We start from the raw sequence: 144179 nt of genomic DNA, 5'->3' as shown, positions 1-144179 counted from the left end.
TTAGCAAATAAAATCAGTAGAAAAAGGTTTGGGGTCAAAAGGATTTATAAAACTCATTTTATGGCTTAAACGGTCAAAACCGGCATTAACCGAATCAACTTAGCGACCTATGATACGATCAGCCAAAAATTAAATAAAAATCATCAAAAATCCCAAAATATTATATAACATCAGTGGGTAAAAAGTTTTATATCAGAAAGTGGCCTTAAATAGGTTATACGCTAAATGCGCCGATTATGTAACATAAAGCTTTAGTTTTACGATATCGGCCATAACTCAAAATCTGGACCACCAACTGATCTCAAATTTTCGGTGCAAGTCTATAAATCAGAAATAAAGATTTCTACTCTTTCACTTTTCCAAAAATCACGTTTTATATCAAAAAAGGGCAAAATAGTCAACTTTAAGCATAAATCGGAAACATGCATATGAATCGGTTAAGCATAGACTCAAGTAGTAAAAATTCCAGAGAGTTACTCTTAAATAAAAATGGTCAAAAATATACCCTAATACAGATCTCAAACCTGCATGCACGGATCCGAATCGAGAGTCAAGGAAAAAGTCGTTTTATAAGACTTTCGGTTCCGATCCGAGTTTATACTAAAGATTGTCGAGTTGATCATGATAAAACATATTCTTACATTTATTATAAAGTTATTTTGATGATCAAACTGATTGCATGTCATCTACATTACCATTTATGCTATATTTCGCAAAAACAATTTCTGTTGACTTTTTAAGAATAACTTTGACTCGACAAATAGCATGCTTAGAGTGGGAATCAGAGAATACCCTTTTGAGGGTTTGTTTCCCACATAAATACCAACTTATAAGTGGTTTCAATTTGAGAAATGACAGAGCCAATTTCGTTTAATCGAAAAGTCAAACTATATGAACAATGGATTGACTTTTGGCTAATAATCAAAGCTAGAACGAATTAGAGAATGATATGAATGCTTACAAAGGTCCTAATGAAGCTTAGGAATCCCTATGAGGCTGCCTTGATGATCAGAAAGTTCCTGGAATGCCTTGTGAGTTTTTGAAGGTTTGTGGTGATCTTGGTTACTACTCAAGAACTCAAAAGAATGAAGAATTGATCTGATTTATGGAGGTTTCAGGTGTTGTAAGAGTGCAACAGGTGTCCCAACATGCATGAGGGCTGATTGGTGAGTTTTGGAGGTGCTCACAGCTGTTATGCACTCAAAATTCGGACCAAAATAGCTTAATTCGCGAAATTCTGCACCTGGGCAGGCCTCGCGTCACGCCTAGGGTCCTAGGTGTGACACCTAGCCCCATCTGATCCTCAAATCTCTTTAATATTGAAGTTTTGGTCCTTGGTCTTCGTATACGAGGTTTTGGCCATTTATCTTGACTCGTAAACTCCCAAACTTGGTTTTTAGGAACCTTGGGACATTTTCCAACATGGTAATGTCCTCGGTTAACTTTGCGCTCACCCGAAAAGTCATGAAATTCGACGTTGACGCTTTTAAACCCTCAAGTACGGTTTTGGCCATAACTTTCTCATACGATAACGAAACTTCATGAAATTTTTACCACATATTCTAGTGAGTATATTTTAGCATTACAAAGCTTCGGGTCTGCCAAAAGATCACTCAGAGGTATAAATTCAACATGTTGACACTTTTAGCCCCTATAGTTTGTAATTCCTCACTTTCGTGCAATTTCCGCTTCGTATGATCCATGATCCATCCGTTTAAGGTTATAAACATTATGTAGGGTTATCATAGAGTCTATTTATCCATTGTTGACACTTTGGACCCTTACGTTCCATAGTTTTCACCGTTTGTCAACTTTAGTCCCTCTAAAGTATATTTTTGCATATGCAAAGTCTATGACACGTGTCAATACATTATTGGACGAAATTTTTTTCGAGGTGTTACAGGTTTTGTCAGCGGGGAAATACTGAGTGAATCATTCATTTTACTGAAAACGACACATTTGTTATAATCTACAGTATTAAGGGGAATTACAATGTTTCTGATATCAAACCAACTACCCACAGTATTCGTCACTCGACCATCCATTGGCTAGCCCATTTGTCCAATGGTGTCTGTGACTGTGGTCAGATCACCCCTTGGCCACCCGTTTGTCCAAGTGTGACGGGAAACAAGTAATGTATACAAAACCCCACATACCGGCTGTAACTTGGTGATTACATAGACTTAATCCCTGTAACTATAACTTTTGAAAATAATTTGGAGTTTTGTAAAACAGTTGATAAAAAGAGAATGACTCACATTGCAGATTTACGAGTGATGGAGAGGGTGAAACCCGAGCTTTAGAGTGTCTAAATATAATGATTTATGTGTATTTGATGTGTTTATTTGCTTGGAATGAAGTGACTACGAGAATTTGGTGTTTTGCAGGTAACGTACGCAATTCGGTGCATTTACGAGGGTTAAGGATGAAAGTGTGAGCATAGGATGTGATGTTGCAGCTCAAGAATGAGTTTTGAAGCTTATTCGGGTGATATAAAAGCTCACGAGTGGAAGAAGTGTGAAAAAGTGAAGTTCAGGGGCTGATTGGCACTTTATTGAAAGTTATTTTATATTTAATTGTGCAAGAAATTGGAAGAAATAAAGTTGAGGGGCCATTCGGTAATTTATGAAAGTTGTGTGGAGCCTTTATGTTCAAGAATCAAGAAAGATTATAAGTCTAGGGGCCATGTGGTACTTATTTGGAAGTTATGTGGGCTTATATATTAAAGGAGATTGAAGACATAAAGTATAGGGACTAAATTGTCATTTGTTGAAAGTGTGAAAGAAAGAAGAGAAATGGGGGAATTGGTTCGATCGTAGCTTACGAGTGTACTTTCGTAGCTTACGAGTTGTGATGGCATGGATGGTATTGGGACAGAACTTTTAAACTGTAAGCTACAGGTTTCAACTTGTAGCTTACAAGTCATCATATGCAGAAAGTCAGATACGACCGTAGCTTACGAGTGGATACTCGCAGCTTACGGTTTGGTATCTATGTTCAAACAGAATTTTTAAACTGTAAGCTACGAGTTCAGACTCGTAGCTTACGACCCGGTAAAGTGAAAAAACGTGAATTAAGGCCTTTAAGGTATAAATTAGGGTTTTCAAAGTGGGGATCAATATCATTGATACACAATCGATCAAGGGCACTCGAAGACTCAATTTTCAAGGCTTCCTTCACCCAATTCCATCAAGATTCTTCATCTGATCATCGAATCAACCATGATTTCTTCATCAATTCAAGCTTTTGAAGATTCTTCGTGCGAGATGAGCGGCTTAACTTTTTGTGGTTTCCTCCGGATGGAGGGTTTTTGTAAGTTAATGAATATTATGTGTTGATACAATCGTATAACTCGGTGATCTAAGCATTCGATGCTTTTCACCATTGATTTGATTTCTTGATTGTAACCAATTGCATTTATTTAAACCTTAATTTCTAAGCATTCAGTTCCCGAGAGTTCTAGTAATTGGGATATATTTGACATGGGGTTAGGGTTTGTAAATTGTAATTGATAATCATTCGATAACCTCCCGTTATGTATTGACCGGAGTACTTAGTCGTTGATTATCACAATTAGTTAATCAGGTTTAACACCTATGTCTATGTAGGTAACGATTAAACACATAGTTGAAGTTAACTGGAAAACCTGAAATCTGGAGGAACCATCTTTTCTCTCATTGATTTAAAACACAAATTTTTATTCGTTAATTTAGCTATTTCTCACAATCAAACAAACCGATTTTCTCATTCAGTAATATTTAATCAGTCCTTTTCATTAAGACATTTTCCACAGTCCTCCCTTGGTTCGATACCCTGCTTATTCTATACTAATAGTTTAAATAGGTTTTTGCATGTCACTAACGACAGACATCAAAATGGCGCCGTTGCCGGGGAGGCGTGCGCAAAGTGCTTAGTGTTAAGTTCTAGTTTAGTTAAATATACAAAAATCCAAAAATAGTGTCTCTTTAGTTTGTTCTGTTTTGTTCGGATTTACGCGAGGTTTTCTTGTTTTTGTGTTTGTGCAGGTGATCTAGGAAGTGTATGCATCATACTCGGAATTCCGGGAAGTCATCACCATTAGTGTTCGACCCAGAGATCGAGAGAACAGTAAAGCATACAAAGAGAATACTACATCGTGAGAACAGGATTCTTCAATCACCAACATCAACACTCAAGACAATGGAGAACTTAGCAACACCGGAGAAACAACCCGCAACTTCACAACCGCAACAATTCTCGCCAACACCTACCCAACCTTCACCAAACACTACCATACCACCACCACCACCACCGCAATCTACACAACCTACCTCTACATCTCCAGTACCATCATTCTCAACCTTTTTCCCAAACTTTGATAACAATCAACCAACTTCCACCCAAACAACATCTCTTCAACACCCAATTACAAACCAAACTGTCAATTTACAGCAGTCGTCTACTTACGTTAGAATCATTCCTGATGACACTCCATCACCGATTCAAACTCAAGCACCTAATGCAACATCAATTCCGCCAGCCGCTCGACCGGTTATTTCACAACAAAGTCAGCCAATGCCAAATCTTTATAGATCAACCATATATGATCAAGGAAATAACTCAGGTGATTTTGATGATGGCTATGAGGAATATGATAATTACATGGGTCAAAACGAGAGACAAGTGGTTAACACGGGTAGCTATGAGAGGCAAACAGTCGGATTGGGTGCGGCCGAGAGAGTCAATCAAGGGAACGTACGGCATCAACAATATGTGCAACCAACGCCAATACAACAACAGATACCACAACAATATCATCAACCTGACCCACTCAATCAGCAGCCTGCTCCGAGAAGGCCGGTAGTGGACATTCCACTACCACCGCCGGCACCTCAGATGCAGGGTCAGGCAAGACCGCTGCCACGAAATTTACACCGACCGGTGATTTTACCGGAAGGAATTCCACGTCGAAATAATCAAGGTCCAGTTCGAGGTATAGAGAGCCACTTCAGGCCTGCTATAGTTAACAACCCATCACCGGTTGTGATCCCGCAATTACAAGGAGGGCGGTCATTCGAAGTACGAACGCAATCAATATCCAGCCTGCCTAAGTTTCATGGTCACGCACATGAAGAACCATATTTACACATTGCTGCATATGCTGCACGTTGCAACACAATCAGCAGCCAAGGTTTCTCAGTTGATGATGTGAAATTGGTACTTTTCCAATTCACACTTGAAGACAAAGCGCAGCAATGGTTTCATTCGCTGCCATCAGCTTCGATCTTCACATGGGGCGAAATGCAGCAACAATTTTTAGATGAGTTCTATACTCATTTGCGTACTAACAATGCAAGGAAGGATATTCGAGCGTTTCGACAACAACCGGTTGAGTTATTTCACGAAGCGTTCAATCGTTTCAAAATGATGCTCAAGAACTGTCCACATCATGAGATATATTTATGGGAGCTGATTAATACATTCCACGAAGGCCTAACCGATGAAGATGCCAGGGATGTAAATTCAATATCCAATGGTACTTTTGGAATGAATTACGAAGAGGATGATTGGGAATATTTGGAAAGAACCGCAAGGGCGTCAAAGCGCAAGGCTCAATCTTCTAGAAGTACACGACAATCGGTAGTGAGAGCGGTGGACAATCCACCAGATTTTAGTGGACAATACCCGTTGTGCGGTCATTGTGGGGATATAGGGCACATCGCTGATCAGTGCCCTAATATAATTGGTAAGTTGGATGATGTGAATATGCTGCAAAGTAGTGGGAACAGGTATTTGGGTTCCCAAGGCAACAATCAGTATTACCAGCCCCGAAATCAAAATAACTATCAGAGGGAAAATAACGTCGGTTATCAAAGGAACTACCAGCAAGGTAATGGTCAGGTGAATAATGATATGATAGAGATGTTGAAAGCAATTCAACTTGATTTACAAAATCAAAGGCTTGAATTGAAAAATCTTGCTCAAAAGGATGAGATGCGAGATAAAGCCGTTCAGTCATTAACCACACAAATGGCCCAACTTGCAACAGATGTGAAGGAGTTGAAAAAGCAAAACGGGAAGCTTCCCAGTGACACTCAAACGAACCCCAAGCACGAGAAGAATATACCAGTTAGCGGGGTAAGTTTCGTTCCTAAAAACAGTTTGAATGATAAATTTTTAACTTCTTCTTTTTCCCATGTGATTGCAGGTTTAAGTGGCGCAAATGAGGATGGAGATGGGTGTGACTCAGGAGAGCCGGTCGTCCCGATTCGAGTGGGAAAGTTCAAAATCCACAAGGCATTGTTGGATTATGGAGCTGGGATGAGTGTTCTTCCCGGTAGCCTTTATGACCAATACGACTTTGGTCCGTTACACGCAATTGATCAAATGGCCATGTTTGCGGATGCGAGTTTAAGGCAACCTCGAGGGGTTGTAAAGGATGTGATCATTCAGCTCGGCGAGTTCTACTACTCGGTCGATTTTATGGTGGTTGATTATGCACCCGCACCGACCTACGCGCAACCGAAGGTAATTTTGGGTCGCCCGTTTCTGTATACAGCAAATGCACAAATCGACTGCAGGAATGGGATGGTAATTTTAAGTTACAAGAATCGTAAGCTGTATTTCAATGTATTTTTAAAATCTATTGCTTATGATCTTCTGAATGATGTGAGTCCCACAGGTGCTACTAATGAGATTGGTTCGAGTGGAGGTAATTTTTGCAGGTCTGAGTTAACGAATGACGGAAGGCAGGTGAACAAGACAGCTGTGAGAGGAAGAGCAATTGCAGGAAAACCACCCGATGGTGGGAGTGAGTGGGGCAACAAGGCTAAGGTTGAACTCAACTGGCGTGGAGCTGCGAACCTTACACAAGATTGGACGATGATGTATGGAGAGAAATGGGGAGGCAAGCGTTCAGATGAACCACCCTGAGTACATCAGGTACGGTCTGGCTGAAGACCTAAAACTTAGCGCTCTCGGGAGGCAGCCCAAGGATGTAGAGTATTGTATTTCGTTTTGGTTCGTTTGGTGTGTTGTGTTTTGACAGGTTTCTACACATTTATCTTCGCGAAGGCAATGATTCAAGTGTGGGGATGTTTTGCAACATCCCCGATGAGACATCATAAAATCCTATATTAAATGCGTATTTTCCGGTCTTGATCGCAGCAGTTACACCGCTACAGACACTCACTTGTTTCTGATCAGGTGCATGTGTTTCGCTATCCTGTTTCGGTTTGTTTTTGTTTTTGTTTTTTTGGTGGTGTTAAAACTTTAGTGTGTTATGGGAGTGTGTTTAGTTATTTGTTTTAAGAGTTAGCCGTTTGGTTTGTTTTCCCGAGCTTATATTTTAAAAGCACCATACATTGGGGACAATGTATCCCAAGTGTGGGGATGGGGGAGCCCGGGAAGGGATTGTGGATAAAGCTGGAGGAGATTGAGATGTGGTTGAAATCGATGAAAATTGGTAAAAATTGAAACTTTTTAAAATTTTAAAATTTTTCATTGCCTTGAACAAGCTAATTGGATATGAAAACCTGAAGTTTCAATCACTAATAGGCTTCTTACCGGTAGTAAGCTAGATTAGTCCCTTGTCATGGTTGTCCCTTTAAGTTTCATGAGAGTAGGTTTGACAAGTGTTTTTTTAGGAAATGAGTTGAAAAGAGATGTCTATCTAGGGGTAACATGTTTTAATTGCATATGCTACATGTCGTCAACCTTTTTACCTTTTCTTGGTGAGATCTTGAGCCTGTAGACGGATAGGATACATTATATTATGAATTCATTTGTTGAGTGCAGGCGACGTGTTATTCTGTGTTAGAACTTGTGTGATTCGATGCATGCTAAAACTGTGGGTTTGACATGTGCACATATATGATAAAGGCATTAGGATTTCCTGTTACACCCTTTGTGTTTGTGCTTCTTTTGCGTTATTCACCAATTTCCCTTAGTAGCCCTGTTGAGCCTAACTACCTTTCGTTTGTTCCCCCATTATCTATTGTGAAAACCCGACCGTGATGATATTGTTATGAAAAAAAATGAAAAAAAAGAGAAAAAAAAAGAAAAATAGAAAAATAAGTGAAGAAAAATGAAAAAGAAAAGAACAAAAATATAAGTGTTGTGAATATCGTCTATGTTCTTGGGTAGAAACTAACCCAATAGTATAAGTTGTGTTTGAATAAAGTTATCACGGTTTGGTTATTGTTTGTGAGCCAACTAGAAAAGAAAAAGAACCTAAAAAAAAATATTTTACTACCTTTACCCTAAGCCCAAAACCTGAAAGTCCTTTTGATGTGTGCCATGTTAGATGATACAGTGGAGGTGTGATTGTCATACAAGCCTATGATTACAGAATTTCATGTTTGCTTATTGAGTGTTTATATACTAGCACATTACACGCTAGTCCAGATATTAACCCGAGAGGAGAGTACATTGTGAGGGGTGTGTAGCATGTGTTAATTGTAAACATGTTAGTTTTAGATAGACAAGTCTTGAGTTTTGAAATTGAATCATTTACTTGTCAGACTGTCAATCTCGATTGTGTCAGTCTATGGGATGGGTATGACTTGGGACTGAACATGTTGAATCGGTTAAGGGGTTTAGAGGTGGTGTTGTTATGGTGACTAGTTCTAGTTGGTTTGCTTGGGGACAAGCAAAGGCAAGTGTGGGAATGTGATGGAGAGGGTGAAACCCGAGCTTTAGAGTGTCTAAATATAATGATTTATGTGTATTTGATGTGTTTATTTGCTTGGAATGAAGTGACTACGAGAATTTGGTGTTTTGCAGGTAACGTACGCAATTCGGTGCATTTACGAGGGTTAAGGATGAAAGTGTGAGCATAGGATGTGATGTTGCAGCTCAAGAATGAGTTTTGAAGCTTATTCGGGTGATATAAAAGCTCACGAGTGGAAGAAGTGTGAAAAAGTGAAGTTCAGGGGCTGATTGGCACTTTATTGAAAGTTATTTTATATTTAATTGTGCAAGAAATTGGAAGAAATAAAGTTGAGGGGCCATTCGGTAATTTATGAAAGTTGTGTGGAGCCTTTATGTTCAAGAATCAAGAAAGATTATAAGTCTAGGGGCCATGTGGTACTTATTTGGAAGTTATGTGGGCTTATATATTAAAGGAGATTGAAGACATAAAGTATAGGGACTAAATTGTCATTTGTTGAAAGTGTGAAAGAAAGAAGAGAAATGGGGGAATTGGTTCGATCGTAGCTTACGAGTGTACTTTCGTAGCTTACGAGTTGTGATGGCATGGATGGTATTGGGACAGAACTTTTAAACTGTAAGCTACAGGTTTCAACTTGTAGCTTACAAGTCATCATATGCAGCAAGTCAGATACGACCGTAGCTTACGAGTGGATACTCGTAGCTTACGGTTTGGTATCTATGTTCAAACAGAATTTTTAAACTGTAAGCTACGAGTTCAGACTCGTAGCTTACGACCCGGTAAAGTGAAAAAACGTGAATTAAGGCCTTTAAGGTATAAATTAGGGTTTTCAAAGTGGGGATCAATATCATTGATACACAATCGATCAAGGGCACTCGAAGACTCAATTTTCAAGGCTTCCTTCACCCAATTCCATCAAGATTCTTCATCCGATCATCGAATCAACCATGATTTCTTCATCAATTCAAGCTTTTGAAGATTCTTCGTGCGAGATGAGCGGCTTAACTTTTTGTGGTTTCCTCCGGATGGAGGGTTTTTGTAAGTTAATGAATATTATGTGTTGATACAATCGTATAACTCGGTGATCTAAGCATTCGATGCTTTTCACCATTGATTTGATTTCTTGATTGTAACCAATTGCATTTATTTAAACCTTAATTTCTAAGCATTCAGTTCCCGAGAGTTCTAGTAATTGGGATATATTTGACATGGGGTTAGGGTTTGTAAATTGTAATTGATAATCATTCGATAACCTCCCGTTATGTATTGACCGGAGTACTTAGTCGTTGATTATCACAATTAGTTAATCAGGTTTAACACCTATGTCTATGTAGGTAACGATTAAACACATAGTTGAAGTTAACTGGAAAACCTGAAATCTGGAGGAACCATCTTTTCTCTCATTGATTTAAAACACAAATTTTTATTCGTTAATTTAGCTATTTCTCACAATCAAACAAACCGATTTTCTCATTCAGTAATATTTAATCAGTCCTTTTCATTAAGACATTTTCCACAGTCCTCCCTTGGTTCGATACCCTGCTTATTCTATACTAATAGTTTAAATAGGTTTTTGCATGTCACTAACGACAGACATCAACGAGCAGAGTATAAGCTTTACTGATTAGCCTTTTAACCTAATTTAAATAACAATGCACACACAAACGGGATTAGTAACTAATTCAGCAGTTACGTTAATTCACGAGATTAAACCCTCACAACTATTATCAGTGCGATACTTAACATCAATGGATTCACAACGAATGACAGAGCATAGTCCGAATTCGAACAGCACTCAAACATTCAAGTTGAAATCACAATGAATAACAAAGTACAAGCTCAATTTGAGCAGCACTCGGATAATCATTGGATAGTTATAATCGATCGGACGTTGAATCGTAATAGCGATCGAGTTATTACCCTGATTGTGGCAGCACCTCGTGATCGTGTGTGTTTAATTGTGATATAACAGCTATAATTCGACGTACACAGGGACAATTTACGTCGTTTTAACTTCAACAGTTAAGTGCCAAGGTCGGCTATTTATAGCAAGTTTTGGGACTCCCTTACGGACCGTATGCCCTGACCCTTATGGTCCGTAAGCTAAGCAGTCTAATTCATAGGCTGCCTAGCTCGGGACTAGCCTTGGTGAATCAATAAAATTAGCCAATCAGAACTAAACATCGTTTTATTTAGATAACTATTCAACTAGGGTTTGCCCCCCTTGAGTTTTAGGGGCCCTGATCCTGATTCCGATCATTCTGAAAATTTTAGGGCTAGTGCAGAATTAATTGGGTGTCTCAATTAGGGTTTTCTTATTGACTAATTATAGTCCTAATTATTGATTTTAGTGACAGTTGTTACATCCTCCCCACCTTAAGAAAAATCTCGTCCTCGAGATTTACTGAAATAGATGAGGGTACTTTCGCTTCATCTCTGATTCCAGTTCCCAAGTATATTCTGGTCCTCTCTTGGATTCCCATTTGACTTTTACTAGCACTAGTCGTTTGTGTTTGAGAAACTTGATTTTCCGGTCTTCTATTTGTAAAGGTTTCTCTACGAATTTCAGCTTTTCATTTACCTCTATATCTTGAAGAGGTACTACCAGGGATTCGTCTGATAAACATTTATTGAGATTGGATACATGAAACACATCATGTACTCCAGCTAATTCTTCTGGTAGTTGTAAACGATAAGCTACTGGTCCTATTCGTTGGATTACTGGGAATGGTCCAACATATCTGGGACTCAGTTTTCCTTTCTTACCGAATCGTACTACTCCTTTCCAAGGAGATACTTTCAAAAGTAGACTTGAAATGCTAATGGCTTACGGCGATTGTCTGCATAGCTCTTCTGACGATCTCTAGCAGTCTTCAATCTTTCCTTGATTTGTGATATCTTGTCAGTAGTTTCTTGCGCAATCTCTGGACCTGATAACTGACTTTCTCCTATCTCTGCCCAACAAACGGGGGTTCTGCACTTGCGTCCATACAGTGCTTTGAATGGAGCAGCTTCGATGCTCGAATGATAACTATTGTTATAGGAGAATTCAATTAATGGTAAATGGCTATCCCAATTACCACCAAAGTCAATTACACATGCTCGGAGCATGTCTTCCATTGTTTGTATCGTCCTTTCACTTTGTCCGTCCGTTTGAGGATGATATGCAGTACTTAAATTGAGTCTAGTTCCCATTGCCTCCTGGAAACTTGTCCAGAAACGGGAAGTAAAACGACTATCTCTGTCCGATATAATGGAGAGTGGGACTCCATGTAAGGATACTACTTCATCTACATATAACTTGGCTAACCTTTCCATGCTAAAGGTTTCCTTTATTGGTAGAAAATGAGCTGATTTGGTTAATCGATCCACAATTACCCAAATAGCATCATTACCTTTTCTGGTTTTGGGTAACTTAGTAACAAAATCCATTGTTATGAGTTCCCATTTCCATACAGGCATTTCTAACTGTTGTAGTAGTCCTGAAGGTTTCTGATGTTCGGCTTTAACTTGTGAACAGGTTAAACACTTAGATACGTATTCGGCTATATCCTTTTTCATTCCTATCCACCAAAAATTATTTCTTAAATCTTGGTACATCTTATTGTTTTCTGGATGTACAGTATACCTAGATTTATGAGATTCTTCTAAAATCTTATTTCTTGATTCTCCTTGCTTAGGTACCCAAATTCGTTTCTTGTGGAATCTCCAAATTCCATCTTTTCCTTGTTCTAATTCCTTTAGGTAACCTTTCATTCCTTCGGCATCGTCCTTGATTGCCGTTTCTTGAATTTTCTTTATTTGTTCCATTAAATCTAATTGTAGATTTAACCTAAGAGCACGGACTCGCTTTTGCTTTTCATGATACTTACGACTTAAGGCATCTGCTACTACGTTTGCCTTTCCTTCGTGATATTGAATATCACAGTCGTAATCACTTAGGATTTCCATCCACCTTCTTTGCCTCATATTTAACTCTTTTTGCCCAAATATATACCTTAAACTCTTATGATCTGTATAGATAGTAAACTTACTTCCGTACAGATAATGTCTCCAAATCTTAAGGGCAAAAATTATGGCTCCTAACTCTAGGTCATGAGTTGTGTAATTTTCTTCATGCTTTTTCAATTGCCTAGAGGCATACGCAATTACCTTTTTGCGTTGCATCAACACACATCCATATCCTAATTTTGAAGCATCACAGTATACTTCAAAATCCTTGGTTCCTTCGGGTAAAGCTAAAATTGGAGCATTCGTTAATTTGTGCTTTAGAATCCTAAAGGCTTCTTCTTGTTTAGTTCCCCATTCGAACTTAACTGCCTTACAGGTTAGCTTAATCAAAGGTACAGCTATCTTAGAGAAATCTTTAATAAATCGTCTATAGTATCCAGCTAAGCCTAGAAAACTTCTAATTTCCATAACTGTTTGCGGAACCTTCCAATTTGTGATTGCTTTTATTTTAGAAGGATCTACGTGAATTCCTTCGTGATTCACCATATGACCTAAAAATTGCACTTCTTGTAGCCAGAATTCACACTTCGAGAATTTGGCATAAAGCTTTTCCTTTCTTAACAAAGTTAAGAGTGCATGTAAGTGCTCACAATGTTCCTCCTGACTTTTGGAATAAATGAGTATATCGTCAATGAACACGATTACAAATTTATCCAAGTATGGTTTACAGATTCTATTCATCATGTCCATAAATGCAGCTGGAGCATTTGTTAATCCAAAGGGCATGACTGTAAACTCATAATGACCATACCTAGTTCTGAAAGCAGTTTTAGGTATGTCCTCCTCTTGTACTTTCAATTGGTGATATCCAGATCTTAAATCTATCTTAGAGAAATACCTAGCTCCTTGCAATTGATCAAAAAGATCATCAATCCTAGGTAGTGGGTATCGGTTCTTAATTGTAACTTTATTTAATTCCCTATAATCGATACACATTCTCATTGATCCATCTTTCTTTTTCACAAACAACACTGGTGCACCCCAAGGGGATGAACTAGGTTGTATAAATACTTTGCTTAGTAATTCATCTAACTGCTTTTTCAATTCTAGCATTTCAGTAGGTGCTAATCGATAAGGTGTCTTAGCTATTGGTGTAGTACCTGGAATTAAATGAATTCTAAACTCTACTTCCCTATCAGGTGGTAAACCAGGTAATTCTTCAGGAAAAACATCTGGGTATTCTGAAACTATAGGGATGTCCTGGAGTTCTTTACTCTTAGTGTTAATGATTACAGAAATCATATACACCATTTCTTGTTTCCTTGAATAACTAGCCAATTTCATTACAGAAATGAATTTCAGTGGCTTTCGAGGTCTATCTCCTGTAACTAGAATTACTTCTTCTGTGGGGGTACGGATTTCTACGGAATTCTTATCACACAGGATTCGAGCATGGTTGGCTATTAACCAATCCATTCCTAACACTACATCGAATCCGGCTAAATTTATAGGTAACGGGTTTGCAGAAAACTTATGACCTAACAATTCTATCTTTACTTCTTGCAAAACCTTATCTATGTTAACAGAATTTCCATCTGCCGTTTCGACTGAAAAAATCTGCCTAAGGTGAGTTAGAGGTAAGTTAAGAGCTTGACAGAATGCAGTATTAATGAAACTTTGGTTTGCACCAGAATCAAATAATACTTTTGCATAGACGTTATGTACTAAGAACGTACCCGCTATCACGTCTGGAATGAGTTCGGCTTTTTGAGTGGTCAGCTGGAATGCTCGTGCATTTTTCTTAGTAGTTCCTTCAGTTGTTTTAGCTCTACTGTCTACTGGTTTAGCTAACTTAGGACATTCAGACTGGAAATGTCCTGTTTCTCTGCAGTTATAACAAACTCTTGTTTTCCTTCTGCAGTCTTCTTCCCGATGTCCTTTCGCCTTGCAGAAGTTGCAAAATATATTGCACTGTCCATAGTGTTTCTTTTTGCAATTTCTGCAGAAAGGAGGTGATGAGGATTGCCCTGTTCCCCTCTTTTTGAACTTATGGTTACTATTACCCACGCGAAATCCTTGGGTAATCTTCTGAGCCAATTCCTTCTTGCGATCTTCTTCTCTGGTGCGGACTAGTTCATCGGTTAAGGTATTAGCTAATTCTACAGCATCGTCAATCGTGCGTGGTCTCGCAGCTTTAACGATGTTACGGATTTCTCCAATTAATCCCCAAATATAACGGGAAATAAGTACCGGTTCTGGCGAAGCCAGGGAAGGTACCACTCTCGCATATTCGAAGAATATCGAAGTATATCCTCGACAGTCTACACCTATCATACGATGACTCAGGAACTTGTTTGCCATTTGTTCCTTCTCATATTCGGGACAGAATTTTCTTTCGACAAGACTCTTAAATTCTTCCCACTTCATCGCATAGGCCACCCTTCTTCCTTTTGCTTGTAGCACCGTGTTCCACCATTCTAACGCCCCTTCTTTGAACAAGTTTGATGCATACATCACTTGATCTTCCTCAGCACATTTACTTATTGCAATTACTGCTTCGGTTTTCTCTAACCAACGCAGTGTTGCAGTTGCCCCTTCATTACCTGCAAATTCTGCGGGTTTATAGGCAAGAAATTCTTTGTAAGTGCAACCAGGCGTTGCAGCTTTCATTTTCTTATGAAGTGGGGCCTGTTGCGGATCATGATCATCATGATTGCCGCCTCCATTTATGTTGTTACTGCCGTTATCTTCCGGAGTACGTTTACTAGGAATTAATTGTGGTTCGGCAGGTTTCTGAACAGCAGCCACAATTTCTGGAATAGCATTGGCTATCCCTTGAGCAATAAAGTGCTCAATATCTTGTCTAGTTATATATTGGTCTTCCTGATTTTGCTCAGACTGATTTACTTCATTAACTGGTTCACTATTAGCGTTTTCCATCAGCTAATTAGTATTAATGGAAATTATTAGTGTCTAATTATTGATAACAAAATCACAGATAAACACATAGATCAGTATATCATGTAAACATAGCCAAAATTGTCGATGCCTCGACTTCTGTTTTGTTTTATATATTATACCTGCTTCAATACACACTGTTTATCTTACATTGTTTTATTGCCCATTTTACAAAGTCAGTTTTACTATATTAGTTATAATATAAACAAACTTCTCCAATCCCCTCCTATCTTTTGGTTCACTGGCAGTTTTAGTAACGACGCTCCCTCTCGTCGTACTTCCAAGAGATCTGCTCCCCCATTTCCCGGATCCTATTCCCGGTGCCTATCAGTTCTTCACCAAACTGACGTAGTTCAGCTAAATTTTCATAGCTCATTGGCGGATTAGGGATAGGTTCTGGATCAAACTGTGGGAGAAAACTATAGGGACTATTAACTATATTTTGGAATTGCCAGTCATTGGTCCACCATTCCTCCATTTGGCCTAATGGTCGGGTGTGAACTAGTGGGTCTGGAATAGCTGGTCCTAGGTTTATTGGGAATTGGGCTGTAGTAGGATAAGAGAAGAGATTATCGTTGATAGGCTCTAGAACATCACAATTATCCAGTAGGCGGTCTATTTCGTCCTGGAATGTGATTTCCTCAGACTGTTTAGAGCTTTCTCCGATCTCTATTCCTTTTTGCTTCAGGTCTATCCCTATTTCTGCTGGCTTGGAACTTTCTCCGGTTTCTATTTCTTTTCCCTTGCTCACACTTACAGGATTTTCTATTTTAGGGAGTCTCCTAGGTTTCCTTCGGCGCACCTTTCGCCACCCTACATATCTTCTCTGCTTTTTAGGTTTTGCTTTTTCCAGCGGTGGAGCTTGGAATTCTAGCGGTTCCTCTATGTCAGCAATGTAACCAGTGAAGTTGTGGGAGACTTCAATTGGCACAGGATAGAGGTTGAGGTTCTGAAATGCTTCCGACATCTCATTCATGTTGTACGGCATATATGCAAAATGCGCAAAATGCTAAGTTAAAACTTTGGAACAAAGCTTAACAAATAAACATTTTTATTGCACACCAATTTGTACAACATAACAGCAAACAGAACACACTCAGATCTATTTATTTATTTACTGGGAAGTACTTATTTCTAGATTTAGAGTTTAAAGATTTGCATTTTCTGCTACAGTAGCGAGCAGATACAGATTTGCCCATTTTTCATCTAAGTTATTTTCTCCTGGTGGATTACTGCTAATTTCCTGAATTTCCGGGTTAAATCTCACTCTCTTGGTTTGGGGTTTCTTTTTCTCTTGACCTTTCCTAATAATCAAATTTTCTTTTCTCTGGTGTAAGTGGATTTTCATAATTGGCCTTACGGACAAAGATTCCTTCCTCTAACTCGATGGGAGATTTGGAGGAAGAGGTTCCCTGTTCTTTAGGTGTACTATCTAATTTGCGATAGATAGCAGAAATCTTTTGTTTACCCATACTGAAATTTTAACAATTAGTCAGTTAATGCACACATATTCACAGAATGACAAATAAACATTTTCCTAATTGTAATAGGCTTAAATCATTTAGAACAGTGAGCTTAATCAGTAAGCTTAAAACAGTGGCTCTGATACCACCTTTTCCTGTCACGGCCCCCGACCCGGTTTGACCCGTTTCAGGAGCCGCGGGACAGGAATCCCGTGATATTTAATTTAGGCGACAGCGGAAGTCTTTTTAAAACATGATCTTTTAATAATTTAAACTGCTTGTTTCATAACTTAGGGATAAATTCCCGAAATTTACAATAATGTGATTTCGCAGGGAAATCTTTATTTTCAAAACATGTTCATTTATTTATTTACATTGAGCCACTTTTCTAAGCTGGGAGTGCTCCACGGCACTTTTCTTTGCTCATACCAGATCACCTGAAACATGTTTGAAAAAGGTTTTGTCAGCGGGGAAATACTGAGTGAATCATTCATTTTACTGAAAACGACACATTTGTTATAATCTACAGTATTAAGGGGAATTACAATGTTTCTAATATCAAACCAACTACCCACAGTATTTGTCACTCGACCTTCCATTGGCTAGCCCATTTGTCCAATGGTGTCTGTGACTGTGGTCAGATCACCCCTTGGCCACCCGTTTGTCCAAGTGTGACGGGAAACAAGTAATGTATACAAAACCCCACATACCGGCTGTAACTTGGTGATTACATAGACTTAATCCCTGTAACTATAACTTTTGAAAATAATTTGGAGTTTTGTAAAACAGTTGATAAAAAGAGAATGACTCACATTGCAGATTTACGAGCATAGTATAAGCTTTACTGATTAGCCTTTTAACCTAATTTAAATAACAATGCACACACAAACAGGATTAGTAACTAATTCAGCAGTTACGTCAATTCACGAGATTAAACCCTCACAACTATTATCAGTGCGATACTTAACAATTCAATGGATTCACAACGAATGACAGAGCATAGTCCGAATTCGAACAGCACTCAAACATTCAAGTTGAAATCACAATGAATAACAAAGTACAAGCTCAATTTGAGCAGCACTCGGATAATCGTTGGATAGTTATAATCGATTGGACGTTGAATCGTAGTAGCGATCGAGTTATTACCCTGATTGTGGCAGCACCTCGTGATCGTGTGTGTTTAATTGTGATATAACAGCTATAATTCGACGTACACAGGGACAATTTACGTCGTTTTAACTTCAACAGTTAAGTGCCAAGGTCGGCTATTTATAGCAAGTTTTGGGACTCCCTTACGGACCGTATGCCCTGACCCTTACGGTCCGTAAGCTAAGCAGTCTAATTCATAGGCTGCCTAGCTCGGGACTAGCCTTGGTGAATAAATTAAATTAGCCAATCAGAACTAAACATCGTTTTATTTAGATAACTATTCAACTAGGGTTTGCCCCCCTTGAGTTTTAGGGGCCCTGATCCTGATTCCGATCATTCTGAAAATTTTAGGGCTAGCGCAGAATTAATTGGGTGTCTCAATTAGGGTTTTCTTATTGACTAATTATCGTCCTAATTATTGATTTTAGTGACAGTTGTTACACCTAAGGAGGAACCAGACCAAACTGACAACTATGTCAAACAACTATTGCTGCATCTACATCTGGATTCTCTGTTGGCCTGTACTGATGCAATCAAAGGTATGTTTTCATGTTTTCCATTATGTCTAAACAGAACTGAACCAACATGTGGTATCAGAGCATATGTTGATTAGTCAGTTCTGTTTTCGTATCCATAATTCTGGGATTGAAACTTGGAAAACGGATTTTTTGTAACTTTAAAACGGTGACAGCCGGTTTCGAGTCATGAAGATCGACTCGAGATCTCTGTTTTCGGGAAAAAGGATTAATTATATGTTCACTCGATTTCAACTGGGTTATGTTTTGACCGAAATCTGTTTAGAAAAACTATTAAAATTCAAGTTTCGGATTCCAGAATTTATGTTTTATGTTTTTTAGGGTTCATCATGTTCTTAGGAAAATTCGAAAATTCTATTATGTTTTGGAATGTTTTAGGATTAATGAGTGTTTTTCCATGTTTGATCCAATTTTATCTTTTAAGTTTATTCGAAAACCGTTATTAGATAAACAGTTATAATTTTTGAAATATGCTGATAAAATTAGATCATCTTAAAACAGGAAATAATATCTCATAATCCCTTAGAATTCGAATTTTCAGTTATGCTTTCACATTCACAGCTGTTAACAGGAAGCTTCGAGATCATCAGATTACGACTCGAGACCATCAGTCTCGACTCGAGACCATAAGGTCTCGACTCGAAATCATCAGGTCCTTAAACCTTCACAACTCGAGACCAACAGATCTCGACTCGAGACCATAAGGTCTCGACTCGAAATCATAAGGGCTCAAAAGTCTATAACTCGAGACATAAGGTCTCGACTCGAGACCATAACGTCATTACTCGAGACCATAAGGTTGCGACTCGAGACCGTGGTTGCGACTCGAGACCTCATCATGACTCGAGATCTCATAAGATATAGTAGTCGAGACCATGGTTCCGACTCGAGACAACAAGGTTGCGACTCGAGACCTCATAACTGACTCGAGACCTCATAACTGACTCGAGATCTCAAGAGGTGCTGCATTAAGTTTCGATACGCAATTAATTATTCGTTTATGAACGAATTGAGGAAACTAAGTTTTGTATCGAATACATTCATGATATGCTTAAGGATCCTATAACTGAAGGGCTATTACCCATAAGTCTTATTAAGAGAGCTCATAGACGGGTATTAATTAATAGTCGTGCGCAATTGCATATCGTACTATGAATGACTAAGTATTAGTTAATTTTCCTCATCAGTTTGATTTTGTATGTCTCTAAGAATATGTCAAGCTAGCATAATGGCATATAGACAAATATAGTTACAAATCAAACAAAGGGCTTACGCGTATTTTGATCATAACGATTAGGTTTTAAATTAAGGCTATAGTATGATTAATGGGGGTCCTGAGTCGCATAATGATTCAACGGCTGTATTTTTCTGCTATAGTACTTGTTTAAGGCTAAAATGAGTGTTAACTCCTGATCAGGCTTATCTAACACTCATAGTAAATGATTACTCGGCTAAGTGGGAGAATGTAAGATTAAATATATTTATTTTATATTTAATCTAGTAGCCATTATAATCATTTACATTATATGGATCAAAATATATAACAATCCTATTAAATAATTAGTTGGTAATTGTTGATGGGCCTAATTACCCTTATTAACTAATTAGGGTTTCCTCCTGGGTGCTTATATAAGGAGACTTATGTGGAGGTTAAGGGGTTACACGGTTACACATTTACACACACCCTATTAGCCATAACATCATAACGTTCGACCTCCCTCTCCTACGGCCGATACCCTTTTCGGTTTTTCTTAGTCACCATCATTAGATTGCACCCTAAGGAGGAACCAGACCAAACTGACAACTATGTCAAACAACTATTGCTGCATCTACAGCTGGATTCTCTGCTGGCCTGTACTGATGCAATCAAAGGTATGTTTTCATGTTTTCCATTATGTCTAAACAGAACTGAACCACCAGTCTAAGCATTCTAACCTTTGATGGGAAGAGTGGGTCATGAGTCCTATGTCATGTTTTTAGTTCTGTTTGTTGTTTTCGTGGGTCTTGCTTTATCTGTTCTGTACCTCCTGCAACATTCTAGCTTTTTCCTAGAGTGCTTTGGCTTCTTATTATACTTCAGTGCTGTGCCTTCCAAAAAAAAAAAAAAAGCTATTAGATTATATTTCAACCCATTTTCAAATACTCTTTAATAAGATTATATAAATGTAAATCTAATTACCTAACAGATAAGGATATCTAGGTGTCACATGTCCCCAATCTAAAGAAAAAGGTTTCATGTCATCACATGTTCTAAAAATATTTATCCTTTATTTTTATCATTTAAAAACTGTCCAAGCTCATTTTCAAATTATCGAATTCAATTTTTCTCCAATTGTATTTTACAAACTATTTGCTAGCATGGTGGTGGTTGTATAATATCTCACAATTTTATATTTATAAAAGTAGTATAATACTCAATGTTTTTAATCTAGTATTAGTATGTGTCTAAGAGAGTGGGCCTATCATTACCGTTTGCTTTTTTAACAACAAAAATAGAGTATATTAACAAACTATAAATAAACAATATTTATATGCATATAGGTGTCTACCTTACGCTTAGGGTGGTTTTAAAAAAAAAATTGATGTTTCATTTTTAACACAAAGCTATTAGTTTTCCTACTTATAATACAAAAAGTTTTCAATTCAACCTTACAAGTTTTGTACTTTCAACTTTGGTCCCCACACTTTTCATATTTTCCTGATTTTTCGTTTTAAATTTTGCGAGTTAACACAGCGTAACGTGTGTGTGGTTCAACGTTTTAACATTTCGTTTTACGCTTCGTACTAGATTTTGCGAGTTAACACGGCTCAACGTGCGTTTGTGGTTCAACGTTTTTACGTCGTCTATCTTTTCCCCTGTTTGACAGGTTCGTTACAACGTGCGGGGTCCTAAATCAACTTAATTATTATTTTCTATGTTTTACGTTGCAGTCTAATTTCTTTACATTAATACACCGTAACTTCAGTATTGGTTGTCGCTGGTAATGATGTGGTATTGGTGCTATTCGGCACGGTTTTACGCCCCGCCGCAATGTAAATCTAGTTATTGAAAAAATCAAATAATACTAGCAAGGTGCTATACATGAAAACACCAAAATTCCAAGCAAAATTGAAAGTTAATCTAAGTCTTCCAATTTAAAATATTGAATCTTGCTCTATTCTTTACACAAACGTAAGAACTAGTCTTTATCTGCTCCACAACTTTTTCCGACTCCCGTTTAAAGTTATTCAATACCTCTATCATTTTTACTTTCCATGTGACCAAAATAATGCATAATCACATCATTGTTTACTTGCGTTTAAAATCCGGACGTGAAACCGGACACCGCCAACAAATGGGCACCTTAAATGGTGATGTTTGAAAGCGCAAGCAACATAAGCGTCACTTGTCCGACCGTTTCTTACCATCGGAGGTATCGCTCTACTTATATCATTCTTGTCACTAGATTCATATTTTATCAAAATAGTTTTATGGGTATACTTTTTTAGGTAAAGAGGACGGTTCCCGAGTAAAGTTTTATGAATTTAATAAAAAGTTACAAGCTAAGACCATGGAGTATGGTGGGGTTTGGGTTGGGCTTGGGTTAGGGCATTTGTTGACACGTGGAATGGGAGCCCCCCCCCCCCCCCCCCACACCACTCAAACCCACGCCCATGGGGTATGGTGGGGCTTGGGTTGGGGGCATGAGTTTGGTTTGGCCATTGAAAGCCCGCCATGTCACCTTACTAGCCCTACTAGCCCGCCCCACGCCCAGCTTCAAACCCACGCCAATGGGGCCACGCCTCAAACCCGCGCCCCAACCCAAGCCCCCCGGGGTGGTGGCTTGGGCGTTTTCAGCCAACCCACGCCCCAACCCAAGCCCCATACCCCATGGCCTAAGAGTATTAGAATTTTTGGGACAAATTCCAAAAAAAAAAAAATAATAAAAACTAACGGTCACACATCTATATAACACCTGAAGCCTATACAAGTGGGCTATAAGCCCGGTCCAATGTTTCCTATATCTACCACTATTGTTGGGTCTTTTAACGACCCAACTTTTTTAACACCACATGATCTCAAACATCATACTACATCTATTACACACATCCTTTCTCTCTATCTCTCTCTATCTATATATAGGGACGTGAAAATAATGAGAGTCTTTTATATAACAGAAGAATTGTTTTTATAATATACATTGAATCAATATATATTTAAGTTTACAAATTGTAACCGTGTGTGATGTGATGAATTGAAATTATTCTTCATTAAAGTATTGAACTTGGAAAAGGATCGAGCCGTAATAAATTTGTATCCAAGTTGCCCATTTTTTTCGTGAGGTACGCAAATGCATACAATGCAAAAAAAAATAAATAAATAAAAAAATCTCAAGTTCTTTACACTAAAAAGGTAAAATTTTAGTTTGATACGCATTACAATCAGTGCTAAGTTAATTGCATTTTGACGCGATTACCCACCCACAGATAAAATGCCTTAAAATATAATATTTTTGAAAGAAAAAATGGACATATTTTATGGAATTATCAAACAAACTCAGGAGGCAGTGAGGCACACTTTGCTTTAATGGTTAAGAAAAGTTTATCAAACAAAGGCCGCACCATGATTTTAATCTACACCTTTTATTTGACTTGGGAAACGTGATTTTCCGTGGTTTTAAAACTAATGTGCATAATCACCCCCTTCATTTTTCCTAAATCTAAAACCAAGCCCTCACTTTTACGGGTAACGTAGTTTGTTTTTCAGACTATACTTTCAATACTCTACTTTTGTTTTTACTTTCTTAACTACTCGTAGGTTAATTCTTTCTTGATAGATATTTTAAATTGTTGTATAGGTTTATCATTCTTGTTATCAAATAACTTTAAAATTGTTATCAAATAACTTTAAAATTTGTATACACATTCCAACAATCACCATATTAAGACTCTATCCTATGCTCGAGAAAAACTAGGATCAGTCAAAAACCTAACTCGTTATATTTATTGTAGCAAAATAAAGTAATGTTGTATCAATAAATGGTTTTTATAGAATAAAACTAAGGTGTGTATATATATTAAAAGCGTAAGTTGGTACAAATCTTGTTTTTCATTAACATAAAAAAAACCAAATACATAGTTGTGTGTTTAAGTTGACTTTTGACATTTAAGTATAAATTTGATTGAAAATGGAATAGCATCAAAAATAGAATAAATTTTGATAACATGTGCTATTGCGAGTATGGGTGTGTATGAGTCAGTTTTGCCCAAAAAACATAACCATAACCGTGATGTCGGTTAATATATAACCATAACCATAACCGATCGGTTATGACGGTTATAGTTAATCAATTTTCATGGTTATAGCGGTCGGTTAACTATGAATTTACGTCTAACTAAAAATAAATCAAAAATTTTTTTGACCATGAAATAAATGGTTATTACATATCTTATATATTAATATATTACATCGTATTAAAATACTTTAATCTATAATATTAGTATGGATTATTACCGAATATTCAAACAAAACGATATGATACAAACAATAAACTAAAGCAAACATTTAACCAAAATGATATGATATAACTCATAAATTCTAACAAACATTTAACCAAAAAAAATCAAATATTAAAATATGGTGAAAAGTCTAAAATCCGACAAAGATCTAGTACATGTTGGTTCGGTTATGGTGGGTATTGAAACATTGGAAACCGTAACCGATCCGCCACTTTCGGTTTTCTAAAAGATAATTAACCGACCTTTTTATTTAGTTCGATTTTATCAGTTAATTCAATTATAAGTCGATTAATTCGATTTTTTACACACCCCAAATTGCAAGTACAAGTACCCTACCGAAGTGTACCAACACTCTCAAATTCCCGTAACATAACCAAATAAAGGAGGTTAATGTTATATACACTCAAAAGGTTCAGGACCAAAACGTATATACGTTATAGTTTTGAACTCAAAGAGTCAAAAGTGGATTTCTAATACTTTGTGTCAGCACCCTTTAAAACCCTATCACTTTTATGCCGCCACTTTAATCCCATTCCGTTAACTCTCCAATTCCCCGATCATCTTTTCCGTCAAAATGCAATCTCCGGCCACCCTCTCCCGCCGCTTCCTCACCGGCACCACCCCAACCCCCACCCTCCTCCACCATCCAAACCCCACTTCTCTCCGCTCCCGCCCCACCACCGTTCGAATGGCACTCCGCGAAGACGGCCCATCAATCGCCGTCGTTGGCGTCACCGGCGCCGTGGGCCAGGAATTCTTATCCGTCCTCTCCGACCGTTCGTTCCCATACCGATCTATCAAAATGCTGGCGAGCAAACGGTCAGCCGGAAAGAAATACACGTTTGAAGACAATGAATATGTTGTTGAAGAGTTGACTGGTGAGAGTTTTAAGGGTGTGGATATTGCTCTGTTTAGTGCTGGTGGGTCGATTAGTAAGGAGTTTGGGCCGGTCGCTGTTGAGTGTGGGACGGTTGTGGTGGATAATAGCTCGGCGTTTCGGATGGTTGATGGTGTTCCGTTGGTTATTCCGGAAGTTAATGGGGATGCTATGAAGGATGTTAAGTTGGGGAAAGGGGCGTTGGTTGCGAACCCGAATTGTTCTACTATCATTTGTTTGATGGCTGCTACCCCTCTTCATCGTCGTGCAAAGGTGATTATTTTTTCAAATTGATTGTTTTATTATGTTTTACTTTAGTAAATTTGAGAATGTTATATGGGCCATAATATAGTAAGAAGAGGGTCAAGTATAAAAAAATATTTATGTTAAAAAAAATTACATGGAGATGGAGATAGTGTTGGAATTTTCGTGTAACTTTTGGAAAATAATTTTAATCAATTTGTCAAACAAACTGAACGCAGCGGAAAACATGTACACGAGGTTCGGTTCTAAACCGATTCCACCAGTGATCTTCTTACAATCAAAATAGGTTATAATAAAATTAAAGAATCGTGACATCCAAGAAAGACACCTTGGTTCAACGAACGATCTCGCTAGATGATCGTTGACCACGAAATCATATTTGTTCGTTTGAAACGATTTCAAACGAAACCTTTAAACTAAAGAAAATAAAGTTAAAACTTTACTTACCTTTTGCGTAATCAAAACTAGGATCAACTAAAACTTCAAAAATTGTTCCTGCTCTTTGCTTTTTCTTGCGACAGCAACAACAAACAAATGTTGTAACAATTTTGTTCCTTCTGTTTCTTTTGACTTTTTTTGGAGTGGCCAAAAAAAAAAACAACCGTCTTTTTTTATGAATGATTTATATCTCTAATATAATAGAGAGTCATGTGTAGATTAATATACAACTCCTCAATCGTATCTATTGGGAATTCCGTATTAGGTAGTATGCTTATCTATTAGCATTATAATCTAATTCAAACACAATCTCTCTTTATTAGTTATCTCATAACTAATTATATTATATTATGTATTATATATATATATACAATTAAACTTTATTATAATTAACAAATTAATTATAGTTTGTCTAATTAATCCGGCTCTCCGTAATTATTCTAAATAATTACCTGTTTCTTTCATTACGCTTATTATTTCGTGATCCAGTGATTAACGATTAAAACACCGTTATATGTTCGTTGCCCAAAGTGTAACTCTTTGGGTCGTACCTTGACGGCAACTTCGAATTTTAATCTGACAATTGAACATTATTTCCAACAATCTCCCACTTGGTCGATTGGCCGATTAAGTTTCAAAGTAGACAATAGTGGGTGCCTAGCTGCATCATATTGCCCCCGGTAAGGTATGACAAATTTATGTCAACTAATTCTTTGCACTAATCAATCCTTTGGTTATGCAAATACTATAGCCCTGGTTATCGACTCATTTATCCCTCTGTATTGAACACTTGTTGAACATGAGACATGGATCCAATTCATTCTCATATATTATTCAACCATTTCTAATTTCGTTCCTGATTTGAAGTGGTTTATCAAACTACTACTAGTTCGAGCGTGGCCACGCGTTAACACCAGTTCAAACCAACGAAAGGCGCCAGAGTGTTCCTCTCCTAAGTATAGAAGCACAGATCCCTTTGGCTACAAACAACTCCCACTAAACTTCAGATCATTCCCAAAACTATCCTTATTACTGCCAGTTACGTACAGCGTTAGATAGAATCAAAGAGCAACCATTCATTTAAGTTAGTTCTAGTATGTACCGCAGGTCTAAGGATACAATGATCGTACCTATTCAAAATGTCTTATGACTAAGATCCATGAAGATCATTTTGAAACGAGTTACGCCCAATATGATTCAACTAATCATATCAGTGAATATGGTTCTCAACACTTTGAGTATCCATGATATGGATCAACCATCTAATTCACAATAGTCTTTTACCAAATTGGTTCTCACGAATCTGATAGACTACGGACATTTTAGAATACAATATTCATAGATACTTAACGTACTAATATTTGAACACAAATATAATAGTTTAAAAGACATTCAACCATTAAATTCAAATAAACATAAAATACTGTTTACAGTTCAAAATGCACCAAATTACTAAATTACAAAATCAGACCCACTGTCTAGCATATCTAAGACCTATACAATCAGCATGCTTCTCGTGTCTCACTTGAGGTATAGGCTTAGTAAACGGGTCCGCTAGATTCTGATCAGTATCAATTTTCTCTACTACGATGTCTCCTCTTTCCAAAACTTCCCGTATGTAATGGAATTTTCTGAGAATATGCTTCGTGCTGTGATGCGACCTTGGTTCCTTTGCCTGAGCAATTGCACCTGTATTGTCGCAAAATATCTCGATAGGCTTCTGTATGCTTGGTATAACTTCGAGATCAGCAATGAACTTTTTCATCCAAACAGCCTCCTTAGCAGCTTCTGAAGCCGCTATATATTCTGATTCAGTGGTCGACTGGGCCACCACGCTTTGCTTAGAACTCTTCCAAGTTATAGCACCACCATTTAAAGTAAAAACATAGCCTGTCTGAGATCGTGAATCGTCACGATCTGTTTGGAAGCTTGCGTCAGTGTAACATTTTACTTTCAGCTCTTCTTCCAAACCGCCAAATATCAGAAACATATCCTTAGTTCTTTTTAAGTACTTTAGGATATTTTTCACAGCAATCCAGTGACTTTTACCAGGATTCTGTTGATATCTGCTAGTCAAGCTCAGAGCAAACGATACGTCCGGTCTAGTACATAACATGGCATACATGATGGAACCGATAGCAGAGGCATATGGAACCTTTTTCATATCCTCTTTATCTTTGTCCAATTTGGGACACTGATGACTATTCAGTACGGTTCCACTTGCCATTGGCAAGAGACCTTTCTTGGAATCTTGCATCGAAAAACGCCGAATGACCTTATCGATATACGTACTTTGACTAAGTCCAAGTAGCCGCTTAGATCTATCTCTATAAATCTTTATTCCTAGAATATAAGCAGCTTCTCCAAGATCCTTCATTGAGAAACATTTACCAAGCCAGGATTTAACGTCCTGCAGCATCGGGATATTGTTTCCAATGAGAAGTATGTCATCTACATACAGGATTAGAAAAGTAATAGAACTCCCACTTGCCTTCTTGTAAACACACGGCTCATCTTCGTTTTTGATAAAACCAAATTGTTTGATTTTCTGATCAAAACGAAGATTCCAGGTTCGAGATGCTTGTTTCAATCCATAAATGGATTTATTTAACTTGCAAACTTTCTTAGGATTCTTAGGATCTACAAAACCTTCAGGTTGCTCCATATAGACATCTTCGGTAAGGTGTCCATTTAGGAACGCGGTTTTGACATCCATTTGCCATATCTCGTAGTCATAATACGCGGCTATGGCAAGTAGAATCCTAATAGACTTAAGCATGGCTACTGGCGAGAAGGTTTCCTCATAATCAACTCCTTGAGTCTGAGTAAATCCTTTAGCAACCAACCGAGCCTTATAGGTTTGCACATTTCCATCCATGTCTGTTTTCAACTTGAAAACCCATTTACTTCCTACAGTCCGACATTCGGGAGGAAGTTCAACCAAATCCCAGACTTGGTTGTCATACATGGATTGCATCTCGACGCCCATGGCTTCGAGCCATTTTTCAGATTCGTTACCTGAAATCGCAGCTTTGTAGGTTGAGGGCTCTTCTTGATCTATTATCAAGACGTACCTATCAGGTGAATACCGATTAGGTTCATGACGATCCCTCGTACTTCTGCGGACGCCTAGTGTTACATCAGATTCCTGAATCCTCTCAGGTTCAGGTTCAACAATATTTTTAGTAGGAGCAATATTCACAAGACGTGTAGCAGTTTCAAGAGCATAACTCCAAAAGGAGTGTGGTAAGTTTGTACGACACATCATTGATCGAACCATATCTAATAAGGTTCGATTTCTCCTCTCAGACACACCATTGAGTTGTGGTGTTCCGGGTGGAGTTAGTTGGGATATAATCCCACACTTCTTGAGATGTTCATCAAACTCTTGATTAATATATTCACCACCTCGATCGGATCAAAGTGCCTTAATCGTTATCCCTAGTTGATTCTGTACTTCATTTTGGAATTCTTTGAACTTTTCAAAGGTTTCGTGTTTAAACTTCAGAAGATAAACATATCCATATCTACTATAATCATCAGTAAATGTAACGAAGTATCTTTCCCCGTTCCTTGACATAGTCCTGAATGGACCACATACATCAGTATGTATGAGTCCTAACAGGTCTTTGGCCCTTTCACTAGTTCCGGTAAAAGGGGCCTTAGTCATCTTGCCACTTAGACAACATTCGCATAAATCATAAGTCTCTTGACCCGTGGATTCTAGAATCCCTGCGGTCTGGAGCTTCCTCATGCGATTGATGTTAATATGGCCAAGACGACAATGCCAACGATATGTTTGATTAAAGCTAGTTTTACCACTGTTCGAATTTTCGTGTAACTTTTGGAAAATAATTTTAATCAATTTGTCAAACAAACTGAACGCAGCGGAAAACATGTACACGAGGTTCGGTTCTAAACCGATTCCACCAGTGATCTTCTTACAATCAAAATAGGTTATAATAAAATTAAAGAATCGTGACATCCAAGAAAGACACCTTGGTTCAACGAACGATCTCGCTAGATGATCGTTGACCACGAAATCATATTTGTTCGTTTGAAACGATTTCAAACGAAACCTTTAAACTAAAGAAAATAAAGTTAAAACTTTACTTACCTTTTGCGTAATCAAAACTAGGATCAACTAAAACTTCAAAAATTGTTCCTGCTCTTTGCTTTTTCTTGCGACAGCAACAACAAACAAATGTTGTAACAATTTTGTTCCTTCTGTTTCTTTTGACTTTTTTTGGAGTGGCCAAAAAAAAAACAACCGTCTTTTTTTATGAATGATTTATATCTCTAATATAATAGAGAGTCATGTGTAGATTAATATACAACTCCTCAATCGTATCTATTGGGAATTCCGTATTAGGTAGTATGCTTATCTATTAGCATTATAATCTAATTCAAACACAATCTCTCTTTATTAGTTATCTCATAACTAATTATATTATATTATGTATTATATATATATACAATTAAACTTTATTATAATTAACAAATTAATTATAGTTTGTCTAATTAATCCGGCTCTCCGTAATTATTCTAAATAATTACCTGTTTCTTTCATTACGCTTATTATTTCGTGATCCAGTGATTAACGATTAAAACACGGTTATATGTTCGTTGCCCAAAGTGTAACTCTTTGGGTCGTACCTTGACGGCAACTTCGAATTTTAATCTGACAATTGAACATTATATCCAACAGATAGAAGGTAAACGGGCAACAAGCTGCCCCGCTACGGCGCTACTCCTTTTTGAATAGAGGTAGCAAATGGGTTTGAGTTTGCGTCAAAACTTTTGGTACGGAGTTGAAACAAGTTGCTTTGGGTTGGGTACTTATGTGAAATCTGTTCATCCAATGATTGCTACTACAATATCCTTGTTTAATTATTGTGTAGTATGCTTAATATGCTTTTATTTTTTGAAACATCAAGTGGAAGAAATGATACAAATGTGAAAGGTTAATTAGTTGCTCCTGTTCTGACCCGGGCCCGTTCCGACCCGAACCCGTTTTGACCCAAACCAAAACAACCTATTTTTTATTTGACCCGTTTTGACCCATAACCCAACCCGACCCGACCCGTCCCGTTTGCCAGGTCTACCGGTGAAACCAGGCAATATAATGTAAATATATATGTACACAAAGGGTAAATTTGTGAAACAACATAAGTGATTTCGAATATTCTTCTAGCCAGTAGTCTCTGTTAACATGTGGTTTGGCTTGACTCGACTACACTTATACAAGTTTTCATACAAATTAGTTAAAACTGACATGAAAACAAACCTGGACTCAATCTGGCAACTGTACTTACGAAGCTGAGGTATTTGCTCTGTGCGGCCACTACAATTTCGCAGCAACAGGAGAACACGATAACTTAAGTTTTACATAGTTACGAGTACTTGTAGAAAGTAAGAATCCGAAAAAAAAACAAGTAGCTGACCTACAGCTCGGAAGTGACATCTTAATTGTTGGACCCAAAGCCATCCACTTCAATGGATTCATTTTCAAAACTATAACACATATTAGCATGATCATATATTCATAATACTTAGACAAAGAATGGGGTTAACAACTTGAGTAAGATGTCAGTCAAAATTTGGACCCAAGAATTATTTTCTGGGGGTGTGAACGAGGGGTTCAACCAAAATTTCAAGGGATTTGATCGAGATTTTAGCCTAAAAAATACACTAAAAATTCTTTTTAAGAGGTGTGCCCGCCTACCTTTGCTCTCAAGTAAGTCCGCCCCTGTACATATCGAACGAACACCAACAAGAAAACCCCGTTCAGATTGGTAGTTTGGTTAATGTTAAATGAACGAAAAGCTGACATGCTTCACCTGTGTTCCTTTGGTTCATTCACTAGCCTAAATTGAGATATTGCGTATGGTGGTTATGCAAGGCTGTTGTATATTGCAGGTGTTGCGTATGGTGGTTAGTACATACCAGGCTGCTAGTGGTGCTGGTGCTGCTGCTATGGAAGAGCTTGAGCTGCAGACTCGTGAGGTTTTGAATGTTATTCTACTCAATTATATTTATATATGTGGGTATAATAAGTATCTTGATTTTGATTTTATTTTATTAAAATGTAGGTTCTTGAAGGGAAAAGACCAACTTGTAACATCTTTAAACAACAGGTTTTATTATTTTTTGCTAGATTGTCGGGTTTTTGATCAGCTGGTTATTCATGTTTACTCATTTAATCGGCTGGCCAATGTTTGTTTTTAATTACACTGGTCACTGACTTCATTCTGTACTTTAAATGCAGTATGCTTTTAATCTATTCTCACATAATGCACCAGTTCTTCCAAATGGATATAACGAAGAAGAAATGAAATTAGTAAAAGAAACAAGGAAAATCTGGGTAAGCGTTACTTTTTATGCTGAAAAACGCTAAACGGATGTAATATAAACTCTTTTTGTACACTCAGAACGACAAGGATGTCAAAGTGACCGCCACATGTATACGCGTTCCAGTTATGCGGGCCCATGCCGAGAGTGTGAACCTACAATTTGCAAGTCCACTTGATGAGGTACCATTGCGGCGTTAATCATTACTCAAATTTTCTTATTGTATTTATGGTTTGGTTTTATATGGGTTTACTTTTGTGTTTTATGTAGAATGAAGCGAGAGACATTTTGAAGAAAGCTCCCGGTGTAGTTGTTATCGATGATCGTGCTAGCAACCGTTTTCCTACTCCTCTGGAAGTTTCGAACAAGGATGACGTGGCAGTTGGTAGGATTCGTCAAGATGAATCTCAAGACGGAAACCATGGGTTCGTAAATCACGAGCAAACAGTTAGGTTTTCTGTTTCTTTTTTTTATATTTGACACATTACTTTCTGTGTTATTTATACAGATTGGATATATTTGTATGTGGCGACCAAATACGCAAGGGTGCTGCTCTTAACGCCGTTCAGATTGCAGAGATGTTGCTGTAACGGAGATGTTTCGTTTATTCAGGTTTTATTTTGGCCCGATTAATATATAGTTGATCTGATGTTAACCTATTTAAAACAAGATCTACTTGCTGATATTCTATTTGACCCGTATTTTATTTTGTTACAATTTCAGGTAAATTAAGATGTTTGAATTAGCTGTTGAAGAGGATCTGCATTGTTTTTAAAAGTTATGGCTGGTGTATGTTATGAGTACCTGTAAACATGCATATTTAAATCAACTTTATCGCAATTTTGATGGTTATATTTTCTCGGTTAAGGATTTAGGTTGAGAGTTATGTTGTCGGTTTGTGTTAAAGACTTGGCTCAAAAGGACCATGTTGTCGCAATAAAATTGTTAAGTCTTTGTTTGTTATTAGTTCGGATCGTTAGTGTGTATTCAAGTTTTGGCATTTTTGTTGATGTAGTCGAAACTGTTGGATTTTCACATCCTTGAGAGTGCGCATTATCGAAATTGATTTAGCTGTGACTTGACCTCCAAGCAAGTTCAAATGGGTTTAAAGGGGAAGAAATTTGGTATTTGTGGGCCTTGTGGCTGGACATTCCCTTCCTTCTTCAGCCCTTTCCATAAACGAGCCCAAAAAACGCAAAATCAAAAGCTTACAAAAATGTTTTCAGTTTGAGCGACGAGGAGTACGGCTTGGGACTGGCTTTTGTACACGTTAGGTCCCATGACTTACGAGAGGAGGGTACAAGGTTTCATTGTGGTCCTGGTTTTGGGGATCGCTTTAAGGAGAGGTTTGATGAGGAAATGAGTTTTGAAATAGACCGTACAAGTGGTGATCTCACAACAAAGATCATAAGCATAGCCCAACCGATTGAAAGATTTCACGAAGTTTACCACCGGCGGATAGACGAGTTGGAAGACGTAAATAAACGATAAACATGTTGTTGAAGAATCAATGGCCGAGTATGAACGAGTTAATGAAAGACCGTTTACTAAGTTAGAAATTTGGAAGTTTATAATGGACTTGAATTTGTAATTTGTGTTAGTGTTTATTTATGTTTAATGTTAAGTATACTTAATATAATTGTTATTTTATTGAAACTAAAATTAAACATTGAAACTTAACATTAAACTTAAACAACTAAAACATAAAGTGGAACTTAAACAATTACACACTAGTTTTTTTTTCCTCAATGTGGGGCAAACTCACTTGGTAGAAGCTCTTGCCTTTTAGTGAGGGGTCTTGGGTTCAATCCCAAGTAAGAAGTATATTATGATTTATTTGGTGTAATTTAGGAGTATGTAAGCTTTGCCATTCAAAAAATTAAACACTATTACACTAGTTTTGGTTTGCGAATCCAGCCGATTCCCCTTTCTTTTAGTTTTTTTTGCCGGACAATGTTATGGCCGTTGTCCGACATGAGACATGAGTCGTAGTGGGACCGAATCTCGGGGTTTCTTTTGGTTTCCGGTACCAAAACAACTTCATTGTTTGCCATTGTTGGTGATAGAAAAAAGTTGAGAGATTTGAGTTGTATTGCGTTTTAGAAAGATTTTGAGAGTTAGAGAAGTGGTATAATCAAACATAAACATTTGTCACCTATTTATAGTAAATTAGGAGGGTTAAAATGAAAAAGAACTAGTTCCAAACAACTATATTATCGTTAGGAACCAGTTCCAACGGTAATATCCTCCTTTTTTAAACCAAACCCGGTTTTCAGGTACTACCTGGACCCCGTTCCGACCTGAACCGGTTCCACAGAGTACTTTGTTATGCCTCTTATAGCCGGTTCCGGTTCCTACCCGATTCCTTCAAAAACCCGGTTCCGGGTATACCTGATTGGGCCATATACCCGGTTCTAGGTACGACCCAATACCTGATTTGTGCTTCTCTAACCGACTCGGTCATGTTTACAATTCGATTACAACTCATTCACAATCCACTATTGATTTGTTTGGATAAGTCCATTAAATGGGTCGTATTAACTCATGATTTTAAGCGTGTTTAGAATAGGGTTGGTCTTTGACACAAATATTTAGATCTTGTTCATTTTAGTCTACACTTGTCTAATTCTACATAACATGATTCTGGAGGACCAAGGTATGACTATTTGTCAAAACTACCAAGGTGATGTCCCACGCGGTGAATCAACAATCTCTGATGTTCAAAAACTCTAAAACACAAACAATATCAAGAGCCGTGAGACACACGGAAATTTTTGCCATGAGTTGGTCGAGCATTTGTGGGCTAGACGTCCCGATGATCTTGTATTAGACTAGTATTCTTTGTTGCTTGTAGTCTTTTATTTATTTTAGTGTGATATTTTATAAAAAATAGTTTTCTATTAATATTAGTTTACAAATTTAGAAAGAATAAACAAAAAAATAAAAAATACTCGCTTAAGCCATTGTTTGCCTGGACCACAAGAATAGGGTGATGAAGCTTCAGCAGTTGCTGTATCCAATGTCCAGTTAACGTTTAGTCAGCGTTAGGTTTGGCTAACTTTAGCCCCAACGCATAGTCTTAGTAGCATGTAATGTGGTTAGGTGGTTATCGATGAATATCAAGTTTACAAATCAAACTTTTCTCCTTCATTTCATTTCATTTCATATGCATTATGTCTGGTTAAAGACGAAAAATAATTTAAATTATCAAATCATGATTCATGACTTTCGATACAAACTAAATCAACTGGAATATAATAAAGTCAATCAATCAATTTATCACAGTAAATAATTACAACCCACTAAAGACAAACAAATCTAAATATAATAACACCAAGAATCTACACACATTTTTCTTTATACTTATGCACATAAAAAGACGACGGTATAATACTAAACATAAACAACTAAAAACACATTTTTTAATTAAAAAAAAGTAAAAGGTACGATCACCTTCACATACGCATTTATTTATTTATTTATTTACTATATAACATTTTCTAACTAAAATAATAGTACCCCATCCAATGGACACTTTTCATCTAGTTTTTTTTTTTTTTTTTTTTTTTTTTTTTATAGAAAATTACATGTTTTATCTTTTATTTGAACGTCATTTTTCAGGCGGTTTTCTTTGGCGTGAAAACTGACGAATATTTTACTTAATGTTTCAAAATTTTGCACGTTACGACTTTTAACCCTAACCAGTTAGTTTTTCTTGTTAAATCTGTTCATGCGGACCCCATATAAGGGCATTGTTGTCTTTTTACATCTTAATATATAAATAAGCCATTTTCTATAAAATACATTTTTCCCTTCCCACCCAGACTATTATTTCTCTCCCTAAAAACCTGGATACCTTCAATCTCTCTCCCTGAAAACCCACCATCAACACCACGATCCACCACCGTCTCAACCACCATCCAACACCGCAACCACCATCCACCACTCTCTAGTCGTCACCAACCCACCATCATCAACTGCATCTCAGCCATCTACCACTCTCAGCAGCCTTCAAATAAAATCTAGAGGGAGAGTGAGGTAAAGAGATAAACCGAGAGATAGACTAGAGGGAGAGACAGTCTGATGGAGAGAGAGATAAACCGGAGAGAGGGTGGGTTGTGGTGGCTGAATTGGGGTTAGGGTTCTGATTAAAGGTTAGTTGTAGTCAGAAATTGGGGTTGCGGTTTCCATTGCAGTCTGAAATTGGGGGGTTAGGTGGTGGTGGTGGTGGAGAACTAAGAGAGGGTGGGTTGTGGTGGCCGATTTCGGGTTAGGGTTCCGATTTGAGATTAGTTATAGTCTGAAATTGGGGTTGCGGTTTCGATTGCGATCTAAAATTGGGAGTTAAGTAGTGATGGTGGAAAACTAAGAAAGAGGGTGGTTTGTGGTGGCCGGAGAGAGAGTGGGTTGTGGTGGATGGTGAAGGCTAGGGGGTGGGTTGTGGTGGCCGAAAAGAGAGCGGACTGTGGTGGCTGGTGAACGGTGAGGTGGGGTGGGGTGGGGTGGGGTGGGGTGGGTGGGGGCGATGAAGGTTGTGGGGTGGTGGGTGGTTGTGGTGATGGTGGTCGTGGGAGCCTAAGAGGTGGGTTAATGGTGATGGTGAGTGAAGTCTGAGAGTTTAGAGAGAAAAAGTTGTAGGGAGAGAGAGAGAGTTGTAGGGAGAGAGAGAGAATTGTAGAGATAATAATAATAATAATAATAATAATAATAATAATAATAATAATAATAATAATAATTTTTGCTTTGTTTTATAACTTTTTAATATATACAATGTTTTCTCTTATAACTTTTTAATATATAGAGTAAATTACTATTTTGGCCCCTGTGGTTTAGCCAGTTTAACCATTTCAGCCCAAAAAGAAATCTTTTAACATATCAGACCCCGAGGTTGCATTTTTATATCGGTTTTGATCACTGACACTAACTTTGTTACTTTTTTGTAGTTAAGTGTAAGGGTAATTATGTCATTATATATCTTAGGGGCTGTTTTTGATAATTACAAAGTTTTTTTAATATTCAAGAGATTATTAATTCAATTACTCAAATTTTTTTTATTATTTCGTTATTTTCATGATATTATTATTTAACAAAATACGTTTTAAATATACAAATAAATATGTACTTTCATTAACCGTTTTTTTATAAAAGTCGTTTTAAATTTTGTTTTTTTACATTTTGTTTAAACCATATATCATTTTTAAAATTGTTCCTTTTTAAACCATTTGTTTTTTAATCGTTCTTTTCAAAGTCGTTTGTTTTTTAAAATTTTTTAAACAGTTCATTTTTAAACAACTCACTTTTTTAAGTCGTTCATTTTTTAAATTTTACAAAACGACGTGTATAAAAAATAAAAGAAATGAAAGATTTGAAAAAAAAAGAAACATTCCAATAAAAAGTTTGGAAAAGATCGTTCATTTTTCAAACTTTTTTAGAATGGTTTATTTCTTTTTCAAAACTTCCATTTCTTTAGACCGTTTGTTTATTCAAAATTCCTTATTTTTTAACCATTCGTTTGTTAAATTCGTGCATTTTTTTAGTACCTTACACTTGTTAACTTATTTTTTTTAAGGTTTTGTTTTTTTATTAACGTCCTTTTTTAATCTTCAATTTTTGAAATCGTTCATTTAAAATCGATCATTTTTAAATTCCTTCGATTTTTGAAATCGTTCATATTCTGAAGTTCTTTTTCCCTAACGGCTTTAAGTAAACTAAATACAAAGTTTCAATAATGAACATTTTCAAAAACGGTTCTAAAAGAAACAATTGAAAAAAGAAACACTTTTATAAATTAACGACTTAAAAAGGTGAGTTGCTTAAAAAATAAATGATTTTAAAAAGAACGGTATAAAATGAATCGTTTAGAAAAACTTTAAAAAGAACAATTTTAATAAACAAGTGGTTTAAAAATGAATAATTTTAAAAACGATAGATAGTTTAAAAAAAAGGTTAAAAAACAAATGATATTAAAAACGTCATTTATAAAAGATAAAAATACATATTTATTTGTATTTATAAAACATATTTTGTTAAATAATCATCGTGAAAATAACGAAATAATAAAAAAAATCTTGAGTAGTTGTATTAATAATCTCTTAAATATTAAAAGAACTTTGTAATTATCAAAAACAACCCATAAGGTATATAATTACCTAATTACCCTTACACTTAACTGCAAAAAGGGTAACAAATTTAGTGTTAGGGGTCAAAACCGTTATAAAATGCAACCTCTAGGTCTGATATGTTAAAATATTTCTTTTTGGGCTGAAAGGGTTAAAGTGGCTAAACCTCAGGGGTCAAAACAGTAATTTACTCTAATATATATAATGTTTTATATAATTTTGACAAACACGTGTATTTTTTCTTTTTTTAAAATTAATTAATATAATTGTTTTCACAATATAATTAACTTGATATTTTTGCTTTCTTTTATAACTTTTTAATATATAATGTTTTATACAATTTTGAACATACTGTTGTTACAACATGTTTGTGTTTATCTACATTTCGATATAAATTTAATCTGAAACCGAAAATTGGGTCAAATATAATATATTTTTTTGGGGTTTTCTCTTTCGATTGTTATAGCGTATCGATGCTGTAATTGGACGAAACTAAACCAACCAAATTCTCGTCGCGTAGTGCAGAACCGAGCTGGCTCAAATATAACATACGTTATTTTATGGTTTCTCTTTTAGTTGCTATAACAAGTGTCTGTACTGTAACGAGCTGAAACTAAACCAACCGAACATAACGAACCGAAACAAAATAAAACACTATATATTAAAATAAAAACAATTCAAAAGAAATAATAATAATAATAATAATAATAATAATAATAATAATAATAATAATAATAATAATAATAATAATAGCAATAACAACAACAACAACAACAACAATAATAATAATAATAATAATAATAATAATAATAATAATAAATACAAATAATGGAATTTAATAAACCCAACTATTGTTCGTTGGCCGGCAACGGTCCCAACTTCAAAAATTTTCACTAGCGGTCCCATCTTTTCACATATTGGCCTTCAGTGGACCCTGACTAACAAAACTCTAACGCCGTTAATCTCCGGTCGTCGGAAAAACGTTTTTGGCCGGAAAACTCAACCTTTTCATCTGAAACCTCTTTGAAACCTTATTACGCACTATTAGGAACCTTTTGTAGTAAAAAAGCCCAAATTATTACGTCGCCGGAAAAACTGTTTTTTCGCTGGAAAACTTCTTTTTGGTCGGAAAACTCAACTTTTTAGCCGGAAAACTCAAAATTTTTGTCCCAACCTGTTTATAACCATAGAACCTTTAGGAACTTTTTTCCGATCAAAAATGTTTTTCCGGTAACTGGAGACTAACAGCGTTAGAGTTATGTTAGTTAGGGTCCATTAAAAACTAATATATGAAAAGATGAGACCGACAGAGAGATTTTTCAAAGTTGAAAACATTGCCGGACCTGTTAGTAATAAATATAAGATTTTTGGAAGTTGTATGTACGACTCCTCAAGTCATTTTCATGACATTTTTATATGTATTTGCCAATAAGGACAAATGTTTCATGGATTTTTTCCCCCAAAACTATTACCAATCTTTATGATTATCCTCTCATTTCTTTAAATTCATCACCATCTTCCGGTCGTCTTTGTACTCCCCCACTCTTTCACATTCAATTCCCCAATTTCCCACAATAAATACCCCAATTTCTCAATCATTGACAACATAAAGAACCGATTTTTATCTTACGTTGTCCCAAGATCTGCTCCAAGCTTCGTGGGTTTTGCTCCAATTGCTGTTTGATGTTATCCCTCTTGTGGGTTTTGCAGAATTTTGTGTTTCTTGGTGGGTTTGAGTATGACGACTGGGAGTAGTTTCGGGTCCGGGTCGTTGGGGTGTAAACAAGAAACGGGTGTACCGGATCAGTTTCCAGCTGGGTTGAGGGTTCTTGTTGTTGATGATGATGTTATTTGTTTGAAGATTCTGGAGCAAATGCTTAGGAGATGTTCTTATCATGGTTAGTTCTTTTGTTTTCTTGGAAATTATGTGTTTTTGTTACTTTAAGTAGTCTTACAATTGACTTTTTTTAGGGGAAATTTGCTGACATGACAGTTGGGATTTTGAGTTTTAATCTTGCAGTTTTTTTTTTTTTTTTAATTTAATTAGTGGTTGAAGATGGTTTTAATGCATGAAGATATTGTTGGTATTTGAGTCTTGATGAGGGGATTGTTTGTAGATATGAGACCAAGAAGTGTTTTTTTTTTTTTTTTTTTAAAGGATTTTTTGGTTACTTGAGTTTTTAATTTAGATGTTAAGATGCTTTGATAATCATGAGTTGTTACAGTTCTGGATCTGGTGCATGTGTAGAGGGTCATAGAGAACTGATTTGATGTTAAGTGCTACGAGTATCGCATAAGCACTTGTAGTACATAAAGCAGTTATTTAACTGCATTAACGCCTCTCTTTCTCTCTGGTCAGCGCTGCAGACAAGTGGTTATGCGGTTGTCTTAGTTGTCCATCTAAATTTGGTTATGTGTGCGCGTTTGCGTATCGTTACTATTTACCATAATATCTATATGGTAAGTATATTAGAGAAAAGTACTATGATTAGTTAGTTACCTCTATATGTAGGAAATTAGTTAAGAATATATGGCAGAATTGGTATGCTGGAATTAAGGTTAGTTGAGTTTTATTGGAGAGATGGAAGTATCTCTAGAGCAAGCCGAATTTGTATTTCGCTAGTAATCCCTTTATTTTTTATAAAAATATATTCTGGGTCCAATGATTATGCCACAATTAGAAAGTAATTTCTTCATCTCCATGGTGACAGGAAAACTTTTGAACAATAGATACTGACACGATTGGTAACGGCTATATTTAGATGAGGAGATTGAGAGTTCCCAAGAAAGTTATTATAAGTGTTGAAATATAGCTAAATAAGTCGGTATTTATTATAGGTGGCAATATTTTGGATTTACTTACAAATGTGCTGATCTCGGTTTTATATTAGGCCAAATGGGCCAAATCAAATGTGTTGTTTGCAAGTTAATCTTGTCAATTCTTGATCATGAATTCATGATGTTTCCATTTCCGATATTCTTTCTTAAATTATATGCGTACATATATGCAGATATTCATTAATCCATACACACACATATACGTGTGTATACAGATACACATACGCATGTATAGGTATACATATATACATATCACTTAAGCTCTACACCTCTTTAATTTGCTTGAGTTTTGCAGTTACAACTTGTTCCCAGGCAACTGCTGCTTTAAATCTACTAAGAGAGAGAAAAGGCTGTTTCGATGTTGTACTAAGTGACGTGCATATGCCCGACATGGATGGCTTTAAACTCCTCGAACTCGTTGGTTTGGAAATGGATCTTCCTGTTATAAGTACATATATTTCCTTTTACTTCACCTCTTTTTTAATCTTTTATTGAAGAGTAGAATGTCATTTTCGTCCCTGAGGTTTGGCCAGTTTTACGACTTTCTTCCAAAGGTTTGTTTTTTCACATCTCGATCCAAAAGGTTTGAAATCTTGCCATTTTCATCCGGCTCATTAACTCCATCCATTTTTCTCCGTTAAGTCAGGGGTATTTCCGTCTTTTTTGTTAACTTAAAAGGGCAATTCGGTCTTTTTCACTTTATGTACAAGCATTTAACATAATATACAAGTATTCAAAAGACTGAATTGCCCTTTAAGTTAACAAAAAAGACAAAAATACCCCTGAGTTAACGGATAAAAATGGACGGAGTTAACGAGTCAGATGAAAATGGCAAGATTTCAAACCTTTTGGATCCAGACGCGAGAAAACAAACCTTTGGACTAAAGTCGCAAAACTGGCCAAACCTCAGGGACGAAAATGGCATTTTACTCTTTATTTAAGTACTGTTTGTATTATTGTTTATTAGTAATTAGTAACTAACCATGGTTTTATAATTTGCAGTGATGTCAGCAGACGGAAGAACAAATCTCGTCTTACGAGGAATCCGACACGGGGCTTGTGATTACTTAATTAAGCCAATACGTGAAGAACAATTAAAGAATATATGGCAGCATGTTATAAGAAAAAAATGGAACGAAAATAAAGAACATGAACATTCCGGAAGTGTGGATGACAAGGACCGCCATAAACGAGGCGGCGATGATAACGATTATGCTTCTTCGGTTAATGAAGGAGGTGACGGGATTTTAACATCTCATAAAAAGAAGAGACATAATAATAAAGAAGAAGATGACGGTGAACTTGAAACCGATGAACCAGGTGGATCAAAAAAGGCGCGTGTCGTGTGGTCTGTGGAGCTGCATCAGCAGTTTGTTACTGCCGTGAATCAACTTGGAATCGATAGTATGTTCTTCTTTATGTTATTAATACTTCGGTTTTACTTTTTATATACTATAAATATAAATATGCTATTTTGTCACACCAACCAACTTTGGCCTCTCAACTTTAAAATTGACATGTTTAGCCTATCAACTCTCGTAATGATATGTTTAGTCCCTTAACAAAAACAACTTTAGCCCCTCAACTTTAATAATAAACAACTTTAGCTCATCAACTTTAATAAGAAACAACTTTAGCCCATCAACTTTATAATGACATGTTTAGCCCCTTAACTAAAACACTTTAGCCCCTCGACTTTAATAATGACATGTTTAGCCCCTTAACTAAAATATCAAACAACTTTAACTCTCGCGATTTCTTATTTTTATCTACGGTTCAAACCCGCTGCGGAGCACGGGTGGTAACCCACAAGTTAATGTAAAACTCGCGATACATTTACTTTAGTTGTAAATTGTAGAAATTCATATTATTTTGCATTGATGTTTTTGTTACTTACATAAATATATATATTTTTTTACAGAGGCGGTGCCAAAGCGAATTCTCGAATTAATGAATGTTCCAGGTTTGACCCGAGAAAACGTTGCAAGTCATTTACAGGTGTGTTTTGACTCGAAACCGAAAAGAATAATTGGAATTTTATTAAACATATTTTGAATATAAAATATGTTTTTGACTATGCAGAAATTCAGATTATACTTGAAGAGATTAAGTGGAGTGGCACAACAAGGAGGGGGTCCGAATTCATTTTGCGGGTCAATAGATCAAAATCCGAAACTAGCTTCATACGCCAGATTCGAGATTCAAGCATTGGCGGCTTCCGGCCAAATTCCACCTCAAACACTAGTGGCGCTTCACGCGGAGCTTTTAGGGCAGCCAACCGCCAATGTCGGGATGCCAGTACTTGACCATCAACCGCTAATGCAACCCTCGAAATGCGGGCCAGTGGATCATGTCATGTCATACGGTCAAACTCTCCCGTCAAATGTTACAAAACAAGTTCCGCAACCGGCCATTGAGGATGTTCATTCGGGATTAGGAGCGTGGCATTCTAACAACATGGTTGGCGGTTACGGTCAGTTGGGTGGTCAAAATTGGCATAACATGTTATTGGGTATGTTACAAAGTCAAAGTCATCAGCTACAGAAACAATCGATTACTGTTCAGCCCTCTCGTCTTGTGGTCCCGTCTCAATCCTCGAACTTTCAAGCGGTAAACAATGGTGTTCCGGTTAATCAGACAACCGGCTTTAATAATAGTACAGTCATTAACTATGCTGTTGGTCAAAGAACCGAAAGAGATGTTGAGAACCAGATTGGTGGGCAAAGTTCCGTTTCTAATATTTCCGTTAAAGAAATGGGCGAGAAGCAGATTTCATTTGGTGAGTCGGTACATGTGCTCGATCAAGGATCTTTAAGGAATCTGGGGTTTGTTGGTAAGAAAAGTTCGATTCCGAGTCGGTTTGCTGTGTATGAAGCGGCGGAATCACTGACACACAACTTGAATTACGGGGATAATAACGGTGAGCGGAGAGTAAAACAGGAGCCGAATATTGAATTTTTAGAGAATTCGAAAGCAGGAGCGCATCGCGTCTCTCAAAACGATCTCATGAGTGTCTTTTCTGATTAGGTAAGTTTCGAATTTTATGATTATACAAAGAGTTAAATGCCATTTTAGTCCCTGTGGTTTGGGCTATTTTGCCAGTTTAGTCCAAAGGTTTCATTTTTTCCTGTGGATCCAAAAAAATTTCACTGTTGCCATTTTAGTCCACTTGGTTAACTTCATCCATTTTTTCTGTTAACTAGAAAGGCAATTCGGCCATATAAAATGACGGAATCGCCCTTCTCGTTAACAGAAATAATGGATGAAGTTAACCCAGTGGACTAAAATGACAACAGTGAAACCTTTTTGGACCCACAAGAGAAAAATGAAACCTTTGGACTAAACTTACAAAATGGCCCAAACCATAGGGACTAAAATGGCATTTAACTCTTAGACAAACTTATTGTTGTCTGAGAATCAATAGGTTTGAGTTTAAAAGTGAACAAGAATCACTAAGATGTGTGTTTGTTTACCAGAAACAGGTTCGTTGAAGCAAAAAAGAAGGGTGAAATGTGGTTACGATCTGTTTTTAGGTAGGATTATTATTATTATTTAATAAAATTCTATCAACGGTTAGGAGTTGTTGAGGCTCATTCATTAGCAGCTAATAGAAATATTTAGTGATGATTATTATTAACTTACGATAATCTCTTATGGTTACTTGATGTTATTTATTTTCACTTGGTTGAAAATATGAACCACTATCATTCCATTGATGCATGAATGGTTGAAGGTCAAATCAGCTTGTATGCAGTAAATAAATTCTTTACAAGAGTTGATTACATGAATGGTTTACCCATATTGCACGTGTGGTCCCCGTTGTTCGGTTAAAACGTAACAGGAAGAGTGGATGAACTGGAACTTAACCAATTATTCAAAATTGTTGCTTGCCATATACGCACACAATCACACATATACTTGTGTATACAGATACACAGACATGTATAGGTATACATATATACATATGTACGTGTCACTTAAGCTCTACACCTCTCTAATTTGCTCGGGTTTTGCAGTTACTACTTGTTTCCCAGACAACTGCAGCTTTGAATTTACCAAGGGAGCGAAAAGGCTATTTTTATTTGTTGCAAGTGACGTGCATACCCTACATATGGATGGCTTTAAACTCCTTGAACTAGTGGGTTTGGAAATGGATGTACTTGTAACTGGAAGATCCATTTCCAAACCAACGAGTTTAAAGCCGTCCATATCGGCATATGCACGTCACTTAGTACCACATCAAAGCCTACTGAAGATGAACAAAGGGCAGAAGAGGAGAGAGAAATAGGCGAGATGGAAGGTGAAGATGAAGAGAAACATATAGACACCAAATTTACATATAAGCACCTAGACTAATAACAATATACACAGAATATAAAGGCTATCAATTAAATTTAAAGAAAGTAGTAACCATTAAGGTGTGGAACTTCTCCATTACCCACATCACATGTTCCGATTGGGCAGCATTACCGGTGATCGAAACATGGACCACATGTATCTATCCACTCCACACCCGTGGAGATCTCCAAGCCCTCGAGCCACTGCCATAGTCACCAGTATCGCCACCCATACCGACACCTCTGCCAACACTGCGATAACCAGGACAATCACTATTGACTCAATGCGGGGTATTTTTGGGTCAATTTGGATGTAGAAATGGAGTTCTAGATTAATTATGCTATGTATTAATTTTAAAGGCCAATTTTTTGAGCCAGCAAATGCATTAACAATCCCACACACGCCTAGTCCAAACTATTAGTCTCGATCCAACCCATATTGATACTACCTTTAAAACTACTCGTTTTGACCCAAACTCATCTTGCTCAGCCTATTTTAAACAATTCCATTTGATCTGTCACTCAACCTGCTCGTTTTGCTAGGCTTAATCTTAGCACACACTTATAATATTATCGATCAAACCAGATTCCAACACCACAAAGAGCACATAAACAAGAGTTGTATAACTACTAAATCAGCAAACCCTACGAATACAACACACAATTATAGAACTACTTCTCAAACTTCTTTCCCTTTCTTCATCTGATTACAACAATATTAACAAACCTGGATGAAAACACCAGAAGCTGATAACAAAACAATGAACTGCAAATTTCCAAAACGGGTCAACCCAACCTGTTTCAACCCATACCAGAGCCACCTATACCCTCACACAACTACACAAGCATGCTGAGCGTTTAGCTCAGCTTTACAGTCCCTCCACTCATTTCTCTGCTGATTAGTAAGACAGAATACCATATTAGGCCCCCACCAGACCGACTTTTTCAACCCGACCCATTTTTTTAATCTTCACGGTCCTGGAAGACACCAGATCCATCTTGATAAGAGTGAAAAGAAAAGGTTGGAGAAGAAACCCGGTGAATCTGTTGTAAATTATTGGGTGCTCCTTGTCAACCCGCCTCGTGTCATATTCCTGCATAGATAAATAGAGACCACTAAATACATACAGGTTTGGCCCTAGAATAATAAAAACTAAAAAAATTATTAAAAATAGAGTAAAATGTCATTTTCGTCCCGGAGGTTTGGCCAGTTTTGCGACTTTTGTCCAAAGGTTTGTTTTTCCGCATCTGGATCCAAAAGGTTTGAAATCTTGTCATTTTCATCCGGCTCATTAACTAACACTCCATTTTTCTCCGTTAAGTCAGGTATTCTGTCTTTTTTGTTAACTTAAAGGGCAATTCGTTCTTTTTCACTTTATGTACAGGCATTTAGCATAATGTACAAGTATTCAAAACTCAAAAGACTGAACTGCCCTTTAAGTTAACAAAAAAGATGAAAATACCCCTCAACGGAGAAAAATGAATGGAGTTAGCGAGCTGGATGAAAATGGCAAGATTTCAAACTTTTTGGATCCAAATGCAGAAAAACAAACCTTTGGACAAAAGTCGCAAAACGGACCAAACCTCAAGGACGAAATTGCCCTTTACTCTTAAAAATATAAAATGTTCGGTACACAAACCGTCTAAAGCTTACCTGGCTGGATTTATTTGAGAACTATTGGTAGAACCCCTGGAGCTCCCGAACCGTTTTGCCCTATTATCTTGTTCTTTATGGACACGCATAGCAGCTACTTCTTTCTCCATTACAGCTACCTCTCGTCTCATCTTTTTTGCCTCGACCTCCATAGCCTTGGTTAATGTATCTACTTTCTTTGATAACATCTGAAACCAATATAATAATCAAAATACAAAATAATAACGTTATGAACAAATAATAACAATTTGGGGCGTGTAGTTGTGACATGACACGAACCTAACATGATATTCGCGGGTTTGGTATTAGTGATTATAGTCTAAGCGGGTTCGTGTTTGTTTCGGGTCAAACCCACAGAACACAGTTTAGCTAAACCGATCAGATTCAGGTTTGACCATTTGCACTTTAAAAGTATTGTTTTATATACATTTGTATTTTTCATTGTAAGTTTGTAATTTTAGAATGATAATATGCAAAAAAAAAATAATAGAAAATAAATCAGGTTAAATGTACCGTGTTTGTGTTAACCCAGGGATATTCGTGTCGTGTTCGGGTTCACATGTTTGGCATGTAAGGCTGCAAACAAACTGAACTTTCAGCAAATAGTTCATGAACCATTCGGCCGGAAGTTCGCTTGTGTTTGTTCGTTTAATAAATATATGAACACGAACAAAACATTTCGTTCGTTTAGTTAAATGAATGAACATGAACAGAGGTCGCATTCGTTCATTTATGTTCGTAGATGTTTGGTAACGTGTTCGTTTATGTCCGTTCATGTTCGATAGTTCCTTAAGGTTTTAATCTTTATATTCATTTTTAATATTCTTTTATTTTTATTTATTTTATCACCCAAACAAACAAACAATTCACTTTATTTAAGGTAATTGAGACAAATAAACCCTACTCAACTCTCGAGTGTTCATTTGTGTTCACGAACATTCGTTTGTGTTCGTTTCTGTTCATGAACACCCGTTTGTGTTCATCTGTGTTCATGCACGTTTGTGTGTGTTCATGAACACTCGTTTGCATTCGTTTGTGTTCGCTAGCTAAAATTAACGAACGAACACGAACATATTTGTTTCTTTAACGAACGAACACGAACAGAAAATCTCGTTCGGTAAGTGTTCATGAACTGTTTGTGAACACATGTACGCCCTTAACAAACAAACACGAACAAGGCCTTGTTCGTGTTCATTCGGTTCGTTTGCAGCCCTATAATGACATGACTTTCGGGTTCGTGTCAAATTTTCAGGTTTGTGCCAGGTTGACCCACAAACTTGACCCGCTTAGCACATTTAACAACCATAGAGAAGATAAATAAATTGACCTCAATGGCATCATCCTTGTCTTTGAGACTTTGATCCTTCTCATGCCCAGATTTCCGCAAAGAAATCACCTCTTTTTGTAGCAAATCATACAACAAACCCGGTACAGTATCTTCAACTTCCGTTCCTGTGAATTCACTCGGTTTTTCATCTGGGGTTTTCGTAAGGTTAAAAGTAGGACTGTTGGATCCACTTGAAATAGGTTTACTCCTGTCGACAGATCTTGTACCACCATCGAATGACCTTGATGTACCTTTTGCGTGTTTTAGTATAGAACTTGAACCAGCAGAAAGTGCAGATCTCATCTGAAAAGATGGTGATCTTTTGTGCAAACCGTTGGAGGGCAATTTGGTAAAGTTGTCAGCTCCACCTAAAGACTGGCGTCGTGAAGGACCGTTGATGATGCTTTTTCCATCAAATGAGTTGCTACGCTTGATAGGGTTAGGTGACCTTATGGTATCTTCCAGCACTCTAAGTCGCAATTGATATTTTTCCTAAGATTATATAGAAATAAATAATACAGATAGTATTTAAGGAAAGCTAAAGGTGGCAATTTCGACCTGTTTACTAATTAGGGGTGTTATCTGACACGACCCGAAAACCCGACACGAACCTAACACGAAATTCACGGGTTTGGGTTTAGTCTAAACGGGTTCGGGTCAGTTTCAGATTGAACCTGTTTATCTAAACGGGCCGGGTTCGTGTCAACCGTTGGGTTGACGGATTGACCCGTTTAACCCATTTATATTATATTATACTTTTTCAATATGTTTTGTCATCTTTCAAAATGGGTGGGTATTTTATGCCATAATTATAACTTTAAAAGAGAAATTGACATAAGATTTTTTTAATTGAAATGTAATTGTATTACATATATGTGTGTTTTTTTAGTAAATTAATTTTGATATACTAATCTGTGAAAAAAAATAAAAAATTTCAGGTTGAATGGATCATGTTCGGGTCAACCCGCGAATATTCGGGTCGTGTAACTCGTGTTCAGGTTCATATGTATGACACGATTTTCCGGTTCAGGTTGGACACGCCAGCCCGCGAACATGACCCGTTTAGCACCCCTATTACCAATAAATGGGTCAAATGGGTTGAAAGTAGCCCAATAATTATTCATAAACTTTTTTAATATAAACAAATAGATTTTTCCAGACGAAAGCCAACCGAGCCCACCGCATTTTAACCACTACAAAAACGACCCTTTTCAATCTGACCTGTTACCCAACCCGCCCATTTTGCCACCTCTAAGAAATGCTTTTTAATCAGATAGCTACTTTTAACTGTGCTTCGGATCTTGCAGCACGCTCAGTTATGGCTAGCTTATCCCGCAACTGTTGCATCTCACCCTGATAGAGATCGGTTATGAAATAATTGTGATAAATTGAATATAGAGAAGATAATAGAAACAAAGGACAGAACCGATTGTATTGCTGAATACGTAAAGGAACAATTACAAAGATAATCCAGGGCTACGCCCTCTCTCCACGCACAAATGCAGGAGCCCTAACGAACTAACAGACTCAATCCCTATCCTAACACGCCTTATTCCCTATTACTTATAATACCCCCTATATTACACTTTAGCCCCTTAAGAATACCTACAAGTCACTTCCCTCTCATAGTTGATTCCCATCATTACTCCCCCCTTCGAAACAGTCTTGTCCTCAAGACTGGGATCGACTGCGACGTCCGGTGGCCGAGGCTGCCCATGCACGACCCATAAATGCGATGTAGCCGAAAATGTCAATCGCGTTCCAATGAGAGGACGGTGAGACAATGAATGCTTTCCCCTGTCAAATGGAGCTTTCCCCTTCTCACACAAGTCCAAATCAGAAAAAATCAGGCTCACAACCATTTGTTGCTCCACACCTTGGCCCGGATCTGGATAATCCAAATCCACAACTGTTTTCAGCTCCCCATTGTGGCCCACCAGTGGTTCTGAGCCCAACATCCCTTGTAGGTTGTCCAATAGGAGTCCATTCACGCTATGCGACATCAAACGGCCATGGCTACATAAGTTTTCTTCACATCGGGACATTATATTCTTCAATTGAATGCATAATGACGGAGAAGAAGGAAGAGACGGAGATCTGAACAAAGGATCTGCAGAACCGCCTGAAAAACTTGAATCCGAATGAATATTCCTCAGCAAATGGCCATGGTCGTCGGAAGCTTCTTCAAATTGGTCATGAACAAACGTGTTTTCAGCAGTTGAGAAGGCCCAATTAACACTCTCTGGCCTAGATTTGGAGCCACATCCAGTATGCAGTAACGATTTCCCCAGGCGTTCTTCAGACCTGGCGATGATAGACTCCAATTGCTCTAAGAGAGATGAAGGTGGAGGATTAGGAGGAGAATCAGAGTGACGATCCACCACATACTCAAGTTGCAGATCTGAAGACGGATTTGGAAAAAACGACGGAGATCCAGATCCTGACAAACTATCATCAGACCTCGTCTCCTGATGTTGAATCCAAGCGAGAAACACCTTTCTAAACTCACGGGATTCAGCCCGATGCTCTTCTAATGCCTTCAAAGTGGTTTTGATTTCAGCAACATCACCTTGAAGTTGTTTAATCCGTTGTTCCTGAGCATCTAATCGAAAATTATGAACTAGGGTTTCCATGATAAACAGAAGAAAGCGGCAGGTCACAGGCAGGTCGGACCAATGATAGAGATCGGTTATGAAATAATTGTGATAAATTGAATATAGAGAAGATAATAGAAACAAAGGACAGAACCGATTGTATTGCTGAATACGTAAAGGAACAATTACAAAGATAATCCAGGGCTACGCCCTCTCTCCACGCACAAATGCAGGAGCCCTAACGAACTAACAGACTCAATCCCTATCCTAACACGCCTTATTCCCTATTACTTATAATACCCCCTATATTACACTTTAGCCCCTTAAGAATACCTACAAGTCACTTCCCTCTCATAGTTGATTCCCATCACACCCTGTTACCAAGAAATTGGCAAGTCAACAAATGAGAGGGAAAAAAACTTTTTAAGGAAAAGAAGGTTCCAGAACTATTGTACTTCCATTATACCTGCAAGAATCTTCTTTCATCAAGCCATTGTTTTACTGGCATCACTTTATCATTAGCATCTTTCCACTCATTAGCTACGACAGTTGCCACTCGATTAGCAGTAACTTTAGCACGAGCTAGCTCTCTGTCCAGAGTTTTTCGTTCATCCTGTGTTGAAAATCAACAAACTAACAATGATATCTAACATTGGTTAACTACAATGGTAGAAATGTAATTTACTGTACATTCATCTCTTGAACTTTCCGCTGGTAATCCCTCACTGCATTTGCAGTAGCACCACCAGCAAGAACGGCTTCTTCAAGCTCATGTACAGTCTGTGTAAGCTTTTCCACCTCAGCAACCTTTTGGCGATGCATTTTATCAATGATTTTATTTTCCTCCTAATAAACAAAATACCATTAGCAAATGGATAACATATTTCGAAAAAAATATAAATAAACAATTACAGATTAGAAGTTAAAACCACCATACCTGACAGATTTCTATCTGTTTCATCAACTCCTGGTTCTTGTTCTGAAGATCATCCACCATAGAAGCCTTTGCCAAAGCAACCTGAACGGTCCTCTCGACTTCAATTAGAGCAGCCTCCTTTGACTTGGTCAATCTTTCTAATGCTTTGTTGTCATCCTGTAGCTTTGAAATCTGAAAGCCAAAAACACAGCTTTAATATTAATTTTTAAAAGTTATCACTGTCATATTCTATGCCGTTAATTTAGAGATGGCGATTCCAACCCCTTTACTTATACACGGGTCAATTCAGGTTTACGTTTTATCTCTGTTAGTGCATATGTGCATCCGTGCGAATAGGCTAGATAGAGTGTGTGTTGTAAATGTTAGATTGTTTAGCGCATGAGTCAGTCAACACATGAGAGCTGCGTTTGACTTTACGTTGTGTGATGTACACCGTATGAGACATGCATGATAGAGTAACGCATGAGACATGCGTTTGAGGCTCCCAAAACGCATGTGACATACCCTATAAATAGGTGTCACGCGTCGGTTAGTGAGAAGTTTTAGATTTTGGAGATCAAACACACTTGTTCTTCTCACCCTGGACTGTGATGTAAACTCTTTCGGTAGATAATAAAATCTGCAAGGACTTAAACGTTATGCTGCTGAAACTGTTCTACTTATTTTAAACTTCCATCTTGAACTGATTATACACTAATCAGTAGGATTTCGATCCGTTTTTCAGGGATTTTTAATCTCTAACCGATCAAATGAGTAAAAACAAAAATACTAGCCATTAGAAATCCCCAAAAAATATCTAGTGAAAAGACAGAACTACCTCTTGTCGAGCAAGCTTGAGCTCAGCCTCCAACGGTGCAAGGATGGCTTCAATTGGTGGCATATCATCGTCTTTTTGAGCAGAATGAACTCTTCTAAGAGTGGCTTCTGCTGCAAATTGAGCTGCCATTGATGCTCTTTTCTCATCATTGATTTTCTTGATCTCAAGATTCTACATAACCAAAAATACCATCCCGTCATATAAGATGGTATGATGACATGAATGTAGAAACAATGGAGGATAAGAGTGATTTGATGGATACTTTGCTTTCTAGAAGAGACTCCGCCAGTTTCAGCTTCTCATCTACCTTGGACAATTCGTCAGTCAACTATGGTAAACACACAAAAGTAGAAGAAAAACATGTCAAACTAACGCCAACTGTAAATATGACTTTAAGAAAAGTTAGAGATAAGAAGGCTAAAGGGAAAATACAACAAAAATGTAAATACAGCAAAACAGGTGTGATGTTTGGGAAGACCAGCGTAACAAATTCTTAAGGTCTAATATAATATTTAACTGTTGAAAGCAAACATAATATCAATAATAAAGTAGCAGTCGTGTATACATAAAACTGCACCTAATACTGAAACTACAAACACAAAAAAATGACCCGTAAGAGTTATTTTCTTGCACAGAAGTTAAATTGACATGGAAACAAAAGACTCCACACCATATAAAAGTTTAGATACAGTGACAAGATAATGTCCCTCTAGGGAAAAAAATAAAATTGTAAAAAGAATTGGTATTTACAAGCAATGTGTGTAGAACTATCAAAATCTCATGTCACTGTTGTCACAAACTCAGATAAGTAAAGGAGTTACGAATGTATCCATAATGAGTAAATACCCTATATATAGATTAAAAAATCTAATACAAAATTAGAAAAACAAACACAACAAGAGCATGTTCTATTGTTCTATGTCTGACTAATTATCAGAAGAAATTCAAAACGTTGAGAATGACCGATAATGACTTAAGGTACTTCTGCTCAATATACAACTGACAAAACAAAACACATGTATCTTTTCTCAATACCAAACCTCAAACATATAATAGTTCCAAATCAAATCTCCTTAAAAAGATCTTTAGTCTCATGGTAGCCTGCTATGGTCCCTTTACAAAACTTTCGATATTAAGTTAACCACACACTTCACATGTTTAAAAAATAACCAATTACAAACTAGAAGGATCCAAACCATCAAACTCTATAAGCATCATTCATAATTATTATTAGAATTCAAATTCAAATTCAAATTCAAGGCTCTCTATCGTATTATATCAAATAACCCTAACTTCCATGATTGAGTTAACCATACACTTGACATGTTTACAGAATTACCAATTACAAACAAGAAAGATCAAAAACTTCAAACTGTATAAGCATCATTCACATTTAATTACACAATTTAAATTCAAATTTAAGGCTCTCTATCTTACTATATCAAATAAGCATTCAAATTCAAAATCTCAAGTGCATCCAGTAAATAAGACTTCACATAATAACAATCCATATGAAAAACAATAACGAATTCGAGACTGATAAAACTATAACCTCTTCAACAGCTTTCTCCCTCAACCGTTCCGATAACCGAAGCGCCTTGATCTCCGCTTGTGCTTCCCCCAATTCTCTATCCTTATCTGCACAAAATCAACATAAATCAATCAAAATCTCAATCTACAACATCAATCAATCAATCAATCCACATTAATCACCTCTAACTTCATTTTCCAACCGATTAAGCTCAACCTTCACCGGATCCGAACCGTGCAGCAGATTCATAAACTCATCGGCGTCTAAACTAGGTCTCACCGCAGTTCTCCGACGACTACCGGTGCCGGAAACCCTACCTCCTTCCCTGAACGATCGCGACGCATTAAACGTCGTCGTTTCGGCCATCGGAGTGCGTACATTTCCGGCGATGTTATTGCCGCCGTTGACGGTTAAATCTTCCATTAGTTGGATCTGTAATCAGTTACACATCAATAGCTGTTGTATATCAAACCCTAGGATTTATGCGAATGTAGATACAGATGCAGGTATACGTATAGTAGTAACAAGGAGAGTGATGATCTCTTTCTAAATATATAGAGTCGCTCACTTTTTCTCTCTCTCTCAAGATTTGAAAAATGTTTGAAGTGTTGTGTGTGATTTGGCTTTTTAAAGCATATGAACAAATAACATAGGCAATGTTGGAATCTTATCGGTTCGGTACGGTACGGTACGTATACGATATACTACTCGGTATAAAAATCAACAAGTGTTTTACATCAGTCGAATACGATAATAAACACCAATATCAGCACGATGTCGTTCGAACGGTATTGTTCATATTGTCATGATACTGAAACTGATATTCAAACAGAATTGAATAAATGAAAAGTTATCGAAACTAGAAACCATAAAAATACAGGTGAAATCAATGTGTTCCAATTTCTGGCCTTACACCGACCATCCAATGTACCATGGACACTGATATCAATAAAAAATACATTGTCAGTTTATCGAAAGCAAAAACAATAAAGTTAAAATATTGATATCAATACAGTTGTTATCCAGTCAGTCTCGGTTTAGTTTGATACGATAGCGGCACAATATCCATTTTCAATAAAATTTAGATTGCAAATTTTCATAATATAAATTTGCAACAAATTGTTGCATTATGTGTTGTACTGTACCCCAAGCATGAGGGGTTTTCCAAAAAAAAATTGTGATTTTTCATTTTTAATCCAAAAGTTTTAATCATTTGTATTTTAACACTTTTAATTTGTTTAGTTTTAACCCAAAACTTTTCACCTTTTGTAATTTAACCCAAAAGTTTTTATTTTACAACTTTGGTCCCCATACTTTTTTGTCTTTCGCAAGTTTTTCGTTTTACGTTTCGTTCTAAATTTTGCGAGCTAATACGTCCCAACGTGCGTGTGTGGTTCAACGTTTTTCGTCTATTTTTTTCACATTTGACAGGTATGTCGCAATGTGTCTATTTTCCCCCTTTGGCAAGTTCACTGCAACGGGCGGATCCTACATTTACTTAGTTATTCTTTTCTACGTTATTTTGCAAGTTAACACGACGCAACGTGCGTGTGTGGTTCAACGTTTTTACCTCTATTTTTTCCATGTAACAAGTTCGTCGCAACGTGTGTGTCCTAAATCGACATAGTTATGTTTTTCATGTTATATGTTTCGGTCTTATAGTTTCGCATTAACACGCCGCAACTTCAGTGTTGGTGGTCGCTACCAACGGTGTGGCATTTATGTTATTTGGCATAGTTTTTGGCCCCCGCCGCAACGCGGGGGTGGTTAATTCTAGTTATTATAAAATCAAATTAAATGATATATAAGATATTATTAAAAAATACTTAAACTTAATAAATTACTATGCCTCATTGGTTTTAATCCGATTTGATCCTCAATTTGAAGCTTCGATGGTTGACTAGGGTGTTCCAAAGATGCGACCACCACAACTGGTTCCGAATTCAGATCTGGTGGTGGTCGACGGGTGGTGTTAGCGTTGGTACAGGTGGTGGTGGCTGTTGATGTTGGTGCAGTTGGTGGTGGTGGCGATGCACTGAGCTGGTAGTGATCAGCTGGTGCTTCGTGATGGTGCTGGTGCTGGTGGTGGTAACTATTAGTGTTGGTGCTAGTGGTGGTGGAAGACTGGTAGAGAGAGTGGATGGGGCTGAGAAAAAGAGAGAGTGATATAGGACCACATAATCACGCATGGGACTATAATCACGCACGTTCTATGATAATAACGCACGTTATATTTTTTTGTCATGTATGTTAATGTAGGTTAAGCCTTGAAGCACATTATACTTTCTCTCTCTCTCTCTCTCTATATATATATATATATATATATATATATATATATATATATATATGTGTGTGTGTGTGTGTAAGAACCAAAATACCCTTACTTTTATATTTAAAATTACCAAAACAACCTTCTACTTAACTTATATTTTGGATGAAGTTAGTGCAAAGGAGCTAAATGAAATGGTTAAAATGACAAAATTAAATAAGAACGAAGATAACTCTAATATATAATACCAAAAAATAAATATAGGGATTGATGGTTTATTATTGGAAAGCTAACTTTTTAAATAACTAGGACCCCCATCTCATATTGAAAAGCTAGTTTTTTTCTTAATGTGCATGTGTACATATAAAATTTAGAAAAAAGTTATAATATGATACTAATATAATATATATTGGGTGTTAATATTCACACAACCTTCTACTCTTTCCTCTCTCTATATACATATATATATAGAGAGAGAGAGAGTAAAAAAGGTGTAGGAATAAAATTTAGAGGTATAGGATAGTGAGAGCCTATATATTTCATCTTTCCTTACATCATATGCGTACGGATTTGATTTTAGATAGGGGCACTTGTAGGACCCTAACTCGTATTTAACAAAAATCGCAGCGGAAATTCGTGCCATAAGATTTCTTTCGTTACAACGTCTTGACTTACTTGAAAGTCCGTTTAAAAATAACTCTTTTACTAAACAAAAGCAAACTTCCTATTTCCTAAGGTACAGAATCGATCATTCTCGTACAATCTACCTTGTGACTCGGTCTTCTATCTCTATTCCTTGTGATAATCGTCCGTACTCTCGTACAACCTGCACTCACCACATACATTTATAACATTAGCACACGTTATACATATAAACAAGATTCATACATGTATACTTTCCATTCAGCTTTCTCTCTAATTTTAAGCATATCATTCGCATATCCATTCCCTGGTGAGCCTTCAATAATGTACCTGCATTAATCTTCGTTTTCCAAGCACACGATTAATATCATTAACACTCAACGTATCCAAAATCATACTTACATATACACGTGCATACATCCATACCTCTCTACATACATGCATACACTCATACGTATCTTCATATATTCTTAAATACACTTCTACATACGTACCTACATTCGTACGTTTCTACATACATGCCTGCACTCATACATATCTTCATACATACATAAATGCACATCTGCATACGTACCTACGTTCCTACGTCTCTACATACCTGCATACGATCACACATACTTCCATACATACATAAATACACATCTGCATACGTACGTACATTCCTACGCCTTCACATATATACATACTATCATACGTATCTTCATATGTACATAAATACACTTCTACATACGTACCTACATTCATACGTCTCTACATGCATGCATATACTCATACATATCTTCCATATATACATAAATACACATCTGCATACGTACATACATTCCTACGCCTTCACATATATACATACTATCATACGTATCTTCATATGTACATAAATACACTTCTACATACGTACCTACATTCATACGTCTCTACATGCATGCATATACTCATACATATCTTCCATATATACATAAATACACATCTACATACACGTACAAGATCTTGCATACCTCTTACATACTCATACGTTAATTACATGGGACTTAGACTTTGAATTATAGCCCATAAACATCTAAGGATCGATCAAAATCATGTTTAGAAAGCCCGCCGTAGTCCATGGATAACAAACCGAAGCCTACGATACATAAATCAACTTAAATAACAAATTTAAGGTTTTTGGACTTGGGGAGGGCGTCGGCGACGGCCCTAGGGCCCGTCGGCGACGGCCTGTGGTTTTTCGCGTAGCCAAAAACTCCGTAGACAGGTAATTAGGGCGTCGGAGAAAAACTGGTTTTCTAGAGCCCGTCGGCGACGGCCCTAACCCCGTCGGCGACGCTCTCTAGAAAATGCCTTTTTCTGCAGATTCGTTTCGTCGTCCGTACGCACTAAAACGCGCATAACTTTTGAACCGTTTACCCGTTTAACCTTCTGTTTCTTCCTACATGATCGTAATTTGGTCCTCTATCATGTGGACCTAAAATCCCACACCCGGATGAAGAAAAACCTTTACTTACGCTTACGGCTTAATAATCATTTTTTGACGTAATTGACCCATTCATATATTTGACAACATAACTTGTTGGTTTAACCTTAACTTTACATGAACTTAATAATTCCAAGGTCATCTACTATAAAAGAGTCATTCCCGGATACCTTACACCTTTTTCCATCCATTTTGCTCAAAAGCTTATTTTGACCCGTTAAGGTGTTTGCGCATTAAATGGTATATGGTTTACAAAACCATACTCCCCACTTTTATACTTGACCCAAAACCATTACACTAATCGAATAGCTTTCTTATAAACTACTTTTAAGATTGTTCGCCCAATATACCCATCAAGGGCGTTTTAATCAACTTTATTCCCATTACTTACAATGAAAGACTTCAACACATACTTGACATCAAACATCATGTTTAATTAAATAAAGCATTATATTACTAAATAAACTAAGAAGTGACTACGGAAATCACTTACCTCGAGTGCCCGTTTCGTACGTGCTTCCTCCTATCCTTTCCGTTAGCCTTCCTTGTTTTCCCCATCTTGACATGATCCTATACTTTCATGTCATCATGGTTGCCACTTCGTTAGTATAAACTCACATATGGACATAGCATGTACTTAATGATTTCTCTAACATGACACTCGTGACAAAGCCTTGTTTTGCTATTCGTGCACAGTTGACTTTTAGAAAGTCAACTGTCTATCTTATGAATTATCAATCTAATCCATATATTCGCATCATTATAGTCGATTATACTACGGACATCAAATACATTCCCTACTCACATAGTAAAACACCATGCGACCACAAGATCATATATGCACACCACATAAACAATTCCTTCCATACTAGTCATCTCATAATTTCATGACTAAAAACATCATTCAAGATTAACTAATTTACACTATCCTTGAACCCGACATTAACCTTACTAGAAATCCACATACCATACAAAGACACCACTTTCACCCCTTGATCCCTACCACCAAATCAACTAAACACATAGGGTGTACCGTATCTTCAAGTATAGAGTACAAACTCCTAATGCATGCTTCTACCATATCATAATAACCATTCAAATTTCCACATGAACTCCATCTAAAACACACTTCACATATTAGTTAGTTAACAACTACTTCATTATCACTTTTTAAACTTATTTACTCACAACTTGCGTATAATTCCACATTTAATTGTCACTTAAGCATTTCATCAAACACTTGGTGTGCATACAACGTTCTAAGCCTAATGTACAACCCATTCATGCTTTGTTACCCTTTTCTTGTTTTCATTTATCAATTTCAACTAATTTCTCATAACTTTCCTTCTAAATCAGATTCATTTAGCAATAATCTACAACATCAAACTTCATACATATCGAAACTACACTCTATCTAGCATAAGCAACATAATCATCTTCATGACATTACTTCCATAAGTGGGTTTTTATTAAAACATCAAAATAATCAGAAATTCGAGCATGATTCATGTTTCATGAGATGATTCTACTTCATTATCATTATAATTTCACATAAATTCACGGATTGAACACAACCCATTTCATACAACTTCACCAAATTGGATTCTAAAACTTACCTCATGTATTACAAGTCTAGATGAACATGGATTTGAGTTCATGCATAAGATTTGAGTTGAATCTCCCTTTTGATTTGGTCAAATTGCATCAACATGAGCATTCTTCCTTCATTCTCTCCTGTGGGTATCGACACACACCACCAACACCCCCACATAATACTGAATCTTCTAATTCAACTAAACTTGACTCAATTTTTCCAAGTTTAGTCCCTCTAGTTTGTCACACCATCACAATTGTCACCAAATTCATTCTTTAGTTGTTTTGACTAAGTATTTTAACTAGATTAAATAACCTATTTTATTTTATTTCGTGTCATATCTATACTATATTATAATGTATGAGAGAGGGGTATTTTAAGATACCCAAAAAAATAAGAACTTCTTCCCCCTTTATTTATAAAAACACCCCTAAAATGAGGGTAACATGGTCTTTTTAAACATTAATTATATTTTAGTCCTTCATATTATTACACTTAAATCCCTTTATTTTAACAAAATTATTGCTAATTAGTTACATCATTATAATTTCACATAAATTCACGGATTGAACACAACCCATTTCATACAACTTCACCAAATTGGATTCTAAAACTTACCTCATGTATTACAAGTCTAGATGAACATGGATTTGAGTTCATGCATAAGATTTGAGTTGAATCTCCCTTTTGATTTGGTCAAATTGCATCAACATGAGCATTCTTCCTTCATTCTCTCCTGTGGGTATCGACACACACCACCAACACCCCCACATAATACTGAATCTTCTAATTCAACTAAACTTGACTCAATTTTTCCAAGTTTAGTCCCTCTAGTTTGTCACACCATCACAATTGTCACCAAATTCATTCTTTAGTTGTTTTGACTAAGTATTTTAACTAGATTAAATAACCTATTTTATTTTATTTCGTGTCATATCTATACTATATTATAATGTATGAGAGAGGGGTATTTTAAGATACCCAAAAAAATAAGAACTTCTTCCCCCTTTATTTATAAAAACACCCCTAAAATGAGGGTAACATGGTCTTTTTAAACATTAATTATATTTTAGTCCTTCATATTATTACACTTAAATCCCTTTATTTTAACAAAATTATTGCTAATTAGTTACACTTATCCCATTCCACAACAAACTTATAATTATTTTACGTATTTTTGTCATATCTTATAAACTTTTATGTTTTAAAAAATCCGAAGGTACCGTGATGTCCTACTCATTTTTGTCGACGTCTCGATAGTTGTCTTGGTCAGTATCGTTGTGCGGATTAAAATGTACAAGTAGATGATGCATTAGTGTACAAGTGATTAAAGCAATGTGTCATATCACATTTCAAATGCTCAAGACTATCTACGTTGTTGTCAGTATTATCAATTTAATAACATTTCAACCATTTTCACTCCGATTTTTGTTTGGTTAAGGTTGTTCATCAATTTGTTTCGACGAGTTGAAACCTTGCACATGCGGGTTTGATATGAGCTTTGTTCGTATTCTGTATGTTTGTGTATTTAGTTGGTTGGGTGTACACACTTACATGGGTTAGCAATTAGTAAATTGACATCAAACAAGCTCACTTGTTTTATCCAATTTGTTATACTAAAAAACTTTATATAATACCGTATTCAACAAAATGAAATTTTAGTTTTCATAAAAAAAATTATAAAAACGTTTTTATAAGCATTTTCGTTTTCATAAAACCTTTTTTTATAAAAACTTTTCGTAGAAGTTTGGTAAATAAATTTTCCACCGACAAACTTTTCGGAAAAAAAAATCCATAATCTAAACATAATACATATTCAAAAACTGAATACCAGATTGTGTTGCATTTTTTTAGGGATTATAAGTTCAAAAATACCCTTATAGATAATATCAGATAGTTGAAAAAAACTACATGTTATTTAAGTCATTTGTTTATAGGTTCTATATACAGTATAATTAATTAGTTTTTTTCACATCAAGAAATTTCTTGTTCTTTAGAATTTTTGGTTTACAGGTACTTCAATTTTCTGTTGTGTATAACTTTTATTTATTCTTCTATGCTCACACTTAACATTCATCTTATTTATTATTTAGTGGTTTTGGATGTTTACACATGTATGAATGTTTATAAAACATGATATATTGTTTGTTTTTCTGTTTATTATGTTTAACTGTGAACGCTATTTTTTATCCTATATTATATATAATGGTAACATGATAAAAATATGTAATTAAAATACTTAACATTTTTTTCCAGTTCCCAAACTGCTCTAGCTACCACTACTGATGATGTATCAGTTAAAGAGGAGAAAAGAGAAAAAACTTATCCTCCTGTAAAAATCAAACAGGAAGAGATACAAGAAATCCCGGAGGACGCTGATCTCGATATGACAAATGGTGGTGTGACAAAAATAGATGACATCCTTGAGATGTTTAAGCCGTACGATTACGATTTCATCAAGATGCAAATTACTTGACACTTGAGCTTTTAGTTTTTAACTTTTATATTTAAGACTTATATTTCCTTATTCGTATGCTACTTTATATAACTTTTATTTATTATTTATGTTTAAGACTTATTTTTTTCTTATTCGTGTGTTACTTTATTGCATCAATGGTTTTTTTAAGTACTTGATAATCTAAATTCTAAATGTAATAATTACTAGACATGTGTAATAGTTATGACATATATCCACCACAATAATGCTACCATAAATATTATACGAATAAAAAAACTACCAGAAATTAGTGTCGTAATGCAAAGTCTCGCTCCCGCCGCATCGCGCGGGCAACCTGCTAGTCATATGTGGAAATATAGGGCGAATATATGCGTTCGAATTTTGGGGCGTTACAGGCTCGCTGGCTCAACTAGCATGATTCAAACTTAAGGTATTTTTTATTTTTTATAAATAAATAAAAAAAACTTTTGTTACTTAGGTTGTTAAGCTAGTTATGGAGAAGATATCAAGATGACGACTCATAAACTTAAACTGGTTATGAATGAAAATATCAAGACGATTCACAAACTTTTTAATTTTTTCACACATATTTTGTCAAGCAACAAAAGAATTGGTACAAATTGATGTTGGGGCATTTTGTTAACCGATATTTGCTTATATGGCGCTAATATGTATACACACACTTTATATTGTCAATGTCTCGTCTTCATCAACATTATAAGAAAATAATCAATCACTTCCTTTTTTTTCCAATATACTCTTCATCCTTTTTAAATCACTAAGACCGGTGTAACACCGCCATTATTGTGTTGTGACTATGGCCACATTAACATGACAATTGAGATGTTAATGTTCATCATCAATAGGCTGGCCATCCCCACACTACCGTCATTATTACCATCTCATTGTCAAGCACAAATAAGATGAGATGCAACACCCTTTGATGATAAGATGAGACACAACACCCTTTGATGTTTATACTCACTCAAGTCACTCTCATGGTTATACATCCCTGTATATACACTTAACCAAGTTTCATATATACCTCATAATGAGAATAAAAATGTAATATAGAAAATATCAAAAAGGATAAATTACACTTTTCGTCCTTTATGTTTATATCAAATTGCAACGGATACCCTTTAACTTTAATAATTACACTCATAGTCCTTTATTTGTAAAAACCATTACAACGTACGTCCTTTAGCACCAACCCAGTTAAAATTATCAGTTAAGTATGATCATGTGTAAGGCACATGAGGGTATTTCAGTCATTTACCTTATCCTTTTATTTAAAGCTATATTTATTTATGAATAAAACAAAATTTAACTTAAAAAACTAAAAATTAAAACACATATATAAAATCAGTTCTTTCTCTTTACTCTTTCCCGTCACTTTCAACCTTTTCTTCAGACAACCACCAACACCATTCAACAACCATGAACCACCACCCAACCTCCAGCAAGCAACCATGGGTAACACCGCCATCTTTTCAACCACCACTGCCAGAATCCACCACCGTATTTGCATCCATCGGCCTCTTTTGATATGATTGGGCTCGACGGCAATGATGGCGTTCCGGTTGTAGCCAGCGGCTGCCGCGAAAATTCAGGTTGTAGCGGCTACAAACGGCGGTTTATTGGTGTTTAGATCCTGCAGCGGTGTTAGATCTAGAAGATTTCAGTTGTTGAAGAACAACCACGGTATGGATCCAGGGTCCCGACGATCGTCTTGGCGGCTGAGGTTTCAGGAACCGGCGATTAAGCCACCAGTCATACATAATACCACTCCAAGTTTGTTCACAGACGGTGGTTGCTGGATATGGTTAGGTCATCATTTTGATTTGTCATTATTTTAGTCAAAGGGGAAAACCATGACGATATTGTGTGTTCGATTTGTTTGATTCGTCGAATACTGAAATGGTTGTAGCACTTTAGTGCAGCATAGTGGATATTTAGGATTGCTTTTATGATTTTTTTGATTTGTAAATCTGGTAAGTAGTATGCATTTTGGTTTAAATTGATTGGAATTTGGTTGTGAAGGAATTGTTTCTGTTTGGGTTGAATGTGTTCATGAAGTATATAGATGGTGGTTGTGGTGGTGCTTGCCGGAGGTTGCTGTGGGTCTCACAGTGGCGATGAGGTCTGATTTGATGGTAGTGGTGGTGGAATTGAGAGAGAGAGAGAGAGATAGAGATTAGGGGTTGTTTATTTGTTTAAATATATTTAAATATATATACTAGTAAAATTACTATCGTTACACATGCTATACTTAACTGAAAATTTTAACCAAGTTAAGACGAAAGGACGTAAAGTGTAACGGTTTTTACAAACAAAGGACTGTGAGTGTAATTATTAAAGTTAAAGGGTATCCATTGCAATCCGATACAAACATAAAGGACGAAAAATGTAATTTACCCTATCAAAAAATAATGCTCTGATGCGCTTATAATCGAAATATCGAAAGCTGTGATGACCAAACATCACATTGAGCGCTTTTTTCATCATTGCATATGCACCAGCCGGGAATCGAACCCGGGTCTGTACCGTGGCAGGGTACTATTCTACCACTAGACCACTGGTGCTAGATGTTTTGAAGTTGCTGGATAAAGAATGATAAGATGATAGTCAGTTCGTATAAACAACTTACCAATTGTATGATTAATATAAATATAAATATAATATAATATAATATAACTAGGTTATAACCCCGTGTATTACACGGGTTGAATAAATAAATTTTATATACTAAATAATAAAACATTATATTTTTAAAAAACTCATTTATTGTACGGGTTGAATAAATATAATTTTATATATTAAATAATAAAAAGTTATATCCATAAGAACCATATTATACGGGTTGAATAAATGTAATTTTATATATCAAATAATAAAAAAGTTATATCTTTAAAACCACGTGTATTACATGGGTTGAATAAATGTAATATTGTTTACCAAATAATAAAAAAAAGTTATATCTTAAAAACACTTGTGTATTACACGGCTTGAATAAAGATGATTTTATATATCAAAAAATAAGAAAATTATATTTAAAAAAACTAATGAGTATACTCGATACATGATAGATATGGTGATTGTGGAGATAATTATTGAAAAGAAAATACATTGTTCAAACATATTATTCAAGAAGCAAATAAGCAGTCATTTGAGTGATAAAATATAAATTACATTTAAAAAGCCCGTAATAAATATAATTTTATATATAAACTAATATTGAAATTATATACAATTTGTTTAAAATTATGTAATAATAATGAAAATAAAAATAAATAATATATTAATACAAAGTTTGATTTTATTGATAAATAATTTGGTTATTTAAAAATATCTTAAATTAACAATTTAAATTTAAGGATTATATTTTATTAGAAAAATAGAAGTATTTTATTCGACATTTAAAGTAGAATAAGATTTAATATTGATTTTTGTTTATTTAGTAATCGAAAAGAATAAGAGTAAATTTGTATATTACAAATAAAAAGTATCTCATATGATATAGAAAATCAAATAAATAATATTATAAATGAGAAGTATAGATTAAATTTAAATTAAATACTAATTATCTATAGTTAAGTAGAAGAGATTAAACAAAATAATATTTAGTAGAAGAGTTATCTATAATTATTTAGAAGAGATTAAAGTAAATAATAATTATCCATAAGATATTAAACTAAATAATATTTCGTAGGAGGGTTATTTATAATTAATAAGAAGAGATTAAACTTAAATAATAATTATTCACAAGAGATGGCTTAATATGATGACAAATGTCCCAAAGTTGGTTTCTTTTATTATATAGTATAGATATAATATAATATAATTCGTTTTATTTTACTATGTCGTCTGTTTACTTTAACTATAGAGATCAAATGGGGAAAAAGATAGAAAGCTACAAAAAGAAAAAAAAAACATATATATTATATCACCTGAAATTAAACCTCTGTAGAGAAAATATACATAATAATTTTCTTTTTGTAATGTTTATATGAAAATGAAAATTATTCCATGTCAATATGTTGAAAATATAAGAGTCCTAACTATTGTTTTGGGCTGCCATAGATGTTTGGGAAGAATATAGGTCGGTTATAAGAGTTTTCTATTCCCTTAGATTGACGTATGATACAATTTAGTCATTAGAACATCAGTTTTACATTGATGTTTGGAGTGAATTTCAAGTTTTGTCCTTTATCTTTAGGCTACTTTGCAAATTTTGTCCTTTATATTTAAATTTGACGAGTTTTGTCCTTTATGTTTAAAAATCAAGCACGTTTTACCCTTTATGTTTAAAAATCAAACACGTTTTGTCCTTTATGTTTAAAAAATCAAGCACGTTTTGTCCTTAAAAATCAAGCATCAAGGACAAAACGTGCTTGATTTTTAAACATAAAGGACAAAACTCGTCAAATTTAAACATAAAGGACAAAACTTGCAAAGTGGCCTAAAGATAAAGGACAAAACTTGAAATTCACTCTTGATGTTTGGGAAAAATATGGGATTAGAACATCAGTTTTACATTGATGTTTGGGGAAAATATGGGTAAGTTATAAGAGTTTTCTATTCCCTTATATTTAACTATGATACAATTTGGTCATTAGAACATCGTCAAACATATATATGGGAAGCATTTGGTATGTAGTAGACCTGGCAACGGGTCGGGTCGGGTTGGGTCGGGTCATGGGTCAAAACGGGTTCGGGTCAAAACGGGTCAATTATAAAAAAGGGTTGATTTGGTTCGGGTCGAAACGGGTTCGGGTCGAAACGGGTTTCGGGTCGTGTCGGGTCCGGGTCAGAACGGGTTTCGGGTCGGATCGGGTCAGTTTTTTTTTTTTTTTTTTCCTGAAGCTTACTGTTGCATCACAACTAGACGTTTTCATCAAATGAGTCTTAAATTAGTGCTTTAAATCCGTTTGATTATTTCTAGACTATAGTTACATTACATATCTTGACAAAAAATTGAAGCCGGAATAAATAAGAAAAAAGTAGGTAGCAAAACTGAGTAGATCTTTGACTTACAGGTTGCATCAGCAGAGGAGAATGATGTTTATGATGGATTAGGCTAATATTTATGCTGGAATCAACAAGTATCATTTATCAGATTTCGTAAAGCACTATACGGCATCAAATAGCAAAGGTTCAAACTTTTCAAAATAAAATAATACCTAGAACTTTAAACTCTTGAAAAATGAACATAATCATCCTGTTAATTTATCGACGATGAATTTGAATTTAGGGCAAGTATTAGTATAGAGGATATAGAGTGATTACCCGTTAACTTAATTCTTGAAACTGAAGAAACTAGAAGCGATCGACGAAAAATGCATTCTCACTTGCTCAATGGGACGAGCACCGCACCAACAGCTAGTAGATCCAAACTTGACAACTTGAACCAGTGTGATAATAATCAAACCAGAACCATAAAACTAAATATAATAATCATAGAAGTCAGGTTACAAATTACTAAAGTTGCAAACCGTTAAGTAAACTGAAAATTACAAAAGATCTAGTTCGGTTCCTTGCATTTACAAAGGATCTAATTCAATAACATACAAAACGTCTTGACGAATTGCGCTTCTTCATGGATGCTTCCTTTAAAGTCCCTATGTTATAACGGGTCAAATTTATCGTAAATATATATAATAAATTGTTTTAAAATAGTCTAAATTAATTACCTAAAAGTTGCCAAAAGTTGGAATCAATGCTTCAATGTCTTCAACAAGATCTTCATCCATTTCGTTCTCGTTTTCATCTAAACACGTTAAAAAATTAAAGTTGAATTATTAAATAATTTATAATTATACAAATTAAGTTGCAAAGAGAATGAACTTTAATACCTTTTAAATCAAATAACCAATCACGTGTGCATAGCAATGCTTCAACATTTGATGATAGCAATGAAGTTCGATACTTACTTAACACCCGACCTCCAATACTGAAAGATGATTCGGAAGCAACAGTAGTAATCGGGATGCTCAATATATCGCGAGCCATTATAGCCAGTTTTGGATACCTTACTTGATTTTCCTTCCAATATTGTAAAACATCAAGTTCTACTTTTCTATTAACGTTTTGTTCCTCCAAATACAATGTCAACTGTGACTTTTTATTATCAGCAACTTTGAATTGGCTTTGAAATGTATCGAACCCATCCATTTCATCGAGCGTATTGCCACCAACATTTGAACTCTCGGGTATTAAAGAATCATGCATTGTCTTCGATTGAATATTATACTCTGTATCATATAGCTTATGCATACCATCCACAATACACTTCAATTTCATTTCACGCTCTTCAAATGTCATGTTAAGCTTTGAAAAACAATATTCAACAAGCTTAACCTTGTACCGAGGATCTAGAATAACCGCAAAAGACAAAATCATGGAATAATTTTTCCAATATTTATCAAACTTTTCTTTCATGTCTTTCGCCATGTCACTAATAACTTGATCCGCATTGCACATCTCCTCTTCAATATACAACTGAATTCTCCACACGTGATGAAAATATAAGTTCGAGGTAGGATAGGAGCTTCCAGAAAACAAAGTAGTGATTTCATAAAAAGGTTTCAAAAGTCGTGTGATTATTTCCACCCTTGCCCATTCCTCTTCTGACGGAGAAGTTTTAAAAACTGAATCAACTAAGGCTAACCGAGTATAAGCCCGTTGATAAGCTAATGCACAATCAAGCATAAGATATGTAGAGTTCCATCTCGTTACAATATCTTGACGAACATGCTTCCCACATTGTAGTGAAAGTATTTGTATGCATTCCGCAAACTTATACTTCCTAGCAGCACTTGCTCTCACATATTTCACCGACTCTCGAACCTTTTCAATGGCCCCTTCAATTGCTTTCAATCCGGCTAGAACGATAAGATTTAGCACGTGCGCTGAACAACGCACATGAGTAAAATCTCCATCACACACTAATGCGTTATTCAAACGCAAATGACCTTTCAAACGATCTACTAATATGTCATTGTATTTTGCATTGTCTAGTGTGATGGTAAAAACGTTTTTCTCGATGCCCCAATCTGCTAAAAAATTGATCAAGTGCTCTGCTAAAATGGAACCACTGTGTGGAGGGGGTATAACTCTAAAGTTTAGCACTTTTTTCCCTAGATTCCAGTTCTCATCAACATAATGAGCTGTTAATGCCATAAATCCATCTGTCGTGATCGAACTCCATAAATCAGAAGTCAAGCATATCCTACCGGTTACCTTTTCTAACTTGTCTTTAATAATCATCTTCTCTCGCTCGTATATTTTTAAGACATCCGCCTTTGCAGTATTTCTTGTTATGAATTTCACATCACCGTGTAGAAATTTGTGCAACTTTCTTGTTTCCTCATGTTCAACATAGCTGAAAGGATAGTTATGTTTGATAATTGAAATCGCCAACATCTCCCTGTACATCACTTGATCTAAAGGGGCGCGTCTTTGTTTTTTCGCCGGACCAGGCCCATCAATATCAAAACACTTAGGGATATGTCGTCTTAAGTTAGATGTTCCCGAGCTTGCATTCGTAACATACACCTGTCCGCAAGCACTGCATTTTGCTTTTTTGTCCCCATTGGGTGCAACCGGTAATGGGTCAAAATAGTCCCAAACATAAGAACGATGTTTACCCGAACTATATGAATTGCCTTCATCCTCATGTTCCCCTTCTACACTATGTTGTCCAAATTCCGAGTTGTTTGACATACCTTTCAAAATAATACTCAAATTTAGTAATTTCAGGCTATATTTGTAAAAGAAAAAAGCATATTCAACATCCACTATTCCAATCAACAACTCAGTATCATCCAAAAATCAAAACAAACAAATCATAATCCACTATTCTAATCAACAACTCTATTCAAAATCAAACAAATCTTACAGTATATAACAAGCCTTTTCCCATAATTGTAAATGAACCGTAATACAACTTTATATATAAGCAACAGCCGTAAACATATCAAAGCATATTGTATTACTGAAATTGACAAAAAAAAAAAAAAGACAAAAACAGATTATGGCATAAGCAAGCTAGTAGTGATTTACAGAACACTTCAACACATATTTATGTTCAACAAAATAAGCATCATATGAAAAGGGAAAACAAGCAAGTGATTTTGACCCAAAAGACAACACAAAGGAATACAAAAGATACAAAAGCCACCATTCAACACAGAATTTATGCATTTTTCTAAGACATTCCTAATAAATTTCAGAAGTTCTTATAAACTCTCTTCACAAAATTAAAGCCTTTTTCAGAATAAAAATAAAAATTTCAAACCTTGTGCCAGAGGAGATGGCGGAGACGGTGGGGGTTTGTGCCGGAGGAGACGTCGGAGACGTTGTGGGTTTGTGGCGGAGGAGACGGCGGAGGAGACGGCGGAGGTCTGTGGCGGTGGACGATGTGGGTCTGTGGCGGAGGAGATGGAGGAAGTCGTCGCCTGAGTAGAAGTGTAGAACTGAGAGTCTGAGAAGAAAGTAACCCTAACCCGTTCCTTTTTTCTACTCACAACCCGTTCAACCCGTCCCCTTTTCCTTCTAAACCCAAATTGACCCTTTAACTTATTTCCCCAAGTTTAGAATGACCCAATTGAACCCGCGAATTATTGCAAGGAGGCCCAATTTAACCCATAATAATTAATTTAGGGTCCAAAATGACCCATGTTTATGTATTTGGGTCAGAATTGCCCCCCCTAGTATGTAGGAAGGAGATGCGAAATAGAGTGAACTACTGCGAGGGAATGAAAAAAGTGTTTGGTTGGTCAAGGTAATGGAATCACCCATTACGTAAGGCATTACATTCCCTCTTAAAACCTCAAATTCATTCCATCTGCCCCCTTGTTTTTTCTTCATTCCATTCACTTTCTCACCCTTCATCACCACCACCGACCACCAACCGTCGCCGCCACCCACCACCCTTGGCCGTCGCCGACCACCGCCACCGCCGACCACCCTCCGTCACCGACCACCGCCATCACCCATCACAACCACCAACCATTGCCACCCCATCGCTCTTGCCACCCACCAGCGACGCCACCGTCGTCGCCGCCACCAAAACCCCCACCGCCACCCACCACCTACCTCAACCGCCACCCACTACAATTACCGCCACCACACACTATCGGCACCCTCCGCTGGCCTAAGCCATTGGCCGCTACCACCGTTCCGCTGCCAACGCCACCGTCGCACACCGTCATCGCCTACGTCGCTATGACGCCTCGTGTTTTTTGGTGATTCATATTGGATCTGTTTTTCATGTGGAAACTCATGGTGATCTTGGAGATTTGTGACCAGGCTTACTAGCGGAGGCGTTCGTTGTATCCATCGTGCGAGTTTTTGCTATTCGTTAAGGTACAATCCTAAAACTGCTATGGTTCTGTTTTATATAATTATCTAAGTTGGTTGTAATTGGGTCTCTGACGGGAATAAGTTTATCTGTTTTTGTGTTTATTCACGCTACCGTATCTAATTAATAATAAAGTGTTATTATTATTATTATTATTATTTTAAATATAAAATTAGATTTTATAAAATAAAACAGATACCTATGATTCTCATCAGTGGTATCAGAGCCACTTTTACACCTATTTAGATAATATTGTTTAAATTGAACTTTAGTTCTATTTTTCAAAACTTTTGTTTGACAAAAAGATCAATCCTTTATCATTTGGATGTGATTGCGATTGCATGAATAGAGCTCTAAAGACTTGTGGTTGTGTTGGTTTGTTCGTTGTTTTTGTTTGTATTCAATATATGTATTTATTGAGTTATTTGAACCCTTTGTAATAGTTAGGTTTTTCCTTTATGTAAAAGTGTTTTATTATAAAATTGTAAAACCGGATGAGACAAGATATTGAAGACCGAAAATTGAAACGAATAAGACCGTGAAGATGGAGATCTTGAACTAAGTCGGAGCAAGGCCAGACTTGTGGTTGTTTGTCCCTTTTAGACCCATTCAGTTTGTCGTTCACTTGCTTGAACGAATCTGAACAAATTACCACTTGTGGCTCGATGTTGTATTTATTGTTTTGTGTTGTTGTGTCGATAATCTTTTACCTAAAAAACTATTTTTCGCAATCATAAAACGACTAGATAAATTAAAAGGAGTTTTAATTTAACTTGGAAAGGTAAATAATAAAAGAAGTTTTAGTATAAGATAAAACATTTGGTTTTTAAATTAAAGTTGTTAATTTGGCAAAACTGTATATTTATTAAGTGTTTATTAATTTAAAATCAAGTTCGCGATTGAAGACCAATATAGTTTTAAATAGAGTACTTAAAATTTGATCGTGTCGAGAGTTGAAAGGATTTTCAATTTAATCACGAACATAAAGTAAAATTGGATTTTACTAAAGTTGCATGACTTGCCTCATGCTACAAGTCGTCCACTATATTTTGTCCACTATATTTTGACCCTAATTGGTAATTAAAATATAAAAGCTAAATTCCCAACTAAATCGTTATTGTTATGCCATCCTAAAGTGGAGACACTCAAACCAATTATCCAAACCCCTTTTGTTAGTCATTACCCTGCATTGGGGCTATGTTTTTTTAGAAGAAGTTGAATCATGATTCCTATGTCACATGGGCCGGTTCCACACATTTCCATTAGAGAACTAATATCACTTGAAGTGTTTCATGTAGGAATAGTTGGGGCTAAACGTAACATGTCTTGACACGTCGTGTCATGCGGCCCCGAGCATGAGAGTTGTATGTGACGCAATTGGTACTCGTTACCTACCCACGTAGTAGATATCGAGTGGACAATGCTTTGCGATTCACTTTGTATTTAAGAAACGGGGTCTCGCATCCTGATAACAATTTTTTCGATTGAGTCATAAAATTTATTAGGATATCAAGCATGAAAGTACTTAATGATTTTGTCTTTATTTTATAGATGTCTTCATCAAATTCCATAATTTCTCTGAAATTCATTTTAAATGTCAAGTTAGATTAAACGAATTTTATAGCTTGGTATCTTAGAGCTACTGAAAAGTTGCATGTTTTGAAATTCCAATTGCCACTTCAACCTCTCAAGCACCTAGAAAATCTACAGGCTGGATTTAGATTTTCGAAATTGTGAATGAAGTAGCAAGATATGTTAAAATGTCCATATCACTAGAAGTTCAAAAACGCTTGAAAAGCTTCACAGCTTATGAGATGGTAATAGAGTTGAAGGAAATGTTCCCTCGACTAAAGGACATGGAAACTCATGAGGCATGGTTGGAGTTTATCTCTAGATGCCTAAGAAATATCTTAGGTGTGCTTGGAAGCTTAGATGTAGTTCGGCTACAAACCATAATGACATTGAAATCCGTCTCACTATGAAACTTGCCAACAAAGTTGTTGTTGGCATAAATCTATAGAGAACTTTGGATGAACTAGCCGAGAGAAAGGTAAAGTTGGAGGAACAATAAAAGATTGTTTAAGATAAGGATGAGGACAAATTTGTCTTAGGAATGTCCAAAAGACAAATAACCAAGCCACGAGCTCGAACGGGAAGGTTGCCCATAATTGCACAAGCGATGGCATGCACTAGTGGCATTCACTTCAGGTATTTTATAGTAGATAGTCTTTGACTCTATCCTTTAAGGTACTAACCTTTTCATGAAAAATTGGTTTCGCAAGGATGAAGAAGTCTGAGGATGAAACTAAAAAAGAAACTTGAAGAACACTTTACCGTGAGATTTGAAGATTCATGTTCTTTTATCATGGGATGATTTTATTGTTTTTGAAACAATTATTTTAGTTTACTTGTTTTTGCAAGGACACATATTTGTTTTGGATAATATGTGGTACTTATCAATTTAACTCTTATGTTAGATGATATCAAGTATGTGACTAACTTGAACGTATACTTGTGATCATGGATTTTATTCATATAAAGTATACAAGTCGTGTGAAGTTGATAAGATAATCATATGAACGAGTTGGTTCTAATGATGATATCATAAACACTATTTAATACCTAACATGAGTAAGATATAATTAAATTATTGAACTCGGTTAACTAATTGGTAAAGTAGTTCTACCAAAGATTTTGGATGATGATCATATTGAGTAGTTAAATGCTATTGACAACTAGTACCTTCATGAACATATTACTAGTAAGCTCAAGATCGAACTAATGAACAACGTCATGAGATGACATAGGGTGTTCAAATAGAATTAGGAAGTATTTTAGACATCCTAAAGATGTGAAAGATATAGTTCACATTAAAAGTCTCAACAGAAGAGAATTAATATCTATTGTAGTTGATATTAATGGAATTGTTCTATTTTTTTAGAGTTCAAACTTGAACCATAATTGGATTATGATAAATACTCAAACAAAGCATGTTCTTATGTGATTGTCCCATCCTACAGATAATGATTTGAAACAGATAAATTGTAAATATGAAACATTAGTTTCAAGATATTGCAAATCATAGAAATTCTATGATACAATCACACACTAAAATGACAACTGATAAGTCAAGCTAAAGAAGTACTACAACGAATAAGTTATGCTCTAGTTGGTGGGGCAAGATTAAACAACAAGTTACCAATATAAACGGAAGTATAACTCTTTTGGATAAACAATTCACCCGAGGTCAAGGCCGGATCTATAGTACAAGTAATCCAGGTTTAGGTTTAGGGCCTCCAATAAATAGGACCACCACTTAAAAGAAAATTAATATGCTAACTATTAATATTAGTGCAGACTTATTGTTTTAGATTTGTTTGATTTTTATACAAGCAAATCACTCTCTGTTATAGTTGTGTTATATTAATGGTTGGTTTCAAATACGGATAAAGGAGTATCCTTTATAATAATCAGAGACGGAAAAAGGCCCCAAAATTTCACTTTGCATTAGGCCTCCAAAAAGGTTGAAACAACTCTGCCCGAGGTACTGCCTGGAAAATAATTTCATGGTACTCGGACGACATGAATCAAGAATCGCTCCCAATTGGCTCCCATAAGACGATTTGCAATCTTTTCATCTTTTTAAAAGACAATTAACTCGATCTATATTAGCGTTTTGGGTTCACCTATAGTCTACATAAAATGGACAGTAACACAACTGATCAGATTCTAACTGTATTAGGTACATTAATAAATGGGTAAATTACTTTTTGAGTCCCTGTATTTTAGCGGTTTTAACCAATTCAGTCTAAAATCAAAATGTTTAATGCCCTGAGTCCCTATAGCCACTTTTCTTAACCATTTGAGTCCAAATTTCTAACTCCTTTTATATTTTCTGTTAGTTTTTCATTAAAAGACTAAAATGCCCCTGTATATTATTATTGTTATTATTATTATTATTATTATTATTATTATTATTATTATTATTATTATTATATAGAGAGAAACACACCCTCAAATACCGATTTCTCTTTCTCTCTCTTCCTCATTTCTCTCTCTTTCTTCCTTATCTCTCTCTCTCAACCAAACCACCACCACAGTCACCGTCGCACCACCACCACACCATCACTTAACGCCCTCTGGAGTCTTAGCAGTTTTCCCTGTCATTACACAACAATTACACATTTTTTCTTTCACAAATCTTCAAGAAAGATCAATCTAACTGGAACAACTCTGATTACACTCAATCCACACACTAGTCTCATCATCAACATCCTCACCAATTCTTATCAGCAGGACTCGAAGACTCAAACACCGTATCACCTTCAACACCCGAACCACACAACAACAATAGATCCTCACACTCTTCAAAACCTTCATTCTTCGCTTCACACACCTTAAAAATCACCCGTTGTTTCCTCCAGATCTCGCGCTATATTATCAAACAACATTCGCGCAGTCGCATGAGCATTCACTTTCGCACTCCGATAGCTCACGTTCCGATCTAGGGTTGACATGTTACCGTATAAACCAAAAGATTCTGCACAATCACCCATCGGAAGATGAAATTAACTAGATTGAACAACTGATTTGTGTAAATTAGGGTTTGTGATTTGGAGAAATGTGAGAATTAGGGTTTACATGGAAATTGAGGGGAGATTGAGGTGGTTGAAGTGAAATTCAACACGGTTTTTAGAGTTTAAAATGGGAGGGAAAACAAAACCGCCATTCTCATGGATTTTGTCTCGCCAATCACCAGTTGTAGAGAGAGAGAGAGAGAGTGAAGAGAGAGAGAGAGAGTAGAGAGAGAAAAGGAAGAAAGAGAGAGAGATGAGGAAAAGAGAGAAATCAGTGTTTAAGCCTTTAAGGGTGTGTTTCTCTATATAATAATAACTAGTGGGAGAGCCCGCGCTTCGCGGCGGGGAAAGATCGATGATTTTTAACAAAATTAGATAGAAAAAAGCACTACTCAACGAAAATTTTGTATAAGAAAAAACAAAACCAAAAGTGAGCTTCAAGTTAGGCTCAAAATTGATTTAAGTCGACTCGATTCGAGTTTTTAACAAGTCCATATTAACATTAACTTGCTCATATGCGACTCGACTCAGTACACTCAACCTAAAATTTTATACTTAAAGAAAACTTTTAAAAGTTACACATAAAAAGTGAACTGTTAAATAAATACATGAGATCTGAGCGAGTCAAGAGGTAAGCATTTTATAAACAAATAAAAATGTTCATAATTTTTTGGTCAGACGTGTTTGTTCTTGTGACTGCCACAAAATTATAAACAAAAGCCGATTAGCCATCTCTTTTTATTTCGACACTTTTTTTTGCTTTGTGTTCTCTCCTTTTTCTACAACCATGAAGTCTTGAGGAACGCTCTCACGCTGCAACAACTTTCAAAGGTGAATTCTTTGTTTCTTGCATTTTTCATCATCATGTTGGTAGTTGTTTGTTTCATGAATACCCATTTGTTAATCTTTGCGTCTTCACGTGGGATAAGTTACTTAGTAGTTACCTATGACCATATCTTTACTCCCTTATTTAGCTACAACTAAAATAAAAAGAAAATCATTTAAATATTTTATAGCAAAAACCAGGAAAAAACTATTGTTAGTATTGTATATACATGCAGTAGCTCTTTTTCACATGAGTTCAGCTTCTGTGTTGTAGTTGAACCTACAACCACATCTAAATTAGCAGAAAATAAACATGCATAAATTATGTGATAGCATATGAGCGATCCATTTTGACCCATTCTAGTTTAGCTTGTTTCATTTTGACACATCTTGTATTGAAAGCTAACCCCCTTGACTATAAAGTCTAACGAATGCTAGTTTGGGGAAAGGGATGGTACATTTCAAATCGATCATGATTTTTAACCTTTTCAAGTTTCAAGCATCAACTATGTTTATATTCAGAAAGCCAACTTTGATCTTAAAGTGACCCACAAGCATAAAAATTAAATAGGACAGCACTAAAGAAAGTGTACCTTTTTAAAACATTCTCATAGCTTGCCCGACTAATTAGAGAAAAAGCTAACATATATGTTTGCACATCTGTAGGTTAATGGTCTAAATCTGCTATGATCTTCCTCACCTTCAAATCACAAAAAAGAAAAGTCAAAAGAAAAGCAATACCCTCAAGGAGGAATCTGATTTATCAAATAACCAACGAACTTGCTACGCTTTACACAGTTCGGTTGGTTCAACAGTTTATGAATACCTTTGACCAAAATCACCCCACTGGAGTTCTTCTTTTCATGTACCGGAATTCATATAAAAATGGTTGCCCACAAAGAAACTGTAAAATAAACTCATGAAAGATAACAAAGATTAGATTTCATGCGTTCTTCTTTAACTTGAAAAAATAGTGTGTTTCCCCCACGCTTCGCAATGGGAATTTGTTAGGTATCGGTTCGGTTCGTTACGATACCAACACTCACTATAGCAACGAAATACGAAAACTAAAGGCATTATATGCTAAAAAAATTTCGACGCGTGTTTTAAATCAATCGAACTTAAAAAATTCATTCAAATCACTGGGCTTACAAAAACCACTCTAACTTTCAAAATTAGCACTCTTACTGAACTTACAAAGCACTCTTGCTGCTTCTTGGATCTGAGATTGCACTTTTCGTATCTCCGTATTTATTCCTGTTTCAGTAACCAAACAAGTTACCAATTCGAGTCATGTGGATCGAAGCTATTAAGAATTTCAACAACAACAACAACAACCATACCCAGTATATCCCACAAATAGCAAAGCTACTCATAGGGTCTGGGGAGGGTGGGATGTAGACAGACCTTGCCTCTATCCCTAGGGATAGAGAGGCTGCTTCCAGAAGAGACCCTCAGCTCCAAAACGAACAACAAACCAACACATCAAGTCAAAGAATATAGAAAAATAGAATATAGATAAAAGAAGTCACCTATACTAAGAAAGGGATCTGAGTGACACAGTATAATGTAAATTAGGGGGGGCAATTCTGACCCAAATACATAAACATGGGTCATTTTGGACCCTAAATTAATTATTATGGGTTAAATTGGGCCTCCTTGCAATAATTCGCGGGTTCAATTGGGTCATTCTAAACTTGGGGAAATAAGTTAAAGGGTCAATTTGGGTTTAGAAGGAAAAGGGGACGGGTTGAACGGGTTGTGAGTAGAAAAAAGGAACGGGTTAGGGTTACTTTCTTCTCAGACTCTCAGTTCTACACTTCTACTCAGGCGACGACTTCCTCCATCTCCTCTGCCACAGACCCACATCGTCCACCGCCACAGACCTCCGCCGTCTCCTCCGCCACAAACCCACAACGTCTCCGACGTCTCCTCCGGCACAAACCCCCACCGTCTCCGCCATCTCCTCCGGCACAAGGTTTGAAATTTTTATTTTTATTCTGAAAAAGGCTTTAATTTTGTGAAGAGAGTTTATAAGAACTTTTGAAATTTATTAGGAATGTCTTAGAAAAATGCATAAATTCTGTGTTGAATGGTGGCTTTTGTATCTTTTGTATTCCTTTGTGTTGTCTTTTGGGTCAAAATCACTTGCTTGTTTTCCCTTTTCATATGATGCTTATTTTGTTGAACATAAATATGTGTTGAAGTGTTCTGTAAATCACTACTAGCTTGCTTATGCCATAATCTGTTTTTGTCTTTTTTTTTGTCAATTTCAGTAATACAGTATGCTTTGATATGTTTACGGCTGTTGCTTATATATAAAGTTGTATTACGGTTCATTTACAATTATGGGAAAAGGCTTGTTATATACTGTAAGATTTGTTTGATTTTGAATAGAGTTGTTGATTAGAATAGTGGATTATGATTTGTTTGTTTTGATTTTTGGATGATACTGAGTTGTTGATTGGAATAGTGGATGTTGAATATGCTTTTTTCTTTTACAAAATATAGCCTGAAATTACTAAATTTGAGTATTATTTTGAAAGGTATGTCAAACAACTCGGAATTTGGACAACATAGTGTAGAAGGGGAACATGAGGATGAAGGCAATTCATATAGTTCGGGTAAACATCGTTCTTATGTTTGGGACTATTTTGACCCATTACCGGTTGCACCCAATGGGGACAAAAAAGCAAAATGCAGTGCTTGCGGACAGGTGTATGTTACGAATGCAAGCTCGGGAACATCTAACTTAAGACGACATATCCCTAAGTGTTTTGATATTGATGGGCCTAGTCCGGCGAAAAAACAAAGACGCGCCCCTTTAGATCAAGCGATGTACAGGGAGATGTTGGCGATTTCAATTATCAAACATAACTACCCTTTCAGCTATGTTGAACATGAGGAAACAAGAAAGTTGCACAAATTTCTACACGGTGATGTGAAATTCATAACAAGAAATACTGCAAAGGCGGATGTCTTAAAAATATACGAGCGAGAGAAGATGATTATTAAAGACAAGTTAGAAAAGGTAACCGGTAGGATATGCTTGACTTCTGATTTATGGAGTTCGATCACGACAGATGGATTTATGGCATTAACAGCTCATTATGTTGATGAGAACTGGAATCTAAGGAAAAAAGTGCTAAACTTTAGAGTTATACCCCCTCCACACAGTGGTTCCATTTTAGCAGAGCACTTGATCAATTTTTTAGCAGATTGGGGCATCGAGAAAAAAGTTTTTACCATCACACTAGACAATGCAAAATACAATGACATATTAGTAGATCATTTGAAAGGTCATTTGCGTTTGAATAACGCATTAGTGTGTGATGGAGATTTTACTCATGTGCGTTGTTCAGCGCACGTGCTAAATCTTATCGTTCAAGCCGGATTGAAAGCAATTGAAGGGGCCATTGAAAAGGTTCGAGAGTCGGTGAAATATGTGAGAGCAAGTGCTGCTAGGAAGTATAAGTTTGCGGAATGCATACAAATACTTTCACTACAATGTGGGAAGCATGTTCGTCAAGATATTGTAACGAGATGGAACTCTACATATCTTATGCTTGATTGTGCATTAGCTTATCAACGGGCTTATACTCGGTTAGCCTTAGTTGATTCAGTTTTTAAAACTTCTCCGTCAGAAGAGGAATGGGCACGGGTGGAAATAATCACACGACTTTTGAAAACCTTTTTATGAAATCACTACTTTGTTTTCTGGAAGCTCCTATCCTACCTCGAACTTATATTTTCATCACGTGTGGAGAATTCAGTTGTATATTGAAGAGGAGATGTGCAATGCGGATCAAGTTATTAGTGACATGGCGAAAGACATGAAAGAAAAGTTTGATAAATATTGGAAAAATTATTCCATGATTTTGTCTTTTGCGGTTATTCTAGATCCTCGGTACAAGGTTAAGCTTGTTGAATATTGTTTTTCAAAGCTTAACATGACATTTGAAGAGCGTGAAATGAAATTGAAGTGTATTGTGGATGGTATGCATAAGCTATATGATACAGAGTATAATATTCAATCGAAGACAATGCATGATTCTTTAATACCCGAGAGTTCAAATGTTGGTGGCAATACGCTCGATGAAATGGATGGGTTCGATACATTTCAAAGCCAATTCAAAGTTGCTGATAATGAAAAGTCACAGTTGACATTGTATTTGGAGGAACAAAACGTTGATAGAAAAGTAGAACTTGATGTTTTACAATATTGGAAGGAAAATCAAGTAAGGTATCCAAAACTGGCTATAATGGCTCGCGATATATTGAGCATCCCGATTACTACTGTTGCTTCCGAATCATCTTTCAGTATTGGAGGTCGGGTGTTAAGTAAGTATCGAACTTCATTGCTATCATCAAATGTTGAAGCATTGCTATGCACACGTGATTGGTTATTTGATTTAAAAGGTATTAAAGTTCATTCTCTTTGCAACTTAATTTGTATAATTATAAATTATTTAATAATTCAACTTTAATTTTTTAACGTGTTTAGATGAAAACGAGAACGAAATGGATGAAGATCTTGTTGAAGACATTGAAGCATTGATTCCAACTTTTGGCAACTTTTAGGTAATTAATTTAGACTATTTTAAAACAATTTATTATATATATTTACGATAAATTTGACCCGTTATAACATAGGGACTTTAAAGGAAGCATCCATGAAGAAGCGCAATTCGTCAAGACGTTTTGTATGTTATTGAATTAGATCTTTTGTAAATGCAAGGAACCGAACTAGATCTTTTGTAATTTTCAGTTTACTTAACGGTTTGCAACTTTAGTAATTTGTAACCTGACTTCTATGATTATTATATTTAGTTTTATGGTTCTGGTTTGATTATTATCACACTGGTTCAAGTTGTCAAGCTTGGATCTACTAGCTGTTGGTGCGGTGCTCGTCCCATTGAGCAAGTGAGAATGCATTTTTCGTCGATCGCTTCTAGTTTCTTCAGTTTCAAGAATTAAGTTAACGGGTAATCACTCTATATCCTCTATACTAATACTTGCCCTAAATTCAAATTCATCGTCGATAAATTAACAGGATGATTCTGTTCATTTTTCAAGAGTTTAAAGTTCTAGGTATTATTTTATTTTGAAAATTTTGAACCTTTGCTATTTGATGCCGTATAGCTTTACGAAATCTGATAAATGATACTTGTTGATTCCAGCATAAATATTAGCCTAATCCATCATAAACATCATTCTCCTCTGCTGATGCAACCTGTAAGTCAAAGATCTACTCAGTTTTGCTACCTACTTTTTCTTATTTATTCCAGCTTCAATTTTTTGTTAAGATATGTAATGTAACTATAGTCTAGAAATAATCAAACGGATTTAAAGCACTAATTTAAGACTCATTTGATGAAAACGTCTAGTTGTGATGCAACAGTAAGCTTCAGGAAAAAAAATGACCCGATCCGACCCGAAACCCGTTCTGACCCAGACCCGACACGACCTGAAACCCATTCTGACCCGGACCCGTTTCGACCCGAACCCGTTTCGACCCGAACCAAATCAACCCTTTTTTATAATTGACCCGTTTTGACCCGAACCCGTTTTGACCCATGACCCGACCCGACCCGACCCGTTTGCCAGGTCTAATGTAAATAATGTATAATAGCATACAATATCATTCGGGCATATACATAAGAAGTCAATCACCGGTAAAGTCACTTAAAGAAAAAGAAAAACCTACATCCCTAAAAAACACCTAAGACCTTACTGCAATATCCTCTAGAAGTCCTTAACCCTAATTCTACGCCTCCACAAAGTCCTATCTTGGACCATGTCCTCAGAAAGATGCAACTCTAGTAAATCATGCCTAATCTGCTCTTCCCATGTCAGTTTGGGTCTGCCTCTTCCTCTGCTCTTCCCAACTCTATTAAGAATTTCAATAAAATTAAAATAAATCAAACGAGTTAGCAATAAGAATAAACCAAACATACCCGACTTTTGAGCATCAAAAAACGAAGCTTTCGACAAGCGTTCAGGAATATAGATACTGCTACAAGGCACTTTGCGTTGGGATTATACGTTTGAACTACAGCCAGAGCTACCCACTGATTAACATTACCATCTTTATTCTCCTCATCTTCACCTGTTGCACAAACAGGCGTTTAAAAATTGAATGCGAACAAACACGCTAAACAACCGCATTGATCAAGAACTTAGAAGCTAAGAAGCTGACCAGTAATTTCTAAAAGATGGAGATCACGAAGGAGTCGATAATTTACATCTTTATACTCGTCTATTAGTTTATAAACTGTACATGCCAAAAAACCTATTATCCAACACTTTCATACATAAAAAAAACATAAAAACACCTAAAATACATAAGGCGCGCACCTCTGACCCGAACACGTTCCGACCTGAACCCGTTTCGACCCGAACCCAGTTTGACCCGAACCAAAACAACCCCTTTTTAATTGACCCATATTGACCCGAATCCGTTTTGACCCGTACCCGACCCGTTTGCCAGGTCTACTATTAAAAAGTCATCAGCCATATGAAACTATCAAAATAATAAAGGGGCTTGAATGTCAACTGGTTACGTACAATTAGAAACAAATAAAATAACATGTATAGTATAGTTGGATATTACCTGAGCACCTCGAAGAACAGCCTCTGCGCATTTACGGCTGGTCCATAAACCGAGTGATTTCTTCAAAACTTCGTTACTACCGGGATCTCAAGGAAGATAATGTTTTTGGTTTTACAAACCTATTCACAGAACTTCATATACAAAACGTTATGTGTCAATAAAAAAAGACGAATCAAGAATTTTTATTTTTGACACTTGAAATCAAAACAAAGATATATTTATTTTTGACACTTCTAATAAAACATGTTATGTAAGTGACTATTTTTTTTTCTTGGCCTTTTGATGTGGTTTTGTCACGAATAGAAGGTTTAATCCAACAATCCTAAACACCCACTCAAATCATTAAATATGCAGATTTCCAATTGACAAAGAAATAGAAATATAAAAAGTGAAATTATAAAAAGTTAAACCCAAATATAATAAAAGGGAATATAAAGGTGAAATTATAGAGACATGGAAGAACTAAGCAAATCTAATACCTTAAGCTTTCTACCCGTCCAGATCGGCAGATACTTCAAAATCAAGTGTCGTAGCTGACATAATTGCAAGATGTATGTCTATAATCAAAGGATTGAACCTTGATGAAGAGATCCAATATAGCACGACCGAGCATTAAAACCCTAAAACAGAGAAGAAACCATTCCTTCATGATGAAGAGTTCGTAGTGATGGAGAAATCGCGATGGCATAGAAGATCTGATATCGTCAAAGAAGATGAGATGCATGATTAGGTTTGATTTTGGAAGGAAAAATAAAAGAAAATGGATGGAGTTAATCATCTGCAACTTACCAGTTGCTTACCAGAAGAGAAAGGTAGTGAATAGAGCATTGAAGGACGACGATTGATGTTCAACAACCGACACGGGGGTTTCATTTTACAGGGTGTCGATTAGGTTTGCTGAGGGCAGAGAAGGAAAGAATTGTGTGTGCGAGAGTATGGAGTTCAAGTGCAATTACTATTCTACCCTCTTAGTGTCTTAAAAACTTGAACCCTTTACAATATTACCCTCTCAAAACAAGCTTTTATTAATTGTACATATTGCATAAAATGATGGACGCCATGTAAAATTACATGTGTGTACATCACTTCTCCTTTTTATAATAGTATAGATAGATAATAATAGTAATAATAATAATAATAATAATAATAATAATAATAATAATAATAACAACAACAACAACAACAACAACAACAACAACAACAACAACATACACGGGCATTTTAGTCTTTTAATGAAAAACTAACAGAAAAATTAAACAGAGTTAGAAATTTGGACTCAAATGGTTAAGAAAAGTGATCCTATAGGAACTTAGAGCGTTAAACATTTTGATTTTGAACTCAACTGGTTAAAACACCTAAAACACAAGGACTCAAAAAGTAGTTTACCTTGATAAATTGATAATTATGTAAAACACAAAATAAACATGTAGAAAATAGCTATAACACTCATCGCCTGAGCCTTAGTGACAAAACGTTGACACTTCAGCAACCAATCACTGACAAGAAAACTAAAAGCAACCACATATATACAAATAGTAACTTTGCTTGTTTTGCTAGGGATTTGTAGGAATTCAAGTCTATAAATAAACAAACAGTAACTTTGCAACCAATGAGAACTCGACAGCACAACATTTGCAAACCATGTGGTTTTAAAATATCAGTACCTTGTGTAGTGGTTTTAGGGTACCTCATCAATAACAGTGGATGTGTGAGCCACTCGTACATTGATCGTGATTTATTGCAAGTGCGTGCTTTCAACTTTCAAGGGTGAAGGTATAAGCATCACCCAATACTCCAATAGACATTAACTAATGGAATTCCTATGTGAGTTTCGTGGGAATTCCGTCATTTATGGTTTAGTTTATTATACTATCGGTATAGTATCAACATTTGATATCACAACCAGAAGATTAAACCCAAAAAATATTGTGATATATTCAAAAATGATATCAATACGTGTTTTTATATGGATTGAAAACTTGTTCGGACGGTATCGTTTTGGTTAGTCATAGTAAAAAACAAAAAAGAAATCAATTATCTCGATATTTAACAAACTTTTTATCAAAACGCGAACAAAAATATTTACGTCGCAACGATATATTTGGAATTATAAATTTTATAAAACAATACCTTTCAATTTTAGAAAAATGGAAGCTATACATCGTCAACTTATAAAAAAATAATTATAAAACATAGTAACTTATAAATTATAAGAGAACGACAAAGTATGATTAAAATTAGTTATAATAAAAAATAAAAAATTAATTTTTTTTTGAAAGGTGTAGATCGAAGGTGTAGATCGATTGGAAACCCACTACTGACTGTGCTTCAACCCTTTTTATCGAAAGCACAGCCACCCGGGTTCGAATGAGGGGGAGTGCAGTGCAGAGCCCTTCCTCGCACCTCGTGGAAACTTAATCCTGGTTGTCAGACTCGAACCCGTGACCCCGGTCACTGTCAGGAACCCCACCAAGGTGGGTAAACCTTACCACGTCACTTGCAGTTAATGAGGATCAGACCTGAGCCTCATTTGAGAACTCAAACAATTTCCACCACTGGACCACAAGATCATTGGCAAATAAAAAATTAAATGATTGCAAACACTATTCATCGTACCCTTTTCGATTTGATATAAGACCGTGCGGTATGGGCTCCGTCTCCCCCTCGTCGCCCCCGTCCCGGATCGTCCCACACCACCCCTGGCGGTCCGTCGCGTCGGTCACATCCTCTCCCGGACGATGGAGACGAGCCAAAGTGGTGGGCCCCCTCTTCCTTGTTCTCTCTCTCTTTCTCTCCTTGCATGCTTCTTTTGATTGGCTGCTATAATTTTGATGGGCCCCTCTTGGGTAGTCATGGCTTTCCCTTCACACTCTTGGGTAGTCCTCAAAAGAATGGTCCTCCACCTTCGCTTAGTTGGTGCCTATGTAATGGATAGTCCCTTTGAGGACTATCCTCACCATACCTCATGGTCTAATAACACAAACAAATATTAACTAACTAGATGTTGTTTAAGGAATATGTTCTATTTTTTTAATGTTAATTGTAATGAGTCTAGTTTATGTTCTAAGAAAGTTTATGATTATTAATTAATTAGTAGAAAAAGTTGAACGAAAAATCATTAGACATTTTTATTGGTAATGCTCTTACTTTTAGACGTTTTGCGCCATGTGACAGCAGAGTCAGTAATGGAGCCCTTATGGAACGTTTTCTAAAATTGGTGTAGTGGCGATGTGAGCATTGTGGTGTAATAGAATTAAATAAAAAAACCATAAAAAATGTTATTGGACAAATGGAGCGTGGAAACAGATGATTGACTAAAAGAATTGAAGCAGGGCGTTGAAAATAAAACGCCAAAACCAATTTTTTGTTCAAAAACACCCCGAGGGCGGTTGGGTAGGCGTGCTTGGACGTGCTTTTATAAAAAAAAAACGCCCCAAATTGAGACCGCTACATTGGTCTTATAAGGATTATAAATCCACTTAAAGCTTTCCTTTTAATAATTAGGATTTGATGTTGATGTTTTCACGTTGTTGTTTTTTTTTTAAGTATACTTCAAAAAGACGCCTACGACCCAAAAGAGCAAAAGGCCAAACAAAACACAACCCCCGATCTAAGCGGGTAAAGGGCAAACAAATTACAACATATACAACGGGTATTTACACCACTCCCCCAACTAATATAATTATATGAAGCTCTATTTTTAACCCAACCCTTGATTTAATCTCCCCTAGAATGTCTTGCGGGCTATGCTTTAAATGCTTGAATATCGACTCGTTTCTTCCTTTCCAAATACACCTACAAGGCCGTGAATAATATTCTTCGCTTTCTTAACAAACTGAGAGAACTTGTGAAGATACATTATATCTTTGAAATCGAAAGCAAAAATAGGGGGAATACTGCACCAAGTGTTAAAACCCATCCAAACCCTATTGATCACCGGGCAAGCAGTAAAAAAATGATTCACTGTTTCCTCATACTCCTCACAGAATGGGCACATTATAGACGTGATTTCCACATTCCTTCTCCTTAAATTTACTTTCATAACTAATTTGTCCACATTTCATTTCCAAGCCATGATGTTGCATTTTAAAGGAACCCACTTACACCACTCAAAACTAGGAAGATTGTTTTCACCTCTATCTTCTATCATTATCATCTTTTTTACCGACTTCACCGAGAACCATCCCGAATCATCTTCTGCTCACGACCACGAATCATTTTCACGGTGTTCGTTTAACCAAAAAAAACATATGAACGCCCCAAAAAAAGAAAAACAAAATGAAAATTTTGTTGTATGGCCAAATTTGTATGGGAATACTGCGTTCCTTTGGTAATAGCATTAGTTTTAAAAAGGGGTTTTGAGTAATTCGACGAGAAGAGAGATAAAAAGTTATTGTGAATCTGTATATTTGGGGAGACAATGTTTTTTGGCATTTACTTTTTAATATTTTTTTTGAAGTGTTTGTAAGTGGAGTAGAGAAAAAATGTAATGATAAAGGTATAAAGAGTATTATTATTTAACTAGATTATTAGACCCGCGTACTACACGGGTTTAAGGATATAAAATTATAACTTATTTAATTTTATGTTGTCTTCATAAATTTATATAAGTGAATTTTTTTTACTATAGATGACACAATAGTTAGTCATGCGTAAAAACCGATTCTTTTAGGAACAAACCAACTTTACACAGAAACTGTCTTGTACTTTTATTTATCGTCATGGCAAAACATAGGGCGAGAGGAAACTGTTTTCTTTTCAGTTTAAACGTAATGCTTCTGTTTGGCAGTATTAAACAAAATCTAGGGATAAACATTCGAGTGCCACTATTACTTCCGGATAATATGAGTGCCTCAATAACCTGATCACCCAGTGATAGGACCTGTAGTAGAGTTCTATTACATAAACTATTCTTTCTATCAATATAACTCCATTTAAGACATCCGGTGAGTATAGACTTGTATCAAAATTATTATAATGATATTATATCCTTAAACCCGTGTGTTACACGAGGGTCTAATAACATTAAAAGTGTTTTTAAAACATGGAAGTAAACCGGTTTTCAAGTATCAGATTAACCTATTCTTTACCATTTTTATTATTATAATATAAAATAACAATTTATTTAATAGATGTTTTAAACATATAGTAGAAAAACCCTTTTAAAGAATAAGAAGGTGTTGTCACATTAACATTATTTGAAATTGTTAATTTTAAGTAAAATTGTTACTAATAACTAATTATATATTTTAGATAATTTAAAAGTAAATAATCAATATCTAAGTAGACAATAAAACATTTATTAGTATTAAGCTGTTAAGAAATTTTTCATTCTTTTGTATTAATTAATTAATAATAATAATAATAATAATAATAATATTAGTGAATTGAGGGAGAAAATAATGCCACGTGGCATTATGTAGAGTATTTATTATTATGAGAATGCTATGTGACATTAAGTAGACCCTTTTATTAGTATTAGATTAGATTAAAAAGAATTGTTTCTGATCCAATATGTAACACCCTGTCTATTTATTTAAGATTTTCGTATAATTATCGGTAATTAAATGTGTAAATACGATAGAACATACTTATAAAAATACGGGTTTATTTAAAACTTTTACATTAAAGGTAATACAACATAATGTAAATGAATTTGCCGTTTAAAAATTAACGACGAAACAACATGCGGAAGCTTCTTTTTCATGTGTTCGGCTCTTCTTCGAGCTTGATCGCCCTCCGTTGCTGGATAATATACCTACGTTTCATAAAACATGAACTGGATTAGTCATTCGACGTTTAAAAACATTTTCGAACCAGTTTGTGGGTCAAAATAAGCCAACAACAAGATCAACAACAATTTCCAAAATTATAAGTCGTCGCGTGTCGCGACGGTGTTCACAAAATCTGTCGCGTGTCGCGCCCCAGGCTATGTCCTCCGTCGCGTGGCATGGGGGAAACCATTTTCCAGCAAGTCCGTCTCTGGAACCTGCATGTCTGTCCAGCTATAGTTTTAGTCATCAATCGAACTTTAAAGTGTCATAACTTTTTATCTACAAGTCCGTTTTACCCGATTCTTTTTCCTACACGTTCGAAATTTAATTCTCCATCTCATGGAGTCATACCCGATATTAAACTACTTCAAAAATTCAGATTTCAAGCTCTCGGCTAGAAATCCCTTTTTAACACTTTTGACCCGTTTGGGGAATTTAAGATATTTAGTCTAAACTAACTCCTTTCTTTTCACACGTCGTTATTCCACATCTAAAATATATGCTTAGGTTCCACCACGACTACTTTTGTGGTATATTTAGCATATCTACTTATTAACCCAAATTTACCCTTCGGTTAGTCATTTTACGCAACTGGCCCATTTTAGGCATTTGATCCACAAATGTTTATGCCTATAACTTGTATTCATGTTTAATGATTCCCCAATCAAAATGCAAATTTGTAACACCTCGAAATTTTGCGTCCAATAATGTATTGACACGTGTCTTGAGTTTACACGTGGTGTTAAATACTGAATAAAGGACTAAAGTTGACAAACATGGAAAGTATGTAAATTCGAGGGTTAAAAATGTCAGCGAGGGATAAATACACTGTACAGTAACCCTAAATGATGCTCGTACCTTCAAACGGATAAATCATGGATCGTACGGAACGAAATGCGGAAAGAAGTGAGAGATTACAAACTACAGGGGTTAATTGTGTCAACATGTTTAAGTGATACCTCTGAGTGACCCTTTAACATACCCAAGGCTTTGTAACAGTAAATTACGCTCACTAGAATATACGATATAAACTTCGCGAAGTTCCGTTTTAAAACGAGAAAGTTATGATCAATTCCGTATGCAAGGGGTTAGAAGCGTCAACAATGAAAGATAAGGCTTTTCGGATAGTAATTAAACTAACCGGGGACTTAACGACGTGGGTAAAAGTCACGAGGCCCTCATTCATAAATAATCGAGGCCTAAATCGCAAAGTTACCCCTTCGGAACCGAAAGGCCAGGTCAATGATTACAAAAGATTTGAAAATCTTGGAAATCAAGCCTCAGGCGGGCCGCGTTAAAGAAACGAGTGAGCTAATGCGGGCCGCGAGCCATATGAAGATACGGTTCCTGACATAAGGATTCAGGCGGCCCGCGTGAGCCCAGCCTGAACCTTAATGCGGGCCGCGTCAAGTCCCCAGACGCAGAAAACTCACACAGATTCAATGTTTGAGCTTGTAACCGACATTGGATGCATTAATTGAAGCATGGGTGCCCCCTACATGTCCCCTAACACTCAGGGACAGCTTCTGATCATCCATGAACAATTATAGGATGAGTTGTAATGATCTTATGTCCAAAATTTCCCTATAAAAGGCAATGTAGTGCACCTTTGTTCATCACACCTTCAAACAACTCATCTGCTCATTTCTGGAGCTCAAAAGCATTCTTCTAACATCTCTAGTCATGCACCAAGCTTCTGTAAGTATGCCTAACCCTTTGTGGCTTAGTTTTGCTTAGTTATAGCCTAAAAGTCAATCCGTCGTAATTAACGGTTGACTTGGCGATAAATCACAAATGGTCCAGTGGTTTGTCGAATCAAAAGTAGTTATATGTTGGTAATCATGTGGGCGTTAAACCCCTAAAAGGGCACCCTCTGATTCCCACTCTAACTAGTCCGAATGTCGAGTCAAACTTGCTTAGAAAAAGTCAACAGAATGCTATTTTGCGATTTTAAGCATAATCAGTAATGTAGATGGCGTGTAATATGTTTTAACACTCATATAACATGATAATAAGTATATTAACTAGTCTAAGCTTGTTTGATCCGACCATTTACTGTTTTGACCCGGTTCGGAATCGAAAGTCGCAAAACTTTGACTTTTGCTTTGACTTCAGTTCTGACCCGTTATGGTATGATTTAGATATGCCTTAGGACTCTCTTAGGACCAGGTTACATGATGGTATAACCCTCTGTGACCGGTTCGTTGTTTGTCCAAGTCTTTAACACATTTCCGTTAAATGCTTAAAAGTTGACCGTAACGCCCTTTTCACTTTAAAACAAGAGTTTTGGACACGTGAAAGGACAAAAATCTTAGTTACTGATTTCTAAGCATGTCCCTAAAATTTCACGTCAATCCGAGGTCTAGAATGGGAGTTATGCTAAATAGCGCAATTACGGAAACTTTAGTAATTAAATGGCGCAATTAGCATAACGCCTATCTAAGCCCAGATTTCAACACCAAAACTTTTACCCACTGATGTAAAATAATATTTTGGGATTTTTGAGGATTTTTAATGATTTTTAACCTGCTCATAACCTGCGGTTATGGCGTCGGTTCGGTAAATACCGAATATACCCTTTTCGAGCATAACTTGAGTTCTACAAGGTCTTTTGACCCGATTCCAGTTGCTACTGATTTTAAATAATAAATAGAGTATTTTGGACTTTATAAACTGATCGGAAAACTCAGATTTCCTATAGAACTCAGAAACCTCTTTTATGATCTTTAAAATGACCGAAATACCCCTACGTGGCACATATTGGATTAAAACTCGTTACGGGCATTACGGAAGGTATCCTATTGATACCACAACTTCTTTAAAGCATATTGACTTAGGAAATTTGTGTAGGACTCTTACGGTTACCCGTTACGCCTTTTGCGCGCACGGTTCGGCTTATGTAACTAGTTTACATAAACTAGCTGAAACGGGTCAAACTTTATTGTTTTGACCTCAAAATCCAGAGTGTGATTATATTACCCATATAAAACAAGTCTTCAAACTTGTTGGGTCTGAATCACATTCCATTCCCGGTTTTCGCCTTTCACGCGATTAAACCGTAAATATCCTTTGAAACTGACCGGTCTAAGCTAAGGCTAAATTAAAGACCTGTTAGGATTCTAATAGGTTGATTTAAACCTTCGTTCCAGAATAGGAGACTAGTAAAAGAAACTTGCATTGTTTATTAAGGATTAATACTTGCTCAGGTAAATACTTTTGACTTATTTTCCGTTATACGGGCTTGGGTTACGGTATTTAAGATACCGCTTAGTCGGGCAATTGACCCCAACTCATTAGTAGTTGGGTATTATCAATGTGACCCGTTTAAAAACTTTTTTTGTTGGCTTTACGGCTTTGGGAGCTTAATGACCATGTCCCGGATATCCGTGGCATCATTTTACGAAATGGCCACGACCCTGACACACGGGTGTAGGCGTACACCCGTAATGTGTCTATATTATTAAAGGTATAACCATTGGTTTTCCCCCCACGGCTTTATGCTTAGTGGCGTGTCTATTAACCTTTAGCCCGGCACGACCCGAGCGACCGAACGCATAGTAACATGTAATTCTTTTACAAGATTTAATTATAAATTATCTCAAGTTGTAAAGAGTTTGTGCCTTGTGCATTCAAATCAATTTTATTAAACATTTTACAAAAAATGTCGGTTGAATGTATTTACCAGTGTAAACTGACGTATTTTCCCCATAAAGATTAAATGCAGGTTCTAAGCGTAATCGGCTGGATATTTCTCCTTAGCATCAGTAAAGAGTCTCGCAAGCTTAAGATGCCTATGTCTGTTAAACAATACCTATATTTTAATTTGATTCCCTGTGGATTTTATTTCAACGATTGTGATACTTTGATATTACATTCAATGGTTGAAATATATTTATCTTATTGCTTCTGCTGTGCATTTATATATTGTGTGGTTTGACTATATTGTTGCCAACTACGTCACGGTAATCCCCCACCGGGCCCACCGGTGATACACGTGGAAATCGGGGTGTGACAGGTTGGTATCAGAGCCAACGTTGAGTGAATTAAACACTATCCTTAAGTGTTTAATCTCAATGACACAATTGCACATACTCGAGTCTAGACAAGAACATAGGACAAATTCGAATTGTTATTCCAGTTTATCTTTTATCGTTTACTATGATTTAAAGATTTGTTAAGCAGGAATTATGCCACCAGCAATTAGAAGAGGAGGAAGAGGCAAAGGGCCGATCACTACTCATAATGATCACGAGGCCGGACCTTCGAACATGCGAGCTCCTTCCAGTACAAGGAGTGAAGAACCTCAGAGACGTAGAAGGAACCTCTTTGAGCCTGCAAGACATTCTACCTCGCACAGTTCGACACCTTCATACCGTCACTCTTTTGGACCAAATTCGGAGAACGATCCCAGTAACCGCCAACCTTCGTTTATACCTCTCCAGCGATCTCCTTCGCACCGTTCCTATGGCGATCCTACTCCTTTCTTTCAAGGCCGATTTAACCCGGCTGATTATGTCCAAGAACCAATAGGCTATAACCCTTTAGGACCTGAAGACCATTTCTCCGAAGATAATGCGGTAGATATGGATGAAGACACGGATCCCATAGAACCTGCAAGAGGTACTCCCAACCATCCTATCGAGATCTCTGATGGGTCATCCTTCCATGGAACACCCTATCAAGGTCCTGACAGTTACCAGGCGAGGTTTAACCAGTGTGATTGGTACTTCACACCTTCTCATCACTTCTCGCCTCATGAGCAGCAACAGCAACAGGATCCTTCCGAGGATTCGCGTTTCGTGGCAGCTACGCCATCGCCTCCTCCGCCACCAGTTCAACCAGCACCCCCAGATCCGCCAAGGCGTAGGAGATCAGGCGCGCGGATGTCCACCCGAGGAGGGGAATTCCATTTTAGCACCCCTCGCCACTCGAGTGCAAGTCACTTTCTGCCAGTACCTGAAGAACCACAGTTAGGGGAACCTTCTGGTCACCCTGCAGAGGTGAATTCTGCACCAGTTGCACCACCTCCACCACCATTCGGCTATGACAATCCAATACCAGCATAAGGCGGTTCCACCGCGTACAACCCGTTTGAGCAGCCGACTCACACGCGCTACAACTATAATTATGATGCCGACCCATACGTGGTAGCGACTAATTACAATGCCCTCCATCCAGACAGAGGTTATGGAAACCTTTGGGGAACAGATTACTCAGCTCATGGGTATCCAATACCTCCTAGACCTCCGGTTCAACAACCGTCGCAACAACCACGTTTTTCTCCACCGGAGCAAGAAGAAATTCTCCACCGTCTAAACCGAGTGGAACGAGACTTTGAGCAAGAACGTAAAAGTAATCGCGGATTCCTTAAAGGTCTAGCAAACCTACTAAAAGGGAGGAAGAAACGAGATCATTAGTCTCTTATGCACTATAGTAATTACTATTACAATCAGGTCCCTGCGAGGACATTAGCCTTAAGTATTTTAGTCCCTGCGAGGACATTTATCGTGTTTAGTCCCTGTGTGGACAATTGCATTTCAGTCCCTGCGAGGACTTATCTTTTAGTCCCCGTGCGGACATCTATCTATGTATTTGGTCCCTGCGTGGACTTGTTTTCTGTAAACCTCTGCGTAGGTATCTATTTATTTAAAAGTCCCGTTTAGGGCAGTATGTAACCATTATTATGATTAATGAAATATATGTTATAAATTTCATTTTTGTTATTATATACAATGAAACAAGGATCATTTCTTTTAAATTAATCTGCCTACATAAAGAATCTTAATAGTGAAACCTAGCCTAGTGTCATCATAAGACCCGACCAAGATGGTAAGACTTAATTAAAAAGATTCAGATTCCAGCTAACCTCTGTAAATATGTTAACATCCTTGGCAGATGTGATTCGTTAAAATCACACGCGCCATTCCTATATACGAATCCATTAAGGGATTCCAAAACCCAAATTAATGATTTGTAAATCATGGGTTAAAATCGTCAATAAAGATGATCATTTATTTAAAACATCCATTAGTGATGTAATGCCCACGGGCCATACCTGTTGTCATATAAGACAAAAGACAGTTGTAGTCTATGACTCCCTGTCAGAAAAGGGGTAAAAGAACTATGGTTCAAACCTCCATGCCTTGATTCTCTGTAATCCCGACTTATATTATAAAAACGTCCTTGTGACTAGGCTTATGAGCCACTAACAATATTATTTGTAAATAGGATAAGTTATATTCAAATCCTAAATAAACTGTGAGTGACAAATTAACCAAATATGGTCTCTGTTTACCATAGTTAATGAATTGCCATAAAAGACAGTTCCATAAAAAAAAAACTCCTAAATAAAACATTGTCATTTTCTTCTGTAGCAGATTCAAGTCACAATGGCTGAACCAAGTGGAGTTAATAGTCATTCGAAGGAAGATGAAAATGATAACGCCCAGATTCATTTAACGGGCGCTGAATTAAAGGCTCTAGTAGACGGCGCTGTTAAGGCAGCCCTAGATCGTCAGTATGAAGAGTACACTGAGTCCCGAAGCAGAACCTTATCTACCCCACACTCAAAGCCAAAAACCCACTCTAAATCTCACAGCAAACCACCCTCAACTCCGTCTAAGCCTAAGAAGGACGACGATGGGCACTCGTCCAATGAGAATAGTGTCCACCCTAAGAAGAAAGTGGTCGATGATACACCTCGCGCCAGGGGTTGCACGTATAAATATTTCGTATCTTGCAAACCCCGAGATTTCACTGGGGAAAAGGGCGCGGTGGATTGTATGACCTGGTTAGACGAGATGGACACCGTGGTGGACATCAGTGGTTGTGCAGAGAGAGACTTGATGAAGTTTGTTTCACAGTCGTTCAAGGGTGAAGCCCTAGCGTGGTGGAGATCTCTGGTTCAAGCCTCTGGGAAGGCTGTTTTGTACAGCATGACATGGGAGGAATTTATGGCTCTCATCAAGGAAAATTACTGCCCTCAGCACGAGGTTGAAAAGATTGAATCTGACTTCCTATCGCTAGTCATGAAGAACCTGGACTGCCAGGCATATCTCACGACTTTCAACACTCTGTCGAGATTGGTTCCATACCTTGTAACACCGGAACCCAAACGGATTGCGCGTTTCATTGGGGGCTTGGCCCCAGAAATAAAAGCTAGCGTAAAGGCTTCTAGGCCTGCTACCTTCAGATCCGTGGCAGATATATCTCTGTCTCTCACGCTTGATGCAGTGAGGCAGAGATCGTTGAGGAATGCCGACAGTGAGAAGAGGAAGCGTGAAGACGATGATTCGCGCAAATCCAACAAGAAGCACCGGGGAAATCGTGACCCCAAGAGGGGGTCAGAGAACAAGAGAAATGACCGACAGTCGGGCGACAAGCCCTTGTGCAAAATTTGCCAGAAGCACCACTTTGGAAGGTGCAGGTTTGAAAAGAAATCCCCACCGAAGCCGTGTGGGATATGCAAGTCCTTGGAGCATAGGACTCTTGAGTGCAAGAAACTCAAGGATGCAACTTGTTACAGTTGCAACGAGAAGGGGCATATCAAGACGAACTGCCCAAAGATAGCGAAAAGGGTTGAAGATGGGAAGAAGACCAATGCGAGGGTCTTTCAGATGGATGTTAAAGAGGCTATCCAGAACGACAATGTCATAACCGGTACGTTCCTTATCAATGATGTTTTCGCAAGAGTCTTATTTAATTCTGGAGCAGATAAATCCTTTGTGGATGATAAGTTCTGCGAGTTATTAAAACTGCCTGTTAAAACCTTGAATGTAAAATACGAAGTAGAACTAGCTGATGGGACTATGGGAACAGTCTCAACTGTTTTAGATGGATGTGTTATATCCATTAGGAACCACTCATTTCCTTTATCCCTGTTACCCTTTAAATTAGCTGGTTTTGATGTAGTATTGGGTATGGATTGGTTATCACATAACCAAGCCCAAATCGTGTGCAACCAGAAACAAGTGGTAATCAAGACTCCGTCTGGAGAACCACTTACCATCCAAGGAGATACTCGACATGGATTGCCTGCACATGTATCCATGCTAAAGGCATCCAGATGTCTGAAGAAAGGATGTGTCATTTATATGGCACAGGTAATCGTCGGTGAGGAGAAACCCAGAGTTGAAGACATCCCAGTCATCTCTGATTATCCTGAAGTGTTCCCAGAAGAACTGCCTGGTCTGCCACCAAATAGGCAAGTGGAGTTCAGTATAGACATCATTCCCGGAGCCGCACCTATCGCAAGAGCGCCTTATAGATTGGCACCCACGGAAATGAAAGAATTAAGGATGCAGCAAGATGATCTGCTGGCCAAAGGTTTTGTTAGACCAAGTTCATCTCCTTGGGGAGCGCTAATCCTGTTCGTCAAAAAGAAAGATGGTTCGATGCGTCTATGCATCGATTACCGTGAGCTGAACAAAGTGACGATCAAGAATAGGTATCCTTTGCCCAGGATCGACGATCTGTTCGATCAGTTGCAAGGAGCGAGCTATTTTTCCAAGATTGACCTACGGTCAGGGTACCATCAATTGAAGGTCAAGGACGAAGACGTGCATAAAACTGCATTTAGGACTCGATATGGTCACTTCGAGTTCCTAGTGATGCCTTTCGGGCTCACCAATGCACCTGCCGCATTCATGGATCTCATGAATCGCATTTGCAAGCCTTATTTGGATAAATTTGTCATTGTCTTCATCGACGACATCCTTATCTACTCGAAGAGTCAAGCTGACCACGAAAAGCATCTTCGATGTATCCTTAAACTGCTTCATCAAGAAAAACTTTATGCCAAGTTCTCTAAATGTGACTTTTGGCTACGAGAAGTCCAGTTCCTTGGACATGTAGTCAGCGAGCGTGGTATCCAGGTGGATCCCGCTAAAGTTGAAGCCGTCATGAACTGGCAGGAGCCGAAGACACCTACGGAGATTCGCAGTTTCCTAGGTCTAGCAGGATACTATAGACGCTTCATCGAAAACTTCTCAAGAATTGTTGCACCCCTAACTTCTTTAACTAGAAAGAAAATAAAGTTCGATTGGGGCCCTAAGCAGCAAGAAGCTTTTGATATCCTCAAACAAAAGCTGAGCAATGCTCCAGTGTTGACATTGCCAGACGGAATGGAAGAATTCGTCGTATATTGTGATGCATCGCACACCGGAATGGGTTGTGTGCTTATGCAGAGGGGCAAGGTGATTGCCTATGCTTCGCGACAATTGAAAGTGCATGAAAAGAACTACACCACCCACGACTTGGAGTTGGGTGCCGTTGTATTTGCACTAAAACTTTGGAGGCATTACCTTTATGGCATAAAATTGGTGATCTATTATGATCACAAAAGCCTTCAGCATCTGTTCAATCAGAAAGATCTGAATATGAGGCAGCGACGTTGGATGGAAACTCTGAACGACTATGACTGTGAAATAAGATACCATCCAGGCAAGGCCAATGTAGTCGCAGATGCCTTGAGCAGGAAAGAGAGAGTGAAACCAATCAGGATCAATGCCAAGAGCATTGAAATAAAGGACAGTCTGAATGAACGATTGTTAGCTGCACAGAAAGAAGCTGTGTCAGAAGCTAACTATCCCAACGAAAAGCTAGGGGTAACTGAAGAGCAGTTATCTTCTGGCAAAGACGGAATTCTGAGATTGAATGGAAGGATATGGGTTCCTGTCTATGGAGGTCTTCGTGACGTTATTCTCCAGGAAGCCCACAGTTCCCGATATTCCGTTCATCCTCGTGCTGATAAGATGTACCAGGACTTGAAGGCAAATTTTTGGTGGATAGGCTTGAAAAAGTCTATAGCCACCTATGTAGCAAAGTGCTTGACTTGTGCGCAAGTAAAGGCTGAACATCAAAAGCCGTCAGGCTTGCTACAACAGCCTGAACTCCCCGAGTGGAAATGGGAAATGGTGACGATGGATTTCATCACCAAATTACCAAAGACAAAGAAGGGAAACGATACAATATGGGTGATAGTTGATAGACTGACCAAGTCAGCACATTTCCTACCCATAAAGGAGACTCATAACTCCGATGTATTGGCCTAGTTGTTTGTAGACAAGATTGTAGCCCTGCATGGCGTGCCTGTGTCTATTATCTCTGATAGAGATACCAGGTACACGTCACACTTTTGGAAAAGCTTCCAGCAATCCTTGGGCACGCAGCTAAACTTCAGTACGGCTTACCACCCTTAGACAGATGGACAGAGTGAGCGTACGATCCAAACGTTAGAAGACATGCTTCGTGCATGTGCAATCGACTTAGGTGGCAGTTGGGATAACCACCTACCATTGGTCGAATTCTCCTATAACAACAGCTACCACACAAGCATTAAGGCTGCACCTTTTGAAGCTTTATATGGTAGAAAATGTAGAACGCCCGTTTGCTGGACAAAAGTAGGAGATGTCCAAATGACAGGACCTGATATAATATTTGAAACCACGGACAAAATTGTCCAAATTCGCGATCGATTGAAAGCTGCCCGTGATAGGCAGAAAAGCTACGCAGATTTGAAGCGTAAGCCTTAAAATTTCGAAATAGGCGACAAGGTTTTACTTAAGGTATCACCCTGGAAGGGGGTGATGCGATTCGGTAAGAAAGGCAAACTAAGCCCAAGATATATTGGACCTTTCGAGGTAATCAAACGTGTCGGATCGGTTGCCTACAAATTAAACTTACCAGAGGAGCTCAGTGGTATCCACAATGTGTTCCACATCTGTAACCTGAAGAAGTGTTTCACTGACGAATCACTGGTTATACCGCATACAGATGTACACATCGACGAGAACTTAAAATTCGTTGAGAAACCTGTGTCGATCGAGGATCGACAGGTTAAGAAACTTCGCAGGAAGTACATACCGATTGTGAAGGTGAAATGGGATGCCCGTAGAGGTCCCGAATACACGTGGGAAGTAGAGTCCACGATGAAGGAGAAGTACCCTCATCTATTCCAATAAATCTCGAAGTCGAGATTTCTTTTAAGGGGGTGAGGATGTAACACCTCGAAATTTTGCGTCCAATAATGTATTGACACGTGTCTTGATTTTACACGTGGTGTTAAATACTGAATAAAGGACTAAAGTTGACAAACATGGAAAGTATGTAAATTCGAGGGTTAAAAATGTCAGCGAGGGATAAATACACTGTACAGTAACGCTAAATGTTGCTCGTACCTTCAAACGGATAAATCATGGATCATACGGAACGAAATGCGGAAAGAAGTGAGAGATTACAAACTACAGGGGTTAATTGTGTCAACATGTTTAAGTGATACCCGTGAGTGACCCTTTAACATACCCAAGGCTTTGTAACAGTAAATTACGCTCACTAGAATATACGATATAAACTTCGCGAAGTTCCGTTTTAAAACGAGAAAGTTATGATCAATTCCGTATGCAAGGGGTTAGAAGCGTCAACAATGAAAGATAAGGCTTTTCGGATAGTAATTAAACTAACCGGGGACTTAACGACGCGGGTAAAAGTCACGAGGCCCTCATTCGTAAATAATCGAGGCCCAAATCGCAAAGTTACCCCTTCGGAACCGAAAGGCCAGGTCAATGATTACAAAAGATTTGAAAATCTTGGAAATCAAGCCTCAGGCGGGCCGCGTTAAAAAAAAGAGTGAGCTAATGCGGGCCGCGAGCCATATGAAGATACGTTTTCTGACATAAGGATTCAGGCGGCCCGCGTGAGCCCAGCCTGAACCTTAATGCGGGCCGCGTCAAGTCCCTAGAAGCAGAAAACTCAAACAGATTCAATGTTTGAGCTTGTAACCGACCTTGGATGCATTAATTGAAGCATGGGCGCCCCCTACATGTCCCCTAACACTCAGGGACAGCTGCTGATCATCCATTAACAATTCTAGGATGAGTTGTAATGATCTTATGTCTAAAATTTCCCTATAAAAGGCAATGTAGTGCACCTTTGTTCATCACACCTTCAAACAACTCATCTGCTCATTTCTGGAGCTCAAAAGCATTCTTCTAACATCTCTAGTCGTGCACCAAGCTTCTGTAAGTATGCCTAACCCTTTGTGGCTTAGTTTTGCTTAGTTATAGCCTAAAAGTCAATCCGTCGTAATTAACGGTTGACTTGGCGATAAATCACAAATGGTCTAGTGGTTTGTCGAATCAAAAGTAGTTATATGTTGGTAATCATGTGGGCATTAAACCCCTAAAAGGGCACCCTCTCATTCCCACTCTAACTAGTCCGAATGTCGAGTCAAACTTGCTTAGAAAAAGTCAACAGAATGCTATTTTGCGATTTTAAGCATAATCAGTAATGTAGATGGCGTGTAATCTGTTTTAACACTCATATAACATGATAATAAGTATATTAACTAGTCTAAGCTTGTTTGATCTGACCATTTACTGTTTTGACCCGGTTCGGAACCGAAAGTCGCAAAACTTTGACTTTTGCTTTGACTTCAGTTCTGACCCGTTATGGTATGATTTAGATATGCCTTAGGACTCTCTTAGGACCAGGTTACATGATGGTATAACCCTATGTGACCGGTTCGTTGTTTGTCCAAGTCTTTAACACATTTCCGTTAAATGCTTAAAAGTTGACTGTAACGCCCTTTTCACTTTAAAACGAGAGTTTTGGACATGTGAGAGGACAAAAATCTTAGTTACTGATTTCTAAGCATGTCCCTAAAATTTCACGTCAATCCGAGGTCTAGAATCGGAGTTATGCTAAATAGCGCAATTACGGAAACTTTAGTAATTAAATGGCGCAATTAGCATAACGCCTATCTAAACCTAGATTTCAACACCAAAACTTTTACCCACTGATGTAAAATAATATTTTGGGATTTTTGAAGATTTTTAATGATTTTTAACCTGCTCATAACCTGCGGTTATGGCGTCGGTTCGGTAAATACCGAATATACCCTTTTCGAGCATAACTTGAGTTCTACAAGGTCTTTTGACCCGATTCCAGTTGCTACTGATTTTAATAATAAATAGAGTATTTTGGACTTTATAAACTGATCGGAAAACTCAGATTTCCTGTAGAACTCAGAAACCTCTTTTATGATCTTTAAAATGACCGAAATACCCCTACGGGGCACATATTGGATTAAAACTCGTTACGGGCATTACGGAAGGTATCCTATTGATACCACAACTTCTTTAAAGCATATTGACTTAGGAAATTTGTGTAGGACTCTTACGGTTACCCGTTACGCCTTTTGCGCGCACGGTTCGGCTTATGTAACTAGTTTACATAAACTAGCAGAAACGGGTCAAACCTTATTGTTTTGACCTCAAAATCCAGAGTGTGATTATATTACCCATATAAAACAAGTCTTCAAACTTGTTGGGTCTGAATCACATTCCATTCCCGGTTTTCGCCTTTCACGCGATTAAACCGTAAATATCCTTTGAAACTGACCGGTCTAAGCTAAGGCTATTAAAGACCCGTTAGGATTCTAATAGGTTGATTTAAACCTTCGTTCCAGAATAGGAGACCAGTAAAGAAACTTGCATTGTTTATTAAGGATTAATACTTGCTCAGGTAAATACTTTTGACTTATTTTCCGTTATACGGGCTTGGGTTACGGTATTTAAGATACCGCTTGGTCGGGCAATTGACCCCAACTCAATAGTAGTTGGGTATTATCAATGTGACCCGTTTAAAAACTTGTTTTGTTGGCTTTACGGCTTTGGGAGCTTAATGACCATGTCCCGGATATCCTTGGCATCATTTTACGAAATGGCCACGACCCTGACACACGGGTGTAGGCGTACACCCGTAATGTGTCTATATTATTAAAGGTATAACCGTTGGTTTTCCCGCCACGGCTTTATGCTTAGTGGCGTGTCTATTAACCTTTAACCCGGCACGACCCGGGCGACCGAACGCATAGTAACATGTAATTCTTTTACAAGATTTAATTATAAATTATCCCAAGTTATAAAGAGTTTGTGCCTTGTGCATTCAAATCAATTTTATTAAACATTTTACAAAAAGTGTCGGTTGAATGTATTTACCAGTGTAAACTGACGTATTTTCCCCAAAAAGATTAAATGCAGGTTCTATGCGTAATCGGGTGGATATTTCTCCTTAGCATCAGTAAAGAGTCTCGCAAGCTTAAGATGCCTACGTCTGTTGAACAATACCTATATTTTAATTTGATTCCCTGTGGATTTTATTTCAACGATTGTGATACTTTGATATTACATTCAATGGTTGAAATATATTTATCTTATTGCTTCCGCTGTGCATTTATATATTGTGTGGTTTGACTATATTGTTGCCAACTACGTCACGGTAATCCCCCACCGGGCCCACCGGTGATACACGTGGAAATCGGGGTGTGACAAAATTCCTAATCAACCCTTATGGGTCGTTTTCCCGATTTACCCATCAAAGGTGTTTTGGTCAATTTTAGTCCCTCATTTAACGACGAAGGACTTTCAATAAATATTTGACCAAAATCGCTCGTCTAACTATAATCTTATTAATGCGTACCGGGCTCGGGTCGACATTTTGACCCATTTTAATACCTTGTCTCAATAATCTGCTAATTCATAGCATCGCTAATTCGCAAGCCATTTTATCCTGCGAGTATAAGACTTGACAAACACTTATTAGTCGTTATATGTCAAATGGTATCAACATTACCATTTGACCCGTTTGGTCTAAACGACCAAACATTTTGCGCTTATATGTAAATGGTATTTATTTACCATTTCGTTAAGTAATTCATTTAGGATTTCTCACCATTTAGTTGTGTCTCTTAAATCCGTTTCTTACACGTTTAACTCAACATGGCTTATGCCACTTGGTGTCGTTTTATACTTCAACTTTTATCCATTTATACGTGACTAAATCGTCGTTTTCACTTTTTACTTCATTTAGGCTTACTTATAAAGTAGCCATTCGGAAACTCATTTTATATATTTCATCACATGACCAAAATACCGTTTCAACCCTTTTTACCATTAAACATGGTTTTCATCTTTTGATATGTTCCGACCCATATCAATTTGTGTCGGAACCGTATTTCGAATATAACCTTTGTTGTGTTTATAACTTATAAATAAATATATATCCTACAAAAAGGGTGTAAGCTTTACTTACTTTGCATCCATGCCACGCTTTTCTTTCCATACTCGCTCTGTTTGACCCGCTTCATCCACAAGCTTCCACTTAGCTTATTAAGTGCCAAACTATTATCCAATGTTCACAAGGTGATTAGATTAACCATAATTTAATATGATCTTCCACCTTACACATTTGTATGCATTCATCCGAACACTTAATATAATCACGTTTTACACACAACCAAGTAGACCGTGATTTCATTTAGGCATTTCATATTACTGAAAATGGGCTGTTTTTGGTGACTTGTTTAATCTGTTTACAAGTCTTTAAAAATTATGATTTTTTTATTTGGCGTACCTCTCGGAGGGTTAGGCCTTGTGTTAAAATTTCAAGATCTAACTCTTTACAAAAAATACGTAAAAATTCATTTACTAAGCTGCAATCAGATTCGTCACTTCTGACTGCAGCTTACGGAAAAATTCATTTAAAATTCCTCGTTTATCCGATTGACGAAATTCCAATTTCAGATTTTTGTAATCATCTAAAACTTTCTACAGTAAGAATTTGAGATCATAACTCAATTCTTAAATTGAGTTATGACATTCGTAATGGGCTGCAAATTCTGCCAGAAAACGCAGCTTGAACCTTTGATACGGAAAAATTCATAAAACGCTCAATTTTTGTCGACAAAAATGCGATTCCAGTGGGGTTTTAAAGATATTTTCTGGAATTACATTTTAGGCTCGAGAAACACATGTTTTTGTCAGGTTTTGTTCAGGTTACAGCCAATACAAGTCGGCTGTAATTTCTGATCAGGAGCTATTTGAATTCAACTTTCAATTTAAGCATGTTCTTGACATCATAACACTAGTTTTAGCAATCAAAACCCTAAAAACATCTCATACATGAATTTAGCATCAACAAAAATCTGAATTTACTTGAGCTAAGCATGATTTCAATATATACTTGTCTAGGGTTTACTCCTAGGCATTTAAATGTTCCTATTTCATCTACATATCATTCATGCATCCTCAGATTTCGAATTCCCTAAATTCATGAGAATTTCAAGTAGAGAATTTTTATAAAATTTTACATACCTTATGATCTCCTTGCAATGGGGATCACTAGTCTATGCTCGGATTTCGTTTTGGACTTGATTTGGAGCTTCAATTTGGAGGATTTGTCAAGAACTAGGGTTATGGGAAGCTTGGGTCACCCCCCCTGTGAATGATCGATCTCCAGTACACACAAATGTGTGTATTATGTTTAATAAATTGTTTTTTATTATAGTTAGTTTCTAATTAAACACTTTTAGCCCCTCTAATATCTTTTAGTTCATATTTAGGTGCTTTTAACTCATTTTTGAGTTCACCCAAGTCTTATAACTAACTGGGTTATTTTGTCCTAGTTAGTTTGTCCTTGTTTATTTAAAACTTTATAATTTTAATATAAAGTTTTATATTTTCCTAGTTATAAAGTTTTAATCCACTAGTATGTCACTACAAGACTTCTCTTCTAACTAGGTTATTATTATTCCTAGTTAACTTATTGGATTCCGGGAGTTATAACCCGTCTTATTTAAGTCCCGCTAAGTCGGCTTGTCATAAGCTTTGTTCTTTTTTTTTTTCAAATATTAAATCGTAATATTTACCGGGTTAATTTTTACCACTAACGGTATTTTACCCGCTCATAAATATTAGCGTGGTTTGATTACCAAACCCGTTTTCGGGGTGTTACACAATACCTATTAGAATATAATGCAGTCTCAAACATGGATAAAATGGGTTAACATTCAACCACCCGCTTACTCCTTTAATGCATTCTTGAATGCTTCGATCTTCAATTATATCTTTGTCCTCAACTTGGACAAAATTTTCATCATCTTCAAATTCTTCAACATTACCCTTGTCTTCTCCTTGAACTCGCTTAGCTTCTCCATATTTGGTTTCTTTTTCTTTTGATGTTATGTAGTGGCACTCCAAGAGCACTCCAAGAGATCCAAGTAAAACCATGTATATTTTTTTTGAACAGTGAATTCTATGATTATAGAATAGGGCCAACATATGCTGTAAAACCCGAAAGATTACAAAACTAAAACAAAACAAGGCAAAAATACATCATATTCTCTAATCCCCCAATTCTTTAGCTATTATTTTGCTATGTCTCTTATATTGAAGTCCTCCCACCTCTCTCATTCTAAACCATTCAATCTCGATCTGTTTTTTAACCATAAAAACGTGTCTGCCTTGATATCTTCGAGTACATTCTCTCATGATCTTATTATGCCATTAAACTCTTTTCCATTTCTCACTTTCCAAATGTGCCACATAGTCGCTTGTATCACCATTTTCACAATTTTCTTCCACTCTATAGATCCTTTTAACCCATCCGTATATGTTAATACCTTCTCACACGAACTGGTGTCCGCCGTGGAGGGTATCTTCAACCAATTGATGACTTTTCTCCACACCAATATCGATGCCGGACATTCGCTGATGAGGTGATCAATGGATTCTTCCGATGTTCTGCATCTAGGGCATAAGTAATCTCCTAACTCAATACCTCTTCTCCTCAATTCAATTTTAACTGGAATTCTGCCAATTCCCACCCTCCATATGAAGTAATTGATTTTTGCAGGTAACCACGAGTTCCAGTGCAGCCATCTTTCTTCCCGTTCGCTTTCCGATTGCTTGTTATTCTCCTCTTTTACTGCCGCCACTGTGAAGACTTCCCGGTTCTTAATCATCCATCCCCATCGATCCTTTCCTGTAAGTGATTACATTTTGTTTAATTCATTTAACATTCCTGTCCACTGGGACCATTCTTCATCAGTACTTGGAGGTCTTGACCAATCAATATTCCACTGCACTTCATTTTATAGTCTTATGGCAAACTCTGATACACAAGCCTGTTTGTTTTTTGCAATCCTAAACAGATATGGGAACTGTTTTTTAAATGATCTCTCTCCTGTCCATCTATCCTCAAGTTTGCACCCAAATCCCATATTAAACCCAATGTACTAGCTATTAAAGCCCACTTGTTTTCCTAGATGCTTTACAATAACCAAAAAAAATCAAATTCGATGCCATTTGGTAACTTGGGTAGAAATGGTTTTTCATTTTGAAAATTATTCAAAAACCATTTAAACAAATTTTCAAAGTCAACTTTTAGGGCTTTCTTATGCTCCATAACAAAATGTCACACAAGTCTCCATGGACGAAACCATAACAGAGTTAGTGATTCAACTTCGGCTTTCGTCATCTTCCATAAGCTCTTCTTTATCATGATTGTTTTGACAAGCATGATCATAATAACCCTCTAGATATGTTTCTAATTTCCCTTTTCAATTTGATAAGGGTTTGGGCATTTAGTTATTTAAAGTATCTTTCCAAGTAACATGATTCTAAATCCGACTCATTAGATTTTTTTTTTGATTTTGACTAAAATCTTCCATACTTTAAACATCCTTTTTCACATGGCTAACATCCCTACTTTCACTTCATAACCTTGACTTACTAATTGTTCCATACTTCATAATAAATTGAACACAAGGAATATACTATACTTCCGGTGAATGAAATTTTTAACATCCCCAACCCCATGAGTGAACAAAAGATACTTTTCATTAGTCCGGCTTTCTACCCTAAATCTATTTTTAAACTGGGTTAACAAGGTTTTGTTCCGTGTGTATTCATAGGGCTAGTCCAAATGACACAATGGTTCAGCTTGTCACGCTCGTTAAAAGGGTCACTTTGCTGGTATTGGTTCGTAATGGCAATTAGAATCATAGGGTTTGGTTTGGTTCGTGAAATTTAGTTATGGTGGTGACAAATGAGCCATCATTACGATTTATATGTGTCCATCATATTTGAATAGTCCCGATCCCCCTATACATATAGATAATAGTGATCTGCCATTTGAACATAAGAGAGATAATTCAAGAACCAAGAATCCTCACCCATCACATACACATATACCAATTATTTGTGACAACAACAAAGTAGTAAGTAATTAGTAGACTAAATCAGAGATTTAGTGACTAATAAACAATCTGTCACTAAAAGTTATTTTTGGTATAAATTAAAAAGTCACTTAATGATTTCATGACTAAATCAATATTGCGGTACTTCAGGTGGCTACTAAAGGTTGTGTGAACAACACCAAATGTTTGGTTATTCTCCTATATATTAATAAACGAACTAAATGAACAGTGGAATGACAATTCTGTAATTTGGTTTTCTAAAAGTTTAAAAGTTGAAGAAGAGAGAGAATATAGTCAGATTCAGAAAGAGAGAGAGAGAGAGAGAGGCCGATGATGTCGAACCTTCCGCCAGCGTCCCAACCTGTTCGTCGTCGTCAGCAACGCGACGTCCCAACCTGCTCGTCGTCCTCAGCAACACTTGACGACGGTGTTTTGATCATTGTGGTGGCGGTAGTCTTTGGTAGCCTAGAGTAGGGTTTGTGACGGAGTTATTGTCGGTGCGGTAGTCTTTTGGTGGCGGCGAACATGGTTTGTGCCGGAAAGCGATGAGGCAGTGGTCAAGCGGTTAGGGTTTCGATTAACTTCCGATAAGCCTATTTTTATTGCATGTTCACTATTTCGTTAGATCGGCTGTCCCTAAACCTTAATCCGACGACTAATGTTGATCTGATGACTAGGTAACGTCTGGTGAGGTTCCGGTGAACGGGCAGACGAAGATTTCGGTGAAGGGGTAAGCACACAACACTCACAAGTTATAGTTAAAAAAAACAAAGTACGAATGGGAGGCTAGAGTTTTTTTATTCAAATCACGCTTACAGGAACATGCGATATACATATATATCACCAAGCCAAGCCAAACAATAAAGAAAGAAATACAAAAAATAGTTTGTTTTATACTCCCCTCAAGCTGGAGCGTGGAGATCATGAACGCTCAGCTTGCCAAGCAAGGAACAAAGTTGTTAAACCCCCAATGGTTTGGTTAAAAGATCCGCAAGTTGACGTTTGGAGTCAATATAAAAAGGCAAGATTTCTCTAGATTCGACCCGTTCACGTATAAAATAGCCGTCCATCTCTACAAGAAAAGGAACAAAAGTGGATTGCCCGACCCCTCGACAGCATCCTCCCAAGCAAAACAGAGAAGGCATAAGACTGAACACGCCCTGTGCTCAGCGAGCACGGGGCCGTGCCCAAGAAGCAGCAGAAAAGACAAACCTGTAGAAGCTTCTATTGCTCACCACGGGGGCGTGCCCAGTGAACACGGGGGCGTGCCCAAATTACTGCAGGCGCATTAATTGTAATTGCGAATTACAATTAATGAGGAGAGATAGTGTCAGACAGGCACGGGGCCGTGCCCAGGCCTCTGTTCAGCCTATAAATAGGAGTGCTTGGCTTCATTGCAACTGATCCCTTGGCACCACCTCTCTCACACTTCATCCACCACCCACCACCATCACAACACCATCATCCACCACCATCATCCATTGTCCATCATAGAGTGTGTGAGTCGTCTCAGGATCCAAGATTGATCGTAAGAGTTCTTGACAATCAAGGCCATGTTTGCCTAAGTCTCTTACATCACTTGGTGAAGACAAGTGTTTAGTATAATACTTTTTATTTTTAATCTTTTGCACTTTTTATTTGGTTTTGTATTAATGACTTTAATAATACTTGCTTATGTTGAAGGTGACTTTTCCTTATCGTTTGTCCGTGGTGTCTTGGCATTATTTTACTGTCTATATAAAATAAAAGATTTTCACCATTCCTATCTCCACGGTCTATATGGAGGTATGTTGGCTATCTGGTCGGGGCTTAAGGGAACGGTTTGGTAAGGGTCTTGCCCTTGTTCAGCGTTTAGAGGTCCTGCAAGGGACCTGGGTCAAATTTAGTAGGATCTCCTTCAATACCCAAAGGTATTGGATGGCGGGGATCCAAACTCTTTGACCCCCTCATAAGTTAACTACTATTAATACTATAATCCGACTATTTAGGGCTGTACCCCTGCTGACTCAGACTACTTAGTCGAGGGTAACGTCACCTCCAAAAGAGGGGCCTACCATAATTTGCATTAATAACTTAATTCATTATCTTTCAATAATCCGACCCTTTAGGATTGTATCCTTGTTGACTCAAACTACTGGGTTGAGGGTAACGTCGCCTTCAAAAGAAGGGCCTACTACAATAACTAAGATAATCTCTTAAACAAGTGCAAAAGTGCGAAAATAATCAAAGGTTATACTAATACACGAGTCGGATCCAAGTGATTCATCTTGTCTATCTGTTTTTTATTTTTATTTCATTTTTCAGCATTTAGTTAGTTTTATTTTCTTAGTTTAAAAATCTTTTTTCTAACATTTTGATTTGATTAGACGTTGAGGATAAACCGGTACTAAAAGCTCTTGTGTCCTTGGACGACCTCGGTATCTTACCAACACTATACTACGTCCACGATGGGTGCACTTGCCCATATGTGTGTTTAGTGTTAGTAAATATCGTGTTTTATAAATTTAAAACTTGGCTAAAAAGTGTAAAAAGGGCTTAAAATATATACCAAAAATATATTACACTACACGCACATCAAGTTTTTGGCGCCGTTGCCGGGGACACAAGGATTTTAAGAAAGTTAGGAATCAACAGCCTAATCATTTTTTTCTTTTTAATTTTTTAGGATTTTTTTTTAGTTTTTCAGCTTCTGCAGAGCTCAGCACGGGCCGTGCCTGGTCGGACACGGGCCGTGCCTGGTCGGACACGGGCCGTGCCCAGCGTTGTTACTGGCAGTTTTTAGTTTTCCAAGTTACAGAAGGCTGACCACGGGGCCGTGTCGGTGCAACACGGGGCCGTGTCCAACTCTCCAGTAACTGGGATCTGGAAAACAATCACTGTAACTCTGACCACGGGCCGTGTTCATTGAGCACAGGGCCGTGGTGAACCTTCTGACCAGCATTCTTTTCTGTTTTTGTTGCAGGACTTGGAACCAAACGCCAACCCTACGTAGTGTATGAGCTCCAGTTCTAATAAGGACATAAAAGAACCTCTAGAAGAACCCGAACGCTTTCTCAAAAAAAGACTAAAAGCCAAAATCCAAGAGAAGGTTTCGGGAAACCCACTTCCAATGGCGGACCAACGTACCCTCATGGATTATCTACGACCCACCATAGGTAGAATGTTAAACATCTATTGTTGGGATAATAGATTGGTAAGCCCAATATTCAGGATCTGAAAGTTGCATTGGAAACAACAAATAAGATCATACAAATCTCTAATCATCTGTAAGAAGCCAATATTCGGCAGAAAATCAAGGATTACGGAAAATAGCAAACCTCCTAAATTCTTGTTAAGGAATAAGGTTCAACAAAAGATAACACCCAGGAAAGGTGTGCCAAATTTGTTAAATTATCAGGCGAGTTAAAGCTCTGAATGTATAGAATCATTCGAAGAAAATCGAATGTATCAAGATCAAGTAGCTTATAAGCTAAAACCTATCTAAGAAGCTTGACGGAGCTCGCAATGCATTGCACACCAATGACTGAAGGATGTATTCCGCCAATAAGTCAGGAAACACTATCACTCAATGATATGCAGATTTATGATGTGATAAGCATCCTGTATCGATTGAGAATCGACAGATTAAGAAGCTCCAAAAGGATACAAGTATCTAATATAGGGGTCACCTTGGGAGTTTGGGAAGACTCCAGATATGTTATAGAAGTTAAGTCCATTATGCGACAAAAAGTACTTCAAGCATTTTAACAAATCTCGAGGTCGAGATTTCTTTTAAGGGGGTGAGGATGTAACACCTCGAAAATTCACGTCCTATAATGTACTGACACGTGTTATAAGCTTGAACGAGTCAATGAATACTATAGAGGGACTAAAGTTGACAAACATAAAAATGTCAACAATGGATAAATATGCCCTACAATGTCCCTAAATGATGTTTATACCCTCAAACGAATGATTGATGGATCATACGAAGCTAATTGTGAAAGAAAGTGAGAAATTACAAACTACAAGGGTTAAATGTGTCAACATGCTTAAGTTATACCTCTGAGTGACCTTTTAGCAAACACAAAGCTTTGTAAAGGTAAATTATGCTCACTAGAATGCACGGTAGAAATTTCACAAAGTTTCATTACCGTATGAGAAAGTTATGATCAAATTCGTATACGAGGGGTTAAAAGCGTCAACGTCAAAAGTTAAGACTTTTCGGGTAATAACAAGGTAAACAAGGACTTAACATGATAGGTAAAAGTCTATGGGCCCTTGTAGGTAATTTGGAAGGGGTCAAAGTGCAAGAGATAAGTTAAGTTGACCTTTCGAAGAACCAGGAGCCAAGCATGCAATTAATGAAAAGATTTGGAATCAGATCTGAAGGCTCACGCGGCCCGCGTAAAGCCAAGGAGAACTCTTATGAGGGCCGCCTGACACGCCCAGATGCAGAAAATCGTTTTTTTTTGCCTGTTCAGCCCATGTAAACGACATTTATGGCCTTAAACACTTCCAAGAGCTGCCTAAGTGACTCCTAGAACCTTAGGGACATGTGTTGATGATCAAGAACCATTGGTAGTGCTGTGTGTCAACAATCCATGGTGATTAAATCACTATATAAAGGCCTTTGGTTGCAACTTTGTGATCATTCATTCCATCTGCTTTCTTGGAGCTTCTTGGAGCATAAGAGCAGACCCAAGCCATCTCTAATAGTGCATTAGACCTTGGTAAGTATTCTTAACCTCTCTTAGTTGAGTTTTTGCTTAGTTATAGCTTAGAAGTCAAACCGTCGTAATTAACGGTTGACTTAACGATTAATCACTTTTGGTCCAGTGATTAGTCGAATCAAAGGTAGTTGTAAGTTGGTAATCATGTGGGCTTTAAACCCTTAAAAGGGCACCCTCTGATTCCCATTCTAACTAGATCAAATGTCGGGTCAAAGTTGTTTATAAAAAGTCAACAGAAGCTAGATTTTCGATTTAACGCATAAGTAGCAATGTAGAAGGCGTATAACCTATTTTATCACTCATATAACTTGGTAATGAGTTTAAGAACTGATCTAAGCTTGTTGATCCGACAATTTCCTGTTTTGACCCGGTTCGGAACCGAAAGTCGCAAAACTTTGACTTTTGCTTTGACTTCAGTTCTGACCCGTTTTAGTATGATTTAGATATGCCTTAGGACTCTCTTAGGACCAGGCTACATGATGGTATAACCCTCTGTGGCTGGTTCGTTGTTTGTCCGAGTCGTTTGTACATTTCCGTTATATGCTTAAAAGTTAACCATAATGCCCTTTTGACCTTAAAACGAGAATTTTGGACATGTGGAAGGACAATAACCTTGGTTACTGGTTTCTAAACATGTCCCAAAAATTTCATATCAATCCGAGGTCCAGAATAGGAGTTATGCTAAAATAGCGCAATTAAGAAAACTTTTGTAATTAAACGACGCACTTAGCATAAAGCCTATCTAAACCCAAATTTCGACACCAAACCTTTTACACGCTGATGTAAAATAATATTTTGAGACTTTTAAAGATTTTTAATTATTTTTAACCTGCTCGTAGCCTACGGTTATGACCTCGATTCGGTAAATACCGAATATACCCTTTTCGGACATAAAATGAGTTCTACATAGTATTTTAACACGAATCCAATTGCTACTGATTTTAAATAATAAATAAAGTATTTTGAACTTTATAACCTGATCAGAAAACTCAGATTTCCTGTTTAACCCGGAAATCGCTTTTATAATCTTTAAAATGACCAAAATACCCCTACGGGGCGTATATTGGGGTTAAACTCGTTTTGGGCAAAATGGAAGATATCCTACTGATATCACAACATATTTGGAGCATATTGACTTAGGAAACCGTATAGGACTCATACGGTTACCCGATACGCCCCCTCTTGCGCGTTCGGTTCGGTTTATGTATTGCATAAATTAGCCGAAACGGGTCAAACCTTATCATTTTTATCTCAAAATTCAGAATGTGTTTAGTTTACCCATATTATACAAGTCTCCAAACTTGTCGGGTCTAAATCACATTCCTATCCGGTCTTCGCTTAATCATGCGTTTTGAACCGTAAACCTTTCCTTAACTAACCGGTCTAAGTTACGACTCAAATAAGACCCGTTAAGAATCTAATAGGTTAATAAAACCTTTGTTCCAGATTGAGAGCCCCAGTAGAAGTACTTGCGCTTGCTGATTAGAATATACGGCTGAGTATAAATTGCTTTTGCTAGCTCAGGTAAATACTTTTAACTTATTTTCCCTATACGGGCTTGGGATTCGGTGTTATAATAATACCGCTTGGTCGGGTATTGAATGTTTAGTCGTATTGTGATTAAATTATTGAGGTAACCCGCTTTAATCTGTATTGTTTGAAATAAAAGCCTTTAGGGGTTAATGACCATGTCCCGGATATCCCTGACATCATTGTATTATAAAATGGCCACGTCTTATGCACGAGGTGTAGGCATACCCTTGACAGTGCATAAGGGAAACGGTATCTCACTCTCTTGTGGGCCTATACTTGTGGCGTGTCTGTTAATCTTGACTCGGTTTCTACATCGGGCCCTGAACGTACAACGAACATGTAAATATGTATAGAAGATTATCAAGATAATTGTCCCAAGTTATAAAAGATATGTTGTGCCTTGTGCATTCAAATCAATTTTATTAAACCTTTTCAAATGAGTCGGTTAATTGTATTTACCAGTGTAAACTGACGTATTTTCCAAAAAGGGTTAAGTGACAGGTAGTGAACGTAATTGGCTGGAAGCTCAGGGCGTTAATAAGGAATCTTGCAAGTTCTAGATGCCTAAAGTCTGTTGAACAGTTTTCTTTTATTTGATCCGCCTGTGGATCCTTTACTTTCCGTGTAATACTTTGACATTACTTTATATTCGGAATGTAATATATTTATCTTTTGCTTCCACTGTGCATTTATATATTGTGTTGTTTGACCATGATGACATCGACTACGTCACGATACTCCCCACCGAACCCACCGGTGATACATGGAATTTCGGGGTGTGACATATTAGGGAGACCATTTCTCGCCACCGCACAAGCAGTGGTAGATATGAATGACGGAACACTTACTTTGAAATACGGGGATGCTGAAGTAAAGTTCGGGGTTGGGAAGAGAATAGAGGACGATGACCCGGTCAATTACATGAAGGTTATTGATTCAAGTTTGGATGATGCTCTCCGACGGTGCAACATGGGATGCAGAACATCCCGCTCAGAAAACATATAACCTTGCCTTGGGTCTAGCCAAGGACCCTTATAAACGTGGCGCACCACGGAGGCAATCCGCGGAACTATCCTTAGTTTAAGTTTAATCTTTTAGTTTTAATTTGCAGGAATAAAACACACTCATGGTGGTCAAGGATGACAAGGGAAACGAGAAACATAAACCCATGCACGAAAACAAGGCACCCGACAACAATTTCTCCCTTACAGTAAGTTCAACACGACCCCGTGCTGAACACCCTGCAGGCAAATGCCCAGTTCAGGTAACTGGACACGGGCCGTGTTCACCGAACACGCCCCCGTGTCCAGGCTTCTGTTTCTTTTCTTTAATTATTGTTACTGGCACCTGAACACGGGGCCGTGCCCGGTCCCCACGAGGCCGTGTCCAGACTGCCAGTAACATAAATTTTTGCTTTTAAACACAATGTTACACATCCAATCAACCTAAAAATTTATTTTTGGGACACATTGAGGACAATGTGTAATTTAAGTGTGGGGGGGGGGGGATGCTAAAACCTTGAATTTTGCAAGTCCTAATAACAAGCCTTACACAAAACTCTATTGGAACCGCTAATCAGCCCAAATTTTTTCAAAATTTTTTTTTATTTTATCTTGTCTAAGTTTAAGTTGGGAATTCTAAGACTAACAAGGTTATATTTTTATAAGTTTACAACCGATAGCATCGTGATAAAAAGAACCAACATAAGAAAATTATGAAACGGCATGACAAGCTTAGTTAAAATTCGATTATATATACTCGATCACATAAAAAAAAAACCCATTCCCACAAAAGTGAGTTTTTGAGCCTTTATTGAGCATACAACTATACATCTTTAAACTAAATGCTGATTTTTCGTTTCTTGTGTGAATAGCCGCTTGGTTCTTACGACTCTAGAACTTGCCATGACAATTCATTCCCGGTCTTTACCAACTTAAACCCAAGTAAGTAAATGATGGAGGCATTAGGACTAACCCTTTTTCTTTCAACACCATTATTTTTATTTTTCTTTTCACCTACCCAAAAATTCCCCCAAGTTAACCCCTTTGAGCCTAAACCTTTTTCATTTCTTAACCCAAAACCCTTTTTACCCACAAAAAACCCTTTTTATTTTTACCCTTTATTTTAAGTAACAAGCTCGGTTTTCATGTGACTAATATATATATATTACAATGAAGTTAGAAATAAGCAAACAAAGCTCCTCAAACAAAAGCTTGTTTGGCTAAATACTTCATTTAAAATAAAAAGTCACAAAAACAAAATGTTTTACGAAAACCGACGCTTTTTACGACTTTCGCCCTTTTCTACTAACCACTAACCCAACTACCCACCTTTAACCCAAGCCTAACCCTTCACCCAAAAAGTCCTCTTGATATTTACAAAGGTATAGAGTTAAAAAGGAGGAGGATTGATTGCTTGGCAAGCTTATGGTAGGAATAAGTTCCATGCCGCTCTCGAGTGATTCACTAAAAATACACCTTCGGCCAAGTGTGAGTGATTTCTCCCGTGAGGTATGTGAACTTGTATATAAATGGAATTTTAGAAAGGCATGTTATGCCTTAATAAATAATTTACCTTATGAAAAGTTTTTAATAAACCATGACGAATAGGATTGTAAATAAGTAAAAATAAAACCTAAATAATCTTGGAAAATCCCGACACTCTATGACAAACCCAAAACCTTCTTTTCTACCCATTCCATTTGGGAGTGTAAGCCACATATTAAAGAGTTTTGCTTGAGGATAAGCAAAAATTCAAGTGTGGGGGTATTTGATGTGTATAAAATGCAACATATAAATTACATCAAATGAGGCATAAAACTAACCCTTTTTTAGTACTAATGTTGGAAAAAGTGTGTTTTTGTCTTCCTTTTGTATTTTCAGGATTAAATGAGCTCAAATTAACAGAAGAAACAAAAGGCAACTAAATCTAACATAAATACAAGAAAAGGAACAAAAGTGGATTGCCCGACCCCTCGACAGCATCCTCCCAAGCAAAACAGAGAAGGTAGAAGACTGAACACGCCCCGTGCTCAGCGAGCACGGGGCCGTGCCCAAGAAGCAGCAGAAAAGACAAACCTGTAGAAGCTTCTATTGCTCACCATGGGGGCGTGCCCAGTGAACACGGGGGCGTGCCCATAGTACTGCATGCGCATTAATTGTAATTGCGAATTACAATTAATGAGGAGAGATAGTGTCAGATAGGCACAGGGCCGTGCCCAGCGGACACGGGGCCGTGCCCAGGCCTCTGTTCAGCCTATAAATAGGAGTGCTTGGCTTCATTTCAACTGATCCCTTAGCACCACCTCTCTCACACTTCATCCACCACCCACCACCATCACAACACCATCATCCACCACCATCATCCATTGTCCATCATTGAGTGTGTGAGTCGTCTCGGGATCCAAGATTGATCGTAAGAGTTCTTGACAATCAAGGCCATGTTTGCCTAAGTCTCTTACATCACTTGGTGAAGACAAGTGTTTAGTATAATACTTTTTATTTTTAATCTTTTGCACTTTTTATTTGGTTTTGTATTAATGACTTTAATAACTAGTTGCTTATGTTGAAGGTGACTTTTCCTTATCGTTTGTCCGTGGTGTCTTGGCATTATTTTACTGTCTATATAAAATAAAATATTTTCACCATTCATATCTCCACGGTCTATATGAAGGTATGTTGGCTACCTGGTCGGGGGTTAAGGGAACGGTTTGGTAAGGGTCTTGCCCTTGTTCAGCGTTTAGAGGTCCTGCAAGGGACCTGGGTCAAATTTAGTAGGATCTCCTTCAATACCCAAAGGTATTGGATGGCGGGGATCCAAACTCTTTGACCCCCTCATAAGTTAACTACTACTAATACTATAACCCGGCTATTTAGGACTGTATCCCTGCTGACTCAGACTACTTAGTCGAGGGTAACGTCACCTCCAAAAGAGGGGCCTACCATAATTTGCATTAATAACTTAATTCATTATCTTTCAATAATCCGACCCTTTAGGATTGTATCCTTGTTGACTCAAACTACTGGGTTGAGGGTAACGTCGCCTTCAAAAGAGGGGTCTACTACAATAACTAAGATAATCTCTTAAACAAGTGCAAAAGTGCGAAAATAATCAAAGGTTATACTAATACACGAGTCGGATCCAAGTGATTCATCTTGTCTATCTGTTTTTTATTTTTATTTCATTTTTCAGCATTTAGTTAGTTTTATTTTCTTAGTTTAAAAATCTTTTTTCTAACATTTTGATTTGATTAGACGTTGAGGATAAACCGGTACTAAAAGCTCTTGTGTCCTTGGACGACCTCGGTATCTTACCAACACTATACTACGTCCACAATGGGTGCACTTGCCCATATGTGTGTTTAGTGTTAGTAAATATCGTGTTTTATAAATTTAAAACTTGGCTAAAAAGTGTAAAAAAGGCTTAAAATATATACCAAAAATATATTACACTACACGCACATCACCTATATAATCTATATAAAAATAGAAGTCGAGAAATCGACAATTTTGGCTATATATGCGTGTTGTAAAAGTTGTGTGTTTAATCTATGTATTTGATTATCAATTATCTGATACTAATAATTTACACCTATAATAATTACTAGATGGAAAACGTGAATAATGAACCAGTTAATGAAGTAAACCAATCTGAGCAGAATCAGGAAAATCAATATATGACTAGGCAAGATATCGAAAATATTGTCTCTCAAGGGATAGCCAATGCTATTCCAGCAATCCTGGCTGCTGCTCAGAAACCTACTGAACCTCAACAAATCATTCCTAGTAAACGTACTTCAGAAGATAACGATAGTAATAGCATAAATGGAGGTGGCAATCATGACGATAATAATCCACGACAGGCCCCACTCCCTAAGAAAATGAAAGCTGCAACGCCTGGTTGCACTTACAAAGAGTTCCTTGCCTGTAAACCAGCAGAATTTGCAGGTAATGAAGGGGCAACTGCAACACTGCGTTGGTTAGAGAAAACGGAAGCAGTAATTGCAATAAGTAAATGTGCCGAAGAAGATAAGGTGATGTATGCATCAAATTTGTTCAAAGAAGGGGCGCTAGAATGGTGGAACACGGTATTACAAGCAAAAGGAAGAAGGATGGTCTATGCTATGAACTTGGAAGAATTTAAGAGTCTTGTAGAAAGAAAATTTTGTCCTGAATATGAAAAAGATCAAATGACAAATAAGTTCCTAAATCATCGTATGACGGGTGTAGAGTGTCGCGGTTATACTTCGACATTCTTTGAATATGCTAGAGTGGTACCAACACTGGCTTCGCCAGAACCGGTGCTCATTTCTCGCTATATTTGGGGACTAATTAGTGAAATCCGTAACATCGTTAAGGCTGCGAGACCACGCACTATTGACGATGCTGTGGAATTAGCTAACACCCTAACTGATGAACTGGTACGCACAAGAGATGAAAACAGGAAGAAGGAATTGGCTCAGAAAATTACCCAAGGATTTCGTACGGGTAATAATAACAGCTTCAAAAGAAGAGGAACGGGGCAATCTTCAACCCCGCCATTCTGCAGAAATTGCAAAAGGAAACATTTTGGAAGATGCAATGTAACCTGCAATTTTTGCAAATCTGTAGGACATAGTGAAGAAAACTGTAGAAAGAAAACCATAATCTGCTATAACTGCGGAGAAGCTGGGCATTTCAAACCCGAATGTCCTAAATTGGTTAAACCAGCAGATAACAAAGGCAAGCCAGCTGACGGAGCTACTAAGAAGAATGCCAGAGCATTCCAGCTGACCACCCAGGAAGCAGAACTCATTCCAGATGTGATAGATGGTACGTTCTTAGTTCATGACGTGTTTGCAAAAGTATTATTTGACTCTGGTGCAAACCAAAGTTTTATCAATACTTCATTCTGACACGCTCTTAAATTACCCTTAACCACCCTTAGGCAGATTTTTACAGTCGAAACGGCAGATGGGAATTCTGTTAACATAGATAAGGTTTTGCAAGAAGGAAAGATAGAACTTTTAGGTGATAAGTTCTCTGCAAACCTGTTACCTATGAAATTAGCTGGATTCGATGTAGTGTTAGGAATGGATTGGTTAGTAGCCAACCATGCTCGAATCCTTTGTGATAAGAATTCAGTAGAAATTCGTACCCCTACAAGAGAAGTAATTTTAATTATAGGAGATAAACCTCGAAAGCCACTGAAATTTATTTCAGTAATGAAGTTGGCCAGTTATTCAAGAAAACAAGAAATGGTGTATATGATTTCTGTAATCATTAACACTAAGAATAAGGAACTTCAGGACATCCCGGTAGTCTCAGAATACCCAGATGTCTTTCTGGAAGAATTACCAGGGTTACCACCTGATAGAGAAGTAGAGTTTAGAATTCATCTAATTCCTGGAACTACACCAATAGCCAAGGCACCTTATCGATTAGCACCCACTGAAATGCTAGAACTGAAAAAGCAATTAGATGAATTATTAAGCAAAGGATTTATACAACCTAGTTCATCCCCTTGGGGAGCACCAGTGTTGTTTGTTAAGAAGAAGGACGGATCCATGAGAATGTGTATCGATTATAGGGAATTAAACAAGATTACAATTAAGAATAGATACCCATTACCTAGGATTGATGACCTTTTTGATCAATTGCAAGGAGCTAAGTATTTTTCTAAGATTGACTTACGATCCGGATACCATCAATTGAAGGTACAAGAAGAAGACATACCTAAAACTGCTTTTAGAACTAGGTATGGTCATTATGAGTTTACAGTCATGCCCTTCGGATTAACAAATGCACCTGCAGCATTCATGGACATGGTGAATCGAATCTGTAAACCGTATCTGGATAAATTTGTAATTGTCTTTATCGACGATATACTTATTTATTCCAAAAGTCAGGAGGAACATTGCGAGCACCTGCATGCACTCTTAACTTTGTTAAGAAAGGAAAAGCTTTACGCCAAATTCTCGAAGTGTGAATTCTGGCTGCAAGAAGTGCAATTTTTAGGTCATATGGTGAATCATGAAGGTATTCACGTAGATCCTGCTAAAATAGAAGCAATCACCAAATGGAAGGTCCCATAAACGGCTATGGAAATTAGAAGTTTTCTAGGCTTAGCTGGATACTATAGACGATTTATTAAGGATTTTTCTAAAATAGCTGTACCCTTGACTAAGCTAACCTGTAAAACAGTTAAGTTTGAATGGGGACCTAGACAAGAAGAAGCTTTTAAGATTTTAAAGCAAAGGTTAACAAATGCTCCAATTTTAGCCTTGCCCGAAGGAATAGAAGATTCTGAAGTATATTGTGATGCTTCAAAATTAGGATTTGGATGTGTGTTGATGCAACGCAAAAGGGTAATTGCATATGCCTCCAGGCAATTAAAGAAACACGAGGAAAATTATACGACTCATGATTTAGAATTAGGAGCTATAATTTTTGCCTTTAAGATTTGGAGACATTATCTGTATGGAGGTAAGTTTACTATTTATACAGATCATAAAAGTTTAAGGTACATATTTGGGCAAAAAGAACTAAACATGAGGCAAAGAAGATGGATGGAAATCCTAAGTGATTACGACTGTGATATTCAATATCACGAAGGAAAAGCAAATGTAGTTGCAGATGCTTTAAGTCGTAAGTATCATGAAAAGCAAAAGCGAGTCCGTGCTCTCAGAATAAATCTGCAAATTGATTTAATGGAGCAATTGAAGAAAGTTCAAGAAACCGCAATCAAAGACGATGCTGAAGGAATGAAAGGATATATAAAGGAACTAGAACAAGGAAACAATGGAATTTGGAGATTCCACAAGAAAAGAATTTGGGTACCTAAGCAGGAAGAATTAAGAAATAAGATTTTAGAAGAAGCCCATAAATTTAGGTATACCATGCACCCAGGAAACAATAAGATGTACCAAGATTTAAGAAACAATTTTTGGTGGATAGGAATGAAAAAGGACATAGCTGAATACGTATCTAAGTGTCTTACTTGTTCACAAGTTAAGGCAGAAGATCAGAAACCTTCAGGACTACTACAACAATTAGAAATGCCTGTATGGAAATGGGAACTCATAACAATGGATTTTGTTACTAAGTTACCCAAAACCAGAAAAGGTAATGATGTAATTTGGATAATTGTGGATCGATTAACCAAATCAGCTCATTTTCTACCAATAAAGGAAACCTTTAGCATGGAAAGATTAGCCAAATTGTACGTAGACGAAGTAGTATCCTTACATGGAGTTCCACTCTCCATTGTATCGGATAGGGATAGTCGGTTCACTTCCCATTTCTGGACTAGTTTCCAAGAAGCAATGGGAACCCGATTAAATTTAAGTACTGCATATCATCCTCAAACAGACGGACAAAGTGAAAGGACGATACAAACCTTGGAAGACATGCTCCGAGCATGTGTAATTGACTTAGGTGGTAATTGGGATAACCAGTTACCCATAATTGAATTCTCCTAAATAGTTATCATTCAAGCATCGAAGCTGCCCTATTTGAAGCATTATATGGACGTAAGTGTAGAACTCCAGTATGCTGGGCAGAAATAGGAGAAAGTCAATTATCAGGTCCTGAAATCGTACAAGAAACACTGACAAGATAACTCAAATCAAGGAAGACTGAAGACGGCTAGAGATCGCCAGAAGAGCTATGCAGACAATCGCCGCAAGCCACTAGAGTTTCAAGTCAGAGACAAAGTACTTTTGAAAGTTTCTCCTTGGAAAGGAATAGTACGATTTGGTAAGAAAGGAAAGCGGAGTCCAAGATACGTTGGACCATTTCCAATAATGCAACGAATAGGACCAGTTGCTTATCGTTTACAACTACCAGAAGAATTAGCTGGAGTACATGATGTATTTCATGTATCCAATCTCAAGAAATGTTTATCTGACAAATACAGGTAGTACCTCTTCAAGATGTAGAGGTAAATGAAAAACTGAAATTTAGAGAAACCACTACAGATAGAGGACAGAAAAGTCAAATTTCTCAAACACAAACGACTAGTGCTAGTCAAAATCAAATGGGATTCAAAGAGAGGACCAGAATACACTTGGGAGCTGGAATCAGAAATGAAGCGGAAATATCCTCATTTATTCCAGTAAATCTCGAGGACGAGACTTTTATTAAGGAGGGGAGAATGTAACAACTCTCACTAAAATTAATACTTAGTATGTTAATTGTCTATTAAGGAAACCCTAATTGAGAAACCCAAGTAATTCTGCTTAAACCCTAAAATTTTCAGAACAATCAGAATCAGGATCAGGGCCCCTAAAACTCAGGGGGGTAAACCCTAGTTGACGATTATCTAAATAACTTGTTGTCGAAATTGAATTTTACAAAACTGTCGATTCAGCAAGGCTACACACGCAAAGGGCTACCCTATGGAGTAGGGTGACCCCTCGCGCTACGCGAAGCCCAAGGGGGTACCCCTCGCGTCACGCAAGGGGGGTCAAAATTCGTGTATAAATAGAGGGCATTGGCAATTGAATTTTGGCACTGAAACGACGTAAAAACTCAAAGTATACGCTGAGTTATAGCAGAAATAGTCCTAAACACACACAAATCACGAATCGCTGCCGCAAAACAGGGTAATAACTCGATCGCTATTACGATTCAACGTCCGATCGATTGAAACTATCCAACGATTGTTTGAGTGCTGCTCAAATTGGGTTTATACTTTGTTATTCATCGTGATTTCGACAGGATGTTTGAGTGCTACCCGAACTCGGGCTATACTCTGTCATTCGTTGTGAATCCGCTGGATATTAAGTATCGCACTTTGTCAATCGTTGTGAGGGTTTAATCTCGTGAATTGTCGTAATTGCTGTATTAGTTACTAACCCAGTTTGTGTGCATTGTTATTTAAATTAGGTTAAACAAGGCCAAATCAGTAGGATTATACACTGCTCGTTAAATCTGCAATGTGAGTCATTCTCTTTTTATCAACTGTTTTACAAAACTCCAAGTTATTTTCAAAGTTATAATTACATGGATTAAGTCTTTGTAATCACCAAATTACAGCCGGTAGGGGTGTGCATGGGTCGGTTTGGTTCGGTTTTTACTATTAACCATAACCATAACCGCTAGTTTGGTTATGGAGTTTTGGTAACCATAACCATAACCAAACTTCGGTTATGGTTAATCGGTTATGAAGTCGGTTATGGTTCGGTTTTGGTTAATTTCGGTTAAGTAACCAAGCAAGGTTTAAAATAAATAGGATTGTACATGATTTGAACTAAGCTTGAGCCTATTTATTAAGATAACAGAGACTAAACTTTTTGGTTAAACTACTGATTTGGGGTTCTTTTTAATAAGGTAATTCTCAAACAAAAAAAATTATGGCCATAACACCTTAATTCTTTATCAAAATAAATGGCATCTACATCAAGATCATTTTGTTACTAAGATACTTTTATCTTAGTAAAAACACTCTATATGGTTTTGTAAAACACAAATCCATTATATAAAGTTAACATTACAGGTTCGGTTTCGGTTATATCGGTTAACCAAAGCTTCATAACCATAACCATAACCATAACCGATTGAGCGGTTATACAAAGTTTCATAACCATAACCGTTGGTTATATTGGTTATCGGTTATTAGTGGTTCGGTTATGTCGGTTATGGTTCGGTTATCGGTTATGGTGGTTAATTTGCTCACCCCTAATAGCCGGTATGTGGGGTTTTGTATACGTTACTTGATAATCTTCACCATTGGACAACGAGTTAGCCAAGGGTTGATATGACCATAGTCACAGACACCATTGGACGAATGGGCCAATGGGTCGAGTGACAAATACTGTGGGTAGTTGGTTGATATCAGAAACATTGTAATCGCTCTTAATACTGTAAATTATAACAAATGTGTCGTTTTCAGTAAACTGAATGATTCACTCAGTAATTTCCCCGCTGACAAAACCTTTTTCAAACATGTTTCAGGTGATCTGTTGTGAGAAAAAAAAGTGTCGTGAAGCACTACAAGCTTAGAAAAGTGGCTCAATATAAATAAATAAAGAAACATGTTTTGTAAAATAAAGATTTCCCAGTGAAATCACTTTATTGTAAATTACGGGGTTTTATCGCTAAATTATGTAATAAAGTAAACGGGCAGTTTTAATATTAAAAGATCCTGTCTTAAAAGACTTCCGCTGTCGCTTAAATTTAATACCACGGGATTTTCTGCCTCGCGGATCTAGACCGGGTCAAACCGGGGCCGAGGGCCGTGACGTTATACGTCTATAAATTCATTACGGATGTGCCCATTACAATTATCATACCGAAAATTTGATTTACAGTCCGAACGACTAAAAGTCACTATGCAATTATTCGACCCACTCTAACCTAACCCATTTTATTATCGTCTCACTAGTAAGCCTATGGCGCCTTATACCCACCATCCGGGGCTTATCATCACCCGCATTTCCTTACCAATCCCATGGCTTAATGCTCTTGTGATTGTTATCGCCATTGCTAACGATTAAAACACTAGTACTACAATTTACACCATTATTCGACCCGTTGGCTTATCTTATGGAAATCCTCCAATATGATGACTACCAAACGGTTTCTTACCAATTCTAATCCTATTAATTCAAGTAACGATCATGGTCACTAAAATCAACGCAACTTCTATTCTACAATGCGACTATACATAGTTTAACAACTATCCACTTAATGTAACAGGTCAAGTTACATACCTTCAAAGCACACCCTTCAATCGTGAATCAACACCGGCTTGTCCGCTCGAAGCTCTGGCTTCCTTTCCTATAGAGTTCAATCACTTTGCATTTAGATCCCTTTGTTTCACATGTAACACATAGTTTACCATTTAGTACAATTTATGTGTTTTTGTTTATATCTCAACAATTTGCCTTCTATTTGGCATTTTCACAAACACTTTAAGGGCAGGTTTTTATATCATTTATATTCAAGTTCATGGCTTGTTATTTAGCTAAAATTAACATCAATTAAGCTTTCATATATAAAATTTAACATCCATATTTCAGAAATCTCTTTCTATGAACCATATTACACTAGAATAATGCTCAAAACCCTAGTGTTTATCAATTTCTCACAAAACCCATAAATCACCTTCAATGTGTTCATGAAATTCCCAGAAATTAGACATGATTTCACATATTGTTGTCTAGGTTTTACTCCTAGACACTATATCATTCCTATTCTATCCGAATAACAATCGTGCATCATCAAATTTTGAATTCCCTAAATTCATGAGAATTTCAAGTAGAGAATTTTTATCAAATTTAACATACCTTATGATCTCTTTCAATGAGGATCACTCATCTATGCTCGATTTTCGTTTTGGACTTGATTTGAATCTTCAGTTTGAAGGTTTTGACAAGAACTAGGGTTTTGGGGAGCTTGGGATCGCCCCCTGCTTCTGGTCGATCTCAGCAACACACACACTAGTGTGTTTTGAGTTTAATTTTTTTGTTTTATTAATATTAGTTTTCATTTGAGCACTTTTGGCCCTTCAACTTTCATTCTTTATTTATTTTAACTCTTTAACTACTCACAACTCATCATCTAACTAGGTTAATGTCATTCCTACTTAGTTTATTATTTTTATTTATTCAAATGTTATTGTATTATAAGAATTTGTATATTCGGGGTGTTACACTTTGAGATATCGAAGTAGCAGTTTCCTTATGTTCCTTTCATGGATTGACATGAATTGGCTCAACATGTTGATCGAATAGGCGATATCCGGTCGTGTGGCTTGCAAATATAGCAAGCGCCCAATAAGTCGATGGTAACGAGTGGCATCGGCTTTGTCACTTTCACTAAAATTATTGAGTTTCAAGGTTTGCTCCATGGGAAAAGGAACTGGGACGACATCCGATTAAGCCGCTATATCCAAGAATGTCGTCGAGAACATACTTTCGTTGGGTTAAAACCATGCCATCAGGTGTTCTAGCAACCTCGATTCCTAGAAAATATATTAGGGGACCAAGATCCTTAATGCTGAACTTGTCATGAAGGTAGTTTTTTGTTTCTTGGATTTTGCCTAACATGATCACCGGTGATAATGACGTCATCCACGTAAATGAGAACAACAACAAAACTATCATGAGATTTATAAGTGAATAGAGAGTAGTTAGCCTTTGATTGCTTGAATCTAGAATCAACTAGAGCAGAAGTGAACTTTTGGTACTAGTTTCGAGAGGCTTGTTTTTTAAGCCATACATAGATTTCTTGAGGCGACACACTCTCGTTTCGTTTTTCTTTGAGAAGCCATGTGGGATTTTCATGTAAACCTCCTCTTTCAAATAACCATGTAGAAAAGCATTATTGACATCGAGTTGTTGAATAACCCAATTTTGCTTAACTGCAACCGCAAGAAGCGTTTGAACTGTCACAAGTTTTGCAACCGGTGCAAAAGTCTCATGATAGTCGACTCCCTCCATTTGTATAAACCCCTTTGCAACTAAACGAGCTTTATATCTTTCAACATCACCGTTTGGCTTATATTTGATTTTGAATACCCATTTAGAATCGATGGCACGCTTTCCTTCCGGGAGTCTTTCTAGGCTCCATGTTTCATTGTCTTCAAGAGCTTTAATTTCCTTTATCATGGCGTCTATCCATTTCTGATCCGACAATGCCTCATGAAAAGTTTTCGGCTCATCACGATAGGCGATGGCTGCTAGGAAAGCTTGGTGGGATTTAGAAAAATTCTTATAAGATACATAACAAGAAAGAAGATGTACTGTTGAAGAAGTTCGACATTCTGTGGGACGCGAATGGTCTAAGGACAGTGGTAGTTTGACCTCAAAACCTTCATGACGTTTAGGCTGCAAGATGGTTCATTTTTCTCTTGTGCGACCAGGTGGTGGCTCGTTTTTTTCTTATGTGGCAGTTTCTCCAGTAGGCTCGGTAGAGCCTCCAATGGTTATTATTGGGCTCATTTTCTTCCAAGTGACCCATCAAAATTAGTGCCCACATTTTCTAGGGGAGTATCCTCATGGGCTCCTCGTATTGAGTCGCCTGGATCTTGGTGGTCAGGTTCTGGCATATTAGGGAAGTCATGGGTAGGCTGTTCATTTTTATCTAAAACCCGAAACCCGTCCTGAGTTTAAAGCCACCCGAACCTGAATTAGCTAATAACCAAAAAACGAACCCGAGAAGCCCGAACCCAACAGACCTGAACTTTAGTTGGTTCGGTTATCGGGTCACTTTTATCTGGCCAAAATCCGAACAACCCGACCCGAAAAACTCAAAACACAAAAAACCTGAACATTTATTGTTTTTCTTATAGAAGTATTTGGTTTGGAGTCTTTAATATATGGAACATTAAGTTTTCGGACTTTTAAATATTATAATAGCATATTGTCAAATAATGTAAAAAAACATTTATTTTTATTTTACAACTAAACCAGAAACCGAACAACCCAACCCAAACTAACGTGAACTCGAATAAACGAAACCCGACTAATCTGAACTTTAAATGGGTCGGATGTCAATTTTCCCCAGACAAAAGCCCAAACACCCGACCCAAAAAACCTGAAAATGAAGAAGAAACCCGATGAACACCCCTAGTCATACTGTGGTCACCTACATCCTCTTCATCTAAACTAACTAACTGGTGGTTTAAAAGTACTTTTATTAAGATCCTTTCCTTTAATATGCTCAAAAGGGAAATAATGCTCAATGAATTTGACATGTCATGAGTGAACAATTTTTGCATGCATGACATCAAGAATTTTATGCTCTTTAGTGACTTGAGGATACCAAGAAAACACTTCCGGTCTCCCCCGCAATCAAACTTGTCGCCTCCTGTCTCATTACTCGAGTAGTAGGCTAAACACCCAAAAACGTACCCGTTCATAATCCACCGGTCTATCAAAAATGATTTCATGTGGCATTTTAACTTGCATCTGCCTTGGGTAATCAGAAGCGTGAATATAATATGGTGAACTCGGATCGATACCCTTCGAATCATTGTTGTCTTTGTTTGCTGAGTTATCGTCGACAACCATGATTTTGGTGGAGGGTTTTCGGTTTATTGGTTGGAGATAACCTGCCCTATTACCATAAAAAAACCAAAGTACAAATGAGAGGCTAAGGTTTTTTTTATTCAAACTTACAGGAACATACGATATACATATATATATATATATCACCAATTAATAAAAAGAAACCAAACAATTAGGAAAGAAGTACGAAAAATATTTTTTTCTTTTATAAGTTTGACAAGTAACCCTTTAATATTCAAGGTATATTGTTCTCTTATATACTCGATGCCTAAATAACAGTGTTAGCACTCACGGTTATTTAGTTACTCGAAATCTTGCACACTCAATAGTTCAATCGGCTTATAACCATGAGGGGTTTTACATGCGGTGATTTATTATATCTTGGGTGACGATTGGCCATCTATGACAATTTTGATTAAACAGTGAGGCAAAATTGTTTTAAGGATATAAGATCACTCACCTTGAAGCAAGGATCACGGTTGTTTCTTTATATTTTATACCCTAATGGTTATTTTTGAACTTAAAACCAATCCATTCTAATCTATGCAAATCCAATAATAAATTTATAAAAATTATAACCAATCTATTTGTCCATATCTAAGAGTATATATGTACAATAATATTACCGACTTTCCTTAACATAATGAAAAACGAAAGGAGAACTAAGAACACGAAGAAAGGTACTAGTGTAAATAGAAATATGCACAAAAGGACAACATTAACAAAATAAAACTACCTAAATTGATCAATAATATGCACTAACCTCCTTAGGCTAAAGGATGTAGGGGTCATGGTTGAGACATGATTTGCCATCTAGGAACATGAATGGAAGACTACACAACTCACTTCCCTAATCCGATTTGCATGGATTAAACCATGACAACCATGGTCCTCATTTCCTTTTTTCAAGAAATCATTTCCTTTTTCTTTTGACAAAGATAAATTAAAATAAATAAGGAGATAGTGGTTTGGGTCATGAGTGGTTTTAGATGGTGAATTAGAGGTGGGTGACATGGCACTGACGTAGAAGGTAATGGTGATCATGAGGGTCGTGACCAAATCTATAGCCTTAGCATACATACAACCACTTTGGTAAGGGTAAATACGTCTTTCTTGTACCGCAGTACAATTATTGTTGTTGTAAATAACAAGCAAATTGTTGATGTAGTATGTTGATACTGACCAAAAGTTGAGACATAACTCTTTTGGCATCTAGGTTAATATTATTGTGTATGTATCATGTTTATATAACAAGTTCATCCCCTTTTTGCTGAAACATAGAAGCAATTGGTGAAAGAAGCAACACCCAACCCACCCATACATATCATAAATCATTCACTTCTAGAAAGAAACAACAACAGATTCACAACTTTCCTTTTCTTGCCAAGAGTATGGGTAGAGGGAAGGTACAACTAAGGAGGATAGAGAACAAGATAAACAGGCAGGTAACTTTCTCAAAGAGGAGAGGTGGCTTATTGAAGAAAGCCCATGAGATTTCAGTTCTTTGTGATGCTGAAGTTGCCTTAATTGTCTTCTCCAACAAAGGAAAACTATTTGAGTTTTCTACTGACTCTTGGTACCCTATTCTTTCCTCTTTCATCCATCTATATATTCTTATTTCAAGTAGGTTTTTCTTTGTTAAAATTTCTCCAGTTTTGTTTCCATAAAAATCATACTCAACACATAAACTTAAATTAAATAAAAGCAAAACAAGTAACTTGATCTCATTCTTTTGTGGATCATAAAATGATCAGATGAACCAATAAGTTCAGATCTACAAAAATATGTTATGTTTTCAATGTAATGTTATGTACGAACTATGTAAGTATCATCTTTTATCTCTTGGGTTTCGATGCAACAATGATCTCATGGATAAACCAATCTAACAGTGGACAATATATACAACACTCAACTTTAACTTGATTTTCCGAGTTACTTTTTATATTATGCTTCATATATTCTAATTTAACTTGATTTCAGAGTTACTTTTTATATTATGCTTCTAATATATTCTAAAAATAAAGATTCTAATTAAGAGTTAAGGATTGATCTCTTTCTGAAATAATAATCATAAGAAAGCTGTTTAGGGTTAGATCTTATTTTTTTATATGTTTTCTCATTAAATTAAATTATTATTTTCTTGTAAAGTTTAGAAAGAATCCATAGCAACTTTTGTTATGATACAAAGTAAATTTGACATGTCTTAAATGTGCGCTGTATATATTTTTATATGCAGAGATTTAATAATTTTTTTCCTGTAGAAAAATATACATTTTGTTGGGATGTATATCAATTGCTTCCAGTTAATGTTTTTGTTATTACTTTTTATTATACGTATAACCTTTTTGACGATAAAATTTAATTTTGCTAAAAATCCTATGAAATTATATAGTACTTCCATACTGAACAAAAGGGTTATTAGTTGTCTAATTTCTACACTGACTAAAAGGGTCTCACTGAATCATTCCACTTTTACGGAAATTAGATTTTTAGATTTTTAGATTTAGCAGAACTCTCTCTCTAGGGGTGATCATATGTTTTTGATTATGCTAAAGCCAGATGTAATTCATTCTGACCTTTTGTTGCCTTTGCAAACTGTAGTTCAGTTCCTTGCAAACTGCAGCTATAAATTTTCTAAAACAAATATGACAATATATATTGTGGCCACCAAGTATTTAACATTCCATACTGAGGCCACTGAAACTACATGTATTTGCTTTTGTTTATGTCAGTTTTATCCAAAAATGCTAGATAACAAACAATTATCACTACCATGTGCATGAGCTCTTACATATTGTGGTCTTACACCATGAATACTAATTAGCCCGGATATTGTACGTCGTCCGGCATGTTTTTAGTTGGATACAACATCTATTTTTAGTTGAATTGATACAAGGTATATATAATTGTTTCGAATGGCAACACTCCCTAATTTTATACTACTTCAATATCCACAATAGGGTTTGGACGCTCACCACTTTGTTGAAGGGAATTCAACAAAGACATTGGGCCTAATACCCTTGGCTAATACACATATGCACAATGTTAGAAGTCAAATGCTTGGGTACTATGATATTCTTGTTGGCATAGACCCTTTGATCGATTGACACAAACATATGAACGGACTCCTTCTACTCTTTTTGTATTAACAAAACCGAAAAACAAAACCACACCACAACAAAAATCCTAACCCTTATTCACTACTAGAAAATCTGAAACTTCTTACACCAATTTTCCTAGAAAATGCGTCACAAAACTGGTTTTTCTACGCATTTATGACAAGCACCTGATGTAGGAAAACAGCTCGTAGGAAACCCGTTTTCTACACATTTCCTACACAATTTCCTACATATTTTCTACGAAACTACTACGTCGCAAATTGCTACGAATTTCCTACAATATATTTAATTATTATCTTTGTAGGAAATTCGTCATAAAGGTGTTGTAATCTGTGACGAAAAAAAATTGTGTAGGAAATTTGTGTAGCAAATTGTCCCTTTTTCTAGTAGTGATTTGAATTACCAATAACATGCATCCTGCTCTAATTCTAACTTCTACTGATGAGTAACATATTATCACCTTATGTTTCCAACATCAAGATTAGCCACGGTACAATAACCATTCATATCAAGTTCCATGTTTCTTTCAAAACCAACCAATTCCTTCATCATATATGAAGAGTGGCATTTTCAAATACAGATTTCTCCATGAACTAGTTCATATAGTATCCTCGTAGGATTTACTTGAACTATATCCCAATAAAACTTTTACTCATGTAGTGCATATTAGACACGAAAATCTTTTCCAAATGTCGAGAAGTGGAAGGAAATCGTGGAAGCACATTCGCTCTCTCGTTTTCGATCTATTCTTTTCATCAATCTTCTAAAAACAATTTAAAAAATCTTTGCAACTATAGCATTCCTGCTAGTAATATATTGGTTATTAGAGTAAAACTAAAACTTTTGTTGCAAAATTAGACACTTCATCTCCATGTTTATATTCTTCCTGATCCACCTTTGTCTTTATTATGAATTTCACAAGTGAATTTTCTTTTCCAATGGAATAGCTAATATTCGTACTTCCCTTTCAGGGCAAACCTCCTACCTTATAAGTTTGTTTTGCACATTCTAACCTAACCTTTTTTTGTACTTTTATGTCAAAATATTTAAAATAAAAGATCTAATGTTATACATACTCAGTTAAAATATCTAGAGGTAATACATACCATATGGTCTAAAAATCATGGGCCAACACAACTTTCTTGTGCCTTAATTTCTGATTTTGCTAAGATGTTTCATGCACACCATAACTTTTTTGAAACGTTAATCCCACCTATAGGACTAACACTTAGCTAGTTAATTATTTGTCCCATAGGGGAAGGTTCATTTGAGAAGAAAATTTATTTGAGAAGAAAAAGAACAAAGGGTAATTTTGTAAAACATTAAATAGTTTTTTCATTTATCTCATTTATTATCATTTTTGACTAATTAATTAGTCATAAAGACTATTATCCTCCACACTAACTTTTTTTTGCCTACACACATCAAAAGTTATCCTACATATTTCGAAATTCATCCTACACGTTGAAATTTATCCAACAAAACTCGTAATTTGTTCTACACAACTCGTAATTTATCCTACACTTTAAATTATTTTATTTTATTTTTTTGAAAACATATATATTTTGAAGATAAATTACAAAAAATTTAATGTATTAGCTATTAAAGAGGAAGACTACAAATTAATGAACTATGTAAATTTACCAATGTACCCTTGTAGTAACATTAAATACTTATATTAAATGAAGTAAAATAAAGCATTCTTATTGGTTGAAATTTGTTCTTTTTTGTTCTTACAAAAAATTTCTTCTCATTTGAACTCTCCACTTGTCCCATATCCTCCTTTTTTTTTTTTGAACGGCCAACAAACTCAATCCCGAGCACTCTCGGGGCACCCACCGGACAAACGGGGTACTCCGAGAGTAACCCGAGTCCACCACCAATTCCGGGGAAAACCCGGTAACCCACCCGCCCGTAGGCACCACGGTGAAATTAACGGTAAAACCCGTTTGGCTCAAGGATCCAACCCAGGTTTCCCTGGGTCTCCTATCATTGCCCACCAATGCCTCAATCTGCACCAAGTGGGAGTCGAACCTGCATCTCTCAAGAGAAATGCAAGCCCTCCACCACTTGATCTAGAGATCATTGACATATCCTCCTTTTAACTTGTTAATTTTTCATGTTTAGTTCTTTAATAATCATCATTGACAGCCCATTGGCATTCATTTTTTTTAAATGTATTTATGAACAATGTTTATAAATGACCTTAAGTATGGTCTTAGTCAAGCTAATAGCCTAATAGCCTAAGTTTATGTTTGTGTGTCATAACCTCCTATGTTATTTTAGTTATGTCCTTTTTAGTTTCAACTTCTCTAACGTTTGCAAAATATTGTCCATCATGAGAATTAATTACTAAGAGGTATTTGTATAGGTCTAAAACTTTATGTATTTTGTTCCTTTTATCTTTTAACGATCCTTTATTCTTTATTGCTAGGGATTAACTCCTTCCCAAGTAGACGGATACACTTTTTACACTAAGCTAGACAATTTGTTACTTACCGTGAGTATTTGTTGACCTCACTTCTAATACTGATATTCCCTTGTAATTGATGTATCTAATAGTTTCTCTTCAAGCCTTAATTCTTCTTCTTCTTCTAGTAATCACTAATTATAGTCTCTTCAGAAAATCTTCTTTTGACCAAAGAAAACAAAATAAAATATGTGCCCAGATAATCCTACATCACCCCAAACTCAAACGGTTGTTTGTCAGAAAAATCAAAACGGTCATTTAAAGGTAGGGGACTACGGCGTAAGCCCTAACCTTCAGATGACGTGAGTAGTTGTGCTGACCTGGTCAAACACATGAAGCAGACAACGGACAAAGTAAAGAAGCGTACCCAGCTTTGATGGTCAAATAGTAACGTGGAAAAAACATCTTGTAATAGCAACCTGTAGAGGGTCTTCAAAAGTTAACATACTTTGGTAAAACACTAATAGGACGAGGAGGTCGAAAGTTGTACTTCACATCCTTTGTAGCCGAGATCTTTTGCGGTGTTTTGGTGAGGACTGTGAAAGCTACGTATTTCTCTTTTTTGTGTGAACTGAAACTGGGTGAACGACGTCAGTCATCCGACCTTCATGACATATAATGGCGACTGGAGTACTTATCCACAAAAAGGTTGGAAGTGGTTCTTCTTTCTAGGGGAATGGTTACCTTTCTAGGTGCTAGAGTCATGTTTCATTGTTTCCAAGTTGTTTAAAGCTTCTTTTCCACGCAAATAAGTTTCCACTCTCTTAGTTGCTTCATCCATGGTTTGTGGAATATTATTGTCATGGTTGCAAAAGTCGCTAGGCGCTCCCTAGTTGGAGTTGAGAGTACTTGGGAAGTACTCGGCCTAGGCGAAAAGTACTCGGGCCTCGACATCCTACCTTGTAGCGAAACTCAGAGAGTAGTCAGCCTCTGAGACCTTGTTTTACAGTAGTGATTCTTGTTAAGATATTCGACCACCTGCTTTGGCCGAACGACATTCATTCATGATGCTGGATACCCTTATATTCTATGTTAGCCCACTCTAGCACAATCCTTCTTTTTGTACCTTTCAATGAAGCTTCGGAGATCCCCAACTTCTCTTTGCTAGACTTAGTACAAGACGTCAACATCTTTTGTGTTTTGAACTACAAAGGAATTTTATGTTCTAAGTAGCGCATCCCCACAGTCAAAGCCAACTTGTTGCTGCAACAAATATAGGTCTAGGGAGAGGTCGGACGTTCCTTGCAGTATCAGAGCTCGATATTGGTCTTACTAGGATGAAAGAATCATTAGTTTCACCGTAGTAGGGGGACTCCAGCACACAACCTCTAGCGTGAGAATAAGTTAGCTATTCTTTGCGATTGGTAATAGAAAGAAAGAGTTTAACAATTTAGCATGATGAAGTGGGATGTGAAGTGAAATGCTTGAGGTGCCTAAGGCACCCTTATACATTGGAAGCTTCCCGTGCAAGCACTCGGTTGCTTCTTAACTACTTCAGGTTACCTGTTCTCCTACTTATTTGCTTTATTTTTGTAAAGAGCTAAAGTCCACTATTTGGACAAAGCTCGTTTACCTGGGTTGTGACTCATGTAGGATTTAGTGTTTTGTCAAAGTTTATTGATTTTCTGAAGATCCTCTACATGTCACTATTATAAGAGGCTCTTTGCATGTAACCGTTTGACCATGAGAATTGGTACACTTCTTTGTTTAGTGTGTTGCATGTTTCATGCATTTAGCCAGGTCAGGGCATCTACTCACATTAAATTTGTTTGTTAAGTTCGCGTCATATTAATGTAATAGTTAGCATATTATACAACCATCATCGGAAGAGAGAATCACCTTCCATAAGGTCAACTTTGGAGGAGTCAACTTACATAAGTTCTACACGAACCATCCTATAAGGAGAGGCAGGGTGGCAAACAAATTGTGCGTGATGGAACAATACCACGCGTGGAAGTTGGCAACATACCACCGCCACCAACATTGTTTAACGTGTGATGAGATATTTCCGTGATAAAATCAACGCGTGATGGAGGAAAGGATGTGAGGGGGTGTGAGGGTTTATAGTTGGGTGTTGTGAGTGATAGGCATTTCCACTAAAAAAGGTTGTGAGTGATGAAATAATGGTTGATGACATGGCGGAACTTGATTGGATGTTGTTAGTGACGAGTGAGTGATGAATGATCACCACCCCCTCCCCCTAGTTAACGTAAAAAGGTGACTAAGAGAATACATCTAAAGTTGCCATGTGCCTAAGTTAACTAACGCCTTAGCTGATCAACACCTAATCTGATTACTATGGTGTCTAAAGTTGTCTCATTCTAGAATTAACCACTTAACTGCTCTTGTCAACGCTAAAAAAATGTTATTATTATTTAATCATAAACTTAGGTCATAAAGGGGTCTTAACTCTTAATTGGTGTGTCGTTTCTAAGTGTCACGGATTTGGGTGTTTCTCTTTGTTAGATAGTTTTATCAGATTAAGGTTTATTGGTGTGAGCCCACGGGACCACTTTAATAAACCTTAATCAGGTAATACTATCTAATACTCTTTGCCTCGTGGTTTTCCGGTTGCTCCTAATAGTTGCTTTACTAATACAAAAAGTCCCTGACTATTTTTGGTCTTAGGTTGCTCCAATCTGTTAGTATCACTTATCTCCAAATATAGGAATGCAAATGCCTTTGTTCATACATCAAACATCATATTAAATTGCTAATTGATCAAAGATCCATAATCAAATAGAGTAGCTGATCAACCACACTACTAGTTCTTACTCCAATCATAAAATAAAATGCTACAATATTCTCACCTAAAGCCGTCAGGTTCTTGGACAACTGATGCTAAAACTGGACTTGTAAATTCATTTAATGTTTGTTTGACTTGTCATAGCATGGAGAGCATCTTGGAGCGATATGAGAGATATTGTTACTCCGAAAGACAACTAGTCGCAACAGATGCTACTCCGGTACGTACCCTAGTTCATATTATATTTCACTCATGATAGATTTTTTTATTTACTTTTAGTTATACAATTCTATGTATCCACAGAGAAGCTGGACCCTAGAATACAACAAACTTAAATCTAGGGCTGAGCTATTACAAAGAAATCACAGGTTTGAGTCTTTTTATTTTTGATAAAAAGAAACATTTTTTTCATATTCAAAACTTCTTTAGGAAAGAAACTGACTGTTTGGAGCACTTGGTTGTGTAATTAACTGTTTAATTAGGCACTATATGGGTGAAGATATCGAGTCACTGAGCTTGAAAGAAATCCAAAATTTGGAGCAACAGCTTGATACTGGACTTAAGAATATTCGTGCAAGAAAAGTACGAAAGCATGCGCGCCTAGAGTATTTAATTAATTTGTTACAAATAGTAGTTTTAAATCATAGATTAACTAGAAGTTTTGTCTTGCAGAACCAACTCCTGCATGAATCAATCAATGAGCTCCAGAAAAAGGTGGCATTTTTTTCCTTTCCTTTTTTACTTTAATACTTTTAAAATGTTTGTAACTTTTTGTAGTCTTTTTTGCTACTAGGGAAAGGCCATACAGGAGCAGAACACTACTTTGACAAAGCAAGTGAGTGGAGATTATATTCTTATTTGAATTAAAAGAAACAATAAAGTTGTTTTTAAGTTTACATCTTCTGATGTTCATCTTCCATTTCCATGCATGACCATACTTTAAGTTTTTAGAATTTCCTAACTGTCACATAGAGCAATAATTAAGTGTATAAAATGCTCATTCCATGAATAGCTCAAGGAGAAGGAGAAAGACAAGACCATACCGCAAAACACTCAATGGGAACAACATAACTATGTGGACCATGATACAACCTTCTTCTTGCCACAGCCACATCCCGCTCTCAACATCGGGTAGTCATCTGTTATATACATATCCATTAATGTTTCTGATTACAAAACAACCCTGTATTGTTATTCTTTTGGATCAATACCAAAATCTGGACTATCCTTAATTATGTTTAACTTGTTTTGATATGTGGTGTAGAGGAGATTACAACCAAGCTACTACTTCTGCTGCTAGTGGTGGTGAAGGAGCTGATGGAAGGACCAGCCAGCTGGACCTCAGTCTGCAGCCAATATATTCGCACCACCTAAGGTGCTTTCCGTCGTAAAATGATCTCATGAGTCGTGACCTGCCAATGCATTAATGATTATGAATAATGGTTTTGTTAATGACATATTAACGAAGAAAGAACAATATTGAACCATCAGCAATCAAGTGATCTATGTACGATAAAATGGGATCAACATAAACACGTTGGATGTTGATTTATTATGTGCTGTGTGACTATTTATGGCTATGTCTTTTGTTACTGAACCTAATGCATATTGGGTTTGGCTAATATCATTATATTGTAGGATGTAACATCAATAACTCTAACTTAATCTATGTAATATCCTTTAGGTAACTAAGTAGAAATTTGTTGTTCCATCAATCTCATTTCGACTTCAAGCCGAACTTGTGCAAAATTGCATAGAGGTGGATTAAAAAGGACAATTCAAGCCAAGAGTGTGTGTCATCAATGTAGCCTTGGTTGCAATTAGTAGACCATCTCTAATTGACTACAATGCCCCGTGGATACCTGTTGGCAAATCATTTCTAGAAACAGCAATATTCTAGGGAGGTTTCTTAACTTAATTTTTTGAGTTAAGTACATAGTTAGTCCCTGTGGTTTGCACAAAATAACATACTTAGGTACTAATAGTTTAAAATCACCTTCTAAGGTATTAACTTTTCATTTTGTAACGTTTGGAGGTATTAACTTTTAGGGTATTAACATAGTTAGTCCCTGTGGTTTGCACAAAATAACATACTTAGGTACTAATAGAATGTGGGAACCGGTTGACAATTAAATCCTAAAATTAACAATTCAATAGAAACGAATCAAACCATTTAAAACATTAACCAAGAGTTGCAACATTCAAAGTTCAAACCAACAAAAATAAAAGTAGCAAAGCAACAATAAAAAATTTCAAGCCATAAACAATCTCTAAATAAAACTATTACAACCATCGTGTTGACAATTAAAACAAGCGATACACTATTTATATACACATTTACAATTCGATCAACATTGATTTGATTATTTTTGTTCAATTTTTATTTTCACATACATAGAACCATATGTATGATCAGAAAGCAAACATCTAGAAAGAAAATATATGCAATCATAAAAAAAGGTCATGTAGAATAGCGTATATGTACTTGCAGGGTGTTGATGGAGATGAACTTGTAAGATAGCAATTAGGGTTAGGGTTGAGAGATGGAGAAGAATTAGAAGATGAAAGATGAGATCGTGGAATGAATATAAGAAGAGGAAATAAGAATTAGAATGGTCGTATGATGTTGAAAACCCATTAATAAAATAGGGTTTTAAATATTTATAATCCCAGCTGGTTCTAGCGGTTCTTTAACCGGAACCGAACCGGGAACCGTTTTTACCCAAATCTAAGAACCAGAACCGGACCCTATATCCAAAAATACGGTTTGGATATAGCGGTTCCGGTTCGGTTCCCCGGTTCTGGCGGTTCTGAACCGTATACTGCTCAGCCCTAGTACTGATTTTAAACTATTAGTACCTAAGTATGTTACTTTGTGCAAACCATAGGGACTAACTATGTAATTAACTCTATTTTTTTGTTATCTATTTTTGCATGCTAAATAAGAATTGATGTCTTTTAACACAGATACTTTTTATCACTTATAAACTTAAAGTTACGAGAAAATCATGATTTTTTAATGTATTTTTGCATGCTTAATAAGAATTGATATCTTTTAACATATTATAAACTTAAAGTTACGAGAAAATCATGAAAACAGTCGTTTTTAGGTATTTTTATGTTTATAATGGACTAAGCATGTGTGAAAATTTTGCATCTTCATAACCATGAAAGTATTCGTCGGTATAGTTATTTTCAGTATAAATAAAAAGTTGTTAGTAATACTTCTTATAAATCTTTACAATTTAAATTCTAATAATATTTATGAAATTTTCATATCATGACATATCTAGCTACAAGGAGAGGGGTGGGTTGAGAATCATGACTAGTACTTGTGCTCCTTGAACTTGTCGGCTTTGTGGAATGCTTGCGCTTAATGTCCAACTATGCCTACAGCTCCTCCATGTGCGTGACATGATGCTCATTGTTAAGTAATACAAAATGGGGATCCATAGTTGTTCCGACCCAAATAGACGACTCTTCTTTCTGACTTATTACTCTACTCCCACGGTTGTGGGTCATCGTCTAGTCTAGCATTGAGCTTTGCATCTCTCTTGATATAATTAGGCATACATCTCTTGTTGTTTAACAAAACGAGAAGAGGGTTACATGATTTATAGAAATTTTGACAGTATAACTGATGTAGTGCGTGGTACGATATTGAAGATCAAACACGTTGATTCTGCGAATACCCGTGTAGTTCTTCCCCAACCCCAAAATTCAACCCAAAGGGCACAGAATTTGAAGTGAAAATCAGTTTTCTCAAAATTCAAGTCTGATTGTTCAAATGACTAGGGCAATACATCAATAGAGACAGAAATTCGAAATGGGCCTAAAAAAGACAACGGGCCAAACACAAGCCCAAAAACAAAATGCCCAAAATACTTGAAAAAACATAAAAATGGAAAAAAACTAATAGAAATAAGCGTTTTTTCGGCCTGGATGATGACCCAAACCGCCTGGTCACACGCCCAAAACGGACCCCCGTAGCCCAAGTTAGAGCCATTTTAGTGAAGCCCCTTTTGTTACGCGATCTTGGGCCTCCAAATACAAGATGGCCCACTCTTCCACACTTGGGCCCGCATCAATAACAGTTGTAAATTAAACATTTTTATTACATGTTTATAACAATTACAGGTCTATAAAAACATATGTAGTCACAATGTTAATGAATATGTCAAATTATTGTAGCATCTGCCCAAGAATACAACCCACACTAATAGTATCATTACAATTAATCTAAGAACTCTTACCTCTTGATAAATAATGTATATAATTTGGAAAACTTACTGCCACTAGCAAACCGCTTTCAGGGTAACATACCCCCAAGGACCAGTGGGCAGTGTTGATGGCTCCCCCACAACCGAGGCCTTTTATTTGTACATTACATCCACTTGAAGACCTCCGAAGAAGTAGGTGTGTGTCCTCATGCCTCAATCTACAACAACGTGTTAACTTGTTAGTTATAATTAAGAACACATACATATATAAATACAAATCAATATATTTACCATCCATAGTCGACCCCCTTGCCTAGACAACAAACCCCTCAAAGATCCTGGACTAGGATCTCCAACCAGGTGTGATCCATGTCTTTTACATATATCCACGAATATGATACAAACACAGACATGACACAGGTTGTATAAGACTTGTAAGCTTTACGAGTAAATTATATATATTAATGTTCCCATTAAAGTCAACTACAATTTAGACTAATCTCAGCCGTTGGATCATTGTGAAACAAAATCCTGACCACTCAAAATCAAAAAATGCTTCTAGAAGTAGAGGTTACAAGCAATTTTAGAAGATTACGGCAGTTTCTTCAACCCAAAATTGTCCTCCACGTTCTCTGAGCATCACAGTTCTCTCCCTCTCAAGAACTAATTCGAAAGCCAAACTAAATGCCGAGGACGAGTTGCAGTGATCAGGTAAGTTGTGTATATCTATTATCTAATCCTAATTCCTCTATTTCCTGTAACCACACATCACCGTTGTGCTCTCAGCTCGATTTCAAAAGGCGGAGCTCTGAAACCATTTGATATCCTTGTCGGGTGCTTTCAATTACACTAGAAGATAATATGGTTTTGCTATTCTTAGATGAACACAAACGGATCAATTTGACCGTTTGAGTACCAGAGATTTTGTGTAACTGTGTAAGTCACTTCACTTTGTTTGATAACATTCTTTTGTGTTTTTTTCCATGTGAGTCCACGATGACCATGCACATCTAATATGCTTTTGTAGGTTACTAATAAAGACTATGAGGCAATCTCAATATGGATGAGGCAGCTCAAGAGATTGGTAAGAAGACATCTAATATGCTTTTGTAGGTTCACATGATCCTTTTAATCATTTTTAGTTTTATTCTATCGGATTTTTACTCCACATATGTTCATTGAATTGTAGTTAATTACGAAAACATTTAAGTATCACTTGCACACTTTACCTCATTTTTATGCTTTGGCAAGACGTATTTGCCTTTCTTTTCTGATTTAATTAGCCCGTAAATGATCGGATATCCTGCTATTATAGTGAATGATAATCTTATTTGGTGGTTTAATACTTTCTTAGGGCACTAGAGCTTCTGCTAGGAACCAAACTTTATTCTACTGCGATTGACATGTTGGTCATTGATGAACTGTTGTCTAAGCAACCATTATTCTAAAGATGGGCATTATCTCATTGAATATTTTATTC

The 144179-nt window shown here is 36.8% G+C and overlaps 7 protein-coding genes, 2 long non-coding RNA genes and 1 other non-coding gene across 15 annotated transcripts; 5 read left to right on the top strand and 5 right to left on the bottom strand.

The window, feature by feature from the left end:
- Positions 1-24502: 24502 nt before the first annotated feature.
- Positions 24503-33102, top strand: LOC110894530 (aspartate-semialdehyde dehydrogenase). Of its 2 annotated transcripts, none has more exons than XM_022141748.2 (8): positions 24503-25356; positions 31705-31791; positions 31878-31922; positions 32054-32149; positions 32217-32318; positions 32407-32561; positions 32645-32748; positions 32860-33102. In XM_022141748.2, the coding sequence occupies exons 1-7, from the start codon at positions 24781-24783 to the stop codon at positions 32724-32726; spliced, it is 1143 nt and encodes a 380-aa protein (XP_021997440.1). In that variant the 5' UTR covers positions 24503-24780; the 3' UTR covers positions 32727-32748; positions 32860-33102. The 2 variants fall into 2 exon arrangements, with proteins under 2 accessions (XP_021997440.1, XP_021997441.1); XM_022141749.2 differs by having other exon boundaries at positions 32854-33102.
- Positions 33103-39689: 6587 nt separating this feature from the next.
- LOC110894532 (two-component response regulator ARR14) lies at positions 39690-44811 on the top strand. Its single transcript, XM_022141752.2, has 6 exons — positions 39690-40153; positions 41389-41541; positions 42096-42497; positions 43015-43091; positions 43176-44120; positions 44570-44811. The coding sequence occupies exons 1-5, from the start codon at positions 39994-39996 to the stop codon at positions 44118-44120; spliced, it is 1737 nt and encodes a 578-aa protein (XP_021997444.1). The 5' UTR covers positions 39690-39993; the 3' UTR covers positions 44570-44811.
- A 1221-nt stretch (positions 44812-46032) lies between these two features.
- On the bottom strand, positions 46033-54897 carry LOC110894531 (microtubule-associated protein 70-2). 2 transcript variants are annotated; one of them, XM_022141750.2, is made up of 11 exons: positions 54473-54897; positions 54312-54397; positions 53022-53087; positions 52760-52930; positions 51943-52113; positions 51696-51851; positions 51472-51618; positions 49693-49764; positions 48412-48903; positions 47085-47272; positions 46033-46524 (listed from the first exon to the last, which is right to left on the bottom strand). In XM_022141750.2, exons 1-11 carry the CDS (start codon positions 54711-54713, stop codon positions 46485-46487), a joined length of 1830 nt encoding a protein of 609 aa, XP_021997442.1. In that variant the 5' UTR covers positions 54714-54897; the 3' UTR covers positions 46033-46484. The 2 variants fall into 2 exon arrangements, with proteins under 2 accessions (XP_021997442.1, XP_021997443.1); XM_022141751.2 differs by lacking the exon at positions 49693-49764.
- Positions 54898-57182: 2285 nt separating this feature from the next.
- On the bottom strand, positions 57183-60409 carry LOC110896548. Of its 2 annotated transcripts, none has more exons than XR_004874725.1 (3): positions 60283-60409; positions 59160-59236; positions 57183-57541 (listed from the first exon to the last, which is right to left on the bottom strand). It is a non-coding gene; the product is annotated as an uncharacterized LOC110896548 (long non-coding RNA). The 2 variants fall into 2 exon arrangements; XR_002567983.1 differs by having other exon boundaries at positions 57183-57385.
- Positions 60410-65232: 4823 nt separating this feature from the next.
- Positions 65233-65303, bottom strand: TRNAG-GCC. The gene has a single exon. It is a non-coding gene; the product is annotated as a tRNA-Gly (tRNA).
- Positions 65304-68272: 2969 nt separating this feature from the next.
- Positions 68273-68787, bottom strand: LOC110896549. Its single transcript, XR_002567984.2, has 3 exons — positions 68574-68787; positions 68412-68488; positions 68273-68339 (listed from the first exon to the last, which is right to left on the bottom strand). It is a non-coding gene; the product is annotated as an uncharacterized LOC110896549 (long non-coding RNA).
- Positions 68788-79075: 10288 nt separating this feature from the next.
- On the top strand, positions 79076-81184 carry LOC118485029 (zinc finger BED domain-containing protein RICESLEEPER 2-like). The gene is made up of 2 exons (XM_035981242.1): positions 79076-79462; positions 80031-81184. The coding sequence occupies exon 2, from the start codon at positions 80033-80035 to the stop codon at positions 81182-81184; it is 1152 nt and encodes a 383-aa protein (XP_035837135.1). The 5' UTR covers positions 79076-79462; positions 80031-80032.
- On the top strand, positions 80782-82229 carry LOC110894533 (zinc finger BED domain-containing protein DAYSLEEPER-like). Its single transcript, XM_022141753.2, has 3 exons — positions 80782-81903; positions 81989-82065; positions 82138-82229. Exons 1-2 carry the CDS (start codon positions 81276-81278, stop codon positions 82063-82065), a joined length of 705 nt encoding a protein of 234 aa, XP_021997445.1. The 5' UTR covers positions 80782-81275; the 3' UTR covers positions 82138-82229.
- An 875-nt stretch (positions 82230-83104) lies between these two features.
- Positions 83105-85098, bottom strand: LOC118484853. Of its 2 annotated transcripts, none has more exons than XM_035980889.1 (6): positions 84887-85098; positions 84577-84792; positions 84098-84228; positions 83684-83758; positions 83442-83593; positions 83105-83374 (listed from the first exon to the last, which is right to left on the bottom strand). In XM_035980889.1, the coding sequence occupies exons 3-6, from the start codon at positions 84126-84128 to the stop codon at positions 83318-83320; spliced, it is 315 nt and encodes a 104-aa protein (XP_035836782.1). In that variant the 5' UTR covers positions 84129-84228; positions 84577-84792; positions 84887-85098; the 3' UTR covers positions 83105-83317. The 2 variants fall into 2 exon arrangements, with proteins under 2 accessions (XP_035836782.1, XP_035836783.1); XM_035980890.1 differs by having other exon boundaries at positions 84898-85098.
- Positions 85099-131323: 46225 nt separating this feature from the next.
- On the top strand, positions 131324-140101 carry LOC110894535 (truncated transcription factor CAULIFLOWER A). Of its 2 annotated transcripts, XM_022141756.2 has the most exons (8): positions 131329-131720; positions 138624-138699; positions 138783-138847; positions 138962-139061; positions 139152-139193; positions 139273-139314; positions 139492-139610; positions 139744-140101. In XM_022141756.2, exons 1-8 carry the CDS (start codon positions 131536-131538, stop codon positions 139868-139870), a joined length of 756 nt encoding a protein of 251 aa, XP_021997448.1. In that variant the 5' UTR covers positions 131329-131535; the 3' UTR covers positions 139871-140101. The 2 variants fall into 2 exon arrangements, with proteins under 2 accessions (XP_021997447.1, XP_021997448.1); XM_022141755.2 differs by having other exon boundaries at positions 131324-131720; positions 138962-139193.
- The last annotated feature ends 4078 nt before the right edge of the window (positions 140102-144179 follow it).

Source organism: Helianthus annuus, chromosome 12 (genome assembly GCF_002127325.2).
Source record: "Helianthus annuus cultivar XRQ/B chromosome 12, HanXRQr2.0-SUNRISE, whole genome shotgun sequence".
In the NCBI taxonomy this organism is placed as follows: Eukaryota; Viridiplantae; Streptophyta; class Magnoliopsida; order Asterales; family Asteraceae; genus Helianthus; species Helianthus annuus.
Note: the sequence above shows the minus strand (reverse complement) of the source record. Positions and strands in the feature narration are given on the sequence as shown.

Bases quoted from the DNA above. Each gene is read 5' to 3' on its own strand.
- LOC110894532 (XM_022141752.2), top strand. From the start codon at position 39,994: ATGACGACTGGGAGTAGTTTCGGGTCCGGGTCGTTGGGGTGTAAACAA. The intron at 40,154-41,388 runs GTTAGTTCTTTT...TGAGTTTTGCAG, and splicing joins TAGGAGATGTTCTTATCATG to TTACAACTTGTTCCCAGGCA. The intron at 43,092-43,175 runs GTGTGTTTTGAC...TTGACTATGCAG, and splicing joins ACGTTGCAAGTCATTTACAG to AAATTCAGATTATACTTGAA.
- LOC110894531 (XM_022141750.2), bottom strand. From the start codon at position 54,713: ATGGAAGATTTAACCGTCAACGGCGGCAATAACATCGCCGGAAATGTA. The intron at 51,619-51,695 runs GTACAGTAAATT...TTTTCAACACAG, and splicing joins GGAAAGTTCAAGAGATGAAT to GATGAACGAAAAACTCTGGA. The intron at 47,273-48,411 runs GTCAATTTATTT...TATTGGTTTCAG, and splicing joins ACAAGGATGATGCCATTGAG to ATGTTATCAAAGAAAGTAGA.
- LOC110894533 (XM_022141753.2), top strand. From the start codon at position 81,276: ATGTGCAATGCGGATCAAGTTATTAGTGACATGGCGAAAGACATGAAA. The intron at 81,904-81,988 runs GTATTAAAGTTC...TAACGTGTTTAG, and splicing joins TTGGTTATTTGATTTAAAAG to ATGAAAACGAGAACGAAATG.
- LOC110894530 (XM_022141748.2), top strand. From the start codon at position 24,781: ATGCAATCTCCGGCCACCCTCTCCCGCCGCTTCCTCACCGGCACCACC. The intron at 31,923-32,053 runs GTTTTATTATTT...CTTTAAATGCAG, and splicing joins GTAACATCTTTAAACAACAG to TATGCTTTTAATCTATTCTC. The intron at 32,150-32,216 runs GTAAGCGTTACT...TTGTACACTCAG, and splicing joins AAGAAACAAGGAAAATCTGG to AACGACAAGGATGTCAAAGT.
- LOC118485029 (XM_035981242.1), top strand. From the start codon at position 80,033: ATGTCAAACAACTCGGAATTTGGACAACATAGTGTAGAAGGGGAACAT.
- LOC118484853 (XM_035980889.1), bottom strand. From the start codon at position 84,128: ATGCGCAGAGGCTGTTCTTCGAGGTGCTCAG. The intron at 83,759-84,097 runs GTAATATCCAAC...TGGCATGTACAG, and splicing joins CTGTTCTTCGAGGTGCTCAG to TTTATAAACTAATAGACGAG. The intron at 83,375-83,441 runs GTATGTTTGGTT...AATTCTTAATAG, and splicing joins TTTTGATGCTCAAAAGTCGG to AGTTGGGAAGAGCAGAGGAA.
- LOC110894535 (XM_022141755.2), top strand. From the start codon at position 131,536: ATGGGTAGAGGGAAGGTACAACTAAGGAGGATAGAGAACAAGATAAAC. The intron at 131,721-138,623 runs GTACCCTATTCT...GACTTGTCATAG, and splicing joins GAGTTTTCTACTGACTCTTG to CATGGAGAGCATCTTGGAGC. The intron at 138,848-138,961 runs GTTTGAGTCTTT...CTGTTTAATTAG, and splicing joins CTATTACAAAGAAATCACAG to GCACTATATGGGTGAAGATA.